The sequence below is a fragment of the Pseudophryne corroboree genome, chromosome 8, assembly GCF_028390025.1.
Source record: "Pseudophryne corroboree isolate aPseCor3 chromosome 8, aPseCor3.hap2, whole genome shotgun sequence".
Classification (NCBI taxonomy): Eukaryota; Metazoa; Chordata; class Amphibia; order Anura; family Myobatrachidae; genus Pseudophryne; species Pseudophryne corroboree.
This window is the reverse complement of record NC_086451.1, coordinates 78988601-79096266: the sequence shown is the minus strand read 5'-3', so window position 1 is coordinate 79096266 and position 107666 is coordinate 78988601. Positions and strand designations below refer to the sequence as shown.

At 47.4% G+C, this 107666-nt stretch overlaps 1 protein-coding gene across 2 annotated transcripts; it reads right to left on the bottom strand.

Annotated features, from left to right (window-relative positions):
- Window positions 1-17875: 17875 nt before the first annotated feature.
- On the bottom strand, window positions 17876-84522 carry LOC134947501 (AT-rich interactive domain-containing protein 1A-like). Of its 2 annotated transcripts, XR_010182585.1 has the most exons (5): window positions 54112-54187; window positions 52076-52144; window positions 20062-20107; window positions 19773-19985; window positions 17876-18601 (listed from the first exon to the last, which is right to left on the bottom strand). XR_010182585.1 is itself a non-coding variant. In XM_063935567.1 (4 exons), exons 1-4 carry the CDS (start codon window positions 84379-84381, stop codon window positions 18144-18146), a joined length of 729 nt encoding a protein of 242 aa, XP_063791637.1. In that variant the 5' UTR covers window positions 84382-84522; the 3' UTR covers window positions 17876-18143. The 2 variants fall into 2 exon arrangements, 1 of the variants encoding a protein (XP_063791637.1); XM_063935567.1 differs by lacking the exons at window positions 52076-52144; window positions 54112-54187 and adding an exon at window positions 84370-84522.
- Between the last annotated feature and the right edge of the window lie 23144 nt (window positions 84523-107666).

Genomic DNA, 107666 nt, shown 5'->3' with positions numbered 1-107666 from the left:
CACTCAGAAACCCCCCCTGCGTGCGCTAGTGTTATGTCCCTGGCTAGTGGAACCCGGTGCAGGTTTTAAAAATACGGGGGACCCCTACATCTTTTGTCCCCCATATTTTTAGAACCAGGACCGGTCAAAGAGCCCAGTGCTGGTTGTCTAAATACGGGGAACCCCTGTTCAATTGTTTCCCAGTATTTAAACAACCAGGACCGGCTCAAAGAGCCCGAGGCTGGTTATACTTAGGAGGGGGGACCTCACGCATTATTTTTTTTTACATTTTTTAACCCATTCAGACCCTTCTCCATTAAGTTAATGGAAGCCCTAGACAACAAAATTGCATTCGTGTCCTCCTTCCACTCCCTTCCCAGTCCCAAACACTAATTATTATTTTTTTTCTATAAAAATGTACAATATATCACAAGTATGATGAGCAGGCAGGCAGGCAGCGGGCATTGGCGGCATCGGACTGAGAATCAAATTAATGGCGGAGGGCTGGGTCAGTTGATGGTGGGCAAGTTTGTAAGCCATTGGCGGTGGCAGCGGGCATTGGCTCAGAGGCAGTAGCGGGCATTGGCTCGGCGTCGGTAGGGGTCATCGGCAGGATCCGGCGGACATTATGGCTGTAGTGCCTCACCAGCCACTGACCTCACCGCATGCCACTGATATGCACACACATATATATATGATGCGTGAGCATCCAAGGTGGGGGCCCTGAATGACATAAGCCATAGAGTAATTGTCATTATACAACATTAAATAAAAGACAAAAATACGAGTAGTGGGAAAAGGTGTTCCTTAGGCGCCCAGTACAATAAATGTCACGTGAGTTTGACACAAATAGAACAAAATGTATAGGATAATACAACCCTTAATTTGCAGGGATATTCCAAACATCAAAAGGAAAATGGATCCGTCCTCATTTAGTCATTTTTCATAGAAGCAGGACGATATGCAAGAGAAAAATCATAACATGTGTAATAAAGTTTTTTGGGTTTAATACACATACAAAATCATCAAAACATCATAAAAATACATAAAATTATCCAAAACAAAATCAGCTGGAGGTGGGTAGCCAGAATAATTACCAGCATGTAAGAGAACTGTTTTTAGGCAGCTCTCAAAACAGCAGTGTGGAATGTACAGTCACCAAGCGTCTCTCTGGAAAAGGCCACTGGAACTGGTTTGGTAATCAAGTCGGCTGTCCAGATGGTCACACGCCAACAGCTTTGGAGTCCATAAACTGTCCCTTAAATACCGACGCGTTTCTACCCGCGATGCTGCGGGTCTTTCTCAAGGTAGAATGAGGGACAGCATTCCAATCCAGATATTTATTCCAAAGTCCATCCAATCGAAATCCTGATATATAATTCTATTCAGCTGTTGTAGCATTAAAAAAAAACCTCCAGTAGCCATGGAGATGCAGACCTCCAATCCTCACACTCTAAATATCGTCATGTCACTTCCGGGGGCGCGGCTAAAGCATGTGTAATAATAGTAACTTTCATGTAACGATCACGGATCCTAATTAAATAATTATAGTGCAGAGAAGTACTGTTGTTTAATGAAGGTGGATAATGTTCCTCCATAATGTTATGGCTGCACATGCAAAGAACGGACGTTTGGCTGTATATAGCGGGGACTTCCGCCAACCGCTGGATACCCGTTTTTCGGTCAAGACGAGGACTTCCGCCAACCACGTCAGCCCCGTCTGACCGTGTGCAGTCATAACTTCCGCCAACCACTTGCCAACCAAGCTTTCTAGTCGGAAAAGTGCTTTCGTCAGCCGTGTAGAACCCGTTCGGACAGGCCAAAGACATCATAACCCATGATGCCATACTCTCCATTTCCATGAAGGCCCATAGTGTACACTGACCGGCGGGGGCTTCCGCCAACCACATGCATGCCATCCGGAAGCCACAGTACGATCATATTGTGCCTGGCTGCTTTTACTGTATCTCCATGGCAACTATTGCATATATATAAACATATAACAATTAAAATCCCACATCTTCCAGAAATACAGTAACCTAAAAAGAAAAGGAGGAGAGGAAACAAGAAAAATATAAATAAAGTAGATAAACCACTTGAAACGCTATAGAAACCACTTTAATTCAAAATCATTGTTCAACCCAAACGGGTGTAATGTATTGAACTCGTAAATAGATTGCATTTCACTTTTAGGTAAACTGGTCATAACATCCTTTTGTCTATTCGTTGGTTTAACCAATTTGAACCCAGCACATCTGACGATATGTTTTGTGAACTAACTTGAAGTGATTCGACAGGGCATGAGTCACTAAACCTTTTTTAATGTTTCGACAGTGTTCACTTATACGCACTTTTAATTGCCTTGTGGTGCGACCTATATAAAATAGGTGGCACGAGCACTCTATAAAATAGACAACGTTTTTCACGTTGCAAGTAATAAAGTCATGAATCTTAAACAACTTCCCATTAATACTGACTGTTTCTAGTTTTTTCGATCCATCACTTTTTACTTCTTTACATCCAACACAATCCCCACAACGATAAAAGCCTTTTGTTAGAATTCTGCCTTCTCTTCTTTTGGGGGGAAGGTAACTCTTGACCAGGGAATCTTTTAAATTAGGGGCTTTTCTGTAGATAAAAACTGGTCGATCCGGAATCACTTTCCCTACTATTGGGTCCCTTTTAAGGATTCCCCAATTCTTTCTGAAGGATTTTTCTAGGGACCTGTGCTGTGCATTAAAACTCGTAATAAACGCCCACTCGAAATTAACCTTCTTCTTAGCCTTTTTGGGTAAATCCTGCTGTTTGTCACCTAGAAGTTCTTTCCTATCTAAAACCACAACCTCCTGTATGGCTTTATCTATTTTTTCGCTATCATAGCCACTTCTTTCGAACCTACATTTCAATTGATTGGCTTGTTGTTTGAAAACTTCATTACTGGTGCAATTTCTTTTGAATCTTTTTAGTTGTCCTTGTGGGATAGAATCGAGCCAGTTATGGTGATGACAGCTCGTTATATATTAATAAACGCCTGTGAATCTGTCTCTTTAATAAAAGTTTTAGTACAGAAGTGGCCATTTTCTTGAAAGATAGTGATGTCTAAAAAATCTACTTGTACTTCATCTATATTAAAAGTAAGTTGAATGTTCAGTTCATTATTGTTTAGATATGTGCAAAAAGAATCCAATGTCTCTCTATCACCTCTCCATATGAATAAAATATCGTCAATATACCTTCGCCATGACACCAGGTTCGCTCCAAAAGGGTTGTTGTTCCAGATAAAATCAACTTCCCATTGTCCCATAAAAATATTAGCGTAACTCGGAGCGAACCTGGTGCCCATGGCTGTGCCAATCTTCTGTATATAAAAATCTCTTTCTACTGTAAAATAGTTATTATTCAAAATAAAATGAATCCCCTCTAAGATAAAATTTTACATATCCTCTTTTAAAGTGCTACTGCAAAGTGCGGAAGTAATAGCCCTAATACCAGCCAAGTTAGTTCACAATAGCTCCACAAAACATATCGTCAGATTTGCTGGGTTCAAATTGGTTAAACCAACGAATAGACAAAAGGATGTTATGACCAGTTTAGCTAAAAGTGAAATGCAATCTATTTACGAGTTCAATACATTACACCCGTTTGGGTTGAACAATGATTTTGAATTAAAGTGGTTTCTATAGCGTTTCAAGTGGTTTATCTACTTTATTTATATTTTTCTTGTTTCCTCTCCTCCTTTTCTTTTTAGGTTACTGTATTTCTGGAAGATGTGGGATTTTAATTGTTATATGTTTATATATATGCAATAGTTGCCATGGAGATACAGTAAAAGCAGCCAGGCACAATATGATCGTACTGTGGCTTCCGGATGGCATGCATGTGGTTGGCGGAAGCCCCCGCCGGTCAGTGTACACTATGGGCCTTCATTGAAATGGAGAGTATGGCATCATGGGTTATGATGTCTTTGGCCTGTCCGAACGGGTTCTACGCGGCTGACGAAAGCACTTTTCCGACTAGAAAGCTTGGTTGGCAAGCGGTTGGCGGAAGTTATGACTGCACACGGTCAGACGGGGCTGACGTGGTTGGCTGAAGTCCTCGTCTTGACCGAAAAACGGGTATCCAGCGGTTGGCGGAAGTCCCCGCTATATACAGCCAAACGTCCGTTCTTTGCATGTGCAGCCATAACATTATGGAGGAACATTATCCACCTTCATTAAACAACAGTACTTCTCTGCACTATAATTATTTAATTAGGATCCGTGATCGTTAAATTAAAGTTACTATTATTGCACATGCTTTAGCCGCGCCCCCGGAAGTGACATGACGATGTTTAGAGTGTGAGGATTGGGGGTCTGCATCTCCATGGCTACTGGAGGTTTTTTTTGAATGCTACAACAGCTGAATAGAATTATATATCAGGATTTTGATTGGATGGACTTTGGAATAAATATCTGGATTGGAATGCTGTCCCTCATTCTACCTTGAGAAAGACCCGCAGCATCGCAGGTAGAAACGCGTCGGTATTTAAGGGACAGTTTATGGACTCCAAAGCTGTTGGCGTGTGAACATCTGGACAGCCGACTTGATTACCAAACCAGTTCCAGTGGCCTTTTCCAGAGAGACGCTTGGTGACTGTACATTCCACACTGCTGTTTTGAGAGCTGCCTAAAAACAGTTCTCTTACATGCTGGTAATTATTCTGGCTACCCACCTCCAGCTGATTTTGTTTTGGATAATTTTATGTATTTTTATGATGTTTTGATGATTTTGTATGTGTATTAAACCCAAAAAACTTTATTACACATGTTATGATTTTTCTCTTGCATATCGTCCTGCTTCTATGAAAAATCACTAAATGAGGACGGATCCATTTTCCTTTTGATGTTTGGAATATCCCTGCAAATTAAGGGTTGTATTATCCTATACATTTTGTTCTATTTGTGTCAAACTCACGTGACATTTATTGTACTGGGCGCCTAAGGAACACCTTTTCCCACTACTCGTATTTTTGTCTGTTTAAAAACTAAGGTACTTTAGGAGGGGTACCTTTGGGAATTGAGAGTACCTAAGGCTGCCATGTGACTTTAAAGCGCAACTTAAAGGCTTCAAAAGAGTGTTTTTGCATTTTATATTAACATTAAATAAAAGGATATACAGAGAATAAGTATTACACAAAACGGATGTCGGTAAAGGCATATAATGATATTAAGAGCCCATATTGAAGTGTAAAGGGAATGGTATCTAGTATGTCCTTAATATTAGCAGCATCATTTGGAGCTTGACACAAAATAATTAATTAGAGAAATATATTGTACGGCTTATGTTCTTTGGGACCTTTAGGGTGGACTGTATCCAAGCGGTGGTTCCATTGGCTCTCTCTTCTTTTGAGCACAAGCGCCCGATCACCTCCTCTCTCAAGGGGAGGGTATCCAGTCTGTAATCTTAAATTTTAAAGATTGCGCTGCAATCGCAATTTCTGCGTGATCAGGGAAGGGGGGAACGGTCAGCATGCTGGGTGGCCTTGCCCAGCGATGGGTGGCCCCCAACATGCATTCACAAGGATTTGCAATCAAACTTGAATCAGGCCCTTACTATGGTAAATTAACACAGGCTACAGCTGAGGCAAATGTCCCACTAACCAAAGATGTTAAATTGCACAGTGTTTGCCTATGCAATCACCATCCCAGTCTGCCTTCATTGACTGTGCATCGCTGACCAAAATTTCAAACACAGATATTTACAATTGCAAGCAAATCATGATATTACAAATGTTTCAAAATGCAAATTGGTTGCATAGTGTAAGACTCCTAATGCCAGCGAGGGGGTCTTCTGCCTACAACAGCCACCCGTTATTCCATTAGTGCTTGATTGGCATATTGGTACTTAGGATTACACAAGGACTTATACCTCCAGCAGTAGAGGCTGACAAAAATGGCTGGTGACCACATTATGAGAGGCTGGAGTAATATACCTGAAACAAGTAATGGCAGGACTGGAGAACAGGAGGAGCTGGCCTGGCTGCCTAATAACACAGAGATCAACCAATCAGTGCAGCTAGGGAAGGAGTGACTCATGATTACACAAGCAAATGCAGCTGCAGTGCTGCACGTATGCCTGAAACCTCACAGTCCGAGAACAGAAGCCACAGGACTCCCTGTGGCTGACCAGCATCTTGGTCACCTGGCAACCACTGCAGCCGACTTTGTCCAGCGTCCTTGTTAACTAACAACCAGCAGGGCCGTTGGACCTTGCGGCCGGAAGGTGTAATGTCCCGGTTGCCTATCAACTGGGACACGGCCAGGAAACAAGCGGCTTGTGGCAATACTATAGATATAGATGTAAAGAAATTATACTGTGTATATACTATAGATATTGATGTAGGGATAGGAGACTGTGTGTATACTATAGATAAAGATGTAGGGATAGAAGACTGCGTAGAGATTATAGAAACACATGTAGGTATAAGATACTGTGTATATAATATAGATATATATGTAGGGATTGGATAATGTGTATATACTATATATACAGCTGTAGGGATTGGAGACTGTGTATATACTATATATACAGATGTAGGGATAGGAGACTGTATATACTATAGATACAGATGTAGGGATAGGAGACTGCGTATATACTATAGATACAGATGTAGGGATAGGAGACTGCGTATATACTATAGATACAGATGTAGGGATGAGACTGCGTATATACTTGTTAGGTAACTCCAGCACAATTGTGTAAGACCCCTAGAGCCAGCAAGAGGGTCTTCTGCCTATAACAGCTACCTGTTGTTCCCTTAGTGCTTGATGTGCACATTGCTACTTAGGATGCCGCCATGACTTATACCTCCAGCCGTAGAGGCCTACAGGCTAGGTATGACTCCCTTATTTGAACTTTGAACTGCGCTGCACCTCAATATCTGGAGCCGCCACTGCTATGGTGTAAAGCTGCTGGTCCGTATCTCAGGGCTCTAGCCTGTGAATACTCTGCACGTCTGCTGAATTCTCTGCCTGTCGTAAGTCTTGCCACACCCCCAGAGTAGGAAAAATGAGGGGGGCATGCATGCCCCTTTTGCCTGGAGATCCCTTTTTTGGAGGCGCACCTATGTCATGCACTGAAGTATCACTTCAATATGTTGGGAGGTATGGCTAAACTAGAGTGGGCACTATGCCAGCTTGCTTAGCGCATCTTGTGTATTTACATTCTGCGCAAAAAAGGTAGGAGGTGGGTGGGAAGGAGCGTTCTTACCTAGACAGCAAGAGCGTGCTCAATGAAGCGCATATGCACCTGTTAGGATGCGTATCTTGCGCACTTGCTACTGGAAATACACATTGACGCTGCCAACACAGAGGAGGGTGCGTGTACAGCTCCTCTGCACATGTGGGGAAATGCGCTATTTTAGCAAGCACTGTGAGGGATTTACATCCATTTTGCTAGCAGCTCTGCATCAGCCCTATAGAGAGCATGCCAGGACATAGGAGGGTAATCGTTATTTCCATGCTATTAGTGCAATCAGTAAGCGGCGTTAATGTAAAGTGTCAGCTGCCGCTTTGTGTTAGCGTAAAACATCACATTTCTCTTCACACACTCTAACTGCTGAGAATGTGAGCGAGATTAAAACAGACTCCAAACAGCTGTAACATCTTTGTAACAGCAAAGTAGATCAGCATAATCAATGCAGAGACTGGAAGTAATTCAACAGGTGTCTAATATGGGAAAACCCAGCCAGCCTTCCGTCTCCATGTATCTTACTGTTAAGGGGGGTACTCACGGAGCGATATTCTAAGCAATCTGACTAGATTGCTTAGAATATGGGGGGTAATTCCAAGTTGATCGCAGCAGGAATTTTTTTAAGCAGTTGGGCAAAACCATGTGCACTGCAGGGGAGGCAGATATAACATGTGCAGAGAGAGTTAGATTTGGGTGTGGTGTGTTCAATCTGCAATCTAAATTGCAGTGTAAAAATAAAGCAGCCAGTATTTACCCAGCACAGAAATAAAATAACCCACCCAAATCTAACTCTTTCTGCACATGTTATATCTGCCCACCCTGCAGTGCACATGGTTTTGCCCTACTGCTAAAAAAAATTCCTGCTGCGATCAACTTGGAATTACCCCCATAAGCCTAATCGCTCCGTGTGTAGCCCTTACAGCGATAGCGATGCGCAGCCCCGCGCATCGCTATCGCTGCTGCTAGATTGGCCTGCCATGCAGGCCAATCTAGCGGGTCGCTCACTTTACCCGCTGGGTGAAGTGAGCGCCCCCCCGTCTCCCCCCGCACGCTCAGCACAGATCGCGCTGTGCTGAGCAGCAAGAGAGATGTGTGCTCAGCACACATCTCTCTCCATATCTGGCCCGTATATATGGGCCTTTAGCAATGTGTATGTAGATATACAAGAATGTTATGTGTTATTGTGCAAGTACACATGGTAGCAGATATGTTATAGTGAGCAATAACACAGACCTGCCAGTGACTTCCACTTATTACATGGATGGACAACCCCTCTCTGTATGTCCCACACTCATGTGCAGCGGACTGTAGTCACAATGCGTTTTATGAATTTAGTGGGCATATGTGCAAGAGTAGTGCTGCCTGCCCCCAGCATGTGTGACATGGGAAGAATCGTGGGGTCACATATGTGGGGTGAGCTTATGTGAAATATTGCATGGGGTGGGCATATGTGAAAAATGGTATGGGGTGGGCAAAAATGCAATAAGGCATGGGGTGAGCATATGTGAAATTTGGCAGGGGGTGAGCATATGTGAAATATGGTATGGAGTGAGTATATGTGAAATATGGTATAGGGTGGGCATAAATGCAATACGGCTTATATGAAATATCATGGGATGGGCATATATGAAATATGGCATGGGGTGAGCATATGTGAAATATGGCATGGGGTGAGCATATGTGAAATATGGCATGGGGTGAGCATATGTGAAATATGGCATGGGGTGGGCATATGTGAAATATGGCATGGGGTTAGCATATGTGAAATATGGCATGGGGTGGGCATACGTGCAATATGGCTAAAATGGGATTTTGCACCATCACACTATAGAAACAAAATGAATAGTTCTAGCTTTTCAACATCCTGCAGGCAGTGGGCTGTGGAGGGGCAAGGGGGGTTCTTAGGGTACTACCCTTCCAAGTTAGCTTATGCTAAAATCGCTCAGTGCAAATTGGAAAATAGGATTTTAAATTACCTACCGGTAAATCCTTTTCTCGTAGTCCGTAGGGGATACTGGGAATCTATTTAGTACCATGGGTTATAGACGGGTCCACTTGGAGCCATGGGCACCATAGAAGTTTGATAACGTGTTCTGGCTCCTCCCTCTATGCCCCTCCTACCAGACTCAGTTTAGGAAACTGCCCGAGGAGATGGATATATTTTGAGAGAAGGATATAGATAAGGGAAGTGGTGAGATTTTGAACCAGCACATGCCAGAACAAGAGGAAAGCCATGCTAACCCAACTTGAAAACCGGAACAGCAACAGCTGAACCAAATAACAGTAGTTAAACAAGTAACCGTGCAGGAAGAATGAAGCACCGGGCGGGTGCCCAGTATCCCTTACGGACTACGAGAAAAAGATTTACCAGTAGGTAATTCAAATCCTATTTTCTCTTACGTCCTAGGGGATACTGGGACTCCATTTAGTACCATGGGGAAGTACCAAATCTCCCAAGCCGGGTGGTAGAGTGCTGAGGTTCCTGCAGAACTAACTGGCCAAATTGAAGGTTCTCAGAGGCCAAAGTATCGAACTTGTAAAACTTGGCAAATGTGTTTGAACCTGACCAAGTAGCTGCTCAGCAGACCTGTAATGCTGAGGCATCCCGGGCAGCCGCCCAAGAGGAACCCACCGACCTAGTAGAGTGGGCCTGTACAGATTTTGGAATCTGCAAGCCTTCCGTGGAATGAGCATGCTGGATAGTGAGCCTGATACAGCGAGCAATTGACTGCTTTGAAGCAGGACACCCAATCTTGTGGGCATCATATAGAATGAATAGCAAGTCCGATTTCCTGTGACGAGCAGTTCGCTTTACATATACCTTCAAAGCCTTTACATAGTCCAAGGGCCTTAAAGTAGCAGAGGTGTCAGTAATAACCGGAACCACAATTGGTTGGTTGATATGAAACACCGACACCACCTTAGGAAGGAATTGCTGACGAGTCCTGAGTTCAGCTCTGTCCTTATAGAAAATCAAGTGGGGGCTCTTGTGAGACAACGCACCAGCTCCAATACACGCCTTGCCGTAGCCAAGGCCCCTTTCAAGAACGTCTGGACCTCAGGGAGAGAAGCCAATTGTTTCTGAAAGAAAATAGACAAGGCTGAAATCTGAACTTTGATGGAGCCTAGGCGTAGGCCACATCAACTCCCGACTGCAGAAAAAGCAGGAAACGTCCCAGATGAAGTTCCACTGTAGAGTATTGTCTGCTTTCACACCAAGAGACATAATTCTTCCAGATATGATGGTAATGTTTTGACGTTACCCCCTTCCTGGCTTGGATCATAGTCAGGATAACCTTGTCAGGAATTCCTCTCCTGGCTAGAATCAACCGTTCAACTTCCATGCCATCAAACGTAGCCGTGGTAAGTCTTGATAGACGAACGGGCACTGTTGCAGTAGATCCACTCGAAGAGGCAGAGGCCACGGATCTTCGATTAGCATCTCGAGAAGATCCGCATACCAGGCCCTTCACGGCCAGTCCAGGGCAATGAGAATTGCTTGAACTCCTTCCCTTTTTATTCTTTTGAGTATTCTTGGGATCAGAGGAATGGGAGGAAACAAGTACACCAGTCGGTAGGCCCATGGAGTTGTCAAGGCGTCGCTCGCTACAGCTTGTGGGTCCTTCGACCTGGAACAATATTGCTTAAACGTCTTGATGAGTCGAGAGGCCATCATGTCAATCTGTGGATAACCCCACCGACGTGTCCGCAACTGGAACACCTCCAGGTGGAGGCCCCATTCCCCCTGGTGCAGGTCGTGCCTGCTGAGGAAATCTGCTTCCTGGTTGTCTACTCCCGGAATGAAGATCGCTGACAATGCCACAATGTGTTTTTACGCCCAGAGGAGATTTCTTGACACCTCTGACATTGTGGCCCTGCTTTTCGTTCCGCCCTGTCGGTTGATGTAAGACACCGCTGTCACATTGTCTGACTGAACTTGAATGGCCCGATTCTGAAGAAGAGATGAGGCCTGCAGAAGGGCTGTAGATAGCACTGAGTTCCAGGATGTTTATTGGAAGAACGATTTCCTGACTAACCATCTTCCTTGAAACTGCACCCCCTGGGTGACTGCACCCCAACCTTTGAGGCTTGCTTCTGTGGTTAGAAGAATCCAATTCTGTATCCCGAACTTTTGACCCTCCACTAGGTGAGAAGTTTGTAGCCACCACAGGAGGGAGATCCTGGCTTTTGGCGACAGACGAATCCTCTGATGCATATGCAGATGCGATCCAGACCATTTGTCCAACAGATCCAGCTGGAAGGCCCTCGCATGAAACCTTCCATACTGAATTGCTTCGTAAGAAGCCACCATTTTCCCCAGAAGGCGGATGTACAGATGTACTGAGATTCGGGTCGGCTTCAAGACAGCCCGAACCATCGACTGGATCACCACTGCCTTTTCCAAGGGAAGGAGCACTCTCTGAGACTCTGTGTCCAGTATCCCAGGGAATGAAGCTTATGCGTCGGCTCTAGGTGAGATTTTGGCGAACACCCAGGTGCCGTGGAGAGACCAAATGCCAGGGCCTGAAATTGGTAGTGACAGTCCTGCAGTGCAAATCGTAGATAAGCCTGATGAGGCGGCCAGATCGGAATGTGAAGATATGCATCCTTGACATCCAGAGATGCTAGGAATTCCCCCTCTTCCACACCTGAGATCATCACTCTCAGAGACTCCATCTTGAACTTGAATGCTCGCAAGTATGGGTACAATGACTTGAGATTCAGAATCGGTCTTACTGAACATTCCGGTTTCGGAACTACAAACAAGCTGGAATAGTATCCCTTGTTTTGTAGATGAGGTGGAACTGGAACAATGACCTGGGTCTGTAACAGTTTTTGAATAGCTTCTTGTAAGGTTACTCTTGCTTCTTGTGAAACTGGTAAGCCTGATTTGAAGAATCTGTGAGGCAGGAGATCCTTGAACTCCAGCCTGTAGCCCTGGGATATAAGGTTTATGACCCAGGGATCCTGGCAAGATCTTGTCCAGGTGTAACTGAAGAATTTTAGCCGGGCTACCACATGCCTGTCTCCCAGGCATCGCGGTCCACCGTCATGCAGAAGGTGTTGAGGAGGCAGAGCATGAGCTCTGTTCCTGTGAACCAGCAGTCACTGGTTTGCGTGGTTTACCTCTAGCGGCGGTAGAAGAACTTCTGGCCTTGCCTCTAAACTTGGCAGTCCAAAAGGACTGAAAATTGGGTTCTGAGTAGGCCTTCCTAGCTGGCTGAGCTGCAGAAGGTAGATAAGTGGACTTACCCGCAGTAGCTCATGAGATCCACTTGTCGAGTTTGTCACCAAATAAGATCTCACCTGTGAAAAGCAGGGCTTCCACACCTTTTTTGGAGTCCGCATCAGCAGTCCACTGACGTAGCCATAATCCCCTGCGTGCCGACACTGCCATAGCTGTAGTGCGTGCATTAAGCAAACCTATCTTTTTAATGGCTTTCACCATAAAGTTCGCAGAGTCTTGTATATGCTGCAGGAGTAAACAATTTCCTCTTGAGGTAAGGTGTCTAACCCCTCAATTAAATTACCAGACCATTTAGCAATGGCTCGAGTAATCCCCCCATTTGCTATAGTGGGACTCTGGGCCACCCCTGCAGCTGTATACAAAGATTTGAGTGTAGTCTCAATCTTACAATCAGCTGTATTCTTTAGGGAGGCTACACCAGGAATAGGTAGTACTACTTTACATGAGAGCCTGGAGACTTATGCATCCACTATCGGTGGATTTTCTCATTTTTTCCTATCCTCAGGAGGAATAGGAAAAGATGATAATAATCGCCTAGGAATTAGAAATTTCTCATCTGGATTAACCCATGGTTCTTCAAACAGGAGGTCAGATGTAATAACCTGGAGAAGGCATAAGGAAGTGATAAACCAGTGATAAATGCATGGTGATAAACGGACCAGCCAATCAGCTCCAATATGTAAAGTAACAGTTAGGAGCTGATTGGCTGGTGTGTTTATCACCTTGCATTTATCACTGGTTTATCACTTCCTTATGCCTTCTCCAGGTTAACACATATGCCACGCGGTATTTAGTTCCTTTGATACGGGAAAAGTGGCTGAGGATTTTTTCTTTATATTAAAGTAAGATTCCTCACACTCCTCTATCACCTTATCAGGGATATTTAGGACTTTTCTGATAGAATCTATGAGAGCCTCTACACCCTGTGACAGAGTATTCTCCCCTACCTCTACGTCCACCTCACCTTCCTCCATTTCTGACCCTTCATTGGGGGTAATTCCAAGTTGATCGCAGCAGGATTTTTGTTCGCAATTGGGCAAAACCATATGCACTGCAGGGGAGGCAGATATAACATGTGCAGAGAGATTTAGATTTGGGTGGGGTGTGTTCAATCTGCAATCTAATATGCAGTGTAAAAATAAAGCAGACAGTATTTACCCTGCACAGAAATAAAATAACCCACCCAAATCTAACTCTTTCTGCACATGTTATATCTGCCTCCCCTGCAGTGCACATGGTTTTGCCCAATTGCTATCAAAAATTCTGCTGCGATCAACTTGGAATTACCCCCATTATCAGAGTCAGAATGCAGTATATGGGCCAAAGTATGTTTCTGCGGACAAATAGTAGAGGACTGAGACGCTGGTCTGAGTACTGAGTACTTTTGCATACACTCAGCCATAGACTGTCTTAAGTACTGCGTCTCTTTCTCATTACGAGATAATTTAGTAGAGATGGTGGAGAGCATCTCCCAAATGGAGCTCAGCCATACTGGCACCGCCCCACTAGCCTGAGAAGGGATACTACACTGAGTACACACTAGGGAACCCCCTGGAAAAGAGGAACACTGTGCCTTACATGAAACACACTCTTTGCCTGACATACTACAGCAGTGACAGCATACACACAGGAAAGGGTTAAGTGCACAATTAACCCACAAAGAGCCCTTCCCGAGAGACACAGAGATAGTATGGAACCAGCACACGGTGGAATTATCGCTAAAACCAAGCTTAGCCAGGTCGCAGACTAAGTACCTAGATTAGGGACTTAGTACACTAGTATATAGCTCACCCCTGCTATGACCCCCTGGTACCACTGAGGTAATCTGGAGGCTCTCCGGAGGAGTTGCTCATCCCTGTAGTCAGAGTCTGTGTAGCTGCAGTAGGGTAAAATGGTGCCTGTGAGCTGCTGGTTCCACTCATAGTGAAGCCCCGCCCCTGCAATGGCGCGCGGTCTTCCCGCTTTATGTGTCTGAGTGCATAAAATGGAGTAAGCTCCCTTTTAAGCCTGTATTGCCAGTCTGGGCACTGTGTACACTACAGTGTACTAAGTCTGGAGACTCAGTCCGCCCCGTGTAGAAGCCGTGCGTCTCCGTACCCTTATGCCGCCATAATGGCCGGCGACCCGCTAACCGGGATACTGGCTTAGTACTCACCACTCTTCTTTCTTCTGGCTCTGTTAGGGGTGGTGGCGTGCTGCAGGAATGTACGCTCGCGGTGGTGGGGCTTGCAAATAGCTCCCTCAGGAGCTAGCGTCCTGTCAACGGGGAACGGGACCATTAACCCTTAGTGGGGTTGGGCCGTTCCACCCCCTAAGTCCCACGAAGCAGGCAGGCTGGTGCCATCCAGTCCTGTCTGAAAATAACAAACTTTGAAAATAAATGCAGAAAACTCTTCAGGAGCTTCCAGAGATGTGACCGGCTCCTTCAGGCACATTTTCTAAACTGAGTCTGGTAGGAGGGGCATAGCGGGAGCAGCCTGCACATGTTATCAAACTTCTATGGTGCCCATGGCTCCAAGTGGACCCATCTATACCCCATGGTACTAAATGGATTCCCAGTATCCCGTAGGATGTAAGAGAAATATGGGACCTTATGTAATAGCCCATGAGATGCAAACATAGGGGATGATTCGGAGGTGGGGTGCGAATGAAGAAGTCACAGCCACTGGTGCCGTGGCCAATGGGCATCCTATTGAGATGCCCAGCAGCTGCGGGGTGAATCCACCAAAGATGCAATATCAGTGAGCCATTGGCTGTACCACTGAACATCGCACCTGCCTATGGCATACGCAGAATGTTCCAGTGACCATGGTAACAGGTGTCAGTGCAACTGCGCCTTTAGACTAGTGATGTGCACCGGAAATTTTTCGCGTTTTGTGTTTTGGTTTTGGGTTCGGTTCCGCGGCCGTGTTTTGGCAAAACCTCACCGAAATTTTTTTGTCGGATTCGGGTGTGTTTTGGATTCGGGTGTTTTTTTCAAAAAACTCTAAAAAACAGCTTAAATCATAGAATTTGGGGGTCATTTTGATCCCATAGTATTATTAACCTCAATAACCATAATTTCCACTCATTTCCAGTCTATTCTGAACACCTCACAATATTATTTTTAGTCCTAAAATTTGCACCGAGGTCGCTGGATGGCTAAGCTAAGCGACACAAGTGGCCGACACAAACACCTGGCCCATCTAGGAGTGGCACTGCAGTGTCAGGCAGGATGGCCCTTCAAAAAAATTGTCCCCAAACAGCACATGATGCAAAGAAAAATGAAAGAAAAAAGAGGTGTAAGATGGAATTGTCCTTGGGCCCTCCCACCCACCCTTATGTAGTATAAACAGGACATGCACATTAACGAACCCATCATTTCAGTGACAGGGTCTGCCACACGACTGTGACTGAAATGACTGGTTGGTTTGGGCCCCCACCAAAAAAGAAGCAATCAATGGGGTATATTTACTAAGGTCCCGATTTTGACCGAGATGCCGTTTTTTCTTCAAAGTGTCATCTCGGTAATTTACTAAGCCAAAAACACGGCAGTGATGAGGCCATTCGTATTTTTTTGGAAGTTCATGTGTAAAATTACGAATGAATACACCATCGGTCAAAACGCGGCTGTTTAGGTATGAATCACGGTCATTTACTAACCATTCGTATTTGTAATGTCTACCGTGATAATGCATTTGTGGTCGTGAAAAAATACAATTCGTACAAAAGTCCTAAAAAAAAGTAGACCTGCTTTTGAGAAGCGTGTTTACATGTATATTCAATTATTCATTAGTCACACCTGAATGTTTGGCCCTATAAAAGGTTCCCAGGCACATTTTGAATATCTCTCACTCTGAAATGGCGGCTGTTGTGTGTGTTTCAGATTTTTTGGTTGCTGGGGGATACCTGAGAGTGCTCCATGACTCTTCAATAAATCAGGGCCAGGTAAGTGAACATGGTCAGCAGGTTGAACAGGTGCCGCGGAGGCTGCGCCAGCCTCGTTTTTTTAGGGGACGTTTAAACTTAAACGCATTGTCTGATGATAGGGTCATACAGATGTTTAGGCTAAATCGAAACAACATTTTCCGTCTGTATGACCTTGTCAAACTGGGACTAGACCCTGAGACAGCACGCTCTCGCTCTGTCTCAGGCCTGCACAAACTCCTGGCTGTGTTGCACTTTATGGCTACTGGGAGCTTCCAGGCTGTAACAGGCGACGTCATTGGTATCTCCCAGCCCACCTTTTCAAAATATTTGAATCAGGTGAGTTCAAATATACATACACGTCTATGTCTAAGTGTTGCTTCTGTTAGGTCTTAGAACACAGTATTGTATTGAATACAGATCATGACACTCACCTTATATTTATTAATGTCAACTCAGGTTTTGGATGTCTTCGACCCCCATATAAATGCCTCTATCTGCTTCCCTACCCAGGAGTCGCAGTGGCATGCAGTCAGGGTAGCTTTCTATGAGCTTGCTGGCATGCCCAATGTGCTGGGGGCCATAGATTGCACACACGTTGAGCTGAGACCACCTAGGGGCCGTCAATATATTTATACTAATCGACATATGGACAAATCCACTAATGTCCAGGTGGTTTGTGATGCAAATCTAAAAATTATGAGTGTGGTTGCAGGTTACCCTGGCGACTGCCATGACTCCTTCATCCTCAGTCTGTCATCTCTCTTCGATAAATTTGAGGACGGACAAATGCCTGATGGCTGGCTGCTGGGTATGTTCCAAGTGTGTTGTGTGTATGTGTGTTAACTTCAAACTCCTTTTTTTTTGGGGGTAATTATTCATCATACACATGTACTAATGTTGCCTATATATGTTTTTCAGGTGATGGTGGTTATGGCTGCTACTCTTGGCTACTTACTCCATTGTCCCAACCTGATTCTCCTGCTGAACACAGTTACAATCATGCACATAAGTCTACGCGGAACGTGATAGAAAGATGTTTTGGAGTGCTGAAATCTAGGTTTCGGTGTCTGGATAAATCTGCTGGGCTTTTGTTGTATAGTCCCTCTAAGGTGACTAGGATTGTGTTCTGCTGCTGTTTTCTCCATAATCTGTGTTTGCAACAACATCTGCCACATGATGATGAAGAAAACAGTCAGCAAGCAGAGGAGTTAGAAACATCTGGTGACAGTGTGAGTACAGATGTAGGGAGGCAGGTAAGGCAAGAAGTTATTCAGCGATATTTTACCCGTAAGTATTATTTTGTTAAAATTCACCTTGCCTAACCACTTTTATTACATGTATTGTAGGGGGTGAATGTTTGTTTTGTTCGTTAGTGTTTGTTCTTTATACTGGTGTGTATGTTTATTTTTCTTTTAATTAAAAAAAACATTGACAATCATTACCCCATTAAACCATACACACATAGCGTGTTTTAAAATGATTGACACGGACACAGGTTTTTTTTGGGAATACAATAGCAAAACATTTATTGTGTTGAACAAATTTCCTGTCTTACTCATTTTTTTTTGGTGTGTGTGCTTGGTGCAGAAGTTTGTCCTGGGTCGCTGGCCCGTGTTCTGCTTGAGCGTCGAACAGGGGCGGTAACTGGGGTCTGGCTAGGGGTCGTTGTTCCGGAGCTGGAGCTGACTTGTTGTGCTGCCAGCACAGTAATGCTTTGGCTAAGATTGTGAATACTGGCATTCAGCTGATTATTGGTAGCAGTGTGGCTGGCAACAATTCAGGACAAAGTTTCAGTCACTACTTGGTTGTGCTGGATGACTTGTATTAGGGCTTGTTGCTGCTGCTGTTGCTCATCGATTACTCGAGATAAATTTGTCAGCATTTGCATGTTGTCCGCCCTGATTTGCTCCATTGAAGTAGCTATTCTGCCTACCTGAACAATCAGTCTGCCCGAGTTCCTACTAATGCGAGGTAGATGATGCGGCAGACTGGCAAGGTGTTGTGTGTGTGTGTTCAGGTAGGCAGTGTTTTGGACCTGTTGTGTGGCCCAACTGCTCCAAAAGTCTGCGGACATTTGTTGCTGTGGTGGAGTTGGGATCAATTGGGGGCTTACGGAGGCTTGGGGCATATCCTGCTGCTGGGTTGGCTGGGTAGGAGCAACGGGCTGCAGGTGCAGTGTAAAGGTAGCCTGTTGGTCAGGTTCCTGCTGGTCGTCCTCGCCCATGATGGTTGGTTCTGTATGGGGGTCACAACAGCCACTGATTATTTTCAAATATATTTCTTTGCTTGTCCTAAACATGGCATACTTAATAATACTCATGAAAATGTTACAGATTGTGTGTTGTCCAAAAAACTTGGAATATTGCCTTAAGAAACACATATGTGCCTTCACAGGTGTGCGCAGACACTGACTGGCGGGTTCCGCACCAAACTTCCCCCCCTACACAACATTATAGTGTTCTCTATCCTCCCCTGTCCTGGATATAGACTGCTCACCTGGACGACCCAGAGGAGCGGACCAGGTAAGCAGTCTACATCCAGGACAGGGGAGGTGTGAGAACACTATAATGCCGTGGAGGGGGGGGGGGGGGGGGGTGGAAGTCCTGTGCGAAACCCGCAATTCAGTTTCTGTGCACGCCTGTGTGTGCCTTCTAATTTACACAACACAATTTTATTTAATTTGTTTTGTTCAGAGACTCTAAGCCATAATGATATGTGAAACACGAAGATATGTCCCCATTTAACATTAAGGCATGTAAAAATTGTGTATGGCCCTTCCTTTAGATAAACACAAACAAGGCAGTAAATGTGGTTTTGATCAAACTCATTAATTTGTAAAGGCAGTCATTTTTTACTTTTAATAAAAAAATTATAAAAAATTATATTTGTGTATTTATCACAAAACAGGCAAATGTGTTAAGTTGGACTATGTTTATAACTGGTGATGTGGGCCCTGTTAAACATTTGTCTTAAACAATGTTCTTTTTAAATTTTTATAAACAAAATGTTATTACAAAAACAAAATGGATGCTAGGGCCAACATGACATCTGAAAATGGGTGCAGTAATTTTGGCAAAAAAACACATGTGCTTGGTAATTGACATTATGGCCATGACTAATAATGTGCACAAATATAATTGTCTTGACAAAACACAAACAGTGGTGCAACTGAATTAACCATGAGAAGACCTAAGGATTTGAACAGACAATGATATGTGCAAGGTGATAAAGGCACAAGGCAAACAGATTATTTCTTACATTTATAAACAAAAATTAAAAAATATTTCACCATATCACACCTTGCACATATCAGTGCTTCGTAAAATTAATATGACTTAGCCATGTTCATTCATAGTCCACACTGTGTCAAACTTTTATTAATTTTTTCATAACATTTTTTACTCACCAGACAGCTGAGGTGATCGTGGCTCATCACTTTGAGGACTTGCCAAAATGTCCAGAAGTGGCTGGGGCAACACTGCGGAGACGCGCCGCCTGGGTGGTGAAGATGGAGCCGCAGACTCAGACTCCACACGACGTGACTTACTGGGCCTCGTAGGCAAACTCACAGAGCCCTGTGATGGCCGCCTTAGAGGAGGTCGGCTTGCAGAAGAAGAACCTATGTGAAAAGAAAAACTTTATAATTTTTTTGCTTCTATGTGTTAGCCGAATATGTGAATACAGTGAATTCTTACCTGCATTCCCACCATCATCAGTTGGCTGTGGCCTGTCTGTGGCGTACTGTTGATACATTTGAACAAACATTATGACCATACTTTAAATACTCCTTGTTATCTGAACTTCCTTATTGTGATGTAAACATCTGGAACCTAATGTTAAGTAAAATATTTTTTGTTTAAGCTATTCTGGATTAATTAATTGGGTGTGTATTTTTAAAATAAGATGGTGTTGCACTAAATAATCCTTATCTAAAGGTTAATTCTGCACAATATTTTTAGTAAAAATTTAATCAACAAATTGACACAAACAGCATCAAACAAAAAAAAAAAAAACATCAATACCCCAAAAAAAACAATATTTTAAAAAAGTACTTTAAAAAAAATTAGGGACAAGCAAGATCTCTGATTATGTATTAGAACTAGAGATGAGCGCCGGAAATTTTTCGGGTTTTGTGTTTTGGTTTTGGGTTCGGTTCCGCGGCCGTGTTTTGGGTTCGACCGCGTTTTGGCAAAACCTCACCGAATTTTTTTTGTCGGATTCGGGTGTGTTTTGGATTCGGGTGTTTTTTTCAAAAAACCCTAAAAAACAGCTTAAATCATAGAATTTGGGGGTAATTTTGATCCCAAAGTATTATTAACCTCAAAAAACATAATTTACACTCATTTTCAGCCTATTCTGAACACATCACACCTCACAATATTATTTTTAGTCCTAAAATTTGCACCGAGGTCGCTGTGTGAGTAAGATAAGCGACCCTAGTGGCCGACACAAACACCGGGCCCATCTAGGAGTGGCACTGCAGTGTCACGCAGGATGTCCCTTCCAAAAAACCCTCCCCAAACAGCACATGACGCAAAGAAAAAAAGAGGCGCAATGAGGTAGCTGTGTGAGTAAGATTAGCGACCCTAGTGGCCGACACAAACACCGGGCCCATCTAGGAGTGGCACTGCAGTGTCACGCAGGATGTCCCTTCCAAAAAACCCTCCCCAAACAGCACATGACGCAAAGAAAAAAAGAGGCGCAATGAGGTAGCTGACTGTGTGAGAAAGATAAGCGACCCTAGTGGCCGACACAAACACCGGGCCCATCTAGGAGTGGCACTGCAGTGTCACGCAGGATGTCCCTTCCAAAAAACCCTCCCCAAACAGCACATGACGCAAAGAAAAAAAGAGGCGCAATGAGGTAGCTGACTGTGTGAGAAAGATAAGCGACCCTAGTGGCCGACACAAACACCGGGCCCATCTAGGAGTGGCACTGCAGTGTCACGCAGGATGTCCCTTCCAAAAAACCCTCCCCAAACAGCACATGACGCAAAGAAAAAAAGAGGCGCAATGAGGTAGCTGTGTGAGTAAGATTAGCGACCCTAGTGGCCGACACAAACACCGGGCCCATCTAGGAGTGGCACTGCAGTGTCACGCAGGATGTCCCTTCCAAAAAACCCTCCCCAAACAGCACATGACGCAAAGAAAAAAAGAGGCGCAATGAGGTAGCTGACTGTGTGAGAAAGATAAGCGACCCTAGTGGCCGACACAAACACCGGGCCCATCTAGGAGTGGCACTGCAGTGTCACGCAGGATGTCCCTTCCAAAAAACCCTCCCCAAACAGCACATGACGCAAAGAAAAAAAGAGGCGCAATGAGGTAGCTGTGTGAGAAAGATAAGCGACCCTAGTGGCCGACACAAACACCGGGCCCATCTAGGAGTGGCACTGCAGTGTCACGCAGGATGTCCCTTCCAAAAAACCCTCCCCAAACAGCACATGACGCAAAGAAAAATAAAAGAAAAAAGAGGTGCAAGATGGAATTGTCCTTGGGCCCTTCCCACCCACCCTTATGTTGTATAAACAAAACAGGACATGCACACTTTAACCAACCCATCATTTCAGTGACAGGGTCTGCCACACGACTGTGACTGAAATGACGGGTTGGTTTGGACCCCCACCAAAAAAGAAGCAATTAATCTCTCCTTGCACAAACTGGCTCTACAGAGGCAAGATGTCCACCTCATCATCATCCTCCGATATATCACCGTGTACATCCCCCTCCTCACAGATTATCAATTCGTCCCCACTGGAATCCACCATGTCAGCTCCCTGTGTACTTTGTGGAGGCAATTGCTGCTGGTCAATGTCTCCGCGGAGGAATTGATTATAATTCATTTTAATGAACATCATCTTCTCCACATTTTCTGGATGTAACCTCGTACGCCGATTGCTGACAAGGTGAGCGGCGGCACTAAACACTCTTTCGGAGTACACACTTGTGGGAGGGCAACTTAGGTAGAATAAAGCCAGTTTGTGCAAGGGCCTCCAAATTGCCTCTTTTTCCTGCCAGTATAAGTACGGACTGTGTGACGTGCCTACTTGGATGCGGTCACTCATATAATCCTCCACCATTCTATCAATGGTGATAGAATCATATGCAGTGACAGTAGACGACATGTCCGTAATGGTTGTCAGGTCCTTCAGTCCGGACCAGATGTCAGCATCAGCAGTCGCTCCAGACTGCCCTGCATCACCGCCAGCGGGTGGGCTCGGAATTCTGAGCCTTTTCCTCGCAGCCCCAGTTGCGGGAGAATGTGAAGGAGGAGATGTTGACAGGTCGCGTTCCGCTTGACTTGACAATTTTCTCACCAGCAGGTCTTTGAAACCCAGCAGACTTGTGTGCGCCGGAAAGAGAGATCCAAGGTAGGTTTTAAATCTAGGATCGAGCACGGTGGCCAAAATGTAGTGCTCTGATTTCAACAGATTGACCACCCGTGAATCCTTGTTAAGCGAATTAAGGGCTCCATCCACAAGTCCCACATGCCTAGCGGAATCGCTCTGTCTTAGCTCCTCCTTCAATGTCTCCAGCTTCTTCTGCAAAAGCCTGATGAGGGGAATGACCTGACTCAGGCTGGCAGTGTCTGAACTGACTTCACGTGTGGCAAGTTCAAAAGGTTGCAGAACCTTGCACAACGTTGAAATCATTCTCCACTGCGCTTGAGACAGGTGCATTCCACCTCCTATATCGTGGTCAGTTGTATAGGCTTGAATGGCCTTTTGCTGCTCCTCCAACCTCTGAAGCATATAGAGGGTTGAATTCCACCTCGTTACCACCTCCTGCTTCAGATGATGGCAGGGCAGGTTCAGGCGTTTTTGGTGGTGCTCCAGTCTTCTGTACGTGCTGCCTGTACGCCGAAAGTGTCCCGCAATTTTTCTGGCCACCGACAGCATCTCTTGCACGCCCCTGTCGTTTTTTAAAAAATTCTGCACCACCAAATTCAAGGTATGTGCAAAACATGGGACGTGCTGGAATTTGCCCAGATGTAATGCACGCACAATATTGCTGGCGTTGTCCGATGCCACAAATCCACAGGAGAGTCCAATTGGGGTAAGCCATTCCGCGATGATCTTCCTCAGTTGCCGTAAGAGGTTTTCAGCTGTGTGCGTATTCTGGAAACCGGTGATACAAAGCGTAGCCTGCCTAGGAACGAGTTGGCGTTTGCGAGATGCTGCTACTGGTGCCGCCGCTGCTGTTCTTGCGGCGGGAGTCCATACATCTACCCAGTGGGCTGTCACAGTCATATAGTCCTGACCCTGCCCTGCTCCACTTGTCCACATGTCCGTGGTTAAGTGGACATTGGGTACAGCTGCATTTTTTAGGACACTGGTGACTCTTTTTCTGAGGTCTGTGTACATTTTCAGTATCGCAACCCTAGAGAAATGGAACCTAGATGGTATTTGGTACCGGGGACACAGTACCTCCAACAAGTCTTTAGTTGGCTCTGCAGTAATGATGGATACCGGAACCACGTTTCTCACCACCCAGGATGTCAAGGCCTCAGTTATCCGCTTTGCAGTAGGATGACTGCTGTGATATTTAATCTTCCTCGCAAATGACTGTTGGACAGTCAATTGCTTGGTGGAAGTAGTAAAAGTGGTCTTACGACTTCCTCTCTGGGATGACCATCGACTCCCAGCAGCAACAACAGCAGCGCCAGCAGCAGTAGGCGTTACACGCAAGGATGCATCGGAGGAATCCCAGGCAGGAGAGGAATCGTCAGAATTGCCAGTGACATGGCCTGCAGGACTATTGGCATTCCTGGGGAAGGAGGAAATTGACACTGAGGGAGTTGGTGGGGTGGTTTGCGTGAGCTTGGTTACAAGAGGAAGGGATTTACTGGTCAGTGGAGTGCTTCCGCTGTCACCCAAAGTTTTTGAACTTGTCACTGACTTATTATGAATGCGCTGCAGGTGACGTATAAGGGAGGATGTTCCGAGGTGGTTAACGTCCTTACCCCTACTTATTACAGCTTGACAAAGGGAACACACGGCTTGACACCTGTTGTCCGCATTTCTGGTGAAATACCTCCACACCGAAGAGCTGATTTTTTTGGTATTTTCACCTGGCATGTCAACGGCCATATTCGTCCCACGGACAACAGGTGTCTCCCCGGGTGCCTGACTTAAACAAACCACCTCACCATCAGAATCCTCCTTGTCAATTTCCTCCCCAGCGCCAGCAACACCCATATCCTCCTCATCCTGGTGGACTTCAACACTGACATCTTCAATCTCACTATCAGGAACTGGACTGCGGGTGCTCCTTCCAGCACTTGCAGGGGGCGTGCAAATGGTGGAAGGCGCATGCTCTTCACATCCAGTGTTGGGAAGGTCAGGCATCGCAACCGACACAATTGGACTCTCCTTGTGGATTTGGGATTTCGAAGAACGCACAGTTCTTTGCTGTGCTTTTGCCAGCTTGAGTCGTTTCATTTTTCTAGCGAGAGGCTGAGTGCTTCCATCCTCATGTGAAGCTGAACCACTAGCCATGAACATAGGCCAGGGCCTCAGCCGTTCCTTGCCACTCCGTGTGGTAAATGGCATATTGGCAAGTTTACGCTTCTCCTCCGACAATTTTAGTTTAGGTTTTGGAGTCCTTTTTTTTCTGATATTTGGTGTTTTGGATTTGACATGCTCTGTACTATGACATTGGGCATCGGCCTTGGCAGACGACGTTGCTGGCATTTCATCGTCTCGGCCATGACTAGTGGCAGCAGCTTCAGCACGAGGTGGAAGTGGATCTTGATCTTTCCCTAATTTTGGAACCTCAACTTTTTTGTTCTCCATATTTTATAGGCAGAACTAAAAGGCACCTCAGGTAAACAATGGAGATGGATGGATTGGATACTAGTATACAATTATGGACGGACTGCCACGGTTAGGTGGTATAAAAAAACCACGGTTAGGTGGTATATATTATAATAATAATACAATTATGGATGGACGGACTGCCTGCCGACTGCCGACACAGAGGTAGCCACAGCCGTGAACTACCGCACTGTACACTGGTTGATAAAGAGATAGTAGTATACTCGTAACAACTAGTATGACACTATGACGACGGTATAAAGAAAGAAAAAAAAATACCACGGTTAGGTGGTATATATTATAATAATAATACAATTATGGATGGACGGACTGCCTGCCGACTGCCGACACAGAGGTAGCCACAGCCGTGAACTACCGCACTGTACACTGGTTGATAAAGAGATAGTAGTATACTCGTAACAACTAGTATGACACTATGACGACGGTATAAAGAATGAAAAAAAAACCACGGTTAGGTGGTATATATTATAATAATAATACAATTATGGATGGACGGACTGCCTGCCGACTGCCGACACAGAGGTAGCCACAGCCGTGAACTACCGCACTGTACACTGGTTGATAAAGAGATAGTAGTATACTCGTAACAACTAGTATGACACTATGACGACGGTATAAAGAATGAAAAAAAAACCACGGTTAGGTGGTATATATTATAATAATAATACAATTATGGATGGACGGACTGCCTGCCGACTGCCGACACAGAGGTAGCCACAGCCGTGAACTACCGCACTGTACACTGGTTGATAAAGAGATAGTAGTATACTCGTAACAACTAGTATGACACTATGACGACGGTATAAAGAATGAAAAAAAAACCACGGTTAGGTGGTATATATTATAATAATAATACAATTATGGATGGACGGACTGCCTGCCGACTGCCGACACAGAGGTAGCCACAGCCGTGAACTACCGCACTGTACACTGGTTGATAAAGAGATAGTAGTATACTCGTAACAACTAGTATGACACTATGACGACGGTATAAAGAATGAAAAAAAAACCACGGTTAGGTGGTATATATTATAATAATAATACAATTATGGATGGACGGACTGCCTGCCGACTGCCGACACAGAGGTAGCCACAGCCGTGAACTACCGCACTGTACACTGGTTGATAAAGAGATAGTAGTATACTCGTAACAACTAGTATGACACTATGACGACGGTATAAAGAAAGAAAAAAAAATACCACAGTTAGGTGGTATATATTATAATAATAATACAATTATGGATGGACGGACTGCCTGCCGACTGCCGACACAGAGGTAGCCACAGCCGTGAACTACCGCACTGTACACTGGTTGATAAAGAGATAGTAGTATACTCGTAACAACTAGTATGACACTATGACGACGGTATAAAGAATGAAAAAAAAACCACGGTTAGGTGGTATATATTATAATAATAATACAATTATGGATGGACGGACTGCCTGCCGACTGCCGACACAGAGGTAGCCACAGCCGTGAACTACCGCACTGTACACTGGTTGATAAAGAGATAGTAGTATACTCGTAACAACTAGTATGACACTATGACGACGGTATAAAGAATGAAAAAAAAACCACGGTTAGGTGGTATATATTATAATAATAATACAATTATGGATGGACGGACTGCCTGCCGACTGCCGACACAGAGGTAGCCACAGCCGTGAACTACCGCACTGTACACTGGTTGATAAAGAGATAGTAGTATACTCGTAACAACTAGTATGACACTATGACGACGGTATAAAGAATGAAAAAAAAACCACGGTTAGGTGGTATATATTATAATAATAATACAATTATGGATGGACGGACTGCCTGCCGACTGCCGACACAGAGGTAGCCACAGCCGTGAACTACCGCACTGTACACTGGTTGATAAAGAGATAGTAGTATACTCGTAACAACTAGTATGACACTATGACGACGGTATAAAGAAAGAAAAAAAAATACCACGGTTAGGTGGTATATATTGTAATACAATTATGGATGGACGGACTGCCTGCCGAGTTCCGACTGCCGACACAGAGGTAGCCACAGCCGTGAACTACCGCACTGTACTGTGTCTGCTGCTAATATAGACTGGTTGATAAAGAGATAGTATACAATACATACAACAATATACTACTATACTGGTGGTCAGGCACTGGTCACCACTAGTCACACTGGCAGTGGCACTCCTGCAGCAAAAGTGTGCACTGTTTAATTTTAAATTAATATAATATTATGTACTCCTGGGGGCTCCTGCTATAACAACCTGCAGTGCTCCCCAGTCTCCCCCACAATTATTATAAGCTTTGCCTTTTATACATTGATGTGCAGCACACTGGGCTGAGCTGAGTGCACACAGACTGAGTCACACTGTGTGACTGGCTGCTGCTGTGTATCGTTTTTTTCCAGGCAGAGAACGGATATAGCAGAGAACGGATATATTATATTAAAATAAATAAAAGTTAACTAACAACAACTGCACTGGTCACTGTGGTAAACTCTGTCTGACTCTGCACAATCTCTCTCTCTCTTCTAATCTAATTTCTAATGGAGAGGACGCCAGCCACGTCCTCTCCCTATCAATCTCAATGCACGTGTGAAAATGGCGGCGACGCGCGGCTCCTTATATAGAATCCGAGTCTCGCGAGAATCCGACAGCGTCATGATGACGTTCGGGCGCGCTCGGGTTAACCGAGCCAGGCGGGAGGATCCGAGTCTGCTCGGACCCGTGAAAAAAACATGAAGTTCGTGCGGGTTCGGTTTCAGAGAAACCGAACCCGCTCATCTCTAATTAGAACTACACATACCAGCATGCACTGCAACAGATGTACCATTCACTAATAACAAAACTCAGGCAATGCATGATGGGACTTGTAGTTTGGAAACACCTTTACAGCTACAGGTTGCACAGGCCTGCACTACATCACCAACACAAGGATTATAGGCCCTCATTCCGAGTTGTTCGCTCGTTCTTTTTCATCGCATCGCAGTGAAAATCCGCTTAGTACGCATGCGCAAAGTTCGCACTGCGACTGCGCCAAGTAACTTTACTATGAAGAAAGTATTTTTACTCACGGCTTTTTCTTCGCTCCGGCGATCGTAATGTGATTGACAGGAAATGGGTGTTACTGGGCGGAAACACGGCGTTTCAGGGGCGTGTGGCTGAAAACGCTACCGTTTCCGGAAAAAACGCAGGAGTGGCCGGGGAAACGGTGGGAGTGCCTGGGCGAACGCTGGGTGTGTTTGTGACGTCAACCAGGAACGACAAGCACTGAACTGATCGCACAGGCAGAGTAAGTCTGGAGCTACTCTGAAACTGCTAAGTAGTTAGTAATCGCAATATTGCGAATACATCGGTCGCAATTTTAAGAAGCTAAGATTCACTCCCAGTAGGCGGCGGCTTAGCGTGAGCAACTCTGCTAAATTCGCCTTGCGACCGACCAACTCGGAATGAGGGCCATAATTTTAAAAACACAGTAACAATTAGCAGCATAAATATATTTCAAAATGCAATATCACAAAATAATTTAAAACAAACTCACCATCCTGCCTTGGCCGGTCCGAATCCCTGACATGAGTCGCAGCAACCACTTCGGAAGGAATAAGGGACCGCACAGGCTCCTCCCAATCACGATAAGTAGCACGGAAGGGGTGTCCACCCCCGGTTTAGCGGGCTGATTTGGCCTCCTTGGCCATCTTGGCCTTGACACGGCGCTTGATGTCATAAAAGCGCTTCCGGCACGTGTCCTCAGTCCGCCTCACCACACCCTCACTATTCACTGCCGCTATAACTTTACCCCACAGGACAGACTTCCTACGTGAGGACACCTTGGCAGCATCCTGCCCAAACAATTGGCGATGATGCCTCATCAGCTCCCGCACCAAAGCCATGTTTTCAGCATAGCTGAACTTAACATTGCGCCCAGTCTTGGTAGTGGTGCGTGGCTGCGGAGCCACAGTACCATCACTATCACTGGATAACGCAGCAACAGGCACCCCCTCCTCCTCCTCACTAACCTCCTCCCTCTCACTAACCTCCTCCACCTCACTCACCTCCTCCCTCTCACTCACCTCCTCCCTCTCACTAACCTCCTCCACCACACTGACCTCTGACTGAGACATAATCCCTACAAACTACAAAAAACACAGAGAAAAAAAAAACAGAAAACACACTCCTCCACTACCACTACACACCACACAACACACACACACACACACACACACACACACACACACACACACACACACACACACACACACTCACAAACAATGACAATAGACTTTAAAAAAAAAACAAGGACAAAAAAGTAGACAAACTTTGAAAAAACAACACAACAAGTAAGACAATACTACTTACACACACAGTACAGCACTCAACAATCGATAAACTCCGCAACAAATCCACCAACAACTCCACCAAACTCACCAACTCCTAATACACCTTCCTCTCTCCTCTCCATTAGCTAAACCCACGAGGTGCGGACGGTTTGGGGCGTTTTTATAGTAATGTGCACAGACACTCCTCCATCACGAATACAACCAATCACGGACGAGTGACAAAATCGAAACTTAGAAAAAAAAACGCGGCCGGGATTGGACAAACACTGCCGGAACAGACATGTGACGCAGTCGTAATAAAAACCGAAAAACACGGCCGAAAAACAACAAAACCGGCCGCATTCTTTAAAAAAAAAAACACGAATGACATCGACATCGGACAACACGAAAAAAACAAATACGACAGCTTAGTAAATTAGGCGTAACCAATTCAAAAAGTTGCACAAACACACTTTCGATGTCATTCGTGATGATTTTCACAACAAATCGGTAGTAATACGAATCTTAGTAAATTTACCCCAATCTCTCCTTGCACAAACTGGCTCTACAGAGGCAAGATGTCCACCTCATCATCATCCTCCGATTCCTCACCCCTTTCACTGTGTACATCCCCCTCCTCACAGATTATTAATTCGTCCCCACTGGAATCCACCATCTCAGGTCCCTGTGTACTTTGTGGAGGCAATTGCTGCTGGTGAATGTCTCCACGGAGGAATTGATTATAATTAATTTTAATGAACATCATCTTCTCCACATTTTCTGGAAGTAACCTCGTACGCCGATTGCTGACAAGGTGAGCGGCTGCACTAAACACTCTTTCGGAGTACACACTGGAGGTAGGGCAACTTAGGTAGAATAAAGCCAGTTTCTGCAAGGGCCTCCAAATTGCCTCTTTTTCCTGCCAGTATACGTACGGACTGTCTGACGTGCCTACTTGGATGCGGTCACTCATATTATCCTCCACCATTCTTTCAATGGAGAGAGAATCATATGCAGTGACAGTAGACGACATGTCAGTAATCGTTGGCAGGTCCTTCAGTCCGGACCAGATGTCAGCACTCGCTCCAGACTGCCCTGCATCACCGCCAGCGGGTGGGCTCGGAATTCTTAGCCTTTTCCTCGCACCCCCAGTTGCGGGAGAATGTGAAGGAGGAGATGGTGGGTGACGGGTCACGTTCCGCTTGATTTGACAATTTTCTCACCAGCAGGTCTTTGAACCTCTGCAGACTTGTGTCTGCCGGAAAGAGAGATACAACGTAGGTTTTAAATCTAGGATCGAGCACGGTGGCCAAAATGTAGTGCTCTGATTTCAACAGATTGACCACCCGTGAATCCTGGTTAAGCGAATTAAGGGCTCCATCCACAAGTCCCACATGCCTAGCGGAATCGCTCTGTTTTAGCTCCTCCTTCAATGTCTCCAGCTTCTTCTGCAAAAGCCTGATGAGGGGAATGACCTGACTCAGGCTGGCAGTGTCTGAACTGACTTCACGTGTAGCAAGTTCAAAGTGTTGCAGAACCTTGCACAAAGTTGAAATCATTCTCCACTGCGCTTGAGTCAGGTGCATTCCCCCTCCTTTGCCTATATCGTAGGTAGCTGTATAGGCTTGAATGGCCTTTTGCTGCTCCTCCATCCTCTGAAGCATATAGAGGGTTGAATTCCACCTCGTTACCACCTCTTGCTTCAGATGATGGCAGGGCAGGTTCAGGAGTGTTTGCTGGTGCTCCAGTCTTCAGCACGCGGTGGCTGAATGCCGAAAGTGTCCTGCAATTCTTCGGGCCACCGACAGCATCTCTTGCACGCCCCTGTCGTTTTTTAAATAATTCTGCACCACCAAATTCAAGGTATGTGCAAAACATGGGACGTGGTGGAATGTGCCCAGATGTAATGCACGCACAATATTGCTGGCGTTGTACGATGTCACAAATCCCCAGGAGAGTCCAATTGGGGTAAGCCATTCTGCGATGATCTTCCTCAGTTGCCGTAAGAGGTTTTCAGCTGTGTGCCTATTCTGGAAAGCGGTGATACAAAGCATAGCCTGCCTAGGAACGAGTTGGCGTTTGCGAGATGCTGCTACTGGTGCCGCCGCTGCTGTTCTTGCTGCGGGAGGCAATACATCTACCCAGTGGGCTGTCACAGTCATATAGTCCTGAGTCTGCCCTGCTCCACTTGTCCACATGTCCGTGGTTAAGTGGACATTGGGTACAACTGCATTTTTTAGGACACAGGTGAGTCTTTTTCTGAGGTCTGTGTACATTTTCGGTATCGCCTGCCTAGAGAAATGGAACCTAGATGGTATTTGGTACCGGGGACACAGTACCTCAATCAAGTCTCTAGTTGGCTCTGAATTAACGATGGATACCGGCACCACGTTTCTCACCGCCCAGGCTGCCAAGGCCTCAGTTATCCGCTTTGCAGCAGGATGACTGCTGTGATATTTCATCTTCCTCGCAAAGGACTGTTGGACAGTCAATTGCTTACTGGAAGTAGTACAAGTGGTCTTCCGACTTTCCCTCTGGGATGACGATCGACTCCCAGCAGCAACAACAGCAGCACCAGCAGCAGTAGGCGTTACACTCAAGGATGCATCGGAGGAATCCCAGGCAGGAGAGGACTCGTCAGACTTGACAGTGACATGGCCTGCAGAACTATTGGCTTTCCTGGGTAAGGAGGAAATTGACACTGAGGGAGTTGGTGGTGTGGTTTGCAGGAGCTTGGTTACAAGAGGAAGGGATTTAGTGGTCAGTGGACTGCTTCCGCTGTCACCCAAAGTTTTTGAACTTGTCACTGACTTATGATGAATGCGCTGCAGGTGACGTATAAGGGAGGATGCTCCGAGGAGGTTAACGTCCTTACCCCTACTTATTACAGCTTGACAAAGGCAACACACGGCTTGACACCTATTGTCCGCATTTGTGTTGAAATAATTCCACACCGAAGAGCTGATTTTTTTTGTATTTTGACCAGGCATGTCAAGGGCCATATTCCTCCCATGGACAACAGGTGTCTCCCCGGGTGCCTGACTTAAACAAACCACCTCACCATCAGAATCCTCCTTGTCAATTTCCTCCCCAGCGCCAGCAACACCCATATCCTCATCCTGGTGTACTTCAACAGTGACATCTTCAATTTGACTATCAGGAACTGGACTGCGGGTGCTCCTTCCAGCACTTGCAGGGGGCGTGCAAATGGTGGAAGGCGCAAGCTCTTCCCGTCCAGTGTTGGGAAGGTCAGGCATCGCAACCGACACAATTGGACTCTCCTTGGGGATTTGTGATTTTGAAGAATGCACAGTTCTTTGCTGTGCTTTTGCCAGCTTAAGTCTTTTCTTTTTTCTAGCGAGAGGATGAGTGCTTCCATCCTCATTTGAAGCTGAACCACTAGCCATGAACATAGGCCAGGGCCTCAGCCGTTCCTTACCACTCCGTGTCGTAAATGGCATATTGGCAAGTTTACGCTTCTCCTCAGACGCTTTTAATTTTGATTTTTTGGTCATTTTACTGAACTTTTGTGTTTTGAATTTTACATGCTCTCTACTATGACATTGGGCATCGGCCTTGGCAGACGACGTTGATGGCATTTCATCGTCTCGGCCATGACTAGTGGCAGCAGCTTCAGCACGAGGTGGAAGTGGATCTTGATCTTTCCCTTTAACCTCCACATTTTTGTTCTCCATTTTTTAATGTGTGGAATTATATGCCAGTATCAATAGCAATGGCCTACTACTATATTTACTGCGCAAAACTAAAATGCACCACAGGTATAGAATGTAGATGGATAGTATACTAAATGGATGACGAGTGACGACACAGAGGTAGGTACACAGCAGTGGCCTACCGTACTGCTATATATCGTATACTGGTGGACACTGTCAGCAAACTGCAAAACTGTCTAAAATGCACCACAGGTATACAATGCAGATGGATAGTATACTTAATGGATGACGAGTGACGACACAGAGGTAGGTACACAGCAGTGGCCTACCGTACTGCTATATATAGTATACTGGTGGACACTGTCAGCAAACTGCAAAACTGTCTAAAATGCACCACAGGTTTACAATGCAGATGGATAGTATACTTAATGGATGACGAGTGACGACACAGAGGTAGGTACACAGCAGTGGCCTACCGTACTGCTATATATAGTATACTGGTGGACACTGTCAGCAAACTGCAAAACTGTCTAAAATGCACCACAGGTATACAATGCAGATGGATAGTATACTTAATGGATGACGAGTGACGACACAGAGGTAGGTACACAGCAGTGGCCTACCGTACTGCTATATATAGTATACTGGTGGACACTGTCAGCAAACTGCAAAACTGTCTAAAATGCACCATAGGTATACAATGTAGATGGATAGTATACTTAATGGATGATGAGTGACGACACAGAGGTAGGTACACAGCAGTGGCCTACCGTACTGCTATATATAGTATACTGGTGGACACTGTCAGCAAACTGCAAAACTGTCTAAAATGCACCACAGGTATACAATGCAGATGGATAGTATACTTAATGGATGACGAGTGACGAAACAGAGGTAGGTACACAGCAGTGGCCTACCGTACTGCTATATATAGTATACTGGTGGACACTGTCAGCAAACTGCAAAACTGTCTAAAATGCACCACAGGTATAGAATGTAGATGGATAGTATACTTAATGGATGACGAGTGACGACACAGAGGTAGGTACACAGCAGTGGCCTACCGTACTGCTATATATAGTATACTGGGGGACACTGTCAGCAAACTGCAAAACTGTCTAAAATGCACCACAGGTATACAATGCAGATGGATAGTATACTTAATGGATGACGAGTGACGACACAGAGGTAGGTACACAGCAGTGGCCTACCGTACTGCTATATATAGTATACTGGGGGACACTGTCAGCAAACTGCAAAACTGTCTAAAATGCACCACAGGTATACAATGCAGATGGATAGTATACTTAATGGATGACGAGTGACGACACAGAGGTAGGTACACAGCAGTGGCCTACCGTACTGCTATATATAGTATACTGGTGGACACTGTCAGCAAACTGCAAAACTGTCTAAAATGCACCACAGGTATAGAATGTAGATGGATAGTATACTTAATGGATGACGAGTGACGACACAGAGGTAGGTACACAGCAGTGGCCTACCGTACTGCTATATATAGTATACTGGTGGACACTGTCAGCAAACTGCAAAACTGTCTAAAATGCACCACAGGTATACAATGCAGATGGATAGTATACTTAATGGATGACGAGTGACGACACAGAGGTAGGTACATAGCAGTGGCCTACCGTACTGCTATATATAGTATACTGGTGGACACTGTCAGCAAACTGCAAAACTGTCTAAAATGCACCACAGGTATAGAATGTAGATGGATAGTATACTTAATGGATGATGAGTGACGACACAGAGGTAGGTACACAGCAGTGGCCTACCGTACTGCTGTTAGGCGCCGGGGTCCGCTCGTCGCTGCGGCCCGGCGCCTAGCAGCCAGGGACGCCGTGCGCGTACAGCCGCCGGCTCCCTGGCAATGCTAGACGCCGGGCGCACGGAGCCGGACGGACCCTAGCAACGGGGACGCCACTTACGGACTGCGTTCCCCGTTGCTGGGTTCAATTTAAATAATGAGATGTCTGTTTTCCTGGCCATGCAGCTTGGCAGCTGTATGGCATTTAATCCAATCAGCCTCCAAACAGCTGATTGGAGGACTCCCTGTTAAATACACTTCCTGGGCTTCTCACAGACGCCGGTAATAGCTTCCTGAATGCTTAATCTGTTTGCTGAAAGTGTTCCAGTCCTGCTGTATCCGGTCGTTCCTGTTCTCAGTTGTCCTGTACTCGGAAATCGTCATCTGTTCCTGGAGTCCTGACTGAGCACCTTTGAACATCCAGTGGTGTTCGTGAGTCACGGCGTAGCCGTGTGTTGCGGCTTGGGCCGCTTAATTATTTATCATTTATTATTTGTGTTCCGGAGCTTTTGCGGAGGATTCCGCTCCCACAGATCCACTCTGGTATCCAGCGGTGCTGGGTAGGAGTACGGACTAGTGGATTTTGGTTGTCCTTTTCCCTGGCGGGTTACCGCACATACCTCAGGTTTAGTCAGTTAGCTTGTAGCCCCTGGCCTGGTTGTTTAGTCAGAGGGCCCCTTGTTATCACCCTGTCTCGGATTTCCCTTTGACTCCCATTAAGACCTGAGGGGGCATCGGAGTTGGGCAGACATAATCCGCACTTCAAACGCGGCTGCCATGGGCTCAAGCAACCATAGTCTCGCAGGGGATTTCTGACCACACGGGCGAGACAACGGAGTTAGGGCGCCAGGGGCTACTTTCTATTCCCGCTCCCTTCCCCAGCATTCCGTTCCAGTGCTCCGGTCCTTGCAATAGGACCACCTCAGACCAGAGTGCTGGAATCATAACATTATTACCGGCCACACCAAAACTTAAAATTAAACAGGGTTTGATTTTTTCCCTTATTCAGTTTTGTAAGGTTTGTCGGCCTCATGAATCCCACTGGTTTAGGGCCAAATCCTGGCCAGCTTCTAGTTAGCCAGATTCAAGAACTTACTCAAATGGTTCAGGATCTTTCCCTTCGGGTGAAGTCGCAGGAAGATCTTTTACGAACTTCCCCGAGGGTAGTTCCTGAACCGAAAATGCACTTGCCTGACCGTTTTTCTGGTGATAGGAAGCAGTTTTTTAATTTTAAAGAGTCCTGTAAACTTTATTTTCGTTTAAGACCTATCTCCTCAGGTACTGAATCTCAGCGGGTCGGAATTATTATTTCTTTGCTCCAGGGGGATCCCCAGACCTGGGCTTTTGGTTTAAAAGCAGAGGATCCGGCATTGTTGTCTGTAGACGCCTTTCTGGGGTCTTTAGGGCTTTTGTATGATGACCCTGATAGAGAGGCATCCGCCGAGAGTCAGTTACGCGCTCTCAGACAAGGTAGAAATCCTGCAGAGGTTTATTGTACAGAGTTTCGCCGTTGGTCGAACGACTGTGGCTGGAATGACCCAGCCCTGCGCAGTCAGTTTCGCCTCGGCTTATCTGAGTCTATAAAAGACAGTCTCCTTCAGTATCCCGCTCCTGAGACTCTCGATAAACTCATGGAGCTTTCTATTAAGATTGATCGTCGTCTCAGAGAGCGGAGGGCTGAAAAAGGAGCACCTGTCAGATCTACTCCGTGTGTATTTTCCATTCCTGAGGACATAGAGGAGCCCATGCAGATGGGTCTCTCCAGGCTGTCTCCAGAAGAAAGAGCCAGAAGGCAAAACTCTGGTCTTTGTTTGTACTGTGGGGGTAAGGGACATTTTGCCCGTAATTGTCCGAACAAGTCGGGAAACGCCCCGACCAAGTGAATTGTGAGGGGGTTCACTTTGGTCTGCAGCTTATCTCCTCGAATAACTCCCTGTTAGTCCCAGCTAAAGTTTCCTTTGGCAGCCTCAGTTCTTCGGTGTCGGCTTTTGTTGACAGTGGAGCTGCAGGGAACTTTATGGACTTAACGTGGGCCAAGGCCTTAGGTATTCCTCAGTTAAACTTGGGTAGGTGTGTCACCATGCATGGTTTAGACGGGAGTCCCTTGTCCAATGGGGTTATTTCCCTCTGTACACCCCCTGTACTACTTGCGGTAGGAGCTCTTCATTCCGAAAAGATTGAGTTTTTCCTTACCCATTGCCCAGCAGTTCCAGTGGTTCTGGGTCACCCTTGGCTGGCCTTTCATAATCCCATCATTGATTGGCAGTCGGGGGAGATCTCACAATGGGGTACCATCTGTAATAAGGAATGTATTACGTTTCCCGTCAGAATAGCTGCTGCCATTCCCGAACCCATTCCCGTGGAATACCAGGACTTTGTTGATGTATTTTCCAAGGGTAATGCAGACATTCTGCCTCCCCATCGGCCTTATGATTGTGCTATTGAGCTAATTCCTGGTGCCACATTGCCAAAGGGAAGGTTATATGCATTGTCCGGACCAGAAACTGCGGCCATGAATGAGTATGTTAAGGAGAGCCTAGGGAAAGGATTTATTAGGCCATCTAAATCCCCTTTAAGTGCAGGCTTCTTCTTTGTGGAGAAGAAAGATGGATCACTCAGACCTTGCATCGACTTTAGAGCCCTGAATAAGATCTCAGTTAAAAATACTTACCCTCTGCCGCTGATTTCTGTCCTCTTTGATCAGCTGCGTTCGGCTGTGATTTTTTCTAAGATTGACCTGAGGGGAGCGTATAACCTCATCCGAATCAAGTCGGGAGATGAGTGGAAAACGGCGTTCAGTACTCAGTCGGGTCACTACGAGTATCTGGTGATGCCGTTCGGCTTGTCTAACGCTCCGGCAGTTTTCCAGGATCTCATTAACGATGTGCTCCGTAATTTTCTTGGAAGATTCGTGGTCGTTCACTTAGACGATATCCTGATCTATTCTGACTCTAGTGAACAATATGTTACCCAGGTGCGTCAGGTTCTTCAAAAATTACGTGAAAATCACCTATATGCCAAGCTGGAGAAGTGTGAGTTTCATGTCACGGAGGTATCCTTTTTAGGGTACATTATTTCCCCTCGGGGATTCTGTATGGAACCAAAGAAGCTCCAAGCCATCCTTAGTTGGGCGCAACCCACCAACTTAAAAGCAATTCAGCGCTTTTTAGGGTTTGCGAATTATTATAGAAGATTTATTCATTCTTTTTCCGACCTGGTTGCTCCCATTGTGGCACTGACTAAGAAGGGAGCGGATCCTACCAACTGGTCACGTGAAGCTGAGTTATCCTTTCAGGCCTTGAAACAAGCTTTCGTCTCAGCCCCAGTCCTCAGACATCCCAACCCAGAATTGCCCTTCATTGTTGAGGTTGATGCCTCGGAGGTTGGAGTGGGGGCTATCCTATCCCAGAAGGATCCGGACTCTCTAGAATTACATCCTTGTGCCTTTATGTCCAGGAAATTCTCATCCGCTGAATCCAACTACGATGTTGGTAACCGGGAGTTACTGGCTATTAAATGGGCTTTCGAGGAGTGGAGGCATTGGCTTGAGGGAGCAACACATACCATTTCAGTATTGACTGACCACAAAAATCTTCAGTACATCGAATCAGCTAAGCGGCTGAATGCCCGGCAGGCTCGTTGGGCTTTATTTTTTACTCGTTTCAAGTTTATTATCACCTTCAGGCCAGGTTCCAAGAATACCAAGGCGGATGCCCTGTCACGCAGTTTTCTTCCAGTTCATAATAACAGTCCTGTTACTCCCATACTTCCGTCTTCAGCCATTTGGGCAGGCCTCACACAAGATTTATTTACCCAGTTAAAGCAGCTTCAACATCAAGCTCCTGGGAATACTCCTGCTGGTCGTCTTTATGTCCCTGAGTTTTTGAGAGCTACTGTTTTGACTGAGTTTCACGATAGCAAAGTTGCCGGGCATCCGGGGATCTCTAAGACTTTGGAATTAGTCTCCCGCTCAGTATGGTGGCCTGGTCTTTCTAAAGACATTAAGGAGTTTGTTTTTTCTTGTCAGGTCTGTGCACAGCATAAAGTTCCCCGTTCCTTGCCTATCGGGCAACTTATGCCCTTAAATGTTCCTCTCAGGCCATGGTCTCATATTTCCATGGATTTTGTGGTAGACCTCCCTCTGTCAGCCGGATTCCGAGTCATATGGGTGGTAGTGGACCGTTTTAGCAAGATGGCCCATTTCATTGCTCTTCCCCGACTGCCATCTGCCCAGGGATTGGCAGTTTTGTTTCTCCGCCATGTTTTCAGACTTCATGGGTTACCCACTGATATTGTTTCTGATCGGGGTCCACAATTCATTGCACAATTTTGGAAGTCTTTTTGTGCCTCATTAAAGATGAAATTGTCTTTAACGTCCGGCTACCATCCCCAATCCAACGGGCAGACCGAGCGAGTTAATCAATCATTAAAACAGTATTTGCGTTTGTACTCAGCCAAACTCCAGAATGATTGGTCCGAGTTTCTTCCTTTGGCGGAGTTTGCGTACAACAATTCTTGTCATTCCTCCACTAATGTGTCTCCATTCTTTTCAGTTTTTGGTTTTCACCCCAGAGCTAATTCTTTTTTTCAACATTCCTCTGTCTCCTCGCTAACCTTAACCTCTCATCTCAGACTCATTTGGAGAAAAGTGCACCTTGCTCTCAGAAAAGCGGCATTTCGAGAGAAAAATTTTTCTGACAGGCTCCGGCGGCCTTGCACTTTTAAGGTGGGAGATAGGGTATGGTTGTCGACTCGTAACATTAAACTTCGACAAACCTCAGCTAGATTGGGCCCCAAATTTATTGGACCATTTCATATTATTAAAAAAATCAATCCAGTTGCTTTCCGGTTACGTTTACCAAGAGCTCTCCGGATCGGAAATACGTTCCATTGCTCCCTGTTGAAACTATACGTTTCATCCAGTAGATTTCCTCGGAAGATCTCTCAGGGGAAATCACCAGTAGATGTACAGGGTCATCAGGAGTTCTTGGTAGAGAAGGTTCTCGATTCCAAATTGTCCCGGGGTCGGCTTTATTTTCTGGTGCACTGGAGAGGCTATGGTCCAGAAGAAAGGTCTTGGGTCCTGGATAAGGATCTCCATGCCCCGAGGCTCAAGAGGGCATTTTTTCGGGAATTTCCTCGGAAACCTGGCTTTAGGGGTTCCTTGACCCCTCCTCAAGGGGGGGGTACTGTTAGGCGCCGGGGTCCGCTCGTCGCTGCGGCCCGGCGCCTAGCAACCAGGGACGCCGTGCGCGTACAGCCGCCGGCTCCCTGGCAACGCTAGACGCCGGGCGCACGGAGCCGCACGGACCCTAGCAACGGGGACGCCACTTACGGACTGCGTTCCCCGTTGCTGGGTTCAATTTAAATAATGAGATGTCTGTTTTCCTGGCCATGCAGCTTGGCAGCTGTATGGCATTTAATCCAATCAGCCTCCAAACAGCTGATTGGAGGACTCCCTGTTAAATACACTTCCTGGGCTTCTCACAGACGCCGGTAATAGCTTCCTGAATGCATAATCTGTTTGCTGAAAGTGTTCCAGTCCTGCTGTATCCGGTCGTTCCTGTTCTCAGTTGTCCTGTACTCGGAAATCGTCATCTGTTCCTGGAGTCCTGACTGAGCACCTTTGAACATCCAGTGGTGTTCGTGAGTCACGGCGTAGCCGTGTGTTGCGGCTTGGGCCGCTTAATTATTTATCATTTATTATTTGTGTTCCGGAGCTTTTGCGGAGGATTCCGCTCCCACAGATCCACTCTGGTATCCAGCGGTGCTGGGTAGGAGTACGGACTAGTGGATTTTGGTTGTCCTTTTCCCTGGCGGGTTACCGCACATACCTCAGGTTTAGTCAGTTAGCTTGTAGCCCCTGGCCTGGTTGTTTAGTCAGAGGGCCCCTTGTTATCACCCTGTCTCGGATTTCCCTTTGTCTCCCATTAAGACCTGAGGGGGCATCGGAGTTGGGCAGACATAATCCGCCCTTCAAACGCGGCTGCCATGGGCTCAAGCAACCATAGTCTCGCAGGGGATTTCTGACCACACGGGCGAGACAACGGAGTTAGGGCGCCAGGGGCTACTTTCTATTCCCGCTCCCTTCCCCAGCATTCCGTTCCAGTGCTCCGGTCCTTGCAATAGGACCACCTCAGACCAGAGTGCTGGAATCATAACAACTGCTATATATAGTATACTGGTGGACACTGTCAGCAAACTGCAAAACTGTCTAAAATGCACCACAGGTATACAATGCAGATGGATAGTATACTTAATGGATGACGAGTGACGACACAGAGGTAGGTACACAGCAGTGGCCTACCGTACTGCTATATATAGTATACTGGTGGACACTGTCAGCAAACTGCAAAACTGTCTAAAATGCACCACAGGTATAGAATGTAGATGGATAGTATACTTAATGGATGACGAGTGACGACACAGAGGTAGGTAAACAGCAGTGGCCTACCGTACTGCTATATATAGTATACTGGTGGACACTGTCAGCAAACTGCAAAACTGTCTAAAATGCACCACAGGTATAGAATGTAGATGGATAGTATACTTAATGGATGACGAGTGACGACACAGAGGTAGGTACACAGCAGTGGCCTACCGTACTGCTATATATAGTATACTGGTGGACACTGTCAGCAAACTGCAAAACTGTCTAAAATGCACCACAGGTATACAATGCAGATGGATAGTATACTTAATGGATGACGAGTGACGACACAGAGGTAGGTACAGCAGTGCACTCTGCACTGTACTACTCCTATATAATATTAATTATACTGGTGGTCCCCAGTCCCCACAATAAAGCAGCACACTGTGAGCACAGATATGGAGTGTTTTTCAGGCAGACAACGTATACTGGTGGTCACTGTCAGCAAAACTCTGCACTGTACTCCTGCTATAGCTGCTCCCCAGTCCCCACAATTAAGCAGTGTGAGCACTCAGCACAGATATATTATGCAGCACACTGAGCACAGATATGGTATGGAGCGTTTTTTTCAGGCAGAGAACGGATAAAAACTGGTGGTCACTTATCAGCAAAACTCTGCACTGTACTCCTAACAGCTGCTCCCCAATCCTCCCCACAATTAAGCAATAAACAACCAATCAACTGTCTTCTACAATAAACGGAGAGGACGCCAGCCACGTCCTCTCCCTATCATCTCCAATGCACGAGTGAAAATGGCGGCGACGCGCGGCTGCTTATATAGAATCCGAATCTCGCGAGAATCCGACAGCGGGATGATGACGTTCGGGCGCGCTCGGGCTAGCCTAGCAAGGCGGGCAGGTTCGAACCTGCCTCGGACCCGTGTGGAAAAGGTGAAGTTCGGGGGGGTTCGGTTTCGGAGAAACCGAACCCGCTCATCACTACTTTAGACTAAGGGGGACATGTTCTAAGCAGTGATAAAAGTGGAGAAGTGAGCAATTGGAGAAGTTGCCCATGGCAACCAATCAGCTGCTCTGTATACTTTTATATTATGCAAATTATAAATGTTACATCAATGCTGATTGGTTGCCATGGGCAACTTCTCCACTGGCTCATTTCACTTTTATCACTGCTTAGTACATCTCCCCCATAGTCACTGACACCAACACACCCGCGACTCATAACCACCCCACAGAAATGGGCATTATTATTGCTTGGAACTTCATGCAATTTGATCTGCTTCTCCTGGCCAGTAAACATAGAGGGAGTACGTTTATCCAACGCACATAGAGACATAGGCACCGATTCCGTGGGTGCTCCCAGGCCCGAGCACCCACGGATAATGATGAGCACCCATAGGCGTGCGCCCGTCACCCCGTCACACATGCCACGCCTGCCGCGGCCGCTAGCACAGTGGACCCCTTGGCACGCCCGCGGCACTTATCACAGTAGCAGTAGTACTGTGGGGTGGGTGGCAGGGATGTACTGCAGCTGAACACGAGCCGACTGGGAGGGGCCAGGCCAGTCAGATCTAGTTGGCAACTGGGGACGGGCTGTGCAAGGACGCTTGGCCTGCAGCAAGGAGGCGGGTGCAGAGAGCTAAACACGGACAGCCTGCTGGAGGGTGAGTGTCCTGGGGCCGGCAGGAAAGCGGGCAGAGTGTCCCTGGCGCATGTGTGTCAGACAATGGTGTGGATATTCCATTTGCAGCTTATGTTCTCCTTTCCCAAAGTACATACAGGGGAAAGGGAACCAGGCTGCCGGGGGATGAGTCAGTGTGACTGGCTACCACCAACGTCTCCTCAAAACCTTATATACTGGCCAAAACTATATACCATTCTCCCTGCACCTATATCCCTCATATCACTGTATACCTTTCCCCCACACCTATATACCTCCTATTACTATATACCGTTCCCCCTGCATCTGTATCCCTCCTATCACTGTATACCCTTCCCCCTGTACCTACAGTATATACCTCCTATCACTGTATACCCTTCCCCCTGCACCTATATACCTCCTATTACTATATACCCTTCCCCCTGTACCTATATCCCTCATATCACTGTATACCTGTCACAACTGAGGGCCTGAGCTGACGGAAGGCAGCCTCAGTTGTAGGGGCTGAGATGTACCGGAACCTGGGAGGTTGTATCAGACCCCTGGACATGTAAGTAACATGAAGAGAAACCGCCCGAAGGCGTGACCACGACAACTTGAGTAAAAGTCAATGATATTTATTTATGACAAACTCCATGCATCACAGTAGCAGTAAAAAATAACATAAAAATCAGCAGAGAAATAATAATACAGTTCCTGGGTACTACAGGGTGGCAGGGGCCACAGAGCTCTGGTGGTATGAGACAGTTCTTATTATCTGCAAGTTGGAAAGTCCTTACCAGGCTCAACTGTAGCAATGAGGAAAGCCCAGGGTCGTACCAGCTGGTGTTCCAGGGAAAGCTGGACTGCTGTAGATAAAATGCTGCTGTGGGTACTGGTTAAAACCAGACAGGTGTTGGCACGGAGTGGATACTGGCTGGAACCAGTTAAATAATAAATAAAGCTTGAGAGCAATGCAATATAGATGAAATGTAGAATTTGAGAGCAGAGAAATAATAATACCGGTGGAGAGTGGTAAACTGCAGAAAGGACACTGGCCCTTTAAGAGAAGCTGTACACTGCTGGAAGCTGAGCTGGAAGCAGGTGATGTTGTAGCTGGAAACAGGTGAGTCCAGAATGGATCGGAGAGTCAGGCTACACCGCAGATGGAATGCTGGTGCGGGTCTCTATAGCAGAAGTCTGGAGACAGGAGCTGGAACCTGGAAGACATTCACAGAAGAGAGACAAACTGGAACTAGGTTTGACAACCAAAGCACTGACGCCTTCCTTGCTCAGGCACAACCTATTTATACCTGCAGCAAGGAAGGCGTTGGCTAGGCAATTATGCAAATTAATAATACTGACAACGGATTGGTAGGAATGATCAGCTGACAGAATCCAAGATGGCTGCGCCCATGCAGACACTTGGAGGGAAGTTTGGATTGTAATCCATGTGGTCTGGAAAACAGTAATGGCGGCGCCGGCCACCGGAGACAGGAGACGCCAGGCTGACAGATGCACATCCGACCACGTGGACACAGCGGAGGCCGCGGCTGACGTAATCGCCACTCTGAATGCAGAAGCTCAGGGACGGCGGCGGAGGCCGCGGGAGACGCCATGCCAGATGTATAAGGCGTTACTGTGACTGCGTCCAGAGAGACAGGAGAGGATGCGGGAATGTGCACATCAGGATAACAGATGGGATCCGGTCCTGGAGCGCTGAGCCAGCCTTAGGAGGCATCTGATAGCTAAGAAATGGCGTCCAGATACCCGGATCGTGACAGCACCCCCCCCTTTAGGAGTGGCCCCAGGACACTTCTTTGGCTTTTGAGGAAACTTGGAATGGAATCTCTGGACCAAGGCAGGAGCATGGACATCAGAAGCATTGGTCCATGAACGTTCCTCAGGGCCATAACCCTTCCAGTCAATAAGATACTGAAGTTGACCGTAACGGTGACGTGAGTCCAGGATCTTGGCTACTTCATACTCAACGCCTCGTTGAGTTTGGACTTTCGGAGTTGGAGGAAGTGAGGAATGAAACCGATTCAAGATTAACGGTTTCAACAGGGAAACATGGAATGTCCTGGGTATCTTTAAGAAGGGAGGCAACTGGAGTCTGTAAGCAACAGGATTGATGACTTGATCAATTTTAAAAGGACCGATGTAGCGAGGTGCAAACTTCATACTGGGAACTCTTAACCTCAAATTCTTCGTGGATAACCATACCCGATCACCCACCTTGAGAGCAGGAACTGCTCGACGCTTCTTATCCGCAAACTTCTTGTACCTGAACGATGCCTTGAGCAGAGCTGATCGTACGCTCTTCCAGATATTGGCAAACTGATGCAAGGTGATATCCACTGCGGGAACAGAAGTTGCTGGAAGCGGTTGGAACTCAGGGACTTTAGGGTGGAATCCAAAGTTGGTGAAGAATGGTGTTGAAGAAGATGAAGAATGATACTGGTTGTTATGACAGAACTCGGCCCAGGGAAGTAATTGAACCCAGTCATCTTGAGAGGAGGACACATAGATGCGGAGGAAGGACTCCAAGTCCTGATTCACCCTCTCAGTTTGACCATTGGTCTGAGGATGGTAAGCCGTGGAAAACTTTAGCTTGACTTGGAGGACTTGACATAAACTTCGCCAGAATTTGGCTGTGAATTGAACTCCTCGATCTGAGATAATTTCTTCTGGAAGACCGTGGAGTCGAAAGATCTCTTGTATGAATACTTGAGCCAACTTGGAAGCTGACGGAAGACCGGTGAGAGGAATGAAGTGTGCCATCTTGGTGAACCGGTCAACTACCACCCAGATGGTATTAAACTTGTTGCACATGGGCAAATCTGTAATAAAATCCATCGACAAATGGGTCCATGGTCGACGGGGAACAGATAGTGGAACCAGTTGCCCCGCAGGCGACTGGCGGGATACTTTATGTTGAGCACACTTTGGGCAAGATGCAATAAACTCCAAAACGTCCTTTTTCAGAGTTGGCCACCAATAGGACCTAGAGATAAACTCCAGGGTTTTTTGGATACCTGTATGTCCGGCAAAGCGGGAAGCATGGGCCCAATGCATGAGCTTCTTCCTTAGTGTCGGCTTCACAAAACTTTTCCCTGATGGGGGCGTAGAGTCCATCGCTACCGTGGAGAATGCCAACGGATTTATAATAGGATGCTTGTCTGAAGACTCTGACTCATTTTCTTGCTCCCATGAGCGGGAAAGGGCATCGGCCTTGCGATTCTGAGAGCCCGGACAGAACTGGAGTTTAAAGTCGAACCTGGAAAAGAAAAGTGCCCATCTGGCCTGACGAGGGTTGAGACATTGTGCGCCTTTCAGATATAGAAGGTTCTTGTGGTCTGTAAGGATGGTGATTGAATGAGAAGCTCCCTCCAACAGATATCTCCACTCCTCTAGAGCGAGCTTGATGGCTAGCAACTCCTGGTCGCCAATGGCATAGTTGCGCTCCGCTGGGGAGAACTTCCGTGAGAAGAAACTGCAAGGATGTAAATGGCCATCTTTAGCCCTCTGAGATAACATCGCTCCTACTCCAACGGAGGAGGCATCCACCTCTAAGATGAAAGGAGAGTCGATGTCAGGCTGTTTCAGGACAGGCGCAGAGATGAACCTCTGTTTTAAAAGATGAAAAGCTTGCATGGCTTCTTCAGACCACTTGGACGGGTTAGCACCCTTCTTGGTGAAAGCAGTAATAGGCGCCACAATGGTGGAAAAGTCTCGTATAAACTTTCGGTAATAATTGGCGAACCCTAAGAACCTCTGGACCCCTTTGAGGGTTAAGGGTACCGGCCAATTCTGGATTGCTTGTAGTTTCTCAGGATCCATCTCTAGTCCGGAACCGGACACAATGTACCCTAGAAACGGAATGGACTTGACTTCAAAGACGCATTTCTCTAATTTGCAATAGAGATGATTGACACGGAGACGGGACAGAACCTCCTTTACCCAAAAACGATGTTCCTCTAAATTGTTGGCAAAAATGAGGATATCATCTAGATAGACCACGACATGACGGTATAGAATGTCTCTGAAGATCTCATTGACGAAATGCTGGAAGACAGCTGGAGCATTGCTCAATCCGAAGGGCATGACGAGGTACTCATAATGTCCGTCACGGGTGTTAAATGCGGTCTTCCACTCGTCACCCTCACGGATCCGGATGAGATTGTATGCACCTCTCAAGTCCAGCTTTGAAAAGATGGTAGCACCGCTAACTCTGTCAAAGAGCTCAGTAATCAGGGGTAAAGGATAGCGGTTCTTGATGGTAATGTCGTTCAAACCTCTGTAGTCGATGCACGGCCGCAGACCACCATCCTTTTTTTTTACAAAAAAGAAGCCTGCGCCGGCTGGAGAAGAAGAAGGTCGAATGAACCCCTTTGCTAGGTTCTCTTTAATGTATTCCTCCATAGAATGCGTCTCGGGCAGAGACAACGGATAAGTTCGGCCTCGAGGTGGAACCTTCCCTGGAACGAGATCAATCGGGCAGTCCCATTCTCTATGAGGAGGAAGGATATCAGCAGAAGCTTTACTGAACACATCCGTGAAATCTTGATATGGAGGAGGTGGAACATCAGACGACCTGGGGGAGGAAGAACAGACAGGCAACACTTTAAACAAACATGTCTCAGCACAGGAGGAACCCCATGCCAGGATTTGCGTAGTCGTCCAATCAATTGTAGGATTGTGAAGACGGAGCCATGGAAGGCCCAGGACCACAGGATGTGTGGCTCTTGGAATCACTAAAAGTGAAATAAGTTCGGAATGAAGAACTCCCACTCTCAGACGAACTGGTAGAGTCCTTAGAGCAATAACTGTATCAAAAATTTTACTGCCATCCACGGCAGTTAAGGAAAAGGAGGAAGGAAGTTTCTCGGTGGGTAGGGACCACCGTTTAACATAGGCTTCGGTAATAAAGTTCCCAGCTGCTCCGGAATCCAGGAGGGCAATGACGTTCTGATAACGTTGAGCAACTTGAAGCGAGACTGGGAGATTACAATCTTGAGGAGATGGAGAGGAGATCATTACTCCTAGCCGGCCCTCTCCTTGGCGAGCTAGGATTTGGAGTTTTCCCGGACGTTTGGGACAGGCATTAATAGTGTGAGACGGAGCTGCACAATACAGACAGAGAGACTCAGAGAGACGTCTTCGGCGCTCAGCAGGAGTTAAACGGGAACGGCCAATTTGCATGGGTTCATCTTTAGTTGGTGACAGTTGGCGAGGAGGAGGAGCAGAAGATTTTGGAGCAGATGATCTTCCACGCTCAATTGCTCTCTCTCTGAAACGTAAGTCAACTTTTGTACAAAGTGAGATTAGCTCATCTAACTTGGAGGGTAAGTCTCTGGTAGCTAACTCATCTTTAATACGCTCGGATAAACCATGCCAGAATGCAGCATACAGGGCCTCGTCGTTCCATGCCAGTTCAGATGCCAGGATCTGGAACTGTATAAGATATTGTCCTACAGTATGTGATCCCTGGCGTAAACGGAGAATCTCAGACGAAGCTGAAGTTACCCGGCCTGGCTCGTCGAAGATGCGCCTGAATGTTGACACGAATGCAGTGTAAGAAGATAGCAGGGTGTCGGACCTTTCCCATAACGGTGATGCCCAGTCAAGGGCTGAGCCACTGAGAAGAGAGATGATGTAGGCAATTTTTGTACGGTCACTGGGAAAATTGCCAGGTTGTAGCTCAAACTGAATCTCACACTGGTTGAAAAATCCCCTGCAGAATCTTGGAGATCCGTCAAATTTTGCTGGCGTTGGAAGATGAAGACGTGGAGCAGAAACGGGTAAGGTGGGTGGGGTTATAGTTGTAGTCACTGTGGTTGACGCCCCAGATGCGCCTGATCCACGGAGAGTTGTCTGAATCCCATCCAGCCGAGTAGAGAGATCCTGGAGACAGCGGATGATGTGGCCCTGTGCAGCCTCCTGATGTTCAAGTCGGGCTGCCAGTTCTTGCATCGGCCTGGCCGCTTGATCCTGGTCTCCGGCTGGATTCATTTGGTCAGTGCTTACTGTCACAACTGAGGGCCTGAGCTGACGGAAGGCAGCCTCAGTTGTAGGGGCTGAGATGTACCGGAACCTGGGAGGTTGTATCAGACCCCTGGACATGTAAGTAACATGAAGAGAAACCGCCCGAAGGCGTGACCACGACAACTTGAGTAAAAGTCAATGATATTTATTTATGACAAACTCCATGCATCACAGTAGCAGTAAAAAATAACATAAAAATCAGCAGAGAAATAATAATACAGTTCCTGGGTACTACAGGGTGGCAGGGGCCACAGAGCTCTGGTGGTATGAGACAGTTCTTATTATCTGCAAGTTGGAAAGTCCTTACCAGGCTCAACTGTAGCAATGAGGAAAGCCCAGGGTCGTACCAGCTGGTGTTCCAGGGAAAGCTGGACTGCTGTAGATAAAATGCTGCTGTGGGTACTGGTTAGAACCAGACAGGTGTTGGCACGGAGTGGATACTGGCTGGAACCAGTTAAATAATAAATAAAGCTTGAGAGCGATGAAATATAGATGAAATGTAGAATTTGAGAGCGGAGAAATAATAATACCGGTGGAGAGTGGTAAACTGCAGAAAGGACACCGGCCCTTTAAGAGAAGCTGTACACTGCTGGAAGCTGAGCTGGAAGCAGGTGATGTTGTAGCTGGAAACAGGTGAGTCCAGAATGGATCGGAGAGTCAGGCTACACCGCAGATGGAATGCTGGTGCGGGTCTCTATAGCAGAAGTCTGGAGACAGGAGCTGGAACCTGGAAGACATTCACAGAAGAGAGACAAACTGGAACTAGGTTTGACAACCAAAGCACTGACGCCTTCCTTGCTCAGGCACAACCTATTTATACCTGCAGCAAGGAAGGCGTTGGCTAGGCAATTATGCAAATTAATAATACTGACAACGGATTGGTAGGAATGATCAGCTGACAGAATCCAAGATGGCTGCGCCCATGCAGACACTTGGAGGGAAGTTTGGATTGTAATCCATGTGGTCTGGAAAACAGTAATGGCGGCGCCGGCCACCGGAGACAGGAGACGCCAGGCTGACAGATGCACATCCGACCACGCGGACACAGCGGAGGCCGCGGCTGACGTAATCGCCACTCTGAATGCAGAAGCTCAGGGACGGCGGCGGAGGCCGCGGGAGACGCCATGCCAGATGTATAAGGCGTTACTGTGACTGCGTCCAGAGAGACAGGAGAGGATGCGGGAATGTGCACATCAGGATAACAGATGGGATCCGGTCCTGGAGCGCTGAGCCAGCCTTAGGAGGCATCTGATAGGTAAGAAATGGCGTCCAGATACCCAGATCGTGACAATACCCTTTCCCCTGCACCTATATACCTCCTATCACTGTATACTCTTCCCCCTGCACCTATATACCTCCTATTACTATATACCCTTCTCCCTGCACCTATATACCTCCTATCACTGTATACTCTTCCCCCTGCACCTATATACCTCCTATTACTATATACCCTTCTCCCTGCACCTATATCCCTCCTATCACTATATATACCCTTCCCCCTGTACCTCTATACCTATTATATTATATACCCTTCCCCCTGCATCTATATCCCTCCTATTACTATATACCTTTCCCCCTGCACCTATATACCTTCCGTTGCAGTAAGTCATTTCCCCTGCATCTATATCCCTACTATTACTATATACCTTTCCCCCTGTACCTATATACCTCCAATTACTGTATACCCTTCCCCCTGCACCTATATACAGTGGGAGACAGCCCTGCCTGAATCGAGGCAAATGGTTCAGGAAGAGTAGTGACAAGACAGATGGGGGTGGGGGTGATAAGGAGAAATGTGGGAAGGAGGGGAGTGCAGGGAGGTGTGAGGGCCACGGAATGGGGATGACAGGGATCACACTTAGTGCAGGGGTGTGTGAGGGCCATGGGTTGGGGATGAAAGGGTCACACTGAGTACTGGGATGTGTGGGACCCACATGTTGGAATGATGGGTTCCATACTGGGGGCGGGATGTATTAAGATACATCACCGCCCCTCGTCGCTTATCGCAGCAATGTTGATCACATATGTACTAACATATGTGATCAACATCACAATGCGGTGACGGAGGCCCCCCGCGATCCCTGTGAGGTGGTCTCCGTCACCTCCCAGGGGTCTCCATACTGCCTACACGCCGGGATGGACCTACGGCTGCGTTGCTAGGGGGAGGAGGAGATTACCTTCCGGTACCAGGGCTGCCTGGAGGAAGGTATGCTGGTGGGGAGGGGGGCGGCGGAGGCGGCGGGTTGCGGCGGTCGGCGATAAGAAGCCCATAGGCTTCTATAGGGTATCGCCATCCAGAGATGGTGATACCCTGGATGGCGAAAAACCGGCGGTAGGGTCTTAGTACATTTGAAAATGCGGTAAAACCCCCGTTTTCGGTGGGTTTACCGCATTTTTCCTTTAGTACACCCCGCCCTGGGTATAGGGGGTTGTGTGGGGCCCACAGGGAGTGATGGGGTTTACATTATGTAAAGGGGTGTGTGTGAAGGCCATAGGCAGGGGGTGATGAGGCCTCATTGTGGGGTATGATGGCTCATAGGGAGCACTGGGGGACACACTGAGGATCAATGGGGACACCGAGTGCTGGGGGGGAGGAGGGGTGTTAAGGCTATAAGCTGGGTGTTTTGGCAGTGGGGCATTCAACAGGCTTGGGCACCCACCAGCAAAAACATAAATCGGCACCTCTGTATAGAGAGATGCATGCGCTGTTCGTCTTGGATGTGTGGGCAGAGGAAATCAATTATCTGCACCCACCTCTGAATCACCCCCCATGGGCACAATTGCCGGTGAGTTAGCCCATATTTTTAAGGTGGCAATACTTTAAACCAGATTGGTTTTGCCTTTTAAACTGTTGCTGCTTTAAAAAGACTGTCTCACCCGACAGAATCATGGCAGCGCCTGTACCTCGCCTGTTATTACATAACGCCTATAGTGTGTACAAATCAAAAAGATTAATTGTGAAAGAAGTGAATAAAAGTTTCTGCTCACCTATTCAGACATCTATCATGTAGTAATTGGTGCCTAATATGCTATTGCTCCTTCAGATTCCAGTCTGTTCTGAGTTTGGGAAATATGAAGGGGGAGAAATAAAAAAAATCAATGCATGCTGTTGTGAAGACAAATTAGGAATAAGCAGAACCTGATCAAGACCCCATAGTGCCCTAAAGGCTAAACAATATAATAATTTGGGAGCCCATACTCTGATCCATTCATAGTTCTGTTCATTTACCAATAACATGCCCCAACATTAGTTCTCCTTTAGAAAACTGAAATCAGGTGCTCAGTGGCACCGCAGGGGTGGGAATGTGAGCCGAAGAACCAATCAGAAGCAACAAGCACAGTTTATAATTTCTGATTGGTCCTCCTACTCTCAGATAATTTTAAAGGGGAGATTCAATTAGCAGGGAGGTTCTGTTCTGCTAATGTCACTAGTCTAGTAACCCTTCCCCATCTCTCTTCATTTGTAAGCCCTGGTGTGAGTGCTGGGAACACTCTGAAATGGGTTCATGCCTTTATTATGGATTCATGTGACCTTTTCCCACATAGTGCAAAGGTCCGTGATAATTAACACTATCATCAGAGAGCGTTGCATCAGCCCTCAGTCACCCGCTATAGATCTGACTTTGATGGGTGTATCTGCATCTCTGCGCAAGTCTGCTTCTGTGTGCAACTATGTGAATACGCCCTTACACTGCACATTTTGCACAGGCCGCCCCCCTACCCCATTCTGCCTTTCCAGCTGTAAAGAGACATAAGTGTAAATGGGGGTACACACGTAGCGATGTTCAGCTAATTTCTAAGCAATCTGACTAAATTGCTTAGAAATTAGCTGAACATCGCTCCGTGTGTAGGGGTACCAGTGACAGCGATGCGCGGTCCCACGCGTCGCTATTGCCGGTGCTAGATTGGCCTGCATGCCGGCACAATCTAGCAGGTTGCTCATTTCACCGCTGGGTAAAATGAGCGGCCCCCCATGTCCGTCCGTTCCCTCGCTCAGCACATCGCGCTGTGCTGAGCGGGGGGAGAGATGTGTGCTGAGCGGTCTGTGCTAGATCGCTCGGCACACATCTCTGGGGAAATCTCCCCGTCAGTACGGCCCTTTAGATTATAAGAGATCTGCATTCACACAGGCGTGCTTCTCTTTGTGAGCATGCGCCATGTATAATGTCCCTTAATGTATAATATCAATACAGCCCCAATAGCATTTTCCACTAAATAAATGTGCATAGAAAATTTACCCTCAACAGGGGTTTTAATTCGCATGAAAACAAAATTTCTATTTTCTATTTTGTTTTATTCTGAATCAGAAGATCTTGATCTTCAGGCTGTGTGTATAAGGAGTATATGAAACATAAATGTATTCTGTGCTTAGATTTAGGTCCCATCACCATAATATATCTCATTATGGTATGCCATTATTCCAAAATACGGAAAAATCCCATATCCAAAATACCTCTGGTCCCAAGCATTTTGGATAAGGAATACTCAACCTGTATTAAAAAATAAGTAATAGACTTACACATTCTGAGAATAACAACATCATAGATCTAAACCAGCTTTTATTAGTGTCCTTGTTTTCCACCTTTATGCGTTTCGTTGACTGTGTACTTCAGAAAGTGGTAACTGCAGTGATCTTAACTCTTATTAAGGGTGTGGTATGGCTGACCTTGCGGGCTCGCAGCGGTCGCCACACTGCGGGCTCAGTGGGTGTCGTGGACACCCACGAGTGGAAATAGTCCCTGTTGGTCGGCATGCCGACCGGCGGGATAGTGAGGGGGCGGGATGTTGGTGGAGGTCATGTGACCGTCAGTCTCCCGACCGCCAGTTACATGAATACCACCCCTTATTTAAACCGTTGACCTGAATGCTATTGCTCAAAATGTATCAGGTCAAAGGTCATCTGAGTTGTCATGCTGTGTCTCAAAAAAAAAAAAAAAAAAAAGGGCTGAACAAAAAATTCTCTACTTTTGGATAGAACATAATTCAAATTGTCATAGTTCTGTATATAGCAAATGATTACTCACTAGGAAAAGATATGAGGTACTTCTATTTCATCTTGCTCCCATCATACTGGTAGTTTCATGTTTATCACTTTAAAATCAGATAAAATATATGTTATATTGGAGGGATAACTATTTACAATATAGGTGCAATGTCAAAGTAACATAAAAGCAGCATCACATTTCTTTTACATAGGAATATGTTCAGGGCCTGACTCTAAATTTGTACGCAATGCCGATGTTCATGCAAATGAGCGATTATCGTCTAACTGCGCAAGCAGCAAGGCACCTTAGTGATGGCGCCTGTAGTGAGGATTTATACACAGACTGATTGACAGGAAGGAGCGTTTGAAGGAGGTAACAGGGAGTGGCGGCAAAAATGCAGACGTTTGCTGGATGGTTTCAGGGCTGAACAAAAAATTCTCTACTTTTGGATAGAACATAATTCAAATCGTCATAGTTCTGTATCTAGCAAATGATTAATCACTAGGAAAAGATATGAGGTACTTCTCTTTCATCTTGCTCCCATCATACTGGTAGTTTCATGTTTATCACTTTAAAATCAGATAAAATATATGTTATATTGGAGGGATAACTATTTACAATATAGGTGCAATGTCAAAGTAACATAAAAGCAGCATCACATTTCTTTTACATAGGAATATGTTCAGGGCCTGACTCTAAATTTGTACGCAATGCCGATGTTCATGCAAATGAGCGATTATCGTCTAACTGCGCAAGCAGCAAGGCACCTTAGCGATGGCGCCTGTAGTGAGGATTTATACACAGACTGATTGACAGGAAGGGAGCGTTTGGAGGAGGTAACAGGGAGTGGCGGCAAAAATGCAGACGTTTGCTGGATGGTTTCAGGGCACGTTTCTGCCTTCAGCTATGATCACGTATGCAGAAAACATGGCGCCAGCGTCACTTCTCTCACCGCTAGTCTACACTGACCATAGACTCCTCATTTCTGCATTGAAGCTGCGTATGTGTACGAAGTTGCTGAAGTCCTTGCGATGGCAAAGGGTGAGAGTCTCTATTCTTTTTTGGTCAGCTGCTTCACCTGTATTGTATTGCATGTCCGTAGGCTGAAAAATCGCATCTGCGTACAAATCGGAATCAGATCTTCAGTGAGAAATCATTTAAAATGAAGATTAAACTAATAAAGTAGTAATAATTTATAGATAATTCTTATATGGGTACAACTGATCATTCCAAACCCTAGAAATCAAATGTATTGGTCACATTAACTAAATCCTGTAACAGAACATAAAACGAATGGCGAAAAAAGATCTAGAAAACCCTCTTTTTTGAATGAAGTTCAACCCTTTATCGTTTATCTTTTTGTTTTGGGGGGGGGGGGCATTGAAATACTGCCCCCACCAAGTTCCATGCCCCCTGTTCTCTGCACCACGCAGTGACGCAGGACATTGTGCTTGTACCAGTGTCACCCCCTGTCTCCCTCTGTCAAGGAGGAGCTAAGCTCCGTGCCCTGACACTTTGAGAAAAATAACTAAAAATTCAGTAGCACTGAACCATCGATGGCGGGAAACCATCTGGTTATCCCCCATCGATGGTAAAAGTATTTGACATCGGTCATAGACCATCAATGATTTTGAATCATCGATGGTCGATGGCCATCCCTAGCTACCCCTAAGCAACAAGCATGGATCCCAGAGCATAAGACCCCTGGTAAAAAGCATGACACAACTCGTGAAACCCATGGCAACGCTCAGGTAAAAAAAAATTTAAATTTAAAACCTGCCCTGGGAGGTGTAACCAAATTCAAAAAACCCACCACTGAAGGGGTTAATCCATTATCTAAACACAATTCTATTAAATGAAACAGTAATCTCAAAGCAATCTTAATTCACATTGAGCTGTGTGTATTGTTAACCTGACAGCTAGACAGTATGTAACAGAGATCACCTGTCCGTGTTTAATCAATTGAAAGTTTACTCAACTTGTTTGTTTAATTTGTGTTACATTGAGACAATGTTGGAGATGTCATTTTCAGCATCCTGCAGAAAGAGTTAAAACATAGTGGGGAACATTTGCATGAACCTCTCTTCGTGGACGCAAATGGCATGTTTTTCCATGCAGCGCTTTTTTACATGCACATTTTTGTGCATGTCCATCCATTCTGTGTTCAACTCAGTGGGATCTGTGTCTGCAACTTTGTCGGACCTGTATTTCTATAAAAATAGGATTTTAATTACCTACCAGTAAATCCTTTTCTCGTAGTCCATAAGGGATATTGGGGAGACTTAGAACGATGGGGTATAGACGGGATCCAAAGGAGCCGGTGCACTTTAAATTTATTCAACTAGGTGTGCTGGCTCCTCCACTCTATGCCCCCTCCCAGAGGCAGTTATAGATAAAACAGTGCCCGAAGGAGAAAGGACATACTTGAGAGAAGGAACATAACAACAAAGGGTGGTGAGATTTACACACCAGCACACCACTAACATAAAACGACCAGCAACAGCTGGCTACAAAACAGCAACAGCTGAACAGGTAACCATATAAAGAGAACCTGCAGAAAAGCCAACGCACAGAGGCGGGCACCCAATGGCCCTCATTCCGAGTTGTTCGCTCGCTAGCTGCTTTTAGCAGCCGTACAAATGCTAAGCCGCCGCCCTCTGGGAGTGTATCGTAGCTTAGCAGAAGTGCGAACGAAAGGATCGCAGCGCTGCTACAAAAAAAGATTGTGCAGTTTCTGAGCAGCTCAGACCTACTCCTAGCTTGCGAACACTTCAGACTGTTTAGTTCCTGTTTTGACGTCACGAACACGCCATGCGTTCGGCCAGCCACACCTGCGTTTCTCCAGGCACGCCCGCGTTTGTATGTGACACACCTGCGTTTTTACACACACTCCCCGAAAACGGTCAGTTACCTCCCAGAAACACCCACTTCCTGTCAATCACTCTGCGGCCAGCAGTGCGATTGAAAAGCGTCGCTAGACCTTGTGTGAAACTGCATCGGCTGTTGTGAAAGTACGTTACGCGTGCGCAGTGCGCCGCATACGCATGCGCAGAAGTGCCGCTTTTTTACCTAATCGCTGCACTGCAAACGAAAAACGAGATTTATGGTAAGAACTTACCTTTGTTAAATCTCTTTCTGCGAGGTACACTGGGCTCCACAAGGATAGACATTGGGGTGTAGAGTAGGATCTTGATCCAAGGCACCAACAGGCTCAAAAGCTTTGACTGTTCCCAAGATGCACAGCGCCGCCTCCTCTATAACCCCGCCTCCCTGCACAAGAGCTCAGTTTTTAGTTAACCAGCCCAATGCAGTAGCAGGAACAGAGACGACAACGGTTAGTAGCCACAAACACCACATTCTCACGACAGGAGAAGTGTCAGCGGCTAATACCATACCAACCCAAAGAAGCTAAGTGCGTCAGGGTGGGCGTCTTGTGGAGCCCAGTGTACCTCGCAGAAAGAGATTTAACAAAGGTAAGTTCTTACCATAAATCTCGTTTTCTGCTGCGGGGTACACTGGGCTCCACAAGGATAGACATTGGGGATGTCCTAAAGCAGTTCCTTATGGGAGGGGACGCACTGTAGTGGGCACAAGAACCTGGCATCCAAAGGAAGCATCCTGGGAAGCGGCAGTATCAAAACCATAGAACCTTATGAACGTGTTCACTGAGGACCACGTAGCCGCCTTGCACAATTGTTCAAGGGTCGCACCACGTTGGCCCGCCCAAGAAGGTCCAACAGGCCGAGTAGAATGGGCCGTAATGTGAGCAGGAGCTGACAGACCAGCCTTCACATATGTGCAATCACCATTCTAATCCACCTGGCCAGGGTCTGCTTGTGAGCAGGCCAGCCACATTTTTGAAAACCAAACAAAACAAAGAGAGAATCAGATTTTCTCAGAGAAGCCGTTCTCTTCACATAGATACGGAGAGCCCGTACCACATCCAAAGACCATTCTTTGGGAGACAAGTCAGGAGAGACAATCTCCTGGTTAAGGTGGAACGAAGATACCACCTTAGGTAAATATCCGGGACGAGTCCTAAGAACCGCCCAGTCACGGTGAAAAATCAGATATGGGGAACTACAGGACAAGGCCCGCAAATCCGACACTCTTCTAGCGGAGGCAATAGCCAGCAAAAACACCACCTTAAGGGAAAGCCACTTAAGGTCAGCTGAGCCAAGAGGTTCAAATAGAGTTCTCTTGTAACGCCTCCAAAACCACCGACAAGTTCCAAGGAGCCACAGGCGGGACATAGGGAGGATGGATACGCAACACATCAGGCAAGGTCGCAATTTTTCTCTGAAACCACACCGACAAGGCAGAAGTATGAACCTTGAGGGAAGCCAGACGCAGGCCTAAATCCAGGCCCTGCTGCAGAAAAGCCAATAGTTTGGCCGTACTAAACTTGGAAGCGTTATAATTGTTAGATGCGCACCAAACAAAGTAAGAATGCCCGCAACATAGTTTTAATGACCGCCTCAGAAAAACCTTTAGCCCTCAAGACGGAAGCTTCAAGAGCCACGCCGTCAAAGACAGCCGGGCCAGGTCCTGGTAGACACAGGAGCCCTGAACGATGAGGTCTGGGCATTGTGGAAGTAGAATTGGACGCTCTGACGAGAGGCCCTGAAGGTCTGAGAACCAGTGCCGTCTGGGCCACGCTGGAGCTATGAGAAGCAGGATTCCTCCTTCTTGCTTGAACTTCCGAATTACCCTGGGCAGGAGTGACACCGGAGGAAACACGTACGGCATCCGAAACTTCCATGGCACCACCAGCGCATCCACGAATGCTGCTTGAGGATCCCTTGCCCTTGCTCCGAAGACCGAAACCTTGTGACACCATCAGATCCACATCTGGAAGGCCCCACCTTTCCACTAGGAGTTGAAACACTTCTGGATGGAGGGCCCACTCTCCGGCGTGTACGTCCTGACGACTGAGAAAGTCTGCTTCCCAATTCAGGACTCCCGGAATGAATATTGCCGATATGGCTGGTAGATGGGGTTCCACCCATTGAAGAATCCGTGAGACTTTCTTCATTGCCAGGCGGCTTCGAGTGCCGCCTTGATGATTTATGTAAGCCACTGTGGTGGCGTTGTCCGACTGTACTTGAACAGGACGGTTCTGTATTAAATGCTGGGCCAGGTTCAATGCGTTGAAGACCGCCCGCAATTCCAGAATGTTGATCGGGAGGAGAGACTCCTCCTTGGTCCACTGACCCTGAAGAGAGTGTTGCTCCAACACCGCGCCCCAACCCCTTAGACTGGCATCCGTCGTCAACAAGACCCAGTCGGGTATCCAGAAGGGACAACCCCTGCACAGTCGTTGATCCTGGAGCCACCAGTGCAGCAACAGACGGACCTCCGGAGTCAATGAGATCATGTGAGACCTGATCCAGTGAGGCAGGCCGTCCCACTTGGCCAGAATCAGCCTCTGGAGAGGGCGAGAATGAAATTGAGCATACTCCACCATGTCGAATGCTAACACCATGAAGCCCAGCACCTGCATCGCCGAATGAATCGACACATGTGGACGAGAAAGGAAGTAACGAAGCCTGTCCTGAAGCTTCAGGACTTTCTCCTGAGACAAGAACAACCGCTGGTTGTGAGTGTCCAATAGCGTTCCCAGGTGCACCATGCTCTGAGCAGGGACAAGGGAGGATATCTTCCAGTTGATGAGCCACCCGTGGGCTTGCAGAAACCGGACAGTCAGATCTAGGTGACGTAGGAGAATTTCTGGGGAATTTGCCAGGATCAACAAGTCGTCCAGATACGGTAGGATCCTGACTCCTTGACGGCGGAGTACCGCCATCATCACCGCCATAACTTTGGTAAAAACTCACGGAGCCGTGGTTAAACCAAAAGGTAACGCCCGAAACTGGTAGTGGAGGTTGCCAACCGCAAACCTCAGGTACTGCTGATGCGACACTGCTATAGGAACATGCAGGTAAGCATCCTGTATATCCAGAGAGACCATATAATCCCCAGGTTCCAAGGCCAGAACTATAGAGCGAAGGGTTTCCATACGGAATTTGGAAATTTTTACAAACTTGTTCAACGCCTTGAGGTTGAGAATGGGCCGGAAGGACCCATTTGGTTTCGGAACTAGAAACAGCGGAGAATAGTACCCCTGGCCTCTCTGAGCAAGAGGCACCTGTACTACCACTCCTGTGTCCAGGAGGGTCTGTACCACCGAATGCAGAGTCTTTGCCTTTATCTGATCCGAAGGGACGTCTGTCAGACAAAATCGACGAGGGGGACGGTTTTTGAAGGCTATGGCGTAACCTCGAGTGACTTCCCGTACCCAGGCATCTGAAGTGGTCTTCAACCATTCCTGGGTATACCCTAGAAGCCGGCCCCCCACCCTGGGGTCTCCCAGGGGGAGGCCCGCCCCGTCATGCGGCAGGCTTATCAGTCTTGGAAGCCGGTTGACGGGCAGTCCAGGCTCTTTTGGGCTTTAGCTTACCAGGTTTGGAAGTGCGGGCCTATTTGTGGTATGCCTGACCTTTTGCTTTACCTGAAGGATGAAAGGGACGAAAAGAAGTACTTTTAGCCTTCGGCAGTGAAGGAGCCACTATCTTATTTAAGTCCTCTCCGAATAAGATATCTCCTTTAAAAGGGGGTACCTCCAGGGTTTTTCTAGAATCCAGATCCACCAACCAGGATCTTAGCCACAATATCCGGCGAGCCAGGACTGATGTAGTGGAAGCCTTGGCTGCCAGAACATCGGCATCAGAAGCCGCCTCTTTAATATAGTGAGAAGCTGTGACAATATATGACAAGCATTGTCTAGCATGGTCAGAAGAGATTTCAGCTTCCATCTCTTGGGCCCACACTTCAATAGCTTCTGAAGCCCATGTCGCTGCAATAGTGGGCCTTTGCGCAGCACCCGTGAGGGTGTAAATTGCTTTCAGACAGCCCTCCACACGTTTATCTGTAGGCTCTTTCAGAGACGTGACGGTAGTGACAGATAGAGCCGAGGAAACCACCATCCTTGCCACATGCGAGTCCACTGGAGGAGGTGTCTCCCAATTTTTAGACAACTCTGGTGCGAGGGGATAGCGGCAAGCATCTTCTTGTGAGGCACGAACTTCTTCCCTGGATTTTCCCAGGATTCCTGACGTATATCCACCAGGTGATCAGAATGAGGTAAAACTTGTTTAACCACCTTCTGATGCTTGAATCTATCTGGTTTCTTAGGAGGGACGGATGGCTCGGGATCATCCGTGATCTGTCGAATCAACTTAATAGCCTCCAATAGATCAGGAACATACACTTGTGAACCACCCTCCCCATCAGCAGTATCTGTGTCAGAATCTGTGGGGTCAGTGTAAGCGCCATCTTCATCAGACGAGGTGTCAGTGACAGCAGTGGATTGTGAGGAAGTAATGGCCCGCTTAGAGGACCCCTTGGTCTTAGGCGAGCGAGGGTCAGACTTTTTAGTAGTCAGTGACTGGTTCAATTTCTTCAATTGAGCGGACAAGTTATCTGCCCACGGCGGATTAACCGCGGGGACCATATACGGTTGAACCGGCATGGGTGGTCCCATAGGGGGCGTTAGTTTAGTAACTGTTATGAGCCACGGCTGTGGCTCATTCCTGTTTTGCAGTTTTGTTCTGTATTTCATGTTATACTTCTGTTTATGTTCCCCGTGGGTGTCATGGGGTGCTCGGAGCTCACCCTTAAGGAGGGGATACTGTTATGAACCACAGGTAGTGGTTCATTCCTATTTTATGTTTATAAAGTTGTCTTGCATGCCAGGATTTCCTGTTGCTCTGTTTTAGAATACTCTTGTCTGCTGCCGCTGGTGAGTCTGTGTAATTGCAGCTTGTTCCCTTGTGTTCAGCCTCACCTGGCTGCTAATTGCATCTGGTCAGTTTGGAATCATGCAACAAGGCAGCTGCATGGGATTATTAATTAGGCCTCTCTGTTATATGCTGGCTGTTTGCAATTCACAGATGCTGGTGATATTCCTTGGTTTGCAGTCTGCTTGAGTTCTGAGCTTGGTTCCTGCTAGTTCCTGAGCTTCCTGTGTCGATTCCTGTGTCGATTCCTGTGTCAGTCCCTGTGTCGATTCCTATGTCTGATCCCGTGTCCTGCCGTGAGGCGTTCCTGTCCTGAGGTCCAGTACCGTTGCCTGTGCAAGTTTCTGGCTTCTTGGTGTCCACCGGTCTGTCGTTTGGGATTCTGCCTGTCCTCCAGTTCTGAGAGTCTGTGTCAGCAGCATTGGGAGTTCCTGTCCGTTTGCCAGTATTCGTACCGGTTCCGTGAGTAGCGGCACGGCCGCGTCCGTCGGCCTAGGCCGCTGTATTCCCTTATTATTTCTGTCACTGGTGTTTTGCAGAGGGTTCTGCTTATGCTGTCACCGCCGGTACACAAAAGTATTGTGTCGGCGTGTGGTCAGCATTTCCTTTGCTGTTCTTTTCCTTTGGCGGCAAGCCGCACATACTTTGGTTTTAGGTTTGTTAGTAGCCCCTGGCCTTGTTGTTTAGTCAGAGGGCCCCTTGTTATCACCCTGTCTCGGTTCACTCTTTGTCTCTCATTAAGACCTGAGGGGGCATCGAAGTTGGGCAGACGTAATCCGCCCTTCAAACGCGGCTGCCATGGGCTCAAGCAACCATAGTCTCGCAAGAGTGTACTGACAGCACGGGTGAGACAACGGAGATAGGGCGCCAGGGGCTATTCCCTTTCCATTCCCCTTTCCCAGCATTACGTCCTGGTGCTCTGGACTCGCTTCATAACATCTCCCTTGTTCTGAGCACCAGGAACCTAACATTATCACCAGCCATACCACAAAAAAGAAATAAAACTTTTTTTCTTTTTTGGCCCAGTCCAGTGTCTAGTCTAGAATCCAGTCCAGTGTTTTAGAATCCAGTCCGGTGTTTAGAATCCAGTCCGGTGTTTAGAATCCAGTCCGGTGTTTAAAAAAAAAAAAAAAAAGTCTTGTTTTGTTTAGCAAAATTTAGTCTTGCCTTGCCTTGTCTTGTCTAGTTTTAAATCCTCCTATGTCTACTATGCAAGCCCTGCAGGCATCTCTCGCAGCCCTGAACTCTGTATTCAGTGCTTTGAGACCAGAGCGACTAGAAGTTTTGCAGCAATCCCTAAAGCAACTGCAAAACCTTCTGACTAAAATCTTGCTCATTTTGCCAGAAGTCGTTGAGAGTACATCTATCTCTAAAGAGACTCTTGTTCACAGTATGGTGACAAGAGAATCCTCTGGTTTAATTGAAGAGAAAAGGTTTAAAAGTTTTCTGCGGCCCAGGCTCTCAGAAGAGGAGCGTCTGCGTCGCAGAAACTTAAACTTATGCCTATATTGTGGGGGTTTAGGCCATTATCTGCAGACCTGTGAGTTGCGCAAGCCAAAGTGTGGTGACGAGTCTTGCCCTCTGGCCAAGTTGAGTCATGATACAAGACCTACTCCTGTCTCTACTGTGGCAGAGGTACTTGTCACACAACCCACACAAAAAAGCTCTCTGTCCTATAATTGGGGTCCTTGGGCAAGGGAGCCCCATTATAGATTCAGGAATCAAAAGAGAATGTTTCTCTCTTCTCTAGGGGTTCCTGTGGAAGCGGAGTTGCAAGTCCCTGGAGTGGTGCCCGATGCCCAGGTTCCTGGAGTGGTGCCCGATGCCCAGGTTCCTGGAGTGGTGCCCGATGCCCAGGTTCCTGGAGTGGTGCCCGATGCCCAGGTTCCTGGAGTGGTGCCCGATGCCCAGGTTCCTGGAGCGGTGCCCGATGCCCAGGTTCCTGGAGCGGTGCCCGATGCCCAGGTTCCTGGAGCGGTGCCCGATGCCCAGGTTCCTGGAGCGGTACCCGATGCCCAGAGTGCTGGAGCGGTACCCGATGCCCAGAGTGCTGGAGCGGTACCCGATGCCCAGAGTGCTGGAGCGGTACCCGATGCCCAGAGTGCTGGAGCGGTACCCGATGCCCAGAGTGCTGGAGCGGTACCCGATGCCCTAGCTTATAGAGGGACATCAAATATTATTGTTCAGGTGTCCATACCGGAAGGGGTCTCAGAAGCTGTTACCCCAGGTAGGGACTTGAAAAGCGCAACCCTAGAAAGGGTCTCTAAAACCATAGTTCTTGAGGGGAACTCGAGAAGCAAAACTCCAGAAGGGATCTTTGAAGTAATATCCCCAAGTGGGGTCTCGAGAGACGCAGCCCCAAAGAAGGGTCTAGAAGTCGCTTCCCCAGGAAAGAACTTAAGAAGCATAGCATTAGTGGAGGATCTGAACGTTATTGCTTCAGCAAAAGTCCCGGAAGTCATAGTCCTGGGAGAACTTTCGATAATTATTGACTCAGAGAGGGAGGCCGATGGCCCGATCCCAGTCAGGGAGGCCAACGGTCCGGTCCCAGTAAAAGAATCCGAGGTGCTGGCCCCAGCGGGGTTCTCGGAGGCCACTGCCCCAGCGGGGTTCCCGGAGGCCACTGCCCCAGCGGGGTTCCCGGAGGCCACTGCCCCAGCGGGGTTCCCGGAAGTCACTGCCCCGGGTGGGGTTCAGAAAGTCACTGCCCCGGGTGGGGTTCAGAAAGTCACTGCCCCGGGTGGGGTTCAGAAAGTCACTGCCCCGGGTGGGGTTCAGAAAGTCTCAGCCCCGGGTGGGGTTCAGAGAGTCTCAGCCTCGAGTAAGGTCAATAGTGACCAGGTCCTAGCAAAGCACTCCAGTCAGTCAGATGAGAAGGAAACAGATCCTGACTCTGATATCTCAACATCCATAATCTTTGATGGGGACTTAGCCCAATTTTTGGCACTTTACAAACACTATTACATTATTATGTTGTCTAGACCATTTCTGGGCATCACTTCAGAGAACATTGTGCTTTATCTGATTTATTCTTTTAGAGGAGAGCCTTTTGAGTGGGCGACCAGCCTAATGAAAGCTGAAGATCCCATTCTTCAGGATCCCCCAGCATTCAGTGATGCAATTATTAAAAGATATGGTTCCAAAGAAATTGGTTCAGGTTCCTCTAAGTCACCCATCTTGTCTGCTGAGAGTCCACCAAATACTGTAAACTCGGCACAAGAGTCCCAGCCCGTTTTGACTGCAGGATGTGCTTTTTTGACTTCTTCTTCTAATAATAGTACTTTACCAGAAAGTTCAGCTCCCAAGGGTAAGAGACCTGTCTCTGATTTGAACGCAGCCTTGCTGGGTGGTACCATCAGTTCAGACAATGTTTGGGGAATTACCTTGGTCAGACCTAAAGAGCTTTGTAAAAAGAAGAAGAAGAAAAAGAAATAATTTTTGACTCTTGCCTTGATAAAAAAAAAAAGGTTTTTTTTCCCCCTTGTCTTGTGTCCAGTGGCCACCATCAAGGGGAGGGCACTGTTACAAGTTGCTGCTACAGCTTGTTTTTTGTTTTCTTGTCTGTTAGACCAGTGTGTCGGGTTTTTTTTTTTTGTATCCCCTGAATTTTGGGGTCTTTTGACCCCTCCTCAAGGGGGGGGGGGGGTAATGTTATGAGCCACGGCTGTGGCTCATTCCTGTTTTGCAGTTTTGTTCTGTATTTCATGTTATACTTCTGTTTATGTTCCCCGTGGGTGTCATGGGGTGCTCGGAGCTCACCCTTAAGGAGGGGATACTGTTATGAACCACAGGTAGTGGTTCATTCCTATTTTATGTTTATAAAGTTGTCTTGCATGCCAGGATTTCCTGTTGCTCTGTTTTAGAATACTCTTGTCTGCTGCCGCTGGTGAGTCTGTGTAATTGCAGCTTGTTCCCTTGTGTTCAGCCTCACCTGGCTGCTAATTGCATCTGGTCAGTTTGGAATCATGCAACAAGGCAGCTGCATGGGATTATTAATTAGGCCTCTCTGTTATATGCTGGCTGTTTGCAATTCACAGATGCTGGTGATATTCCTTGGTTTGCAGTCTGCTTGAGTTCTGAGCTTGGTTCCTGCTAGTTCCTGAGCTTCCTGTGTCGATTCCTGTGTCAGTCCCTGTGTCGATTCCTATGTCTGATCCTGTGTCCTGCCGTGAGGCGTTCCTGTCCTGAGGTCCAGTACCGTTGCCTGTGCAAGTTTCTGGCTTCTTGGTGTCCACCGGTCTGTCGTTTGGGATTCTGCCTGTCCTCCAGTTCTGAGAGTCTGTGTCAGCAGCATTGGGAGTTCCTGTCCGTTTGCCAGTATTCGTACCGGTTCCGTGAGTAGCGGCACGGCCGCGTCCGTCGGCCTCGGCCGCTGTATTCCCTTATTATTTCTGTCACTGGTGTTTTGCAGAGGGTTCTGCTTATGCTGTCACCGCCGGTACACAAAAGTATTGTGTCGGCGTGTGGTCAGCATTTCCTTTGTTCTTTTCCTTTGGCGGCAAGCCGCACATACTTTGGTTTTAGGTTTGTTAGTAGCCCCTGGCCTTGTTGTTTAGTCAGAGGGCCCCTTGTTATCACCCTGTCTCGGTTCACTCTTTGTCTCTCATTAAGACCTGAGGGGGCATCGAAGTTGGGCAGACGTAATCCGCCCTTCAAACGTGGCTGCCATGGGCTCAAGCATCCATAGTCTCGCAAGAGTGTACTGACAGCACGGGTGAGACAACGGAGATAGGGCGCCAGGGGCTATTCCCTTTCCATTCCCCTTTCCCAGCATTACGTCCTGGTGCTCTGGACTCGCTTCATAACATCTCCCTTGTTCTGAGCACCAGGAACCTAACAGTAACTAACGTCTTCAGAAGTGTGGAGAAAGTAGCCCACGGCGGGTCATTATGGACCCCCGTTGCCACAGTCCCACTGGGGGGCAAGGAGCCCCCAGAACCAGAGCCCTCAGCTGCTATATTTTCCTCATAGGTACCTGTGGCGTAAGCAACACTGCTAGTGTGTTCAGCCCCAGAATTGTTACCCTCAGAAGCAGACATGATATAACTTGCAATATCAGGTAACACAGTACAATTGTCAGCAGCACAATACCTGACCCAAACCACTGCGTGTATGTCAACAGGGATACAGGAGAGATATGGTGACTAAAATCACAGAGAAAAATACAATTAGAGTATATCTTGTGAATATCCTATATTATATTATTATAAACCTGACGCACCAAGCCCCCTCAGGTTATAGAATATAGGGAGAGCAAGTTGAGTGAGAGACACGAAATGAAAATCACCCAGCAAGCTAATGCACACACATATAGTCACAGTTGTACAATGCAGCGGTTATTACAAACAATAATACTGCACTGGACTAGCTTATATATAGCTCTGTAAACAATAGATATAACACTGCACAGTAAAGACTGGATGTATATGCACCGGAAATTTTTCGGGTTTTGTGTTTTGGCTTTGTATTCGGTTCCGCGGCCGTGTTTTGGATTCGGACGCGTTTTGGCAAAACCTCCCTGAAAATTTTTTGTCGGATTCGGGTGTGTTTTGGATTTGGGTGTTTTTTTTTTCAAAAAAACCTCAAAAACAGCTTAAATCATAGAATTTGGGGGTAATGTTGATCCTATAGTATTATCAACCTCAATAACCACAATTTCCACTCATTTCCAGTCTATTCTGAACACCTCACACATCACAATACTATTTTTAGTCCTAAAATTTGCACCGAGGTCGCTGGATGACTAAGCAAAGTGACCCAAGAGGGCGGCACAAATACCTGGCCCATCTAGGAGTGGCACTGCAGTGTCAGACAGGAGGGCACTTCAAAAAATTGGCCCCAAACAGTGCCGTTTCTTGCGGCGGGCGAGCCGTGCAACCGCACGGGGCGCCCGCCGCGGCACTTTGCTGGTCCCTGTTTCCCTGTCCTCCGTCTTCCCGAGTACTCCTGCTCGGGGGGCGGAGTTTCGCAGAACGACACGGCTGCGTCGTGACATCACGACGCAATCTCGTCATTCCGCGAAACTCCGCCCCCCGAGCAGGAGTACTCGGGAAGACAGAGGAGGGCTGGAAGGAGGTGGCGCGAGGAAGCTGGAAGGAGGAGGCGCGCGGAAGGAGAGGCGGCCGACCCGAAGAGCGGGAAGATCCTTCATATGTAAGTTGTGTCTCTCTATCTTCCTTCCCCCCCACTTGACACTTGCCTGCCGTACTGTGTAAATTGGGGACACTTGCTTGCTGCACTGTGTAAATTGGGGACACTTGCCTGCTGCACTGTGTAAATTGGGGACACTTGCTTGCTGCACTGTGTAAATTGGGGACACTTGCCTGCCGTACTGTGTAAATTGGGGACACTTGCCTGCCGTAATGTGTAAAATGGGGACTCTTGCCTGCGTAATGTGTAAAATGGGGACACGTGCCTGCCGTAATGTGTAAAATGGGGACTCTTGCCTGCCGTAATGTGTAAAATGGGGACACGTGCCTGCCGTAATGTGTAAAATGGGGACTCTTGCCTGCCGTAATGTGTAAAATAAGATTTTACTCACCGGTAAATCTATTTCTCGTAGTCCGTAGTGGATGCTGGGAACTCCGTAAGGACCATGGGGATTAGCGGCTCCGCAGGAGACTGGGCACAACTAAAGAAAGCTTTAGGACTACCTGGTGTGCACTGGCTCCTCCCACTAAGACCCTCCTCCAGACCTCAGTTAGGATACTGTGCCCGGAAGAGCTGACACAATAAGGAAGGATTTTGAATCCCGGGTAAGACTCATACCAGCCACACCAATCACACCGTATAACTCGTGATACTATACCCAGTTAACAGTATGAAATACAACTGAGCCTCTCAACAGATGGCTCAACAATAACCCTTTAGTTAGGCAATAACTATATACAACTATTGCAGACAATCCGCACTTAGGATGGGCGCCCAGCATCCACTACGGACTACGAGAAATAGATTTACCGGTGAGTAAAATCTTATTTTCTCTGACGTCCTAGTGGATGCTGGGAACTCCGTAAGGACCATGGGGATTATACCAAAGCTCCCAAACGGGCGGGAGAGTGCGGATGACTCTGCAGCACCGAATGAGAGAACACAAGGTCCTCCTCAGCTAGGGTATCAAAATTGTAGAATTTAGCAAACGTGTTTGCCCCTGACCAAGTTGCAGCTCGGCAAAGTTGTAAAGCCGAGACCCCTCGGGCAGCCGCCCAAGATGAGCCCACTTTCCTTGTGGAATGGGCTTTTACTGATTTAGGATGCGGCAATCCAGCCGCAGAATGCGCCAGCTGAATTGTGCTACAAATCCAGCGAGCAATAGTCTGCTTAGAAGCAGGAGCACCTAGTTTGTTGGGTGCATACAGGATAAAAAGCGAGTCAGTTTTCCTGACTCCAGCCGTCCTGGAAACATAAATTTTCAAGGCCCTGACTACGTCCAGTAACTTGGAATCTTCCAAGTCCCTAGTAGCCGCAGGCACTACAATAGGTTGGTTCAAGTGAAAAGCTGATACCACCGAAGGGAGAAACTGGGGACGAGTCCTCAATTCTGCCCTATCCATATGGAAAATCAGATAAGGGCTTTCACATGACAAAGCCGCCAATTCTGACACACGCCTGGCCGAAGCCAAGGCCAATAACATGACCACTTTCCACGTGAGATATTCCAGATCCACAGTTTTAAGTGGCTCAAACCAATGTGATTTTAGGAAACTCAACACCACGTTGATATCCCAAGGTGCCACAGGAGGCACAAAAGGGGGCTGAATATGTAGCACTCCTTTTACAAATGTCTGAACTTCAGGCAGTGAAGCCAGTTCGCTCTGGAAGAAAATCGACAGAGCCGAAATCTGGACCTTAATGGAACCCAATTTTAGGCCCATAGTCACTCCCGACTGTAGGAAGTGCAGAAAACGACCCAGCTGAAATTCCTCTGTAGGGGCCTTCCTGGCCTCACACCACGCAACATATTTTCGCCAAATACGGTGATAATGGTTTGCGGTTACTTCTTTCCTGGCTTTTATCAGCGTAGGAATGACTTCCTCCGGAATGCCCTTTTCCTTTAGGATCCGGAATTCAACCGCCATGCCGTCAAACGCAGCCGCGGTAAGTCTTGGAACAGACAGGGCCCCTGCTGTAGCAGATCCTGTCTGAGCGGTAGAGGCCATGGGTCCTCTGATATCATTTTTTGAAGTTCTGGGTACCAAGTTCTTCTTGGCCAATCCGGAACCACGAGTATCGTTCTTACTCCTCGCCTTCTTATTATTCTCAGTACCTTTGGTATGAGAGGCAGAGGAGGGAACACATAAACCGACTGGTACACCCACGGTGTCACTAGAGCATCCACAGCTATTGCCTGAGGGTCCCTTGACCTGGCGCAATATCTCTTTAGCTTTTTGTTGAGGCGGGATGCCATCATGTCCACCTGTGGCCTTTCCCAACGGTTTACCAACAGTTGGAAGACTTCTGGATGAAGTCCCCACTCTCCCGGGTGTGGGTCGTGTCTGCTGAGGAAGTCTGCTTCCCAGTTGTCCACTCCCGGAATGAACACTGCTGACAGTGCTAAGACGTGATTTTCCGCCCATCGGAGAATCCTTGTGGCTTCTGCCATCGCCATCCTGCTTCTTGTGCCGCCCTGTCGGTTTATATGGGCGACTGCCGTGACGTTGTCTGATTGGATCAGTACTGGCTGGTTTTGAAGCAGGGGCCTTGCCTGACTTAGGGCATTGTAAATGGCCCTCAGTTCCAGAATATTTACGTGTAGGGACGACTCCCGACTTGACCAAAGTCCTTGGAAATTTCTTCCCTGTGTGACTGCACCCCAGCCTCGAAGGCTGGCATCCGTGGTCACCAGGACCAAGTCCTGTATGCCGAATCTGCGGCCCTCTAGAAGATGAGCACTCTGCAGCCACCACAGCAGAGACACCCTGGTCCTTGGAGACAGGGTTATCAGCCGATGCATCTGAAGATGCGATCCCGACCACTTGTCCAAGAGGTCCCACTGAAAGGTTCTTGCATGGAACCTGCCGAATGGAATTTTGCTTCGTAAGAAGCTACCATTTTTCCCAGGACTCGTGTGCAGTGATGCACCGATACCTGTTTTTGGTTTCAGGAGGTCTCTGACTAGAGATGACAGCTCCTTGGCTTTCTCCTGCGGGAGAAACACTTTTTTCTGTTCTGTGTCCAGAACCATCCCCAGGAACAGTAGGAGTGTGGAAGGAACCAGCTGTGACTTTGGAATGTTTAGAATCCATCCGCGCTTTTGTAGCACTTCCCGAGATAGTGCTACTCCGACCAACAACTGCTCCTTGGACCTCGCCTTTATAAGGAGATCGTCCAAGTACGGGATAATTAAAACTCCCTTTTTTCGAAGGAGTATCATCATTTCTGCCATTACCTTGGTAAACACCCTCGGTACCGTGGACAGTCCAACGGCAGTGTCTGGAATTGGTAATGGCAATCCTGTACCACAAATCTGAGGTACTCCTGGTGAGGATGGCAAATGGGGACATGCAGGTAAGCATCCTTGATGTCCAGGGATACCATGTAATCCCCCTCGTCCAGGCTTGCAATAACCGCCCTGAGCGATTCCATCTTGAACTTGAATTTTTTTATGTATGTGTTCAAGGATTTCAAATTTAAAATGGGTCTCACCGAACCGTCCGGTTTCGGTACCACAAACAGTGTGGAATAGTAACCCCGTTCCTTGTTGAAGTAGGGGCACCTTGACTATCACCTGCTGGGAATACAGCTTGTGCATTGCCTCTAGCACAGCCTCCCTGCCTAAGGGAGTTGTCGGCAAGGCAGATTTGAGGAAACGGCGGGGGGGAGACGCCTCGAATTCCAGCTAGTACCCCTGAGATACTACTTGAAGGATCCAGGGATCCACCTGTGAGCGAGCCCACTGATCGCTGAAATTTTTGAGGTGGCCCCCCGCCGTACTTGGCTACGCCTGTGGAGCCCCCGCGTCATGCGGTGGACTCAGAGGAAGCGGGGGAAGAATTTTGATTCTGGGAACTGGCTGACTGGTGCAGCTTTTTCCCTCTTCCCTTGTCTCTGTGCAGAAAGGAAGCGCCTTTGACCCGCTTGCTTTTCTGAAGCCGAAAGGACTGTACCTGATAATACAGTGCTTTCTTAAGCTGTGAGGAAACCTGAGGTAAAAAAATTTCTTCCCAGCAGTTGCTGTGGATACGAGGACCCAGAGACCATCCCCAAACAGTTCCTCACCCTTATAAGGCAGAATCTCTATGTGCCTTTTAAAGTCAGCATCACCTGTCCAGTGTCGGGTCTCTAATACCCTCCTGACAGAATGGACATTGCATTAATTCTGGATGCCAGCCGGTAAAATATCCCTCTGTGCATCCTTCATATATAAGACGACGTCTTTAATATGCTCTTATGTTAGCAAACTAGTATCCCTGTTTGACAGGGTCACAGACCATGCTGCAGCAGCACTATCTGCAGGTCTTAGTCTAGTACCTGAGTGTGTAAATACAGACTTCAGGATAACCTCCTGCTTTTTATCAACAGGTACCTTCAAAGTGGCCGTATCCTAAGACGGCAGTGCCACCTTTTTTGACAAACGTGTGAGCGCCTTATCCACCCTAGGGGATATCTCCCAGCGTAACTTACCCTCTGGCGGGAAAAGGTACGCCCTCAGTAACTTTTTAGAAATTACCAGTTTCTTATCGGGGGAACCTACGCTTTTTCACACACTTCATTCAGTCATCTGATGGGGGAACAAAACACTGCCTGCTTTTTCTCCCCAAACATAAAACCCTTTTTTAGTGGTACTTGGGTTAATGTCAGAAATGTGTAACACATTTTTTATTGCCGGGATTAAGTCACGGATGTTCCTAGTGGATTGTGTATATGTCTCAACCTCGTCGACACTGGAGTCAGACTCCGTGTCGACATCTGTGTCTGCCATCTGAGGGAGCGGGCGTTTTTGAGCCCCTGATGGCCTTTGAGACGCCTGGGCAGGCGCGGGCTAAGAAGCCGGCTGTCCCACAGCTGTTACGTCATCCAGCCTTTTATGTAAGGAGTTGACACTGTCGGTTAATACCTTCCACCTATCTATCCACTCTGGTGTCGGCCCCACAGGGGGCGACATCACATTTATCGGCATCTGCTCCGTCACCACATAAGCCTCCTCATCAACATGTCGACACAGCCGTACTGACACACCGCACACACACAGGGAATGCTCTGACTGAGGACAGGACCCCACAAAGCCCTTTGGGGAGACAGAGAGAGAGTATGCCAGCACACACCAGAGCGCTATATAATGTGGGGATTAACACTATAACTGAGTGAATTTTCCCCAATAGCTGCTTGTATATACAATATTGCGCCTAAATTTAGTGCCCCCCCTCTCTTTTTAACCCTTTGAGGCTGAAAACTACAGGGGAGAGCCTGGGGAGCTGTCTTCCAGCTGCACTGTGAAGAGAAAATGGCGCCAGTGTGCTGAGGGAGATAGCTCCGCCCCTTTTTCGGCTGACTTTTCTCCCGCTTTTTTATGGATTCTGGCAGGGGTATCTATCACATATATAGCCTCTGGGGCTATATATTGTGATTATTTTGCCAGCCAAGGTCTAATTATTGCTGCTCAGGGCGCCCCCCCCCAGCGCCCTGCACTCATCAGTGACCGGAGTGTGAGGTGTACAAGAGGAGCAATGGCGCACAGCTGCAGTGCTGTGCGCTACCTTGGTGAAGACTGAAGTCTTCTGCCGCCGATTTTTCCGGACCTCTTCTAGCTTCTGGCTCTGTAAGGGGGACGGCGGCGCGGCTCCGGGAACGAACACCAAGGATGGGTCCTGCGGTCGATCCCTCTGGAGCTAATGGTGTCCAGTAGCCTAAGAAGCCCAAGCTAGCTGCAAGCAGGTAGGTTCGCTTCTTCTCCCCTTAGTCCCTCGTTGCAGTGAGCCTGTTGCCAGCAGGTCTCACTGTAAAATAAAAAACCTAAAATATACTTTCTTTCTAGGAGCTCAGGAGAGCCCCTAGTGTGCATCCAGCTCGGCCGGGCACAGAAATCTAACTGAGGTCTGGAGGAGGGTCTTAGTGGGAGGAGCCAGTGCACACCAGGTAGTCCTAAAGCTTTCTTTAGTTGTGCCCAGTCTCCTGCGGAGCCGCTAATCCCCATGGTCCTTACGGAGTTCCCAGCATCCACTAGGACGTCAGAGAAAATGGGGACTCGTGCCTGCCGCAATATGTAAAATGGGGACTCTTGCCTGCGTAATGTTTAAAATGGGGACTTTCCCCCCCCCCCCTGTGGTGGCCGTGATGATACCAGATGAGGCTACGCCTATTTTAATGAGACCACGCCCATGTTTTTTTTTTTAAATATCTAGGGGGGGCGCATTTTTTTTTATGTCAATGGGGGGGGGGGGGCGCATTTTGAAATCTCGCACTGGGAGCCAAATTGGCTAGAAACAGCCCTGGCCCCAAACAGCACATGATGCAAAGAAAAGAGAAAAAGAGGTGCACTGTGGTCGCTGGACGGCTAAGCTAAGCGACACAAACACCTCAATATCACAGGAATTATTAGTTCTAATCAATGGTATTATTGGTCCAAATCACTGGAGGAAAATAACAAAATCACAGGAATTATTCGTTCTAATCAATGGTATTATTGGTCCAAATCACTGGAAGAAAACGACAAAATCACTGGAATTATTCGTTTTAATCAATGGTATTATTGGTCCAAATCACTGGAAGAAAATGACAAAATCACTGGAATTAAATGTCTGTAATGTCGGGAATTATAATAAGATTTTACTCACCGGTAAATCTATTTCTCGTAGTCCGTAGTGGATGCTGGGAACTCCGTAAGGACCATGGGGAATAGCGGCTCCGCAGGAGACTGGGCACAACTAAAAGAAAGCTTTTAGACTACCTGGTGTGCACTGGCTCCTCCCACTATGACCCTCCTCCAAGCCTCAGTTAGGATACTGTGCCCGGAAGAGCTGACACAATAAGGAAGGATTTTGAATCCCGGGTAAGACTCATACCAGCCACACCAATCACACCGTATAACATGTGATACTATACCCAGTTAACAGTATGAAATATAACTGAGCCTCTCAACAGATGGCTTAACAATAACCCTTAGTTGGGCAATAACTACATACAAGTATTGCAGACAATCCGCACTTGGGATGGGCGCCCAGCATCCACTACGGACTACGAGAAATAGATTTACCGGTGAGTAAAATCTTATTTTCTCTGACGTCCTAGTGGATGCTGGGAACTCCGTAAGGACCATGGGGATTATACCAAAGCTCCCAAACGGGCGGGAGAGTGTGGATGACTCTGCAGCACCGAATGAGAGAACTCAAGGTCCTCCTCAGCCAGGGTATCAAATTTGTAGAATTTTGCAAACGTGTTTGCCCCTGACCAAGTTGCAGCTCGGCAAAGTTGTAAAGCCGAGACCCCTCGGGCAGCCGCCCAAGATGAGCCCACTTTCCTCGTGGAATGGGCTTTTACTGATTTAGGATGCGGCAATCCAGCCGCAGAATGCTCCAGCTGAATTGTGCTACAAATTCAGCGAGCAATAGTCTGCTTAGAAGCAGGAGCACCTATTTTGTTGGGTGCCTACAGAATAAAAAGCGAGTCAGTTTTCCTGACTCCAGCCGTCCTGGAAATATAAATTTTTAAGGCCCTGACTACGTCCAGTAACTTGGAATCTTCCAAGTCCCTAGTAGCCACAGGCACTACAATAGGTTGGTTTAAGTGAAAAGCTGATACCACCTTAGGGAGAAACTGGGGACGAGTCCTCAATTCTGCCCTATCCATATGGAAAATCAGATAAGGGCTTTTACATGACAAAGCCGCCAATTCTGACACACGCCTGGCCGAAGCCAAGGCCAATAACATGACCACTTTCCACGTGAGATATTTCAAATCCAGTTTTAAGTGGCTCAAACTTATGTGATTTTAGGAAACTCAACACCACGTTGAGATCCCAAGGTGCCACAGGAGGCACAAAAGGGGGCTGAATATGTAGCACTCCCTTTACAAATGTCTGAACTCCAGGCAGTGAAGCCAGTTCTTTCTGGAAGAAAATCGACAGAGCCGAAATCTGGACCTTAATGGAACCCAAGTTTAGGCCCATAGTCACTCCTGACTGTAGGAAGTGCAGAAAACGACCCAGCTGAAATTCCTCTGTTGGGGCCTTCCTGGCCTCACACCACGCAACATATTTTCGCCAAATACGGTGATAATGGTTTGCGGTTACTTCTTTCCTGGCTTTTATCAGCGTAGGAATGACTTCCTCCGGAATGCCTTTTTCCTTTAGGATCCGGAATTCAACCGCCATGCCGTCAAACGCAGCCGCGGTAAGTCTTGGAACAGACAGGGCCCCTGCTGTAGCAGATCCTGTCTGAGCGGTAGAGGCCATGGGTCCTCTGATATCATTTCTTGAAGTTCTGGGTACCAAGCTCTTCTTGGCCCATCCGGAACCACGAGTATCGTTCTTACTCCTCGTTTTCTTATTATTCTCAGTACCTTTGGTATGAGAGGCAGAGGAGGGAATACATAAACCGACTGGTACACCCACGGTGTCACTAGAGCGTCCACAGCTATTGCCTGAGGGTCCCTTGACCTGGCGCAATATCTAGTTTTTTGTTTAGGCGGGACGCCATCATGTCCACCTGTGGCCTTTCCCAACGGTTTACCAACAGTTGGAAGACTTCTGGATGAAGTCCCCACTCTCCCGGGTGTAGGTCGTGTCTGCTGAGGAAGTCTGCTTCCCAGTTGTCCACTCCCGGAATGAACACTGCTGACAGTGCTAAGACGTGATTCTCCGCCCATCGGAGAATCCTTGTGGCTTCTGCCATCGCCATCCTGCTTCTTGTGCCGCCCTGTCGGTTTACAAGGGCGACTGCCGTGATGTTGTCTGATTGGATCAGTACCGGCTGGTTTTGAAGCAGAGGCCTTGCCAGACTTAGGGCATTGTAAATGGCCCTCAGTTCCAGAATATTTATGTGTAGGGACGACTCCTGACTTGACCAAAGTCCTTGGAAATTTCTTCCCTGTGTGACTGCCCCCCAGCCTCGAAGGCTGGCATCCGTGGTTACCAGGACCCAGTCCTGTATGCCGAATCTGCGGCCCTCTTGAAGATGAGCACTCTGCAGCCACCACAGTAGAGATACCCTGGTCCTTGGAGACAGGGTTATCAGCCGATGCATCTGAAGATGCGATCCCGACCACTTGTCCAAGAGGTCCCACTGAAAGGTTCTTGCATGGAACCTGCCGAATGGAATTTTGCTTTGTAAGAAGCTACCATTTTTCCCAGGACTCGTGTGCAGTGATGCACCGATACCTGTTTTGGTTTCAGGAGGTCTCTGACTAGAGATGACAGCTCCTTGGCTTTCTCCTGCGGGAGAAACACTTTTTTTCTGTTCTGTGTCCAGAACCATCCCCAGGAACAGTAGGCGTGTGGTAGGAACCAGCTGTGACTTTGGAATGTATAGAATCCATCCGTGCTGTTGTAGCACTTCCCGAGATAGTGCTACTCCGACCAACAACTGCTCCTTGGACCTCGCCTTTATAAGGAGATCGTCCAAGTACGGGATAATTAAAACTCCCTTTTTTCGAAGGAGTATCATCATTTCTGCCATTACCTTGGTAAAGACCCTCTGTGCCGTGGACAGTCCAAATGGCAGTGTTTGGAATTGGTAATGGCAATCCTGTACCACAAATCTGAGGTACTCCTGGTGAGGATGGTAAATGGGGACATGTAGGTAAGCATCCTTGATGTCCAGGGATACCATGTAATCCCCCTCCTCCAGGCTTGCAATAACCGCCCTGAGCGATTCCATCTTGAACTTGAATTTTTTTATGTATGTGTTCAAGGATTTCAAATTTAAAATGGGTCTCACCGAACCGTCCGGTTTCGGTACCACAAACAGTGTGGAATAGTAACCCCGTCCTTGTTGAAGTAGGGGCACCTTGACTATCACCTGCTGGGAATACAGCTTGTGAATTGCCTCTAGCACAGCCTCCCTGCCTGAGGGAGTTGTCGGCAAGGCAGATTTGAGGAAACGGCGGGGGGGAGACGCCTCGAATTCCAGCTTGTACCCCTGAGATACTACTTGAAGGATCCAGGGATCCACCTGTGAGCGAGCCCACTGATCGCTGAAATTTTTGAGGCGGCCCCCCATCATACCTGGCTACGCCTGTGGAGCCCCCGCGTCATGCGGTGGACTCAGAGGAAGCGGGGGAAGAATTTTGATTCTGGGAACTGGCTGACTGGTGCAGCTTTTTCCCTCTTCCCTCGTCTCTGTGCAGAAAGGAAGCGCCTTTGACCCGCTTGCTTTTCTGAAGCCGAAAGGACTGTACCTGATAATACAGTGCTTTCTTAGCCTGTGAGGAAACCTGAGGTAAAAAATTTTCTTCCCAGCTGTTGCTGTGGATACGAGGTCCCAGAGACCATCCCCAGACAATTCCTCACCCTTATAAGGCTCTATGTGCCTTTTAAAGTCAGCATCACCTGTCCAGTGTCGGGTCTCTAATACCCTCCTGACAGAATGGACATTGCATTAATTCTGGATGCCAGCCGGCAAAATATCCCTCTGTGCATCCCTCATATATAAGACGACGTCTTATGTTCGCAAAATAGTATCCCTGTTTGACAGGGACCACGCTGCAGCAGCACTATCTGCAGGTCTCAGTCTAGTACCTGAGTGTGTAAATACAGACTTCAGGATAGCCTCCTGCTTTTTATCAGCAGGTACCTTCAAAGTGGCCGTATCCTAAGACGGCAGTGCCACCTTTTTTGACAAACGTGTGAGCGCCTTATCCACCCTAGGGGATATCTCCCAGCGTAACTTATCCTCCTGGCGGGAAAAGGTACGCCATCAGTAACTTTTTAGAAATTACCAGTTTCTTATCGGGGGAACCCACGCTTTTTCACACTTCATTCACACATTTGATGGGGGAACAAAACACTGCCTGCTTTATCTCCCCAAACATAAAACCCTTTTTTAGTGGTACTTGGGTTAATGTCAGAAATGTGTAACACATTTTTTATTGCCGGGATCATGTAACGGATGTTCCTAGTGGATTGTGTATATGTCTCAACCTCGTCGACACTGGAGTCAGACTCCGTGTCGACATCTGTGTCTGCCATCTGAGGGAGCGGGCGTTTTTGAGCCCCTGATGGCCTTTGAGACGCCTGGGCAGGCGCGGGCTGAGAAGCCAGCTGTCCCATAGCTGTTACGTCATCCAGCCTTTTATGTAAGGAGTTGACACTGTCGGTTTATACCTTCCACCTATCCATCCACTCTGGTGTCGGCCCCACAGGGGGTGACATCACATTTATCGGCATCTGCTCTGCCACCACATAAGCCTCCTCATCAAACGTGTCGACACAGCCGTACCGACACACCGCACACACACAGGGAATGCTCTGACTGAGGACAGGACCCCACACAGCCCTTTGGGGAGACAGAGAGAGAGTATGCCAGCACACACCAGAGCGCTATATAATTTAGGGATTAACACTATATTGAGTGAATTTTTCCCAATAGCTGCTTGTATATACAATATTGCGCCTAAATTTAGTGCCCCCCCTCTCTTTTTAACCCTTTGAGCCTGCAAACTACAGGGGAGAGCCTGGGGAGCTGTCTTCCAGCTGCACTGTTAAGAGAAAATGGCGCCAGTGTGCTGAGAGAAATAGCTCCGCCCCTTTTTCGCGGACTTTTCTCCCGTGTTTTTATGGATTCTGGCAGGGGTATTTATCACATATATAGCCTCTGGGGCTATATATTGTGATATATTTGCCAGCCAAGGTGTTTTTATTGCTGCTCAGGGCGCCCCCCCCCCCCCCCCCCAGCGCCCTGCACCCTCAGTGACCGGAGTGTGAAGTGTGTATGAGGAGCAATGGCGCACAGCTGCAGTGCTGTGCGCTACCTTGGTGAAGACTGATGTCTTCTGCTGCCGATTTTCCGGACCTCTTCTTGCTTCTGGCTCTGTAAGGGGGACGGCGGCGCGGCTCCGGGAACGAACACCAAGGCCAGTTCCATGCGGTCGATCCCTCTGGAGCTAATGGTGTCCAGTAGCCTAAGAAGCCCAAGCTAGCTGCAAGCAGGTAGGTTCGCTTCTTCTCCCCTTAGTCCCTCGATGCAGTGAGCCTGTTGCCAGCAGGTCTCACTGTAAAATAAAAAACCTAAAATAAACTTTCTTTCTAGGAGCTCAGGAGAGCCCCTAGTGTGCATCCAGCTCGGCCGGGCACAGAAATCTAACTGAGGCTTGGAGGAGGGTCATAGTGGGAGGAGCCAGTGCACACCAGGTAGTCTAAAAGCTTTCTTTTAGTTGTGCCCAGTCTCCTGCGGAGCCGCTATTCCCCATGGTCCTTACGGAGTCCCCAGCATCCACTAGGACGTCAGAGAAATCAAATGGCAGTACCACTGGACATATACGGAAGTGTCAGACAGGATGGCACTTAAAAAAATTGGCCCCAAACAGCACATGATGTAAAGAAAAGAGAAAAAGAGGTACACTGTGGTCGCTGGACAGCTAAGCTAAGCGACACAAGCACCTCAATATCACAGGAATTATTTGTTCTAATCAATGGTATTATTTGTCCAAATCACTGGAAGAAAATGACAAAATCACTGGAATTATTCGTTCTAATCAATGGTATTACTGGTTCAAATCACTGGAAGAAAATGACAAAATCACTGGAATTATTCGTAAACATTTGTAGAAAGTCGCTGATTTCTGATTACAGAAATGCTCATATATTCCTGCGAATCCACAATCCCTTCCCAGAGGAAAAAGAAATTGAGAAACCGTTGTTTGAGAACATTTGTTCTCTTTCCCTTACAAAGGAACAAACCACTTTCGAAGAAGACTGACGTTTTTGGGATTATGGAGACATAATGTTTTTGAATATAAATCCTAAAGCAGGTGGTGTATTAGAGCAAAAGAGTGCAAGAGACCAGCCATGCAGTTTCTGAAATATTATGACAAAATGTTACAGTATTTCATAAGCACTCATTCCTAACTCTGCTAAGTACTGTTTGGCATACTGTATCTGGCTTCCATGAGGTAGTTGTCCATTATTTCAGCTTCCATTGACCTTTTTGAAAGCGGTAGAAGTTATCGATTCTTTTTTTTTAATTTTTCCCTATTTTTAATTTTCTCCTGCATAGCCCAGTACAATGTTGCAATGTTAAGTATTGACTTGTGCCTTCTGGGGGTCCACTTCTTCACCAAACCCAGCCAAATCTCATCCTAACCCTCTGTTCCACGTTCTCTATGTAGCCCATCTGTGTCACCCATGTCTGTCTACCTCTCCCCTTTAGAATGTAAGCTCTTACGAGCAGGGCCCTCTTCCCTCATGTGCTTATCCTTTGTCTTACTTGAATAATCTTCAACTGTACCACATCCAGCAGTCTTCTGCCACCTGATACTTATTCCAGTGTCATCTGCTGATGTAACTATGTGTATTTACCCTGTACTTGTCCTATACTGTCATCAACTGTAAGTTACTAGTTTCCTGTTTGATTATTTATGTACTCTGTAATTGGGCGCTGCAGAACCCTTGTGGCGCCATATAAATAAAGGATAATAATAATAATAATATAGGGTGTATAACCCCCAGGTGTATCTCACACATCGCTCAGTACAGATTACAGGATGTATAATCACCAGGTGTATAACACACGTCGCACAGTACAGTATACATACTGGTCACAACAATGCAGCAGATATTGAGCACTGATCAGGATACTAGAAGTGACACAGAGCTGCAAAATACAGCAATGGCCTGCTGTACTGTACTATATATTTATACTGCTGATCACCAAAATGCTGCACTGTCCTACTATATACTGCTCGCAAAAATGCAGTACAGATATGGAATGGATACTTGCAGTGACACAGAGCTGCAAGATACAGCAATGGCCTACTGTACACAACTATATACTGTTGGGTCACCAAAATGCTGCACTGTAATACTATATATACTGCTCACAAAAATGCTGCACAGATATGGAATGGATACTTGCAATGACACAGAGCTGCAAGATACAGCAAGGGCCTACTGTACACAACTATATACTGTTGGGTCACCAAAATGCTGCACTGTAATACTATATATACTGCTCACAAAAATGCTCCACAGATATGGAATGGATGCTTGCAGTGACACAGAGCTGCAAGATACAGCGATGGCCTACTGTACACAACTATATACCGTTGGGTCACCAAAATGCTGCACTGTAATACTATATATACTGCTCACAAAAATGCAACACAGATATGGAATGGATACTTGCAGTGACACAGAGCTGCAAGATACAGCAATGGCCTACTGTACACAACTATATACTGTTGGGTCACCAAAATGCTGCACTGTAATACTATATATACTGCTCACAAAAATGCTGCACAGATATGGAATGGATACTTGCAATGACACAGAGCTGCAAGATACAGCAAGGGCCTACTGTACACAACTATATACTGTTGGGTGACCAAAATGCTGCACTGTAATACTATATATCAGGGGTGGCCAGACTTTTGGAGTCGGTGATCTACTTTGAAAGCTGAAAAGCTTTTGTGATCTACTCATGCGGGATAATTTTGCGCGCCGCAGGCGCGTGCCACAAAAAGGGGTGTGGTATAACAAAAAAGGGGGCGTGGTATAAAAAGGGCGTATCCTTGCTGCACTGGGTGTTATGACTGTCTCGCACGAAATCACTCATTGGCCCCCCACAGGTAAAAACCTCAAACACATATGCCCACACAGTGCCAGATACACATATGCCCCCACAGTACCAGATATGCCCCCACCATGCCAGATACACATATGCCCCCACAGTGCCAGATATGCCCCCAGTGCCATGTGCCACATATGCCCCCACAGTGCCAGCTATGACCCCACAGTGCCACATATGCCCCCACAGTGCCACATATGCCCCCACAGTGCCAGATATGCCCCTACAGTGCCATGTGCCCACAGTGCCAGATATGACCCCACAGTGCCACATATGCCCCCACAGTGCCACATATGCCCACAGTACCACATATGACCCCACAGTGCCATATGTGCCCCAACAGTGCCATGTGCCAACAGTGCCACATATGCCCCTACAGTGCCAGATACACATATGCCCCCAGTGCCACATATGCTCCCACAGTGCCAGATATGCCCCCCACAGTGCCATGTGCCCACAGTGCCACATATGCCCCCACAGTGCCACATATGCCCACAGTACCACATATGACCCCACAGCGCCATATGTGCCCCCACAGTGCCATGTGCCCACAGTGCCACATACGCCCCCACAGTGTTAGATATACCCCCACAGTGCCACATATGCCCACAGTACCACATATGACCCCACAGTGCCATGTGCCCACAGTGCCACATATGCCCCCAAAGTGCCACATATGCCCCCACAGTGCTGTGTGCCCACAGTGCCACATATGCCCCCACAGTGCCATGTGCCCACAGTGCCAGATATACTTACTTTAGCTGGCTGGATCCCCGCTGGCTGGATCCTGCTCCCGCTTCCTGCCGCTGTCCTGCTGCCACTGGCGCTGACTGGATCAACCCAGATCCAGCAGGCGCACAGGCCCCTTACATATAATGACCACAGTAGTGCCATTTATACACATAATGGCCACAGAAGTGCTGCTTATACACAAAATGCCCACAGTAGTAGTGCCACTTATATACAGAATGCCCACAGTAGTAGTGTCCCTTACACACAATGCCCACAGTAGTAGTGCCGCTTATATACAGAATGCCCACAGTAGTAGTGCCCCTTACACACAATGCCCACAGTAGTAGTGCCGCTTATATACAGAATGCCCACAGTAGTAGTGCCCCTTACACATAATGCCCACAGTAGTAGTGCCGCTTATATACAGAATGCCCACAGTAGTAGTGCCCCTTACACATAATGCCCACAACAGTAGTGCACCTTATACACATCTCTGCCTCTGTCACTCCAGCAGCTCACCTCCTGTGTCCTTCCAGCAGCTCCATGCCCTGTATCCCTCCAGCAGCTTCCCCACCTCTCTTTCCCTCCAGCCCCCTCTCATCTTGTCTTCCAGATGCACAGAGCCTGCTCCTTTTCATGGCTCTGTGATGGAAAAGGAAGCTACTGGGCCCTGAGGAGGGGATGAATGCTGTCCAACAGACGCAGCGTGTGTGAGCACCAGGAGGGGTGGGCTGTAGATGGAGGAGGAACATGGAGCCACCAGGACCTGAGGAAGGGGGAGGTGGCTGCAGCTCATCAGTAACACATCTATTGATGTAGGTGATGTGGCAGGTTTTTCTGTTGGAATTACTGTGCAGGGAAATGGAGGTGGTGGAACTAGTTCCCCCTACCATTAGAGGTGGTGGAACTCAGTTCCACCTCGTTCCCCCTCACTTTAACCCCTGTCTACTATTATGCTTAAAAACATCAGGGTCCCGTATGCCGCGCCTGCATTCAGCCGCACTTTGAACCGGGGGACCCCTCTAGCGAGGTCCCCGGTTTGTACTCACCACCGATCTCATCTTCAGGCTAATGTTAGAGGTTTGCAGCGTGCTGCGGTTGTGACTACCAAGGCGCAGTGCCCCGCTGTACAACAACCTCTCAGGACGGTGGTCCTGCAGTGGGGAAGTGGCTCTTACATCTAACTCCCACGGTGCAGGTATGCTGTTGCCCGAACAGCATACCGAAAGAAACAAAAATTGAAAAAGAAACTGAAGAAAACTTTGGTAGGAACCAGCACACCCAGTTGAAGAAATTTAAAGTGCACCGGCTCCTTTGGATCCCATCTATACCCCATCATACTAAGTCTCCCCAATATCCCGTATAGAGGCTAGAGAAACGGGACATTTCTGGCATGAACTGGGCAGTGGCAAAGCGATCGCACAGTACTACCCTGACTCATGGGAGTGTGGTCGGCTCAGTGCTGTTCTTAGTAATGCATACAGGGAAGGGAAGCCTATATCTGGTAGCACGGGGCTGGTGCAAGAATAGGACTGATCCAGGGCCGTATTATCCATAAGGAAGACTAGGCTGAAGCCTAGGATCCATGCAGGGACTAGGGGTCTGTCAAGTTTTTATTTCTGCTAAGGCACAGTTACATGCACCCTGGGGCTCCAATGGTTAAAGGAACTTTGCACTCTGTGCTGTAGCAAGGCACACGGATAGTCAGCTGATGGTTATTGTGAGACCAGTGCCGAATTTGATGCCCTAGGCAAGATTCTGATTGGTGCCCCCCACCCCCACCCCCACTCCTCCCATGGAGATAATGGGCAACTGAGAGAGGGAGACAGGGAGATAGTGGGGGACTGGTGAAGCAGGCGTAACAGGGAGATGGTAACAGGGAGATAGTGGGTGACAGGGAAAGGGTTAGGACAGAGGGAATAGGGACCAGAGTTCACACAGAATAGAGGGGACAGGAGAAAGTTGTGACAGGACCAAGACAGAGGTGACAGGGACAGTACATTGATGGCAGAACAAAAGGCAAGGCAGAACAGAGGTGACAGGAACAGTACTGAAGTGGCAGGGCCAGGATAGAGGGGATATGGGCAGGGCTAGAACAGAGGTGTCAGGACAAGGACAGATGGAGCAGGGACAGGACAGAAAAGAGGGGACAGGAGAGAGGGAGTGACAGGAACAGAACAGAGGTGAAAGGGCAAGGACAGAGAGGATAGGGACAGTACAGAGGTGACAGGAGAGAGGCGTGATAGCACAGGGTCCGGAATTCCCACAGCCGCTTCCCCGCTGCACATGGGTGCCGCCATGTTTTATTCGCCAGGAGGTGGAAGGCTGCCTAGTTGGTGGGCTGAAGGTGCTGACTGGCGGGATAGGAGGACGGTCAGCAGCAGCGCCACAGCTGCAGATATGATTCCGGACAGGCAGCTCTGGGAACACATAGTGGGCTGCTCAAGGACACATCCTTCCCTTACCCCCCTCCTACCCGACAGTAAACTGGCGGGCTCAGAACCCGGCCGGCACACTATGGAAATAAATAAAAAACAGGTGCAGTGGGGCTGCTTTATGCTCAGATGCCCTATTTGTTTAATATATATATATATATATTGTGGCAGTCCGGTACAGATGCCACCCCGGGTGTTTGCAGGACAGGGCACAACAGTTCATGTGCCCGGGCTAAGGTGACCTGGGTTTAGGACTGGACCAAGAGGAAGCCCCAGGGAGGTGTTGGAACACAGCAGGTTGTCTCTTTAATGTTGTGTCAAAGATTATTTGGCAGTTGGAAATTATAGTATTGTATTGCTGTTGATACACAGAAATACCCTGCAGTTTCATACATGAGATCCCATTTAAGCAGGTCCGGTACAGGTATTGGAGCAAGCGCTCCCAGCAATCAGGCACACTTGTGCCACACTTTTATAAAGCTCTTTCGGTCAAGGTCTCAGGGCTCCTGATGCAAACAGGTGGCAAGGCGATAGAGGGCGGGCCAGTGGGTTAGAGACAGGGAGCCTGAGGTTGTGTATATGCTGTTTGTGAACTGGTGCCTAATTAAGGTACCCATTGAACTTGCTGTGAAACGTCTGTTTACTATGCTGTGGAAGTAAACGAACTGCTTTTCTGTCATACAACTGTTACCCCTTTTCCAATAGCTGTTTTTACCCGTGTTTTTGCACGGGGGCGCGCATCGACACGGATTTTTAGTAGGTGGAAACGGGTCAACACGGGTTGAGTGACCCCGGGAATCCAACCCGGCTATTTACCTGGGTAGAACACGGTAATGACACGGATAGCGGTGCAGTGGAAACGGTCATTACACGTGTTTTCAGACCCGAGTAATGCTCTGAGACGCTGATTGGTGCTTCTGGGGCACTGGAAGATGATGTCATCCCTGGGAGACACGCTGGGCACATGCAGGCACCGCAGCAGCAAACAACACTACGCTGGGCACATGCAGGCATTGAGGCAGCAAACAAAACACTCTGAAGTCGCGCTGGGTACATACAGATATTTTTATTGCAGCAGCTTCCAAACAAACAGACAATATACAGCAGCAGAAGCTCCAGCACAGCAACATGGCTAGCCATACCTGGTCAGACACAGAGATCAAAGAGCTGCTTAATATTCGGGGAGAGGAAGAAATAAGAAGGCAGGTGACTGGAACAGTTAAGGATGCTATCGTCTACAAGAACATATCCCTTATGCTGGCAGAAAGGGGCATCCAAAAAACTCAGCAACAAGTCGTTAACAAATTGAAGGCACTACGCAGACAATTCACCAAAGTACACGACCATAACCGCAAGAAAAGTGGTGCTGGGCGTATGGAATGGCCATATTATGACCTATGCTATAGTGTCTTCGGCAAAACTGCGATAACAAATCCCATAGCACTATCGTCATCCAGCTCCGGCAGTCGCCAGATGTCAGTCGACGAGGACTGTGACGAAACACAGCACAGCCTTCCCAGCTCACAATGCAGCCCATCATCCCCGCTGCTTATATCGGACAGCAGTTTCGAAGACTCGACCGTCAATGATGATTCCATCAGTGCCACTATTGAGGACGTACCACAGTCTCAGGCGGAGACGTCGCAACCCCCCAAGACCACGACTTTGCGCTCAAATAGTAAGTATTACCATTACAAATACAGTTGCAGCAGTCCCTATATGTAAAGGCATGGTAATGTTGCAGAGTATAGCTAGTGTGCAGGTGGGAGAAGGCCACAAACACGTATATGCTACCACTGCTATTTTTTAATAGAATCATGGTAATGTTGCAGAGTATAGCTAGTGTGCAGGTGGGAGAAGGCCACAAACACGTATATGCTGCCACTGCTATTTTTATATTGTTGCTTACATTCTGTTTCATCTCCTTCACAGTCTACAACATTCCACAGCGGAAAAAGAAACTGAACAAAACAGAACAAACGGTCAAAGCAATGAAGTCCATTATCGTGGATCACCTGCGTGAGGCAGATAGTGTGCTCAATGCCCAGGAAGATGCACGGCTTGAGAGATTCCTTGCGTCAGAAAAAGAAATGCATCAAACTTTTATGAGTCAGTTAATGACCATGCATGATAGGCAGATGACATTTTTTGAACGCACGTTTGCACGTACCATAGGGAATACCACACAAACACAACAGCAAGACAGCCTACCCACAGCACCCATATGGTCCATACAACTATGAGCCTCCCTCAAATCCCCCAACACAAATCCCGCAATCCTCAGAATTTCGGGTATATAGACAACTGCCTTAGAGCAGCGGGTTATAAAACAATGTTTGTGTTTTAAGGTTCTGTTTGCACTGTATCCTCAACCCTGATACCTACAAATGCAAACATTATTTTGATTTTACAGAGTGCCCTGTTGGCACTTTAAACTTTTATATTGTTACCTCAGAAAATGGGCAGTGGGATCCAGATATTGGGGCTACCTTTTTATATTGTTACCTCAGAAAATGTGCGACAGTGCGATCCAAATATTGGGGGTAACCCGATACCTGCCAAACCAAACATTAGGTTTTTTTTTTTACAGAGTGCCCTGTTTGCACTTTACTCTTTTACCTCAGGGCAGGTGTCTTCACCATGTGGCCCTCTAGCTGTTGTGGAAACACATAGCAACACATGCTGGTACATGTTGTTCCACAACAGCTGGAGGGACACATGTTGAAGACCCCTTGCGTTATGTGGAATTTTACAGTGACATGTTTGCACTTAAATATTTTATATTGTTACCTCAGAAAATGTGCGGCAGTGTGATCCAAATATTGGGGGTAACCCGATACCTGCCAAACCAAACATTAGGGGGTTTTTTTACAGAGTGCCCTGTTTGCACTTTACTCTTTTACCTCAGGGCAGGTGTCTTCACCATGTGGCCCTCTAGCTGTTGTGGAAACACATAGCAACACATGCTGGTACATGTTGTTCCACAACAGCTGGAGGGACACATGTTGAAGACCCCTTGCGTTATGTGGAATTTTACAGTGACATGTTTGCACTTAAATATTTTATATTGTTACCTCAGAAAATGTGTGCCAACTGTTTAAAAGGAAAAATATAGGCCCTCATTCCGAGTTGTTCGCTCTGTATTTTTCATCGCATCGCAGTGAAAATCCGCTTAGTACGCATGCGCAATGTTCGCACTGCGACTGCGCCAAGTAACTTTACTATGAAGAAAGTATTTTTACTCACGGCTTTTTCTTCGCTCCGGCGATCGTAATGTGATTGACAGGAAATGGGTGTTACTGGGCGGAAACACGGCGTTTCAGGGGCGTGTGGCTGAAAACGCTACCGTTTCCGGAAAAAACGCAGGAGTGGCCGGGGAAACGGTGGGAGTGCCTGGGCGAACGCTGGGTGTGTTTGTGACGTCAACCAGGAACGACAAGCACTGAACTGATCGCACAGGCAGAGTAAGTCTGAAGCTACTCTGAAACTGCTAAGTAGTTAGTAATCGCAATATTGCGAATACATGGGTCGCAATTTTAAGAAGCTAAGATTCACTCCCAGTAGGCGGCGGCTTAGCGTGTGTAACTCTGCTAAATTCGCCTTGCGACCGATCAACTCGAAATGAGGGCCATAATAACAACTTTTGAACCAAATTTTTATAACTGAAAAACGAAATAAACAAAAATTGTTTGCACACAAAAACTTGTCTGTCTTCTCTACTGCAACATTGTTTGAAGATTAGCTGCAATGGTGGCCCTTATGCACTCGCTGGCAGCGTCATGCCCCCCCACCAAGCCTGGTGCATCATGTACAGCGACCCCCGCCCCATGATCATGTATATTCCACTCGGGGAGAAAGTTTTCCTTTTGAATCTCACATATGTTATGGAGAATGCAGCAGGCCGCTACTATATCTGGCATTATTTTCAAGTCCACATCATTCCTTTGCGCCAGCGTCCTTTTAAACGCCCAAACGCATTCTCCACTGCCATACGGGCCGAACTTAGGGCATGGGTATAGGATGTCTGTTCGGGGGATAAGTGAACATGCTGGGTGTAGCCCTTCATTAGCCAGCGCTGTAATGGGTATGCTGCATCACCAATGAAATGGACCGGGATGTCCACACCATGTACGATCACCGATTTCTGTTAATAAAACATTAATATTATTACAGGGGTAAAACTTGACTATTGGTTTATGGGCGAACATTAGTTTAAGTAGTAAATAATCTTACCTCTCGAGGGAAAAGCCATCCACCAAGCTTGTCCTCAGCAATACTGTAAAGATCGGAGTTGGCGAGAACCCTTGCATCATGTGACCGTCCGGGCCACCCTATGAAGACATCTGTGAAACTAAAAATAAAGGTTTATGCATTATCATAAAACAGGCCAAGCCTATTTCAAACACATTAGTGAAACAGTGCTTACCAGTATTTGTGGTCCACTACAGCTTGCAGAACAATGGAATGCCAACCCTTTACGATTGTAATAGTCTGCTGGGTTGTCACGGGGGGCGATGATGGGGATGTGGGTCCCATCTATGGCACCAGCACACTGTGGGTAGCCACGCTTCTTAAACCCTTTTATAGTCTCATCTAGCCGCTGTCCTTGTGGCAAGGAAATAAAGCGATGGTACATGGTATCCAGCAATGCCCGCGTGACCTGGTATACAATCTTGCAGACCGTGCCAATCCCTACTCCAAATAAACTGGAAACTGTGCGATACTCTCCAGGGGTAGCATACCACCAGAGAGCAATTGCTAATCTCCTGGCTGGCTCAATGGGCTTACGGAACCTGGTGGTCTGCATGGTTATTGCGGGGGACAGTAGTTCCAAAACATACTCGAATGTAGCGCGAGACATCCTGAAGTTTGCCATCCACTGCTCCTCCTGATATGCTAGAATAGTCTGCATGAATGCTTCCCCATGTCTGCGATCTCTCATCCACATTCTTCGGCTTGGTGTACAGTTCATTGTTATGAGAGAAATAACAACAGTGGATGATATACGCGCTCTCCTCCTTTTCAAATATTTGCGTCGATAGGTAGCCCTCTCTGCAAAGAATTGAGCTCTCCTTCTCCAGCTCTGCAGTAGGTAGCACAAGGTGAAAAGCTGCATCAAGCTGTCTGTAGCAGAAAGCAGCAGTAAACTGCAAACAGTCTGCGACTCCATGCTAGACACAGCTACTGCACCGGTGTCCATTGCTGCAATGCTGTTAGCAGGCCCCACCCCTCCGTTTTGGTCCTTTTGATGACATCATCTTGATGAGACAGTAAAAAGTCCATTTGTAATGACAGCAATAGGCTTTTACAGAGCTTACCCGGGTTAGGTGGAAACAGATCAGACACGGGAATAACGCGTGTCGAAGTGTAGTGGAAATGGGGGAGCCGACACGGGTTGTAGCCGTGTTAAACATCCCGGATCGGACACGGTACGTAGGTGGAAATGGGGTATGTGTCAGCATCTTGTCTGGTGGAAGGTCGCTTGTTAATATATAATTGTTTTATTTATTTTTTTATAAATTGATTTAAACGCCTTACGTTTTAAAACAAATGTGGTAATGGCCTGGTCCGCCCCTGCACTTTGAATTAAGACGCTGTATTGCTGTGGGGGTTGAAGGGCTGTGGATAAGCCTCACTGGTGGAGCAGTGACCGGAGTCTGACTGACTCCGCAAAGGACCATGGGAGAAGTAGCTGCTGCTGCCGGACATGCGCAGCAGCCCTCCTCCCGGAGCGGCGGCCATATTTGTTGGGGGCAGCGACGCTAGAAAACCCAGACTGCCCCTTAGAAGTGCCGACGCCGTCTGCAATGCAGCCTACATCCGTAGGTACATTCCCTACACCAGCTCCGGCGCTACAGCAGGCAGCTCTGCACTGAAATGCAAGAGCAGACCTGCTGGCGGCGTCGATCAGCGGGTGCCCCACAGACCACCAATGGCATCTGAACCTGACCCTAGACGAAGACAGATGCCCTAGGCAATTTCCTATGCTGCCTATGCCTGGCTCTGTGTGACACAATGTGTGTGTGTGTGTGTGTGTGTGTGTGTGTGTGTGTGTGTGTGTGTGTGTTGGGGTAGGGGGGTTGGCAAACCAATAGCGCACTAGAGCTATTTCAAAAGAGAAAAGAAAAGTAAGATCACAAGCACAATCCCCCACATAAGTTAACTGCATACTCAATTTAGCATACATTAGTATAAAAGTCTTCCGTGGCTGATCACAACTACATTCACTTTGCTTGCAACTCAGAGCCAGTGTATCCCAAATATGCTAAATCAGGGATACATTTACTGGTTTACAATAGTAGAGGTGTTGCCCATAGCAACCAATTAGAATCTGGATAACATTTATTTGGTACAATCTAGGAACGGATTGCTAGACTTTGATTGGTTGCTACAGACTATGCCGCCACTTTTGTTAACCCGCTCTTTAGTAAATTTACCAATTAGGGGATCTATTTACTAAGCCTTGGAGGGTGATAAAGTGGAGCGAGTTACATTGCCAACCAACCATCTCCTTACTGTCATTTTTTCAAACACAGCCTGTAACATGGCAGTTTAGAGCTTATTGGCTAGTAGTATATCTCCATCCACTTTATCTCTCTCCAAGCCTTAGTATATAGGGTCCTAAGCTGGGTACATGTTGCGCAGACACGTCGACGGACTTGCCATTGCGCCGACCGAGTGGATGATCCAAGTAAAGTAGCAAAATAACAGCGCTCATAAATGGTAAAAAGTTATGAACAATTTAATCCACATTTAAATAAAAACAATTACTGTATGTAAGAACGTATCTGTTGATGGTACACAGGTAGTTCTTAAGTCTCTGGATACAATCCACCAATAAATGCATTCCTTTGTAATGTATTGTCCAATATATATTTGTGGTTAATCACACATGGCCATTTTTTACCAGCACTCAGATTTTTTCAGCTGTAAGGCGTTTCCAAACTGTGTTCCAATAGGGGAATCCAGATGACATTAAGCTCATTCAGCGATGGCAAAAGCAATGATGGATCCTGGTTCACAGAGAGATTCCGCTTGGTTTGCTGTATGGCTGGAATTTCTTAATCATCGGATGGTGCTAGGTGGAGAGTTCCAGTACCTTGTGTGTGCAGACCTGACGCGTTTCGCTGCTCCTGGCAGCTTTTTCAAAGGTATTTGTTCCCTCCAACTGACCCCCCTTATAAAGGGGAAATGATGTCATCAATTAGGGACCATGATTTGCTCATTAGCATATACGAATCCTTACACATCAAAATGTTATCATCAAATATGCATAGAAACAATAATGTAAATAAAACATAAACATACACAGTAAAAAATTCTAATATTCTTTATTATTGGAGAGTATAAAATCGTTGGAGACAAAGAATCTTTGTTATTATTTATGTGTAGTCAGGTCACATGATAGAGCTGATTGGCTAGTAGTATATCTCCCTCTACTTTATCACTCTCCAAGCCTTAGTATATAGAGTCCTAAGCTGAGCACACATTGCGCAGACACGTCGGCGGACCTGCCATCCTGCCGACTGAGTGGATGATCCAAGTAAGCCTATACACTTACTGATCGCCCGCTCGGTATGTTGTACTGACATCACAGCCAGGTGTGCAATTTGAATTTGTTTGCCCAGCTGTGACGCCGACGCTAGCCATATATTGCCCGTTAGCTTGGACAGTCTATATATTACCTAGTGTGTGACTTATTTCTCCAAAAGGAAGGTAGTGTAAGTCTCTAGTGAGGCTTCCCATTAAATTATCCTGTTCTGAGGACTGTATAATGTGTATATATATATATATATATATATATATATATTCATTTGTAATGCTGTTTTCTGCTTTATTTTACTGGTTCATTAAACCCAGCTGCCCCTAGAGAAGATGATGATGATTTATAGAGCAATGTGATATCAGGTAGTATGATATAAATATAAATTAATATAATGAGTGCAATTGAACAAGAGCTTGGGGTCAATGATTGGCATGGTAAAGACGCTTACACAGGGGGATGCTGGTTATCTGGCAGTCTGCTCGCTTGGTTCTCTTCCAGCCCTGTTGCAACATGCTGACCTGTCTGTGCTACACACAGGGAGAGTCATATGATAGATTGGAACAAACAGCCAGTGGCCTTGACTCAGGACAGACCACAGAGAATTGAGAAGACACAATGTATCAGTGATGATGTGATTTGCACAAAGGAATGGGATTGGTCGAGGCACTGGGTGTACAGAAGAAGCCTATAGTCCTTCATGTAACTATACAATTATTCTGCTCCCAGAGTGCAGAGATTGGAATTATTAATGCGAGCAACTATATATATTGCTACATTCTGTTGATGAGTTTACAAAGGGACCTGTACAAGCTGAAACATTTATAAAATGCATATCAGCATGCCATATATAGTGTACATAGGTCTCCGTGTACTACAGTCACTATTATGTCAAGTTTACAAAGCGGTAGGTTTATAGTAGAGATGAGCGGGTTCAGTTCCTCTGAATACGAACCCGCCCGAACTTCATGTTTTTTTACACGGGTCCGAGCGACTCGGATCTTCCCGCCTTGCTCGGTTAACCCGAGCGCGCCCGAACGTCATCATCACGCTGTCGGATTCTCGCGAGGCTCGGATTCTATCGCGAGACTCGGATTCTATATAAGGAGCCGCGCGTCGCCGCCATTTTCACACGTGCATTGAGATTGATAGGGAGAGGACGTGGCTGGCGTCCTCTCCGTTTAGAAATAGATAGGAGAGTGAGAGTGAGACACTTCATTTACTGGAGCTTAGGAGGAGTACTCAGAGAGTGCAGAATTTTGCTGATAGTAGTTAGTTAGTTATACTAGTGACTGACCAGTGAGACCACCAGTGCAGTTTTATTATTATTTAATATAATCCGTTCTCTGCCTGAAAAAAACGATACACAGTGACTCAGTCACATACCATATCTGTGCTCAGCCCAGTGTGCTGCATCATCTATGTATAATATCTGACTGTGCTCACACAGCTTAATTGTGGGGGAGACTGGGGAGCAGTTATAGGTTATAGCAGGAGCCAGGAGTACATATTAAACAGTGCACACTTTTGCTGCCAGAGTGCCACTGCCAGTGTGACTGACCAGTGACCTGACCACACTGACCACCAGTATATTGTGATTGTCTGCCTGAAAAAGTTAAACACTCGTCGTGTGACTTGTGTGGTGTTTTTTTATTCTATAAAAAACTCATTCTGCTGACAGACAGTGTCCAGCAGGTCCGTCATTATATAATATATACCTGTCCGGCTGCAGTAGTGATATATATATATATATTTTATATCATTATTTATCATCCAGTCTATACTAGCAGCAGACACAGTACGGTAGTTCACGGCTGTAGCTACCTCTGTGTCGGCACTCGGCAGTCCATCCATAATTGTATACCACCTACCCGTGTTTTTTTTTTTCTTTCTTCTTTATACATACTACATCTCATTATCATCCAGTCTATATTAGCAGCAGACACAGTACAGTACGGTAGTCCACGGCTGTAGCTATCTCTGTGTCGGCACTCGGCAGTCCATCCATAATTGTATACCACCACCTACCCGTGGTTTTTTTTTTCTTTCTTCTTTATACATACTACATCTCATTATCATCCAGTCTATATTAGCAGCAGACACAGTATGGTAGTCCACGGCTGTAGCTACCTCTGTGTCGGCACTCGGCAGTCCATCCATAATTGTATACCACCTACCCGTGGTTTTTTTTTCTTTCTTCTTTATACATACTACATCTCATTATCAACCAGTCTATATTAGCAGCAGACACAGTACGGTAGTCCACGGCTGTAGCTACCTCTGTGTCGGCACTCGGCAGTCCATCCATAATTGTATACCACCTACCCGTGGTTTTTTTCTCTTTCTTCTTTATACATACTACATCTCATTATCATCCAGTCTATATTAGCAGCAGACACAGTACGGTAGTCCACGGCTGTAGCTACCTCTGTGTCGGCACTTGGCAGTCCATCCATAATTGTATACCACCTACCCGTGGTTTTTTTTTCTTTCTTCTTTATACATACTACATCTCATTATCATCCAGTCTATATTAGCAGCAGACACAGTACGGTAGTCCACGGCTGTAGCTACCTCTGTGTCGGCACTCGGCAGTCCATCCATAATTGTATACCACCTACCCGTGTTTTTTTTTTCTTTCTTCTTTATACATACTACATCTCATTATCATCCAGTCTATATTAGCAGCAGACACAGTACGGTAGTCCACGGCTGTAGCTACCTCTGTGTCGGCACTCGGCAGTCCATCCATAATTGTATACCACCTACCCGTGTTTTTTTTTTCTTTCTTCTTTATACATACTACATCTCATTATCAACCAGTCTATATTAGCAGCAGACACAGTACGGTAGTCCACGGCTGTAGCTACCTCTGTGTCGGCACTCGGCAGTCCATCCATAATTGTATACTAGTATCCATCCATCTCCATTGTTTACCTGAGGTGCCTTTTAGTTGTGCCTATTAAAATATGGAGAACAAAAATGTTGAGGTTCCAAAATTAGGGAAAGATCAAGATCCACTTCCACCTCGTGCTGAAGCTGCTGCCACTAGTCATGGCCGAGACGATGAAATGCCAGCAACGTCGTCTGCCAAGGCCGATGCCCAATGTCATAGTACAGAGCATGTAAAATCCAAAACACCAAATATCAGTAAAAAAAGGACTCCAAAACCTAAAATAAAATTGTCGGAGGAGAAGCGTAAACTTGCCAATATGCCATTTACCACACGGAGTGGCAAGGAACGGCTGAGGCCCTGGCCTATGTTCATGGCTAGTGGTTCAGCTTCACATGAGGATGGAAGCACTCAGCCTCTCGCTAGAAAAATGAAAAGACTCAAGCTGGCAAAAGCAGTAGCACCGCAAAGAACTGTGCGTTCTTCGAAATCCCAAATCCACAAGGAGAGTCCAATTGTGTCGGTTGCGATGCCTGACCTTCCCAACACTGGACGTGAAGAGCATGCGCCTTCCACCATTTGCACGTCCCCTGCAAGTGCTGGAAGGAGCACCCGCAGTCCTGTTCCTGATAGTCAGATTGAAGATGTCAGTGTTGAAGTACACCAGGATGAGGAGGATATGGGTGTTGCTGGCGCTGGGGAGGAAATTGACCAGGAGGATTCTGATGGTGAGGTGGTTTGTTTAAGTCAGGCACCCGGGGAGACACCTGTTGTCCGTGGGAGGAATATGGCCACTGACATGCCTGGTGAAAATACCAAAAAAATCAGCTCTTCGGTGTGGAAGTATTTCAACAGAAATGCGGACAACAGGTGTCAAGCCGTGTGTTGCCTTTGTCAAGCTGTAATAAGTAGGGGTAAGGACGTTAACCACCTCGGAACATCCTCCCTTATACGTCACCTGCAGCGCATTCATAATAAGTCAGTGACAAGTTCAAAAACTTTGGGCGACAGCGGAAGCAGTCCACTGACCAGTAAATCCCTTCCTCTTGTAACCAAGTTCACGCAAACCACCCCACCAACTCCCTCAGTGTCAATTTCCTCCTTCCCCAGGAATGCCAATAGTCCTGCAGGCCATGTCACTGGCAATTCTGATGATTCCTCTCCTGCCTGGGATTCCTCCGATGCATCCTTGCGTGTAACGCCTACTGCTGCTGGCGCTGCTGTTGTTGCTGCTGGGAGTCGATGGTCATCCCAGAGGGGAAGTCGTAAGCCCACTTGTACTACTTCCAGTAAGCAATTGACTGTTCAACAGTCCTTTGCGAGGAAGATGAAATATCACAGCAGTCATCCTGCTGCAAAGCGGATAACTGAGGCCTTGACAACTATGTTGGTGTTAGACGTGCGTCCGGTATCCGCCGTTAGTTCACAGGGAACTAGACAATTTATTGAGGCAGTGTTCCCCCGTTACCAAATACCATCTAGGTTCCACTTCTCTAGGCAGGCGATACCGAGAATGTACACGGACGTCAGAAAAAGACTCACCAGTGTCCTAAAAAATGCAGTTGTACCCAATGTCCACTTAACCACGGACATGTGGACAAGTGGAGCAGGGCAGGGTCAGGACTATATGACTGTGACAGCCCACTGGGTAGATGTATGGACTCCCGCCGCAAGAACAGCAGCGGCGGCACCAGTAGCAGCATCTCGCAAACGCCAACTCTTTCCTAGGCAGGCTACGCTTTGTATCACCGGTTTCCAGAATACGCACACAGCTGAAAACCTCTTACGGCAACTGAGGAAGATCATCGCGGAATGGCTTACCCCAATTGGACTCTCCTGTGGATTTGTGGCATCGGACAACGCCAGCAATATTGTGTGTGCATTAAATATGGGCAAATTCCAGCACGTCCCATGTTTTGCACATACCTTGAATTTGGTGGTGCAGAATTTTTTTAAAAACGACAGGGGCGTGCAAGAGATGCTGTCGGTGGCCAGAAGAATTGCGGGACACTTTCGGCGTACAGGCACCACGTACAGAAGACTGGAGCACCACCAAAAACTACTGAACCTGCCCTGCCATCATCTGAAGCAAGAAGTGGTAACGAGGTGGAATTCAACCCTCTATATGCTTCAGAGGTTGGAGGAGCAGCAAAAGGCCATTCAAGCCTATACAATTGAGAACGATATAGGAGGTGGAATGCACCTGTCTCAAGCGCAGTGGAGAATGATTTCAACGTTGTGCAAGGTTCTGATGCCCTTTGAACTTGCCACACGTGAAGTCAGTTCAGACACTGCCAGCCTGAGTCAGGTCATTCCCCTCATCAGGCTTTTGCAGAAGAAGCTGGAGACATTGAAGGAGGAGCTAACACGGAGCGATTCCACTAGGCATGTGGGACTTGTGGATGGAGCCCTTAATTCGCTTAACAAGGATTCACGGGTGGTCAATCTGTTGAAATCAGAGCACTACATTTTGGCCACCGTGCTCGATCCTAGATTTAAAGCCTACCTTGGATCTCTCTTTCCGGCAGACACAAGTCTGCTGGGGTTGAAAGACCTGCTGGTGAGAAAATTGTCAAGTCAAGCGGAACGCGACCTGTCAACATCTCCTCCTTCACATTCTCCCGCAACTGGGGGTGCGAGGAAAAGGCTCAGAATTCCGAGCCCACCCGCTGGCGGTGATGCAGGGCAGTCTGGAGCGACTGCTGATGCTGACATCTGGTCCGGACTGAAGGAACTGACAACGATTACGGACATGTCGTCTACTGTCACTGCATATGATTCTCTCAACATTGAAAGAATGGTGGAAGATTATATGAGTGACCGCATCCAAGTAGGCACGTCACACAGTCCGTACTTATACTGGCAGGAAAAAGAGGCAATTTGGAGGCCCTTGCACAAACTGGCTTTATTCTACCTAAGTTGCCCTCCCACAAGTGTGTACTCCGAAAGAGTGTTTAGTGCCGCCGCTCACCTTGTCAGCAATCGGCGTACGAGGTTACATCCAGAAAATGTGGAGAAGATGATGTTCATTAAAATGAATTATAATCAATTCCTCCGCGGAGACATTGACCAGCAGCAATTGCCTCCACAAAGTACACAGGGAGCTGAGATGGTGGATTCCAGTGGGGACGAATTGATAATCTGTGAGGAGGGGGATGTACACGGTGATATATCGGAGGATGATGATGAGGTGGACATCTTGCCTCTGTAGAGCCAGTTTGTGCAAGGAGAGATTAATTGCTTCTTTTTTGGTGGGGGTCCAAACCAACCCGTCATATCAGTCACAGTCGTGTGGCAGACCCTGTCACTGAAATGATGGGTTGGTTAAAGTGTGCATGTCCTGTTTATACAACATAAGGGTGGGTGGGAGGGCCCAAGGACAATTCCATCTTGCACCTCTTTTTTCTTTAATTTTTCTTTGCGTCATGTGCTGTTTGGGGAGTGTTTTTTGGAAGGGCCATCCTGCGTGCCACTGCAGTGCCACTCCTAGATGGGCCCGGTGTTTGTGTCGGCCACTAGGGTCGCTTATCTTACTCACACAGCTACCTCATTGCGCCTCTTTTTTTCTTTGCGTCATGTGCTGTTTGGGGAGGGTTTTTTGGAAGGGACATCCTGCGTGACACTGCAGTGCCACTACTAGATGGGCCCGGTGTTTGTGTCGGCCACTAGGGTCGCTTATCTTACTCACACAGCTACCTCATTGCGCCTCTTTTTTTCTTTGCGTCATGTGCTGTTTGGGGAGGGTTTTTTGGAAGGGACATCCTGCGTGACACTGCAGTGCCACTCCTAGATGGGCCCGGTGTTTGTGTCAACCACTAGGGTCGCTTATCTTACTCACACAGCTACCTCATAGCGCCTCTTTTTTTCTTTGCGTCATGTGCTGTTTGGGGAGGGTTTTTTGGAAGGGACATCCTGCGTGACACTGCAGTGCCACTCCTAGATGGGCCCGGTGTTTGTGTCGGCCACTAGGGTCGCTTATCTTACTCACACAGCTACCTCATTGCGCCTCTTTTTTTCTTTGCGTCATGTGCTGTTTGGGGAGGGTTTTTTGGAAGGGACATCCTGCGTGACACTGCAGTGCCACTCCTAGATGGGCCCGGTGTTTGTGTCGGCCACTAGGGTCGCTTATCTTACTCACACAGCTACCTCATTGCGCCTCTTTTTTTCTTTGCGTCATGTGCTGTTTGGGGAGGGTTTTTTGGAAGGGACATCCTGCGTGACACTGCAGTGCCACTCCTAGATGGGCCCGGTGTTTGTGTCGGCCACTAGGGTCGCTTATCTTACTCACACAGCTACCTCATTGCGCCTCTTTTTTTCTTTGCGTCATGTGCTGTTTGGGGAGGGTTTTTTGGAAGGGACATCCTGCGTGACACTGCAGTGCCACTCCTAGATGGGCCCGGTGTTTGTGTCGGCCACTAGGGTCGCTTATCTTACTCACACAGCTACCTCATTGCGCCTCTTTTTTTCTTTGCGTCATGTGCTGTTTGGGGAGGGTTTTTTGGAAGGGACATCCTGCGTGACACTGCAGTGCCACTCCTAGATGGGCCCGGTGTTTGTGTCGGCCACTAGGGTCGCTTATCTTACTCACACAGCTACCTCAATGCGCCTCTTTTTTTCTTTGCGTCATGTGCTGTTTGGGGAGGGTTTTTTGGAAGGGACATCCTGCGTGACACTGCAGTGTCACTCCTAGATGGGCCCGGTGTTTGTGTCGGCCACTAGGGTCGCTTATCTTACTCACACAGCTACCTCATTGCGCCTCTTTTTTTCTTTGCGTCATGTGCTGTTTGGGGAGGGTTTTTTGGAAGGGACATCCTGCGTGACACTGCAGTGCCACTCCTAGATGGGCCAGGTGTTTGTGTCGGCCACTAGGGTCGCTTAGCTTAGTCATCCAGCGACCTCGGTGCAAATTTTAGGACTAAAAATAATATTGTGAGGTGTGAGGTATTCAGAATAGACTGAAAATGAGTGGAAATGATGGTTTTTGAGGTTAATAATACTTTGGGATCAAAATGACCCCCAAATTCTATGATTTAAGCTGTTTTTTAGTTTTTTTGGAAAAAAACACCCGAATCCAAAACACACCCGAATCCGACAAAAAAAATTCGGTTAGGTTTTGCCAAAACGCGGTCGAACCCAAAACACGGCCGCGGAACCGAACCCAAAACCAAAACACAAAACCCGAAAAATTTCCGGCGCTCATCTCTAGTTTATAGTGAGAATTGCAATGCTTGCAGCTGATACAAAATGCAGCTGACAGACTATTAACCAACCAGCTCCATTCCATCCACATAACACCTATTCTCTACTCCATTCACTGGCTGTCTGAAAGATGGCCAATCGTCTTCAAGACTGGCTTACTCACTTTCAAAGCCCTACATGACCAGGGTCCAAGGTGCCTGAAGCAGCTTCTGATACCTAAAGGGCCCTACAGACTGGGCGACCCACCGCCGATACGGCAGACGGCTGACCCGTCGGCGGGGGGGGAGTTGACGGGGGAGTGAAGTTTCTTCACTCCCCCCGTCACCCGGCGCCATAGCAATGCATGCTAATATGGACAATCTGGTCCATATTGGCCTACATGCATAAGCGACAGGACACCAACGATGGACGAGCGCGGGGCTGCTCATCGTTCATCGTTGGTGCCTACACACTGCACAATATAAACGAGTTCTCATTCATTAATGAACGAGAACGTTCATATCGTGCAGTGTTATCTGTCAGTGTGTAGGGCCCTTTACTGTCCCACTAGATTACTGTGATCTGTAGATGAAGGACTATTAACAGTACCTAGAATCTCCAGGAATTCATCTAGGGGTCGAGCTTTCAGCTTTGTGGCTCCGACTCTATGGAACTCGCTTCCCCCGGAAGTGCGTGAGGCCTCCGCTCTAGCATCCTTCAAAAATAGACTCAAGACTTTCCTGCATTTCACATTAGCATTTCTCTAATGTCCCTTGATAAGCTTGTTTTGTATTTTGTGTTGGCAAATGTAAAGCACTTTGAGTCCTATTTGGAGAAAAGTGCTATATAAAAATAACATTATCATTATAATTATTATATTTGCAATCAGAGTATTTGTACTGTGCAGTTATTATTAACAGTTTCTTATATAGCGCAGCATATTCCGTTGCGCTTTACAATTAGTTGATCAATAGGGAGAAAATACCACCAGGGACAAATCTTTAGAAGTTCGGAGCCTATTTATAAATGATCAAATTTTTTCCTTTTACTGTGCCCGAATGCCAATCAGTTGTATCTTTTCTGATTTGAACAGGATCACCATGTGTGGAGACCGCTTTAGTACTAATCTTTTTACTCCATCATTGCATTCAGGTAATTACAGTTTCAAGGATGCCCACCAGAGGACGTGCTGCAAGCTAACAAAATTCCTAAGGAATCCAGAAGAAACCAGAGGAACCCTGAGAAAACCCACACAAGCACGGGGGACTCGGAGAATATACAAACTCCACATGGTTAGGGCCATGGCATACTCCCAACTGTCCCGAATACATTGGGACAGTCCGCTAATTGGACACCGTCCCACCTGCAGGTCGCAGCATCCCGTGTGCGCGGGGCAGTTGGGAGAGCCCATGATCACCGCTGCTCTGCAAAGCGGCCAGTGATCACTGTATAGATGCCATGCGCCCCCAAAATGACAAAAAGGGGATCGCTGTGATAGGCCCGCCCATCCACCAGAAGCCCTGCCCCTTTCCGCCCACAGCTGCGGCAGAGGCGTGGCATGTCCTGACTACATAAAGTCAAAAGCCAGTGCTGTGAGGCAGTAATGTTAACCATTACACCATCCGTACTGCCCATTACTAGTGTTCGGTGTAATGTGTGACATGCCCCTGTGCCAGGTGAACGCAAACCATCGGATTTGCTTACAAATTAGAATCAGGCACAGTTTAAGACTGCTGACTGGACATCCAATCAGAGTACAGAATAGAATAGCATTCACCTATAAGAGGACCAAGGGGGTCATTCAGACCCGATCGCATGCTAGCTTTTTTAGCAGCGGTGCGATCGGGTCTGAACAGCGCATGCGTATGGTCCGCAATGGACAGGCGCGTCGGACATCGCTGGGCAGCGTCGGATTGACGAAGAAAGCGTTCGCACCGGCGAACGCAAGAAGATTGACAGGAAGAGGCCATCAGGGGGTGTCAACTCACCGTTTTCAGGGAGTGTCCAGGAAAACGCAGCGTGCCCGGACGTTTCCAGGGATGGTTCCTGATGTCAGCTATGGCCAGGATCATCGCAGTGGCTGAGTAAGTCCTGAGCTCCCTGAACAAGCATTCGTACTTCTGCACAGCGATTACCCCTACCCCTGTAGGTGGCGACTACCTGATTGCAGCAGTGCAAAAAATAGGATTTTAATACGTACCGGTAAATCCTTTTCTTAGTCCGTAGAGGATGCTGGGGACTCCAAAAGGACCATGGGGTATAGACGGGATCCGCAGGAGACATGGGCACACTATAAGACTTTGAATGGGTGTGAACTGGCTCCTCCCTCTATGCCCCTCCTCCAGACCTCAGTTATAGGAACTGTGCCCGGGAGGAGACGGACATTTCGAGGAAAGGATTTTGTTAAACTAAGGGTGAGATACATACCAGCCCACACCACACCACACCGTACAACATGGCATTCAACTAAACCCAGTTAACAGTGTGAACCAAAACAGATCAGCAACAGTCTGACCCTACCAACACAACCTTTGTGTAACACAAGCAATAACTATATACAATTACTGCAGATAGAGTCTGCACTGGGACGGGCGCCCAGCATCCTCTACGGACTAAGAGAAAAGGATTTACCGGTAGGTATTAAAATCCTATTTTCTCCTTCGTCCTAGTGGATGCTGGGGACTCCAAAAGGACCATGGGGTTTATACCAAAGCTACAAACCGGGCGGGAGAGTGCAGATGACTCTGCAGCACCGATTGAGCAAACATGAGGTCCTCATCAGCCAGGGTATCAAACTTGTAGAACTTTGCAAAAGTGTTTGACCCCGACCAAGTAGCTGCTCGGCAAAGCTGTAATACCGAGACGCCTCGGGCAGCCGCCCAAGATGAGCCCACCTTCCTAGTGGAATGGGCCTTCACCTATTTCGGTAACGGCAATCCAGCCGTAGAATGAGCCTGCTCGTATTACAGATCCAGCGTGCAATAGTCTGCTTAGAAGCAGGAGCGCCAACCTAGTTGGCCGCATACAGGACAAACAGCGCCTCTGTTTTCCTCACCCGAGCCGTTCTGGCTACATAAATTTTCAAAGCCCTGACCACATCTAGAGACTTTGAATCAGCCAAGGCTTCCGTAGCCACAGGCACCACAATAGGTTGGTTTATGTGAAACGAAGAAACCACCTTTGGTAGAAATTGTTGACGAGTTCTCAACTCCGCTCTATCCTCATGGAAAATCAGATAGGGGCTTTTGTGAGACAAAGCCGCCAATTCAGACACCCGCCTTGCGGATGCCAAGGCCAATAGCATAACCACTTTCCAAGTGAGAAATTTCAACTCAACCTTTTGTAAAGGTTCAAACCAATGTGACGTAAGGAACTGTAACACCACGTTAAGGTCCCACGGTGCCACTGGGGGCACAAATGGAGGTTGAATGTGTAGTACGCCCTTCACGAAAGTCTGTACTTCTGGAAGTGAGGCTAATTCCCTTTGAAAGAAAATTGATAAGGCCGAAACCTGCACTTTAATGGAGCCTAACTTCAGGCCCGCATCCACACCTGCTTGCAAAAAATGGAGAAAACGCCCCAGCTGAAATTCTTCCGTAGGAGCCTGCTTGGATTCACACCAAGACACATATTTTCTCCAAATACGGTGATAATGCTTCGCCGTTACCTCCTTTCTAGCTTTAAGTAGAGTGGGGATGACTTCCCCGGGAATACCCTTCCTAGCTAGGATCTGGTGTTCAACCGCCATGCCGTCAAACGCAACCGCGGTAAGTCCTGGAACACGCACGGCCCTTGCTGTAACAGATCCTCTCTTAGAGGAAGAGGCCAGGGATCTCCGGTGATTAATTCCTGAAGATCCAGATACCAGGCCCTCCGTGGCCAATCTGGAACAACAAGTATCGCCTGAACCCTTGTTCTTCTTATGATCCTTATCACCTTTGGAATGAGTGGAAGTGGAGGGAACGCATAGACCGACCGAAACACCCACAGCGTCACTAGTGCGTCCACTGCTATTGCTTGAGGGTCCCTTGACTGGAACAATATGTCTGAAGCTTCTTGGTGAGGCGAGATGCCATCATGTCTATTTGAGGAAGTCCCCAACGACTTGTCACTTCTGCAAAGACCTCTTGATGAAGACCCCACTCTCCTGGATGGAGATCGTGTCTGCTGAGGAAGTCTGCTTCCCAGTTGTCCACTCCTGGAATGAAGACCGCTGGCAGAGCGCTTGCATGTTTTTCCGCCCAGCGAAGAATCTTGGTGGCCTCCGCCATCGCCGCTCTGCTCTTTGTTCCGCCCTGGCGGTTTATGTGTGCCACGGCTGTGATGTTGTCCGACTGAATCAGGACGGGTAGGCCGCGAAGAAGCTGTTCCGCCTGCCGCAGGCCGTTGTAGATGGCCCTTAACTCCAGCACGTTTATGTGCAGACAAGCTTCCTGGCTTGACCATTTTCCCTGGAAATTTTGTCCCTGTGTGACTGCTCCCCAACCTCGGAGACTCGCGTCCGTGGTCACCAGAATCCAATCTTGGATGCCGAACCTGCGACCCTCTAGAAGGTGAGAACTTTGGAGCCACCACAGGAGAGAAACCCTGGCCCTGGGGGACAGACTTACCTTCCGGTGCATCTGCAAATGGGACCCTGACCACTTGTCCAGCAGGTCCCACTGAAACGTTCTTGCATGGAACCTGCCAAACGGAATGGCCTCATAGGCCGCCACCATTTCCCCCAGCACTCGAGTGCAGTGATGAATCGACACTCTTGGCGGTTTCAGAAGTTCCTTGACCATGTTCTGGATTTCCTGAGCTTTTTCCAACAGGAGGAAGATCCTCTGCAGTTCGGTGTCCAGAATCATACCCAAAAACGACAGCCGAGTTGTCGGAATCAACTGCGACTTTGGTAAATTTAGGAGCCAGCCATGCTGTTGCAGCACCTGCAGGGAGAGCGCAACGTTTTTTAGTAACAGCTCCTGTGATCTCGCCTTTATCAGGAGATCGTCCAAGTACGGGATAATTGTGACCCCTTGCTTGCGCAGGAGCCCCCTCATTTCCGCCATCACCTTGGTGAAAATCATCGGGGCCGTGGAAAGACCAAACGGCAACGTCTGAAATTGGTAGTGACAATCCCGAACAGCGAACCACAGATACATCTGATGAGGAGGATACATGGGGACATGTAGGTAAGCATCCTTTATGTCGACTGACACCATAACCCCCCCCCCCCCCCCCTCCCTCCAGACTGGAGATTACCGCTCGGAGAGATCCCATCTTGAATTTGAAACTTTTCAAATACACATTGAGGGATTTTAGGTTCAGAATCGGCCTGACCGAGCCATCCGGCTTCGGGACCACAAACAGGCTTGAATAAAACCCCTTGCCCCGTTGTGACGGGGTTACCTCGACAATGACTCGCTGCTGACACAGCTTTTGTATTGCCGTACACACTACCTCTCTTTCCGGAAGAGAAGCTGGCAAGGCCGTTTTTTAAAATTGGTGTGGGGGCACGTCTTGAAACTCCAGCTTGTATCCTTGGGTCACAATTCCCAGCACCCAAGGATCCAGGCCCGAGAGAACCCAGATCTGATTGAAGAGCTGAAGACGCTCTCCCACCGGTGCGGACTCCCGCAGGGGAGCCCCAGCGTCATGCGGTGGATTTGGCAGAAGTTGGGGAGGACTTCTGCTCCTGGGAGCCTGCCACAGCTGGCAATCTTTTTCCTCTTCCCTTACCTCTTGCCGCAAGGAACGATGACCCACGTCCTTTCCGGAATTTCTGCGACCGAAAGGACTGCATCTGATATGGGGGCGTTTTCTTTTGGTGTGGAGAAACAAAAGGCAGAAAAGAGGACTTACCCGCGGTAGCTGTAGAAACCAGGTCCACGAGGCCTTCACCAAACAAAACTCCACCCTTATAGGGTAGAGCCTCCAAAAGGCCAATATCTCTCGCCGTCTCCTTCAGATAGACTGCAACGTCCCTGATATGACCCAGAGTCAAAAGCACGCTATTCCTGTCCAGGGTGTCTATTTCCGATGACAAGTTATCTGCCCACTTTTCAATCGCGTTACTTACCCACGCCGAAGCCACATCCGGCCTGAGCAGCGTACCTGTCGTGACATAAATAGATTTCAAGGTAGCCTCCTGCCTACGATCAGCAGGATCCTTAAGGGTCGCCATTTCAGGAGACGGTAGCGCCACGTTCTTGGACAATCGCGCCAGAGCTTTGTCTACCGTGGGTATTGTCTCCCACCCAACCCTATCCTGAGAAGGAAACGGGTATGCCATAGCAATTCTCCTGGGAATGTGCC

Coding starts and splice junctions, on each gene's coding strand:
- LOC134947501 (XM_063935567.1), bottom strand. Junction 19,986..20,061: donor TGATGATGGTGGGAATGCAG/GTAAGAATTCAC, acceptor CTTTTCACATAG/GTTCTTCTTCTGCAAGCCGA. Junction 18,602..19,772: donor ACGATCACCTCAGCTGTCTG/GTGAGTAAAAAA, acceptor ACCCCCATACAG/AACCAACCATCATGGGCGAG.